Genomic DNA, 144179 nt, shown 5'->3' with positions numbered 1-144179 from the left:
ATGTTAATCGGATGTCTCATTCAAGCTTATCATGATGTTTGCCCTTACTCATAGTTACTTGTCTTAACCCCAAATTGGTTTACTCCAATAGCTGCATTGTTTTTAAAATGGCATGTAGACAAACACATTGACTTAGCTTGAGTTTGTATTTTTATTTTCAAAATCTACAAGTCAAACTTAGAAATGTAAACTTTTTAAATTGGCTGATTTTTGGGGGGCTGATTTTAGACAGAAACTTCAACCCTGTTACTTTATTTGGCACTGTTAGGTTCTACTCAAGGTACAGACCCAGTCGGACAAGCTCAAATGAGATTTATTCACCCAGCTGGATGCTTCAGCTCAATAACATAGTGATACAGACTCACACAGTCTTTTATCTACAGTACATGGGGTAAAAGTCTCAGCAGGATGACCCTGGCTGTGCCAGATGGCTGTCTAGCTCTGATCTCCCTTGTTGAAATACGATTCCGCTATCTGCATCCTGTTATTCTCATTCCACTCCCAAACTCTGACGTTCAAAGCCATCTCCTCGCTTTCCACAGAAACTAGGACAGTAACTCAACCTCAACCTTATCATAACCCAGACAGGTGGTTACTATTCATTTCTGCAAAACACGTTCTAACCCCAGACAGATGGCTCCTACCCAACCCTTATGGAATCATTTTTGAACTCAGAGACAGGGCACTACTATACTTTCCCTATGCCTAAATACAATGCACATAGACACAGCCTAACCCATAACATACACATACTATAGATCTACCTATATACCAGGCGGTGTCAGAGGAAGGCACTAAAAATGCTCAAAGACTCCAGCTATCCAAGTTCTCACTGCTATCGTGTGGCAAGCGGTACCAGAACAGCTGGTGCTCTCGTGAATGCTTCAGTGTTGCTTGCCTCGAAGCGAGCATAAAATGCATTTTGGTCGTCTGGTAGGCTCGCGTCACTGGCAGCTCCCATCTTGGTTTCCCTTTGTAGTCCCTAGTAGTTTTCAAGCCCTGCCACATCCGACGAGTGTCAGAGCCATTGTAGTAGGATTCAATATTAATCCTGTATTGACGCTTTGCTTGTTTGATGGTTCGTCTGAGGGCATAGCGGGATTTCTTATAGGTGTCCGAAATCGTGTCCCGCTCCTTGAAAGCAGCTACTCTAGCCTTTAGCTCGATGCGGATGTTGCCTGTAATCCATGGCTTCTGGTTGGGGTATGTACGTACAGTCACTGTGGGGAAGATGTCGTTGATGTACTTATTGATGAAGCTGATGACTGAGGTGGTATACTCCTCAATGCCATTGGATGAATCCCGGAACATACTCCTGTCTGTGCTAGCAAAACAGTCCTGTAGCGTAGCATCCGAGTCATCTGACCACTTCCGTATTGAGCTTGTCACTGGTACTTCCTGCTTTAGCTTTTGCTTGTAAGCAGGAATCAGGAAGATAGAATTATGGTCAGATTTGTCATATGGAGGGCTGGGGAGAGCTTTGTATGCAGCTTGCGTGTGGAGTAAAGATGGTGTAGGCTCTGGTTGCACATGTGACATACTGGTAAAAATACAGGATAAACTCATCAACCTTACCCCACTCTATACAGGCGAAACTAACCACCTTTAGCCCACTCTATACAGGAGAAACCCACCACCCTTACCCCACTCTATACAGGAGAAACCCACCACCCTTAACCTAATCTTTACAGGAGAAACTAACCACCCTTACCGCACTCTATACAGGGGAAACTCACCACGTTTACCCCACTCTATAATGGGGTAACTCACCACCCTAACCACACTCAACACAGGGGAAACTCACATCCTTTACCCCACTCTATACAGAGGAACTCACTACCCTTACCCCACTCTATACAGGGAAACTCACCACCTTTACCTCACTCTATACAGGGACAACTCACCACCCTACCTCACTCTATGCAGGGACAATTCACCACCTTTACCTCACTCTATACAGGGAAAACTCACCACCTTTACCCCACTCTATACAGGGAAAACTCACCTCCCTACCCCACTCTATACAGGGGAACTCACTACCCTTACCCCACTCTATACAGGGGAAACTCACCACCTTTACCCCACTGTAAACAGGGGAAGCTCCCCACCTTTACCCCACTCTATACAGGGGAAACTCACCACCTTTACCCCACTCTATACAGGGGAAACTCACCACCTTTACCCCACTCTATACAGGGGAGACACACAGGGGAAACTCACATCCTTTACCCCACTCTATACAGGGGAAACTCACCACCTTTACCCCACTCTATACAGGGGAAACTCTCTACCCTAACCCCACTCTATACAGGGGAAACTCACCACCTTTACCCCACTCTATAATGGGGTAACTCACCACCCTACCTCACTCTATACAGGGAAACTCACCACCTTTACCCCACTCTATACAGGGGAAACTCACCACCTTTACCCCACTCTATAATGGGGTAACTCACCACCCTACCTCACTCTATACAGGGGAAACTCACCACCTTTACCCCACTCTATACAGGGGAAACTCACCACCTTTACCCCACTCTATAATGGGGTAACTCACCACCCTACCTCACTCTATACAGGGGAAACTCACCACCTTTACACCACTCTATACAGAGGAACTCACCACCTTTACCCCACTCTATACAGGGGAAACTCACCACCTTTACCCCACTCTATACAGGGGAAACTCACCACCTTTACCCCACTCTATACAGGGGAAACTCACCACCTTTACCCCACTCTATACAGGGGAAACTCACCACCTTTACCCCACTCTATACAGGGGAAACTCACCACCTTTACCCCACTCTATACAGGGGAAACTCACCACCTTTACCCCACTCTATACAGGGGAACTCACCACCTTTACCCCACTCTATACAGGGGAAACTCACCACCTTTACCCCACTCTATACAGGGGGAACTCACCACCTTTACCCCACTTACATACTCTTTATTTGTATTCATTTTATTGGGCATTCAACCCCCTCTTCAGGGACAAAAGTAATTTTCTATTTTTGTTTTTTTACAGATATTTTACTACATATTTATTATTAAACAGTTTACATACACTTAGGCTTAAAACTTTAACTTAATTAATTAAAACTCGTTTTTCAACCACTCCACAGGTCGGTTAGGACATCTACTTTGTGCATGACACAAGTAATATTTCCAACAATTGTTTACAGACAGATTATTTCACTTATCACTTTCACTGTATCACAATTCCAGTGGGTCAGAATTTTACATACACTAAGTTGACTGTGCCTTTAAACAGCTTGGAAAATTCCAGAAAATGATGTCATGGCTTTAGAAGCTTCTGATAGGCCAACTGACATTCTTTGATTCAATTGGAGGTGTACCTGTGGATGTATTTCAAGGCCTACCTTCAAACTCAGTGCCTCTTTGCTTGACATCATGGGAAAATCAAAAGAAATCAACCAAGACCTCAGGGGAAAAAAATTGTAGACCTCCACAAGTCTGGTTCATCCTTGGGAGCAATTTCTAAATGCCTGAAGGTACCACGTTCATCTGTACAAACAATAGTACGTAAGTATAAACGTCATAGGACCACGCAGCCATCATACCGCTCAGGAAGGAGACGCGTTCTGTCTCCTAGAGATTAATGTACTTTGGTGCGAAAAGTGTGAATCAATCCCAGAACAACAGCAAAGGACCTTGTGAAGATGCTGGAGGAAACAGGTACAAAAGTATCTATATCCATAGTAAAACGAGTCTTATATCGACATAACCTGAAAGGCCGCTCAACAAGGAAGAAGCTACTGCTCAAAAACCGCCATTAAAAAAGCCAGACTACGGTTTGTAATTGCACACTGGGACAAAGATTGTACTTTTTGGAGAAATGTCCTCTGGTCTGATGAAACAAAAATAGAACTGTTTGGCCGTAATGACCTTGCAAGCTGAAGAGCATCATCCCAACCGTGAAGAACGGGGATGGCAGCATCGTGTTGTGGGGGTGCTTTGCTGCAGGAGTGACTGGTGCACGTCACAAAATAGATGGCATCATGAGGCAGGAAAATTATGTGGATATATTGAAGCAACATCTCAAGACATTAGTCAGGAAGTGAAAGCTTGTTAACAAATGGGTCTTCCAAATGGACAATGACCCCAAGCATACTTCCAAAGTTGTGGCAAAATGGCTTAAGGACAACCAAGTCAAGGTATTGGAGTGGCCATCACAAAGCCCTGACCTCAATGCTATAAAAAATGTGTGTGCAGAACTGAAAAAGCATGTGTGAGCAAGGAGACCTACAAACCTGACCCAGTTACACCAGCTCTATCAGGAGGAATGGGTCAACATTCACGCAACTTATTGTGGGAAGCTTGTGGAAGGCTACCCAAAACGTTTGACCCAAGTTAAACAATTTAAAGGCAATGCTACCAAATACTAATTGAGTGTATGTCAACTTCTGACCCACTGGGAATTTAATGAAAGAAATAAAAGCTGAACTAAGTAATCCTCTACTATTATTCTGACATTTCACATTCTTAAAATAAAGTGGTGATCCTAGCTGACCTAAGACAGTGAATTTTTACTAGGATTAAATGTTAGGAAAACTGAGTTTACATTTATTTGGTTAAGTTGTATGTAAACGTCCAACTTCAACTGTACATGGTGCTTTTGTAAACAGTATTATTAGCAATACAGTTTGATATACACATGCAGAGAAAACAGGACAAATATAAACACTCCCCACTCATGGGATCTTTGGGATTCCTGTTTAAAGTCCTGTCTTCTTCAATTTTATTAAGGAACATTTTATTGTTAGTACTTCAACCTATAAAAAAGTTGTAAAAGTGTATTTTATAAATTATTGTGATCTGTCTTTGAACTTATTGCCTTCTTGTTCATTTCAGCAGCATATTTCTCTTTGGCTTTTGTTTGTCTGTCATTCCCCTGGTGGACTTCATACATATTTGTGCCCACAACTTGAAACTGAACACCATTGTCTGGGAGCCTTTTACTCTCCCAACTGAGTTGTTTTCCTGCCAAAGGCTGCGCATCTGTTGAAGGTCAACAATATGATATATTACTATTAAAGTGAAAGGCTTGTAGGGAAATGAACAATGTTGCTCTGTCAAATAGAATAACGTCCCTGTGCTTTGGGAATGGAGTACCTTATGCAGACTAGCTAACTCATTTTAGATGAGAGAAGCACAAGTTAGCTACTAGTTATCTAAAAAATAAAAGACAATTTAACCTTTTGCACAACATTTTTGTCCTTTCTCAATGTTAGGAATTTTAGTGACATTACCAATTCTTGTTCCTAAATGTATTTAGTTATTTTGTCCTCAAACTTGAGATATGCCATTTTAAAAATGAGGGGTATCTCACGAACCGGAATAGGCGGGTTGGGCGGGCCTTCCGAGCCGGCGTATGCATCATCACATTCCCTGATCTGATTGGTCGAGTAGGTGGGCCTTCTGATTTTGTGACTGTGGTAATCAGCGATGACCCCTTGATAACCCATATCTCTTGTAGTGGGCAGTGCGGGAGACTTTGGTGTAACCTTACATTTTTTATTAATACATTTGTATAATGTATTTATCACAGGCTAAATGCTGGATAAATAGGCCTAATCTCTGAAAGATAGCCAATTCAACGTTTTACTGTTTCCCTCCAAAATTATATATGTCAGTTTCCCTCCAACATTACTTGTAAATTTTCCTTTTCCCTAAATTATCCCTCCAACGTTATAATGTCACCTGTTTCCCTCCAATATGTTTCCTTCCAAAACATGTCTTATTGTAATCTATTTTGGCTAGATATAATCTTATCCATGACTCTGATCTCTTACATATATCAAATACTATAAACTAGAACAATTTTCACCTAAAATTACATACCCAAATCTAACTGCCTGCAGCTCAGGCCGTGAAGCAAGGATATGCATATTCTTGGTACCTTTTGAAAGGAAACACTTTGAAGTTTGTGGAAATGTGAATTGAATGTAGGAGAATATAATACAATAGATCTGGTAAAAGGTAATACAAAGAAAAAAACAACCGTTCCTTTGTATTCTTTTTGCACCATCATCTTTGAAATGCAAGAGAAAGGCCATAATGTATTATTCCAGCCCAGCTGCAATTTAGAGTTTGGTCACTAGATGGCAGCAGTGTATGTGCAAAGTTTTAGACTGATCCAATGAACCATTGTATTTCTGTTAAAAATGTTGTATCAAGACTGCCCAAATGTGCCTATTTTTTATTTTTTTTAATAACTTTTCATGTTCAAATTGTGCACTCTCCTCAAACAATAGCATGGTATTATTCACTCTAATAGCTATTGTAAATTGGACAGTGCAGTTAGATTAACAAGAATTTAAGCTTTCTGCCAATATCAGATATGTCTATGTCCTGGGAAATGTTATTGTTACTTACAACCTCATGCTAATCGCATTAGCCTACGTTAGCCCAACCGTCCAGTGGAAGGGACACTGATCCCGAAGAGGTTTTAACAATAAGCTACACCATGCAGCATCCACCATACTTACAGTGCATTCAGAAAGTATATAGACACCTTCACTTCCACATTTTGTTACGTTACAGCCTTTTTCTAAAATGGTATTGGCCAGGTGATAATCAATGCCTGGTTTTCTCCAGACGTGACGCTTGTTTTGTGCTGCTACCATGTTGTGTTGCTACCATGATGTTTTTATGTTGTGTTGCTACCATGCTGTGTTGTCACATGTTGCTGCCTTGCTATGTTGTTGTCTTAGGTCTCTCTATGTGTAGTGTTGTGTTGTCTCTCTTGTTGTGATGTGTATTTTGTCCAATATTTATATTGTATTTATTTATTTATTTTAATCCCAGTCCCCTGTCCCCGCAGGATGCCTTTTGCCTTTTGATAGGCCGTCATTGTAAATAAGAATTTGTTCTTAAACTGACTTGCCCAGTTAAATAAAGGTTAAATAAAAAGTAAATCTTGTTTCTCATGGTCTGAGAGCCATTAAGGTACCTTTTGGCAAAATCCAAGTGGGCTGTCATGTGCCTTTTCCTGAGGACTGACTTCCTTCTAGCCACTCTACCATAATGGCCTGATTGGTGGAGTGCTGCAGAGATGGTTGTCTTTCTGGAAGTTTCTCCCATCTCCACAGAGGAACAGTGGCTTGGGGGTAGAAGCTGTTAATCAAATCAAATCAAATCAAATCAAATTTTATTTGTCACATACACATGGTTAGCAGATGTTAATGCGAGTGTAGCGAAATGCTTGTGCTTCTAGTTCCGACAATGCAGTAATAACAAGTAATCTAACTAACAATTCCAAAACTACTGTCTTGTACACAGTGTAAGGGGATAAAGAATATGTACATAAGGATATATGAATGAGTGATGGTACAGAGCAGCATAGGCAAGATACAGTAGATGGTATCGGGTACAGTATGTACAAATGAGATGAGTATGTAAACAAAGTGGCATAGTATAGTATAAAGTGGCTAGTGATACATGTATTACATAAGGATACCGTCGATGATATAGAGTACAGTATATACGTATGCATATGAGATGAATAATGTAGGGTAAGTAACATTTATATAAGGTAGCATTGTTTAAAGTGGCTAGTGATATATTTACATCATTTCCCATCAATTCCCATTATTAAAGTGGCTGGAGTTGAGTCAGTGTCAGTGTGTTGGCAGCAGCCACTCAGTGTTAGTGGTGGCTGTTTAACAGTCTGATGGCCTTGAGATAGAAGCTGTTTTTCAGTCTCTCGGTCCCAGCTTTGATGCACCTGTACTGACCTCGCCTTCTGGATGATAGCGGGGTGAACAGGCAGTGGCTCGGGTGGTTGATGTCCTTGATGATCTTTATGGCCTTCCTGTGACATCGGGTGGTGTAGGTGTCCTGGAGGGCAGGTAGTTTGCCCCCGGTGATGCGTTGTGCAGACCTCACTACCCTCTGGAGAGCCTTACGGTTGAGGGCGGTGCAGTTGCCATACCAGGCGGTGATACAGCCCGCCAGGATGCTCTCGATTGTGCATCTGTAGAAGTTTGTGAGTGCTTTTGGTGACAAGCCGAATTTCTTCAGCCTCCTGAGGTTGAAGAGGCGCTGCTGCGCCTTCTTCACGATGCTGTCTGTGTGAGTGGACCAATTCAGTTTGTCTGTGATGTGTATGCCGAGGAACTTAAAACTTGCTACCCTCTCCACTACTGTTCCATCGATGTGGATAGGGGGGTGTTCCCTCTGCTGTTTCCTGAAGTCCACAATCATCTCCTTAGTTTTGTTGACGTTGAGTGTGAGGTTGTTTTCCTGACACCACACTCCGAGGGCCCTCACCTCCTCCCTGTAGGCCGTCTCATCGTTGTTGGTAATCAAGCCTACCACTGTTGTGTCGTCCGCAAACTTGATGATTGAGTTGGAGGCGTGCGTGGCCACGCAGTCGTGGGTGAACAGGGAGTACAGGAGAGGGCTCAGAACGCAACCTTGTGGGGCCCCAGTGTTGAGGATCAGCGGGGAGGAGATGTTGTTGCCTACCCTCACCACCTGGGGGCGGCCCGTCAGGAAGTCCAGTACCCAGTTGCACAGGGCGGGGTCGAGACCCAGGGTCTCGAGCTTGATGACGAGCTTGGAGGGTACTATGGTGTTGAATGCCGAGCTGTAGTCGATGAACAGCATTCTCACATAGGTATTCCTCTTGTCCAGATGGGTTAGGGCAGTGTGCAGTGTGGTTGAGATTGCATCGTCTGTGGACCTATTTGGGCGGTAAGCAAATTGGAGTGGGTCTAGGGTGTCAGGTAGGGTGGAGGTGATATGGTCCTTGACTAGTCTCTCAAAGCACTTCATGATGACGGATGTGAGTGCTACGGGGCGGTAGTCATTTAGCTCAGTTACCTTAGCTTTCTTGGGAACAGGAACAATGGTGGCCCTCTTGAAGCATGTGGGAACAGCAGACTGGTATAGGGATTGATTGAATATGTCCGTAAACACACCGGCCAGCTGGTCTGCGCATGCTCTGAGGGCGTGGCTGGGGATGCCATCTGGGCCTGCAGCCTTGCGAGGGTTAACACGTTTAAATGTCTTACTCACCTCGGCTGCAGTGAAGGAGAGACCGCATGTTTTCGTTGCAGGCCGTGTCAGTGGCACTGTATTGTCCTCAAAGCGGGCAAAAAAGTTATTTAGTTAAGAAGCCTTATGGACCTAGACTTGGTGCCTCAGTACTGTTTGCCATGCGGTAGCAGAGAGAACAGTCTATGACTAGGGTGGCTGGAGTTTTGGGGAATTTTTTGGGCCTTACCACTGCCTGGTATAGAGGTCCTGGATTGCAGGAAACTTGGCCCAAGTGATGTACTGGGCCGTATGCACTACCCTCTGTAGTGCCTTGCGGTCAGAAGCCGAGCAATTGCCATACCAGGCGGTGATGCAACCAGTCAGGATGCTCTCGATGGTGCAGCTGTAAAACTTTTTGAGGAACTGAGGACCAATGACAAATCTTTTCAGAGGGGGAATATGCATTGTCGTGCCCTCTTCACGACTGTCTTGGTGTTTGGACCATGGAAGTTTATTGGTGATGTGGACACCAAGGAACTTGAAGCTCTCAACCTGCTCCACTACAGCCCCGTCGATAAGAATGAGGGCATGCTCGGTCCTCTTTTTCTGTAGTCCACAATCATCTCCTTTGTCTTGATCACATTGTGGGAGAGGTTGTAATCCTGGCACCACAACGCCAGGTCTCTGACCTCCTCCCTATAGGCTGTCTCATCGTTGTCACTGTTGTGGCAAACTTAATGATGGTGTTGGCGTCGTGCTTGGCCATGCAGTCATGGGTGAACAGGAAGTACAGAAGGGTACTGAGCACGCACCCCTGAGGGGCCCCATTGTTGAGGATCGTGTGGCAGATGTGTTGTGACCTACCCTCACCACCTGGGGGCTGCCTATCAGGAAGTCCAGGATCCAGTTGCAGAGGGAGGTTTGTAGTCCCAGGGTCCTTAGCATAGTGATGAGCTTTGAGGGCACTATGGTGTTGAACAACGAGCTGTAGTCGATGAATAGCATTCTCACATAGGTGTTCCTTTTGTATGCAAATTGGAATTGATCTAGGGTTTCTTGAATAATGGTGTTGATGTGAGCTCTATGGACAATTCCTTCGACCTCAAGGCTTGGTTTTTGCTCTGACATGCACTGTCAACTGTGGGACCTTACATATAGACAGGTGTTTGCCTTTCTAAATCAGGTTCAATCAATTGAATTTACGACAGGTGGACTCCAATCAAGTTGTAGAAACATCTCAAGGATGATCAATGGAAACACGATGCACCTGAGCTCAATTTCGAGTCTGAAAGAAAACGGTTTGAATACTTATGTAAATAAGGTGTTTCTGTTTATATTTTGTATACATTTGCAAACATTTCTAAAAACCTGTTTTCGCTTTGTCATTATGGGGTACTACTGTGTGTAGATTGATGAGGGAAAATAATAATTTAATTAATTTCAGAATGAGGCTGTAACGTAACACAATGTGGATAAATTGAAGGGGTCTGAATACTTTCCGAATGCACTGTATAGCCTAACATTTACACACTATTTCCCTTCCAAATCATACAAATACCACATATATGTCTATCATCATACAGCTAATGGCATTAGCTAGCCCTATAATTCAAAGAGAAAATGCTTTACAATCCGACCTCAATCTGTTATGCAGCAAAACAGATGCGCAAAAATATGATTGTAAAACATTCTCTTTAGTCAGATATTTGGCTAACAGCTAGCTAGCTAGCTAACATTGACAAATAAATGAGTTGACAAATAAATGAGTTAAAGTTAACTACCTAGATCATCTCTACTATTCTATGTTAGCTAGTTGCTTAACGGTTCATGGTGATCCACGCCTGCTGCTGGGTCTGTCAGTGGAACTGCATTGTGCTTCAGTATAAGAAACTTGGCATAGCCCATTTTTTTGTGCAGCAGATTCCCGACACGCTCAAAATGTGCCCTGCAAGTGGCATTCTTGTGATCAACTTTGGGTACCTCCTGAGTTTGGGAACACGAGACTCATGCCACGTGATTGGATTTTCAGATACAGCTCAACAAACAGAGCAATAATATAGATTTTTCAGACTTTGGTGATAGTAATGAGATCTGCTTTAGTTCAAATGTAAATTAAATTCAATATAAATGTAGTTTTCACTGTCCATTCCCTTGAAAGCAGGGCCCAGATTCACCTCTGAAAGGTTAGTGGCTCTGGCAGCCGCTTGGATCTAATGCCTGGAGTTCAGCGATGTTCGTATAAGCCCATCGTCAGCCTCTAGTATCTTGTCTTAGTGGCAGTGTGTTTGTGTGATGTGACCGGGCTCATCTAGGCAGAAGCAGGTCAGAACTAAGATTAGATTAGACGTCAGATTGTTGGTGGAATGGAGAATGAACTATTGTTAATTCATGTTGCTGTTGAATAAGTGATTGGCTGCAGAGTTAGGGGGCCTGGCTCAGAGGCACAGGGCATATGGTGTGGGGGGGGCAGATGCTCCTCAGGGCCAGAGGGATCATGGGTATGGAGATGCTGACAGAGGGTAGGATGAGAGGATGAGAGAGGTAGAGACAGCAGGGGAGAGAGAGGGGTTGAATGACAGAGAAAGAGAGCAAAAGAGAGTTTTAGAAGGAGACAGATGGAGTTAAATGCAGAGGATTTTTATTTTTTTTATTTGAACCTTTATTAAACTAGGATGAGCAGAGAGAGAGAAGCAGGGAACTGTTCAACCTTCCTTCCTAAAACCAGTCTCCCCAACAGAGAAGAGGGTAGCTCCAAGTCCTCCTCTGAAGTGCTGGCACCACAGGCACTTGAGAGCAGCTCTCTCTTAAAGCCAGTCTCCGTGCAGGGCTCCTCCTCTGACCTCCAACACTGGAAACAGCTCTGCCTATCTCACATCGCAAGAGGAAAACTTTAAAATGTGCCCTCAAAGAGTTGAATCGCAAACACACACACAACCACACAGATATGAGTGAGCAAATGCATGAATCCTCACACACAAACACTTTAGAGACAATATATCTGCAGACAGTGGACAGCACCATCTACTGGTGGTTGTGTAACCTGCAGAATTTAAGGCACAGACTAATCAAATCAAAATCTAATCTAATGTTATTTGTCACAAGCGCGGTATACAACTGTAGACCTTACAGTGAAATGCTTACTTACAAGCCCTTAACCAACAATGCAGTTAAGAAAAATATTTGTTAAAGTATTGACTAAAATAAATTGAAGTAAAAAACAAAATGTTTTTAATTATAAAGATGAGTAGGGCTCAGCCTCCTCCTCCTGTCCATCCTTCCTTTAATCCAGTTCTATAATTGTTCCATCTTTTGATTAAACAATCCCAAAATGGTCCGCCAGGTCACCCGTGATACAACTCAGTGTTAGACATCCATGTCTGAGGACGTTGAGAGATGATGTGGAAACGGGCTACTTGGGACAACAGTGAGCGCTGTTACCTTCAAATAAATTTTGGTTTTGCCATGGCATTGTGGACCGGGATGGCGGATGGAGGTAAGCATCTGCCTCTGGTGCCAAAGGTTGCATGTCAGAATCCAGAGATAGAAAGTTGTTTTAAGATTTTTGTTTTAAGCCTCTCCCAAACCTTAACCCTTACCTTAACCACTCAGAGTTAATACCTAACCTTAACCCTTACCTTAACCACTCAGAGTTAATACCTAACCTTAACCCTTACCTTAACCACTCAGAGTTAATACCTAACCTTAACCCTTACCTTAACCACTCAGAGTTAATACCTAACCTTAACCCTTACCTTAACCACTCAGAGTTAATACCTAACCTTAACCCTTACCTTAACCACTCAGAGTTAATACCTAACCTTAACCCTTACCTTAACCACTCAGAGTTAATACCTAACCTTAACCCTTACCTTAACCACTCAGAGTTAATACCTAACCTTAACCCTTACCTTAACCACTCAGAGTTAATACCTAACCTTAACCCTTACCTTAACCACTCAGAGTTAATACCTAACCTTAACCCTTACCTTAACCACTCAGAGTTAATACCTAACCTTAACCCTTACCTTAACCACTCAGAGTTAATACCTAACCTTAACCCTTACCTAACCATTCAGAGTTAATACCTAACCTTAAGATTTCAGAGATCATTCCTGAACTTAACCCTAACCTAAAAAATACAGAGTTAATGCCTAAACCTAAACTTAAAAGCTTCATATTTGATTTTTGGAACAACTTCGAAATTTGACGTTTGCGAAACATGGATGAATTTCTAATTCTGACGTGAGACTGTGAGCTAGTTGAAATAGTACCTAAAATACAACCACCGGACCGCCAATGTTGAGTTTAATCTGAGTGTTCTACTGCAGTGATTCCCAACCGGTGGTACTAGGACCGCTGTTCTACTGTGCAACCATCTGGAAGTATCATATGGTGGGCTATTGTACTGTACCATTTTCCAGAACTTTATGTTTTTGCCAAAGGCTTATCGCTGCTGAAGACATGGGTATTAGATCAAATATTGTGTTGCTAATCTAACTGCACATTCAACCACAGTGTGCTATCTATTGTTCAGTTTGAAACCACACAATACATCAGCTAGAAGGAATACATACAGTATATAGCCCTACATATTTGTCCACACATTCAGGTGGGTGTTTTAGATGACATTGACTGAATGGAGTTCTCACAGCATTATACGGATAAGGGATGGAACCTTCTCTCAGCAGACTGGCATTCAAAGCTCTCTCTCTCTCTGTCTTTATCTCTCTTTGTCTATCTTTCTCTCTCTCTGCCTTTCTCTCTCTCTCTCTGTCTTTCTCTCTCTCTGTCTCTCTGTCTCTCTCTCTCTCTCTCTGTCTTTCTCTCTCTCTCTTTCTCTCTGTGTCTTTCTCTCTCTCACTCTCTTTCTCTCCCTCTCAGGGCTTTATTGGCATGGGAAATATATGTTTACATTGCCAAAGCAAGTGAAGTAGATAATAAACAAAAGTGAAATAAACAAAAATTAACAGTAAACATTACACTCATAAAAGTTCCAAAAGAATAAAGACATTTCAAATGTCACATTATGTGCAAATAGTTAAAGTACAAAAGGGAAAATAAATAAACATAAATATAAGTTGTATTTACAATGGTGTTTGTTCTTCACTGGTTGCACAAATCTTGCTGCTGTGATGGCACACTGGTATTTCACCCAGTAGATATGGGAGTTAATCAACATTTGGTTTGTTTTCAAATTCTTTGTGGATCTGTGTAATCTGAGGGAAATATGTGTCTCTAATATGGTCATACATTTGGCAGGAGGTTAGGAAGTGATGCTCAGTTTCCACCTCATTTTGTGGGCAGTGAGCACATAGCCTGTCTTCTCTTGAGAGCCAGGTCTACCAACGGCAGCCTTTCTCGATAGCAAGGCTATGCTCACGGAGTCTGTACATAGTCAAAGCTTTCTTTAAGTTTGGGTCAGTCACAGTGGTCAGGTATTCTGACACTGTTTTTTTGGTAATTCTTTCCAATGTGTCAAGTAATTATCTTTTTGTTTTCTCATGATTTGGTTGGGTCTAATTGTGCTGCTGTCCTGGGGCTCTGTGGGGTCTGTTTGTGAACAGAGCCCCAGGATCAGCTAGCTTAGGGGACTCTTCTCCAGGTTCATCTCTCTGTAGGTGATGGCTTTGTTATGGAAGGTTTGCGAATCACTTCCTTTTAGGTGGTTGTAGAATTTATCAGCTCTTTTCTGGATTTGAATAATTAGCGGGTATCGGCCTAATTCGGCTCTGCATGCATTATTTGGGGTTTTATTTTGCAGAATTTTGCATGCAGTCTCAATTTGTTGTTTGTTCCATTTTGTGATTTCTTGGTTGGTGAGACGGACCCAAGACCTCTCAACCACAAAGGGCAATGGGTTCTATAACTGATTCAAATATTTTTTGCCAGATACTAATTGGTATGTCAAATGTTATGTTCCTTTGATGGCATAGAAAGCACTTCTTGCCTTGCCTCTCAGCTCGTTCACGGAATTGTGGAATTTACCTGTGGAGCTGATGTTTAGGCCGAGGTATGTATAGTATTTTTGTGCGCTCTAGGGCAACGGTGTCAAGATGGAATTTGTATTTGTGGTCCTGGCAACTGGACCTTTTTTGGAAGACCATTATTTTAGAATCTGTGCAGAAGATCTAGGTGCTGCTGTAGGCCCTCCTTAGTTGGTGACAGAAGCACAAGATCATCAGCAGACAAACATTTGACTTCAGATTCCAGTAGGGCGAGGCCAGGTGCTGCAGACTGTTCTAGTGCCGAGCCAGATTGTTTATATGTTGAAGAGGGTGGGGCTTAAGCTACATCATTGTCTCACCCCACGGCCCTGTGGAAAGAAATGTGTGTGTTTATTGCCAATTTTAACCGCACTCTTGTTGTTTGTGTACAACACCACCTTCTATCAATTTGCATGGCAGACCCTCATGCCAAATTGAGACAAAAGCTTTTTTGAAATCAACAAAGCATGAGGATCAATGAAATGTATTTATATAGCCCTATTTACATCAGCCAATGTCACAAAGTGCTATACAGAAACCCAGCTTAAAACCCCAAACAGCAAGCAATGCAGATGTAGAAGCACAGTGGCTAGGAAAAACTCCCTAGAAACGCAGGAACTTAGGAGGAAACCTATAGAGGAACCGGGCTCTAAGGGGTGGCCAGTCCTCTTCTGGCTGTGCCGGGTGGAGATTATAACAGTACATGAACAAGATGTTCAAACGTTCATAGATGACCAGCAGGGTCAAATAATAATCACAGTGGTTGTAGAGGGTGCAAAAGGTCAGCACCTGGTGATGCTGTGGTCTGGGTGTAGGTCCTCTTGGCATGTGTTCTCTCGGTGCAGGTCCTTCAGGAGGGGGTCTTACAGGTCTGGGAGGGTGTCTCGCTGGTCTGGGCGGGCTGCCCATTGCTCTGTTGCTCCTGTGTGAGGTGCTGGGGCTACGGTTGAGGGTGATGTCCTTCAGGGTCCTGGCAAAAGTTGGGATTGCTGCCGTGTAGAGTTGGACCTGGTCTCTCTCTCAGATTATCTGTAGAGGACATAAAGGCAGCATGATTTGTGTGTTTGCATGTGTCACTGTGTGTGAGGCCTTCTATCTTTAGGCACACAATACCAGAGGGGCATCAGAAAAAGACTTCCCACTGCCACCTATAGGCAGTATTTTTACTGTTCACTATCAATACACACAGCTGTTGGGAAGTGACATTGGTTAGCCTCTTCAAACAATAACAAGCAGTGAAACTGGTGAAGCAGCACAGCAACATGGACTAAAGAGAACCACTAGACTGGCTTGCCTCTCACAGCCTGTTCTTATAATACAGACCAGAATGGGATCCCTTACTTTAACTGAGGATTTGCTTTCCCCACCTCCTCAACTTAAAACTACCCACTGTGCATGGACGTCAGATCAACATCTAGTTTTCCTTTATTTTTGGTTGAGTTGTCAACTAACCTGAATTCATCGTGAAAACGACAAAAAATATCACCATGTCATTGGATTTAGGTAAAAAAAATGTTTTATTTAACTAGGCAAGTCAGTTAAGAACAACCTCTCTGGGATAGGCGGGACACTTGGCCAATAGCCAGGAAAAATGCAAAGCGCCAAATTTTAAAAAAATACTATAAAATCAAACTTTCATTAAATCACACATGTAAGATACCAAATTAAAGCTACACTCGTTGTGAATGCAGATTTCAAAAAGGCTTTTCGGCAAAAGCATAAGATGCTATTATCTGATGATAGCACAACAGTAAACAAAGAGAGTAGCATATTTCAACCCTGCAGGCGCAACACAAAACTCAGAAATAAAATATAAATCATGCCTTACCTTTGACGAGCTTCTTCTTTTGGCACTCCAATATGTCCCATAAACATCACAAATGGTCCTTTTGTTCGATTAATTCCGTTGATATATATCCAAAATGTCAATTTATTTGGCGCGTTTGATCCAGAAAAACACAGCTTCCAATTTGTCACTACAAAATATCTCAAAAGTTACCTGTACACTTTGCCAAAACATTACATTACATTACAAACTACTTTTGTAATACAACGTTAGGTATTTTTAAACGTTAATAATCAATCAAATTGAAGACGGGACTTTCTGTGTTCAATAAAGGAAGACAAACAAGCTGACGCTACTTTTCAAGTCATGCGCCTCTCTCAAAAAGTACACTTCAAATGACACTCATTCAAGATGGCCGTACTTCTTCATTACTCAAAGGAATAACCTCAACCAATTTCTAAAGACTGGTGACATCCAGTGGAAGCGGTAGGAACTGCAAACAAGTCCCTTGGAAATCTAGTTTCCCAATGAAAAGAAATTGAATAGACAATGACCTAAAAAAAAAAAAAGATCTGAATGGTTTGTCCTCGGGGTTTTACCTGCTACATAAGTTCTGTTATACTCAAAGACATGATTCAAACAGTTTTAGAAACTTCAGAGTGTTTTCTATCCAAAACTACCAATACTATGTATATATCTTATATTCTGGGGATGAGTAGCAGGAAGTTGAAATTGGGCATGCTATTTATCCAAAAGTGAAAATGCTGCCCCCTATCCCGAAGTAGATTTATTAAGAACAAATTCTTATTTGCAATGACAGCCTACCGGGGAACAGTGGGTTAACTGCCTTGTTCAGGGGTACACATAATTCAGCTCAGGGATTCGAGCCAGCAACCTTTCGGTTACTGGCCCAATATTCTAAGCCCTAGGCTACCTGTCTCCCGAAAGTTAGGTGAAAAAAATACAAAATTCCCTTTTTTCAAATCCAATCAGTTTTCCATGTTGATCCAACGTCATCATATTGATTTTTTGTTGTTGAAATGACATGGAAACAATAATGACACAGGACGAGACCCAGATGCAGACACAGGAGGCAGATGGTTCAAGTCTCTGATATTTATTAGAATACAAGCGGCAGGCAATAGGCAGGTTGAGGACAGGCAGACGTTAATTAACCAGGACAGAGTCTGAAAGGTACAGGGGGGTAGGTAGGCTCGAAGTCAGGGCAGGCTGAATGGTCAGGCAGGCGGTCTCAGTGTCAGGGCTGGCAGAACAGGTCAGAACCGGGAAGGCTAGAAAAACACGCTGGTTGGCTTGACAAGACAAGACAAACTGGCAACAGACTAACAGAGAACACAGGTATAAATACACTGGGGACAATGGGGAAGATGGGCGACACTTTAGAAGGGGTGGGGACAAGCACAAAGACAGGTTAAACAGATCAGGGTGTGACACCAAACTACTTTGATTCAACCAGTGTTTTCCCAGTGGGTACTGTTCTTACTGTAACTACTAGTTACAGTAATTTACATATGTGAAATAGGTGAAAAATATTTACTTGTGTTCCTAGAATGAGAACATGATATACAGGCATAGAACAAAGTAGACAGATAGAGGAATCTCCTCTCGCTCTCCGTCTCACACAAGCATGTACCCACCCACCCACACACACACACACACACACACACACACACCGGCCCTGTGGTGGGGGTAAGGGGCTTAGAGCTTCTTTAAAGATGAAATCCAACATAATTTACACCGTGCTGCTCCCCCTTGTGCTCCAGCTATAGAGCTGTGAGCCAGCCATGACGAGGAACCCATACTAATGACAGATAAGCTGCGTTTTCCACTGGTTTCTAGAACTCCATCCATTGACAATTGATAAACATTTTCCCCTACTTTTCCCTGACCACAAACATGCCTCTCTGACATGGAAAAGGGGTCCTTGGAACGTCCCAACGTCCTTAAAACGATTAAGGTTAAGGTCAATGTTAGGGTTAGGGAAGGAGTTAAGGTTAGGGTTCATGTTAAGGTTAGGGTTTAGGGTAGGGACATCCCAAGGATCCCAGGTTGCACTAACCTTTCTGACATGTAGGTGTTGGAATCACGTCAGATCTATTCATGACATTTGTTAGGAATGATCAGTCTGATTGACCTGGTGAGCTAAGGGTAAATGAATAAGTGAAGAGAGAGAGAGAGAGAGAGAGAGAGAGAGAGAGAGAGAGAGAGAGAGAGAGAGAGAGAACACAAACTCCTCTCTGTAGTAAAGGAGACAATGTGAGTGTGGTGAGTTGAAATGGCTTTTCTGAAGGAGTCTCGCTCTCTCTGTCTCTCTCTCTCTGTCTTTCTCTCTCTCTCTCTCTCTCTCTCTCTCTCAGAAAAGTACAAACATTTCCTTTTATGAACTCTAACTCAGTAAAATATTTGAAATGTTTGCATGTTGCATTGGTATCTTTGTTCAGTATAATAAAAGGGTGAATGTTTCTGTTATTTTGACAGGTAGCTACTGTAGGTCTTTGGGGATTCATTCATGCTTAGAAATGTTGTCTTTCTCTGGTAGGTGGTGAAAGGTGTGGGGAGTTCTCTTTCTCTGGTAGGTGGTGAAAGGTGTGGGGAGTTGTCTTTCTCTGGTAGGTGGTGAAAGGTGTGGGGAGTTGTCTTTCTCTGGTAGGTGGTGAAAGGTGTGGGGAGTTGTCTTTCTCTGGTAGGTGGTGAAAGGTGTGGGGAGTTGTCTTTCTCTGGTAGGTGGTGAAAGGTGTGGGGAGTTGTCTTTCTCTGGTAGGTGGTGAAAGGTGTGGGGAGTGTGTTTCAGGTTTTACTACTTCTCCTGTATGTACGGGATACACATGGTATACACCGTCCAACGAAAATGCTAACTTCAAGGTTCCTTCTCGAAATGAAATAAGAAATAATAAAATATAAAAATTAAGTAAATGTCTTAGTATAATATAATAAACATTTTAGCATAAATGTAATACACTATTTATAATCCAATATTTACATGTGCTTTGGGGAACGGAGGATTGGGGCCAAGTGTTTGAATTGTGCATTATTTTGCAATCATTATACGAGTATGGTAGCAGCAGGTGGGATGTGTTATGTAGTGTGTGTGTGGTGTGTGTTTGAAGGTGCAGAGAAGAGCAGGTGGTCAGACCAGTTCAAGTGTTCAGTCATCTGATGGCTTGTAGACAGAAATTGTCTCTGACCCTGAGAACAGCTCATGGCTGGGGTGTGTGGTGTTCTTGATGATGCTTTGGGCCTTCCTCAGACAACGTTTCAAGTATATGTTCTGGATGGATGGGAGGTGCAATTCATGTACCAAGCCGTGATGCAACCAGTCAGGACTCTCTCTATGGTGCAGCGGTAGTATTTGCAGAGGACCTGGGGTGGCATGCCACATTTCTTCAGATGCCATAGGAAGTAGAGATGCTGTTGCGCCCTCTTGACAAGAGTGGTGTTGTTGTTGGTCCATGTCAAGTCCTTATGATGTAGATGCCCAGGAACTTAAAACTGCTTTCTCTCCAGTTGATGTGTTTTGGGTCATGTTCCCTCCTTGGCTTCCTGAAGTAAACAATCAACTCTTTTATTTTGCTGACATTGAGGGAGAGGTTGTTGTCCTGGCATCAAAATGTCAGTTCACTTATCTCTTTCCCGATAGGCTGACTCGTTGTTGTTGTTGGTTATCAGGCCTACAACCGCTGTGTCATCAGCAAACTTAATGATGGCGTTGGTGTTGTGCAAAGCCACGCAGTGTGAACAGGGAGTACAGCAGAGGGCGGAGGACACACCCCTGGGGGCCCCTTTGTTAAGAGTCAGTGTGAAGGAGACGTTGTTGCCAATCATCAAAGCCTGTGGTCTGCCGTCAGGAAGTCCAGGATCCAGTTGCAGAGGGTGGTGTCCAGACCCAGGGCTTTGAGCTTGGTGTCGATCTTGGAGGGAACAATAGTGTTGAATGCTGAACTGTAGTCAATGAACAGCATTCTCACATTCAGTTGAAGTCAGAAGTTTACATACACCTTAGCCAAATATATTTAAAAACTCAGTTTTTCACAATCCCTGACATTTAATCCAAGTAAAAATCCCCAGTCTTAGGTCAGTTAGGATCACCACTTTATTTTAAGAATGTGAAATGCCAGAATAATAGTTGAGAGAATTATTCATTTCAGCTTTAATTTCTTTCATCACATCATCACATTTTCAGTTCTGCACACACATTTTCTATAGCATTGAGGTCAGGGCTTTGTGATGGCCTCTCCAATATCTTGACTTTGTTGTCCTGAAGCCATTTTGCCACAACTTTGGAAGTATGCTTGGGGTCATTGTCCATTTGAAAGACCCATTTGCGACCAACTTTTAATTTCCTGACTTATGTCTTTAAAAGTTGCTTCAAAATATCCACATAAATTTCCTCACTCATGATGCCATCTATTTTGTGAAGTGCACCAGTCCGTCCTTCACAGTTGGGATGGTGTTCTTCGGCTTGCAAGCCTCCCCCTTTTTCCTCCAAACATAACGATGGTCATTATGGCCAAACAGTTCTATTTTTGTTTCATCAGACCAGAGGACATTTCTCCAAAAAGTACGATTTTCTCCCTATGTGCAAACTGTAGTCTGGCTTTCTGATGGCGGTTTTTGAGCAGTGGCTTCTTCCTTGTTGAGCGGCCTTTCAGGTTATGTTGAAATAGGACTAATTTTACTGTGGGTATAGATACTTTCGTACCTGTTTCCTCCAGCATCTTCACAAGGTCCTTTGCTGTTGTTCTGGGATTCATTTGCACTTTTCGCACCAAAGTCCATTAATATTTAGGAGACAGAACGCATCTCCTTCCTGAGCGGTATGACGGCTGCGTGGTCCCATGGTGTTTATACTTGCATACTATTGTTTGCACAGATGAACGTGGTACCTTCAGGTGTTTGGAAATTGCTCCCAAGGATGAACCAGACTTGTGGAGGTCTACATTTTTTTTTACTGAGGTCTTGGCTGATTTATTTTGATTTTCCCATGATGTCAAGCAAAGAGGAACTGAGTTTGAAGGAAGGCCTTGAAATACATCCACAGGTACACCACACCTCCAATTGACTCAAAGGATGTCAATTAGCCAATCAGAAGTTTCTGAAGCCATAACATAATTTTCTTGAATTTCCCAAGCTGTTTAAAGGCACAGTGAACTTAGTGTATGTACAATTCTGACACACTGGAATTGTGATACAGTGAATTATAAGTGAAATAATCTGTCTGTAAAATGTTTTGGGAAAAATGACTTGTGTCATGCACAAAGTAGATGTCCTAACCAACATGCCAAACTATAGTTCGTTAACAAGAAATTTGTGGAGTGGTTGAAAAACGAGTTTTACTGACTCCAACCTAGGTGTATGTAAACTTCCGACTTCAACTGTAGGTGTTCCTCTTGTCCAGGTGTTTTGCTGCTCTGTGAATAGCGATGGAAATGGTATCTTCCGTAGTGGTCGGCAAATTGGAGTGGATCCAGTGTGCCTGGCATGCTGGCCTTGATGTGGGCCATGATCAGCCTCTCGAAGCACTTCATGATGACCGGAGTGAGTGAGGCGGGCGATAGTAGGGCCCTATAAAATCTGTTGTATTTTTTTACCTGATTCTGTTTAGTTTTATCCCAAATTCCTATTTCTCCATTTTGTTTTTCCTGCTTTTGGTTTCCCCCTGTTTATTTATGCTTTGGCACAAAAAAATCTGTTTAAAAAAAATAGAAAAGCAACTATAATTGATGTTCAAAGTCCACAACAATGCATAAACAACATCAGGAGGTTTGGGAAAATTTGGAAAAATGTCAATTTTTGGGTTGCCTCTTCAGAAAGTTTTAGGAAATACGAATCACTGATGCATTCTATTCTTGTCTTATGATAAACTTTGGAAAATGAATACATTTTCAAATGCATTTAGTTGATTCCCTACTAAGTTCAATACAGTTTTGAATATTGTTGAATTCTGTTTTAATGTCTGGATTCTGTGATTCCATCCATGTTCTCCGCATTGCGGATATTAAAGGGCCCTTTGTTAGTCATTTGGGCATGTCACCTTGTTTTTCTTGGGCACTGGGACAATGGTGGTCTCCTTGAAGCAGGTGGAGACTACAACTTGGGACAGGTTGAAGGTCCGAGAATACGCCCGCCAGCTGGTCACCACAGATTCTGTGGACACGGCCAGAGTGCCATTTAGGCCTGCAACTTTGTGATGATTCACTCTTTAAATAGTTTCTCACATCAGTCTCGGAGAGCAACAACAGCTGGTTGTCCGGAGCAGTGAGAGTCTTCCAGTATTGTGTGCCTCAAAGTGCTCGTCTGGCAGGGAGGCTTCGGTGGGCACCACACAGCTGGATTTGCCTTTGTAGTCCACAATAGTCTGTCCTTCCCACATGCATCACGAGTCAGAGTTGTCAAACCACAATTCAAGTTTGAGTCTGTAAGGTCTTTTTTCATCCCTAATGAATTTGCAGAGCTCATACTTGCTAGCCTTGTACGCATCACGCATCACGCACCACCAAGCCATCGGGTTTCGTTCTGCTGACATTGAATGCTGCACTACAGGCTCTCAGCAAGGTACGGATATGTCCGTTCATCCAGGGTTTTTGGTTAGGGTATGTCCAGTTTGATATTGTGGGTACAACATCATCAACACATTTCCTAAAAAAACATATGACTGACAATGTTTATTCCTCAATGTTGATGAATGAGTCCTGGGTGGATGAATCTTTGAACATATTCCAATCAGTATTCTCAAAAAAGTCATGCAGCATTGAGTCTGCGTTCTCTGTCCAGCGCCTCACTATTCTCTGTGTTGACGGCTCCCTCTTAAGTTGCTGCTTGTAGGCGGGGAGTAGGAACAGAGAGACATGATCTGATTGGCCGAAGTGGGGGCGGGGGATGTATCATGAATGTTTGTATATACATGGACTAGCACATTGCTTCCTCTTGTAGGGCAGGATACATGTTGGTGAAATTTTGAAAAAAAAAAAGTGTTTTAAATATGATTGGTTGAAATCACCCACGACAATAGAGATTGCTGTTGGGTTCGCGAATTCATGCTGGCTAATGATCTTGAACATTTCGCTCAGTGCCGACCTGGTGTTTGCTTGTGGTGGTATGTACACAGTTGTGATAATAACACATGAATTCCCTCGGCATATAGTGGGGTCGGATTTTAGCATCAGATACTCCAGTTTGGTTTTACAGGAGCTCGAGATGTTTTCAACTTCGGAAACACTGGAATTGTTGATGAGGAAACATGTGCCTCCATCACCAAAAAGTTTGGATGTGAAATATTTGCATGGAAAGAGAAGCCAGCCACACAGCGCGGCTGAAACTTGTAATAATAACACAATTAACTTGAAACTTTATTGACCTCCGTCAAGCAAACACCCACAGTGCCAATACCAATAACCTCCAGTCTGAATAGATGCCAGGGGATTGTTTTCCAAATGATATTTGATGGATTTTGCAGAAATTTAGATTAATAAGGAAGATCATGAAGCTATTCTCTGTCTTTGTGTTGTACTGGGGGCAGGGGGTCCTGTGTTGCCATGGTATTATCATCCTCATTTGCATATGTCACTAAGGATGTTATTGCACGAGCTGTGAGAAGATGAAATGCCAATAGCACGACTATTGTGTGTTCTTTCATATTTGAAGGTTTGGTAAGAAATATAAACACCATGCTTTGAGGATATGGCAATATTGGATATAGAGAGGATGAGGAAAATAATAAATTAAAAGTTGAGAAACCTTTACGGACACTATGGAAAAGTTTTGAAACAGTGGCCAATTGGTACACCAGTCCCATTCATTTCAACACCATCAGCAATTGTTTACTTCCTGTTTATTCCCTGACCTGTGGGTGTTGTGTCATTAAATGCCAGCTGAGATGAAGGCTCTTTGATCTTTAGCGATATCACTTCCTCATTTAATGATGGCCAGCGCTGTATTCTAATCAAGAAAGGGAACAAAATATCACTGGCACTCTGATCAGGTTTTTGAAAGGTCTTTGCTCACCTCTCTAAATTGCATTGTCAACAAGCAACCCTAGATACACCTGAACACTCACACACAAACATACTAGGAGGTCGACCGATTAATCGGAATGGCCGATTAATTAGGGACGATTTCAAGTTTTCATAACAATCGGTAATTGGCAATTTTGGACACCAATTATGGGTGATTACTTGCACTCCACGAAGAGACTGCGTGGCAGGCTGACTACCTGTTACACGAGTGCAGCAAGGAGTCAAGGTAAGTTGCTAGCTAGCATTAAACTTATCTTATAAAAAACAATAAATCTTAACATAATCACTAGTTAACTACACATGGTTGATGATATTACTAGTTTATCTAGCTTGTCCTGTGTTGCATATAATCGATGCGGTGCCTGTTAATTTATCATTGAATCACAGCCTACTTCGCCAAATGGGTAATGATTTTACAAGCGCGTTCGCGAAAAAAGCACTGTCGTTGCACCAATGTGTACCTAACCATAAACATCAATGCCTTTCTTAAAATCAATACACAAGTATATATTTTTAAACCTGCATATTTAGTTAATATTGCCTGCTGACATGAATTTATTTTAACTAGGGAAATTGTGTCACTTCTCTTGCGTTCTGTGCAAGGAGAGTCAGGGTACATGCAGCAGTTTGGGCTGCCTGGCTCATTGCGAACTGTGTGAAGACCATTTCTTCCTAACGAAGACCATAATTAATTTGCCAGAATTGTACATAATTATGACATAACATTGAAGGTTGTGCAATGTAACAGCAATATTTATTCTTAGGGATGCCACCCGTTAGATAAAATATGAAACAGTTCCGTATTTGAAAGAATGAAAGAAAGAATAAACATTTTGTTTTCAAAATGATAGTTTCCGGAGTTGACCATATTAATGACCTAGCTCTTCACTGTGCTTCGAGCACTGCTCTGTTTATGACTTCAAGCCCATCAACTCCCGAGATTAGGCTGGAAATACTATAGTACCTATAAGAACATCCAATAGTCAAAGGTATATGAAATACAAATGGTTTGGAGAGAAATAGTCCTATAATTCCTATAATAACTACAACCTAAAACTTCTTAACTGGGAATATTGAAGACCACCAGCTTTCATGTTCTGAGCAAGGAACTTAAACGTTAGCTTTTTTACATGGCAAATATTGGACTTTTACTTTCTTCTCCAACACTCCAACACTGTTTTTGCATTATTTAAAACAAATTGAACATATTCCATTATTTATTTGAGACTAAATAGATTTTATCGATGTATTATATTAAGTTAAAATAAACGTGTTAATTCAGTATTGTTGTAATTGTCATTATTACAAATATTTATATAAAAATCGGACGATTAATCAGTATCGTCTTTTTTTGGTCCTTTTTCGGTATCGGCGTTGAAAAATCATAATCGGTCGACCTCTAAAACATACACACACGCACACACACTCACGCAAACACACACACACACACACACACACACACACACACACTGTATGATAATGTGAATGGCAGGAATACCCATGGAAGATGGAACCTTTATTATAATACATTTATTCTATATTTATTCTACATTTTCTTTTATAATATCTAATACCTTACCACATAGTGAGTGTAGCCTCAAAGTAAATCATCCCAGTTTGCAGTGAATATATTGCAGTCAAAAGGCTGTAAGACCTGAAGTTTCGACCAATGAGTTCCAGCCCCGATTGCTGCGCTCACCTGAACCATGTGCTTAAACATTTGATGTGGCTGACAGGAACTGCAGACAAATGCATACAGGCAAAACGCACATGCACTCATGTAAGCATGCAAATACACACACACAGGTCAGGTACTGCAATCCTTTGGAAAAGCAGAATGATCGAACAGCAGAGTGCCACCGAGTCCCCCAAGACAAAATAACATAAACTACAACACACAATGAATGAAACAACAATAAAGATCCCTGCCAAGTCTTTAAAACGCAGCTCGGCAACTTGTGGGTTAAGCCCAACCAGATGCTCATGACTACAGCTTGGCTACTTGTGGGTTAGGCCCAACCAGATGCTCATGAATGCAGCTCAGCTACTTGCGGGTTGAGCCCAACCAGATGCTCATGACTACAGCTCGGCTACTTGTGGGTTAAGCACAACCAGATGCTCATTAATGCAGCTCAGCTACTTGCGGGTTAAGCCCAACCAGATGCTCATGACTGCAGCCTGGCTACTTGCGGGTAAAGCCCAACCAGATGCTCATGACTGCAGCCTGGCTACTTGCGGGTTAAGCCCAACTAGATGCTCATGAATGCAGAGGGAATTTGGAGACACAGGAAGTTGTTTGTGGCAAAGTTTAGTGGAGCTCAAGGTCACTTCCAGTTTGTTTGTTCTTCCTCAGACACAGCTGTCCGATCAGAGATGTCACTGCTGACCCCTGACCTCTCCACAGCTAGTAGGTCCGAAATGACCAGGGCATAATGTGGTAAGCTAGAGTAATGGCCTGACCACATAACAGTGAACAGTTTTGAACTGTGGAATTTAAAATTAGCATTCTTATGGGACTATTTCATATGAAATATCAAACGAGAGAGCTAAGAGGTATGTATCAGATGCTCAACATGCTTTGCTCACACCTCCTGTAATGGTCCGGCCCTAAACCACACAGAAACAACACTAGACACTATGAAACACAAAGCTTTTACCATCTCATCCTGGAATATATAAGGTTTGAGATCATCTGCCTTTGGCCTAAAGAGAAGGAACCCAGACTTCAAAGAAATTGAAAATACAGACATTGTCATCCTACAAGAAACATGGTATAAAGGAGACCGACCTTTTTGGGGTCCGTCTAGGTTAGAGAGCTGGTAAGCCCATCCACCAAACTACCAGGTGTGAAACAGGGTAGAGACTCAGGGGGTATGCTAATTTGGTATAGAGCAGACCTAACCCACTCTATTAAATTAGTCAAAACAGGAACATTTTACATCTGGCTAGAAATTAATAAAGAAATGATCTCAACAGAGAAAAATGTCCTCCTGTGTGCTACCTATACACCCCCCACTAGAATCCCCATACTTTAACGATGACAGCTTCTCCATCCTAGAGGGGGAGATCAATCATTTCAAGGCCCAGGGACATGTACTAGTCTGTGGCGACCTAAATGCCAGAACTGGACAAGAACCTGACACCCTCAGCAAACAGGTGGACAAGCACCTACCTGGAAGTGATAGCATTCCCTCCCCCATATGCCCCCCTAGACACAACTACGACAACATAAACAGGACACAACTCCTGCAGTTCTGTCGGACACTGGGTATGTACATAGTCAATGGTAGGCTTTGAGGGGACTCCTACGGTAGGTACACCTATAGCTCATCTCTTGGCAGAAGTACTGTATCACTGACCTCAACCCAGATTATCTTAGAGTGTTCACAGTCAGTCCACCGACACCCCTATCAGATCACAGCAAAATCACACTCAACTTGAACAGAGCTATGCCCAATCATGAGGTATCAAATACAAAGGAGCTGAATAACAAGAAATGCTATAGTGTGAAAATAGTGTGGAAATCAACCAAAAAACAAATACATTTGTATACTTGGCAGTAGAAAACCTAAACAGTATATTGACCTCTCAGCTTCCCTACCAAATCTAAACAATTCAAACAGAAAATTTAGAACAATGACAAATGGTTCGATGAAGAATGCAAAAACCTAAGAAAGAAATTGAGAAACCTGTCCAGCCAAAAACATAGACCCAGAAAACCTGAGCCTGATTCACTATGGTGAATCACTAAAACAATACAGAAATACACTACGGAAAAAGAAGGAACAGCACGCCCGTAATCAGCTAAATGTAATTCAAGAATTTATAGAATCTAACCACTTCTGGGAAAATTGGAACACACTTGTTCGGGCGGCGTTCGGCGGTCGAAGTCACCAACCTTCTAGCCATCGCCGATCCACTTTTCATTTTCCATTGGTTTTGTCTTGTCTTCCATCACACCTGGTTCCAATTCCATCAATTACATGTTGTGTATTTAACCCTCTGTTCCCCCTCATGTACTTGTCTGTAATTGTTTGTTGTAGTGCTTGTATGTGCTGGGTTTTGTTTGACCCGTTTATTGTATTTATTCTGTTTACAGTGGTTTATGGTTATTAAACACAACTGGTGTAAATCAGTTTCCACTCTCCTGCACCTGACTTCTCTGGCGCCAGCAGCATCGCATTTCAACACTAAACCAACAACAACGCGAAAAGATGTTATCTATCCAAAACAGAGATGTATTGGTAAACCACTTCTCCAGTATTTTTTGGTCTATAACAAAGAACAAACAGCAAAAACATATACATGATCAAATTCAAATCTTAGAATCTACTATTAAAGACTACCAGAACCCACTGGATTCTCCAATTACATCAGACCTGGGCCCTGACAAAAATAATGGTGTTCCAAAAAAGGTTCAGTAACCTGGACCACGAATCTAAATTCCAACTAGACACTGTTGCCCTAGAGCACACAAAAAACTATACATACCTCGGCCTAAACATCAGTACCATAGGTAACTTCCGCAAAGCTGTGAGTGATATGAGAGACAAGGCAAGAAGGGCCTTCTATGCCATCAAAAGGAACATAAAATTCGACATAACAATTCTACAGAACAATTAGTGTAACAGTATAACTTTAGACCGTCCCCTCGCCCATACCCAGGCGCGAACCAGGTACCCTCTGCACACATCAACAACTGACACCCACGAAGCATCGTTACCCACAAAAGCCGCGGCCCTTGCAGAGCAAGGGGAACTACTACTTCAAGGTCTCAGAGCAAGTGACGTCACCGATTGAAACGCTATTTAGCGCGCACCACCGCTAACTAAGCTAGCCGTTTCACATCCGTTACATTAGGATCTGGCTAAAAATACTTGAATCAGTTATAGAACCCATTGCCCTTCATGGTTGTGAGTGGGTTGCACATTTTGGGGAATTTTCAGAGGTGGAAACTTTCCATGGGAATTAAAGGAAATATATGCAAATTATTATAAATACCTTTGCATTGGATATATTTACCATATATGGAGACAGAAACATAAACCTTTTACGAAGTCCCTTCCACTAGGTGGCTGAAGAGATATTCCCACCGTGATTATTATTATTTGACCCTGCTGGTCATCTATGAACATTTGAACACCTTGGCCATGTTCTGTTATAATCTCCACCCGGCACAGCCAGAAGAGGACTGGCCACCCCATAGCCTGGTTCCTCTCTAGGTTTCTTCCTAGGTTCGGGCCTTACTAGGGATTTTTTTCCTAGCCACCGTGCTTCTACACCTACATTGCTTGCTGTTTGGGGTTTTAGGTTGGGTTTCTGTACAGCACTTTGAGATATCAGGTGATGTAAGAAGGGCTTTATAAATACATCTCATTTGTAATGTTGGTACGACTGCCATATTGCATCTCCATCCCAAAGCCCTTGCTTGGAAGTGTACTTCGCCAGACTTCGCCCTCATCCAGGCCAAGGTGGTGAGACACAGTCGTGATGACACCATAGGCCTTGTTGATCTCTGCTCTTCCCAGCATGCTTGGGGTCCAACATGTACAATGCTGCATGTATGGGCTTCAGGCAGATGTCTTCATGCTTTTTGATGCATTTCAGATCTGCAGTTTCCTCTGCTTGGAGCAAGCAGAGTCTGAACATTAGACAGGATGGCATTGTCTACCCCAATCTGTGCAATGGCTACTGCTATAGGTTTCAGGAGTTTCAGGCTGCTTACCACTCTCTATCAAAATACATCATCCAGGAGGATCCTCTTGATGGGGCTGTCCATATCAGCAGACTGTGATATGGCCATTTCTTGGAGAGACTCCTTCCCCTCTAGAAGACTGTCAAACATGATTTCACCGCCACACTTCAATGTGGTGCTCGTATTCTTCTCCTTTGCTTGGTGAGGTAGATTGCTGCTATAACTTGATGACCCTTCACATACTTAACCATCTCCTTGGTTTTCTTGTAGTGTATCCATTGTTTTCAGTGCCATGATGTCCTTGAGGAGCAGATTCAATGCATGAGCAGCACAGCCAAAGGGTGTGATGTGAGGGTAGGACTCCTCCACTTTAGACCAAGCAGCCTTCATGTTCACAGCATGATCTGTCACCAGTGCAAATACCTTCTTTAGTCCAAGGTCATTGATGACTGGCGTCAGCTCATCTGCAATGTTGAGACCGGTGTGTCTGTAGTCCCTTGTGCCTGTGCTATTGTAGGATACTGGTAGAGTGGTGGAGATGATGTAGTTAATTATTCCTTGCCCACGAACATTCGACCATCCATCAGAGATTATTGCAATACAGTCTGCTTTCTTTATGATTGGCTTGACCTTCACTTGAACTGGGTTGAACTCTGCTTTCAGCAAATGAGCAGATAAAGCATGTCTGGTTGGAGGGGTGTATGCTGTGTGAAGAACATTCAGAAATCTCTTCCAATACACATTGCCTGTGAGCATCAGAGGTGAACCAGTTGCATACACAGCTCGAGCAAGACATTCATAATCATTTCTTTGACTACGTTCCTCCATTGAGTCAAAAACACTTCTGATTCCAGGAGGACCATGAGCTGTTGCTATCAATAAGGTATCTGATTCATCATTTTCACCTCGAATAAAAGTAGAGGGACTTTTGTCAGAGGTTGCTTGTTGTGAGCGCTGAGGGAACTTTATGCACTTGGCCAGAGGATTCTGCATCTTTGTTGCATTATTCACAGATGATTTGGCACAGTATTTGCAAATGTACACAGCTTTTCCTTCTGCATTGGCTTCAGTAAATTGTAGATAGTGCCTGTGGCATTTACCTGTAAAGATTAGAAAAAATGAATAAAATAGATCAAATACAATTCCATGTATCTTATCTTTAATCGGGGCGGCAGGGTAGCCTAGTGGTTAGAGCTTTGGACTAGTAACCGAAAGGTTTCATGTTCAAATCCCCGAGCTGACAAGGTACAAATGTTCGTTCTGCCCCTGAACAGGCAGTTAACCCACTGTTCCTAGGCCGTTATTGAAAATAAGAATTTGTTCTTAACTGACTTGCCTAGTTAAATAAAGGTTAAAAATAAAATAAAACCAAGCTGATAAACTATTTACCCCACAGAGCCCCAGGACAGCAACACAATTAGACCCAAACAAATCATGAGAAAACAAAAATATAATTACTTGTCACAGAACAAACTAGAATGCCATTTGGCACTAAACATACAGTACACAGTGGCAGAATACGTGACCACTGTGACTGAACTAAAATTAAGTAAATATTTGACTATGTACAGACTCAGTGAGCATAGCCTTGCTATCGAGAAAGGCAGACATGGCTCTCAAGAGAAGACAGGCTGTGCACACTGCCCACAAAATGAGGTGGAAACTGAGCATCACTTCCTAACCTCCTGCCAAATGTATGACCATATTAGACACTTATTTCCCTCAGATTACACAGATCCACAAAGAATTTGAAAACAAATCCAATTTTGATCAACTCCCATATCTATTTGGTGAAATACCAGTGTGCCATCACAGCAGCAAGATTTGTGACCTGTTGCCACAAGAACAGTGAAGAACAAACACCATTGTAAATACAACCTATATGTTTATTTATTTTCACTTTTGTACTTTAACTATTTGCACATCATTACAACACTGTGTATATATATATATATATATATATATATATATATATATATATATATATATATATATACACACACACACACACACATAATATGACATTTGGAACTTTTGTAAGTGTAATGTTTACTGTAAAATTTGTATTGTTTATTTCACAAAGTGTTTATTATCAATTTCCCTTGTTTTGGCAATGTAAACAAATATTTCCCATGCCAATAAAGCCCTTCGAATTAAGTGAGAGAAAGAGTGAGTGTGAACGAGTGTCACTTGACTGAGTACGAGTGTCTCAATGCTACAGTCAGGAGAAACAAACAAACAAATAAACAAGAGACAACAGTAAACACTAATCTACCTCATTAAAAACTTAGTGTGTGGTGCTACATACATGGAAATGAAATTGATTTAGTTGTGATTCTCATTCCATTTGTGAGGAGTGGATTAGAACTGTGTGTAGAGGCTCAGTGAAAGGAAGAACATAGTAAGGGAGGGAGGGGGAGGGACAGAAATGGAGTTGGAAGGTCAGAGAGAAAATCAGAATAGGGAGTGTTATAAGTTCTGGGAGAGGAAAAACAAGAGAGAGAGAGAGAGAGAGAGAGACATTTGTGGGCACACAGTAATTAGCACTGAACGATTTCAGTGCTAATTAGACTTCTCTCTCTCGCTCCTTCTCCTCTGTTGTTCTCTCTTAGTGCTCAGTGAAGAAATGGCCAGCATCAGAGAGGACGGTATTCCAAAAATAACACGTCTCCTTGTGATCATTAAAAAGGGAAAGTGATGAACAGCTGCATCCAACAAAATCAACACATTAACACAGACGCACCGCAGTCTGCAATCACCCACAGGTCCACAGACACAGCTGCTAAAGCACCTAGTCTTGAAGACTTTCATTCTCTATCTCTCCCACACAAAACAAGCTTTCAGGAGAAAGTCTGGTGATCTTTTTGATTCCCACAGTTTCTTATTGATTTTCTCTGTATCAGGAGAGTCATCTGCTCATGTTTTGGTAAGAGTCTGTTTCTCTCTCTTCTCATTTGAGTTAACAGATGTTTTCTTCAAAACTAATCATATTAGCTGTTGTGCCAAACAATAGGAATGGCTGATGAACTTTGAAAGAAAAGTAGATTTCCTTATTGTTCCCAGTGGCAGAGCCGGATTGTTCCTTTTCACACACACACAGTAACGAGAAGCTGTAGATTCATTGTACCTCACTAACTCACAGCCAACACTCCCAGAGAGGAGGAGAGCTGAGGCAGACGTCTGTCTCTTTTTAGGGATGATAGACCAGTTAATTACATGTGGAGCTGCCATTTACGGCCCATTGTCTCATCTGAATGTTGGCTGCACTCAGCGCAATGTGTTCACTTTGTCCTTCCTTTCTTTCCCTTACCTATTTTCTTTATCTCTGCTTTCTGGGTGTACCACAGCACAGCCATCCTGACTCTGTATAATTTCCTCAGTAATCAGCCTGTTCTCTCTACTTGGTGGCGAAGCTTTAATCAAATGTCTCGCAGCCTCTCCCAGCCAGAAAATGTGTTATTCTGACAGAAACACACAATTACTCCCAGAAGACTTGTCCCTCCCTCCACACCTCTCTTCCACAGCTGCAGAAAGGAGGGCACCATTCCAATCACATCCTCCTTTTTATTCTTGTCTTTCCCCCCCTTTCTTTCTTTCTTTCTTTCTTTCTCTCTGTGTGTAAAACTAACGAGAAGGCCCATCTCTGTGATGATGACAGAACAGAGTGTGTAATGTAAACTGCAGAGAAAGACACCCCAGGGAACAGGCCGCTGCAGCCCAACGCCCTGAGGAGGCATTACCTCTGATGATGATGACTAATGCATGTGTAGTGGTATTGTACTCTTCTGTAATTGCCTCTGTCATCTCCCAAAGGTCAGAAAGTGGAGCTGTATTATGCAAAGCCTCCCCTTTGCCTCTTGACGCATAATTAAATTGGAGTTTGAGATATAGTTCCACTGCATGTGAAACAAAAGCCACTATCTCTACTCAGTTTATGAAGTAGGCCTATAGGAGGCCACCCTGGGACAATGTGTTCTGATTAGGAGAACCACCTTTTCAACTGGGCATTTTGCTCAAAACCTCCACTTAGAAAGTAAAAAAATTCAACCAGACATAGATTATACATTGATTGTACAAAACATTCTGGATTAAATACAGAATATAATAGGTTTAGCAATATGGCCTATTTTAGAATCAGAGAGTGAAATAGTTATACACTTGTCTCCAACATGTAGGCTCAGCTTTCCCAAATAGTCCCATTACAAGTCAGAATGATGAACAAACTTAATTTCAATTGACTTTACCTGTTGTCCATCGATTTTGTCCCTGTCAGAGGTAATCTGGTACAGACTATACACAGGGAAGGGTTATCAACCTGACCTTCAGTATGCTGGCCTGTATATCAGTTTGTATTTGTGTTTTGTTGTCAATATTGATACAATTCGCATGTGACAAACACTTGCAAGATATGGCCGAGCCTAACCGAATCACAAACCAAATGACAAACACTTTCAGGTGATTGCAAGGAAATGTGTTACGGTCAACTTAGTTCGGTTTACATTAGGTTATTGTTTACATATTGTGTATCGCATAACAGTGCAGCAAAAAAAATCGAGTAAACAGCACTTTCCTGTCGATACCCCTTCTCCACTTCCTACCGCCAAAAGGACCAATAGCATGTAGCCAACAACCAGTAAAGTACGTGTAAATATCATGTTATTCAAATTCTGGCTTGTAGAGACTATTGCATCTTTTTAGGTCAACTTTGGTTAGACTGAAAAACATAACAGTCTGATGTTTAGGCAAGCCTAGATAGAGTGTGTTTCAAACTCTTAAAAAGACACCCCATCTCCCCAGCCCTCAAATTAAGTGGACACTTCTGATGACGTATCATGACGTCTGATTGAGTATACACTTACAGGGCAAGGGGTGAGGGAGGAAGGAATGATTTTTTATTTTTTTATTAACACTTTCCACAATAGTGTAAAATCTTCATAAATGTGTTCAATTATAAATCTACTGATGTCTTGCCACAGTTTTCTTACACGAATACAATGCCAAAAAAGAGGCTACACTGTTTCTGGGTGGTCATTACAAAAGGAGCAATTTGAGTTGATGTTTTCCCCAAACTTTTTCATATAGTGGTTGACAGGATAATATGTATGAATCATTTTAAAGGAAACTTCCTTAATTTTGTTAACAAGTAGGTATGTGTGTGGCAACATCCAAACTTTTTCCCAACAGATATTATCAATAAATCCATTCCAATAAGGCATGACATAAGGTAGAGAACATCCTGCTTGACACGTTCCTGAATAACAGAGCAACACCTGAGGGAATGGCATCTAAAACAATTGCAAAATCTTTAGGTGTTACAGGAACCTTGTAAAGTGATAAGAATTCGGAAGAAATTATTTTTAAATGGACCGCCCTTGCCAGGAAATTCGTCCCTTGTTCATCCCGCGATGATTGTGTTTTCAGCCACCGGTAGCTTGTGGGTGCTTTATATGAGCTACAGTCAATTGTGTTTGCATGTCTACTTATAGTAACTATATAATTATTAATATACCCCTACTCTATGATAGCTAGCAAATTAATTAGCTAACTAACATTAGCCTGCCTAGCTACTTCTGATGGAGGAATTTTTTTCTTCTAAAATTTCCAAAATCATTACTTTTATGAGAAGTGTTTGTGCATTAGTTGCACAATTTAACTTATTTACATTCGTTTTTACTTACACTTGTATGTTGACTTCCTATTGACAGTTGAGGTTTTAGGTTTTGGAGGACTTTTCTTAGCGGATGTACAATCATTGCGAATTGGGGCGTTTCAGGCCCGAGCGAACAAAATTGTACACTCGCAAACTCCATTAAAAGCGAAGGCTGAGGGGTTTACGTTGTAAACTTCCCTTGCTTGGCTAATCGTTTGGACCGACGACAAATATGGCAACGGGGATTTTCCCAAAGGCATAGGGTTTAGGGCCAAGGGCTGTCTACTTCGAATTTGAAACGCTGCCAATAAAGTCTGAATAGAATAGGACTCAAATTGCAGATTCCCCACAAAAGACATCAATCAGAAATACATTCTCGCTCAATAACATAGCTTACGTTACATTTTAAAACATTTTAATTTATACATAAACTTGTCATGACATATGCCCTGCGTTAATTATGCACATTTATATTGAATCTGAAGATTTTAATGTTAAAATACAAATATTTGAGTTACGTTATATACCGCAATGTCACATACCGTTTCTCAGCGGTTTAGCAATTATTTATTGTAGCCCTTCTTGAAACATTTACAACTTAACAGATGCCACTTTCGTGACTGTTTCTTTGCAGGGGCTTTGTCAGTGTAGACTCAACCTAATGTAGTAAGTGTAGAGTTGATGTCTTGTCCATAATGTCCCGGCAACACTTCCGTTTAAACTGTTCACAAATGTCATGCGATTGTGAACAACCAGAAGCCACAGCGCAGCGGTAGTTTTGGATTTGAAGATGGGGGACGATTTAGGTGATGACTGGTGGGAACAAAAGGGTAATTCTGGTAAGTTATAATATTTCTAACAGCTGGAAGTATGTGTGCCTTTGGCTGAGCAAGATACCGTCTCATATCTATCATTGCCCTGGGTGTTTTTAAACATATCTGTAGGACAGCTAACATAGATAGCTAGTAGCTAGCTAACGAGACTCCCATGCTTGGCTATTTTGTCCATGTTTAGCTGAAGGCCTTCAAAGCAATTGCTCAACTGTCCTCTTCCGAGCACGTTTCGTGTATTTTAATATTATGCCTGCGCTGTGTTCGTCCAGAAAGTTGAGCTAGTTAGCCATAGCAACATGCGTGTATGTTCTGTTTTACACGTGTGTCTAGCTGATGGAGCTCACACGAGGTGTATTGTGGTAGTTGATGTTCGACGCGTTTTTAGACCTGTACCACAGATCTCGATAGTTTAATATTTCCAAAATGTAAATCTGTTACGAACAGAGTGGACTAAGTTTTGTAGACTCTACCCTTTGCAAAAGTAAAAATAAATGCGTTTATGAGTACAAGGGCGAATTGTTATTACAATTCAAAGAAGGCGTTCCCTAACAGAAAAATGCAAATAATGGTAGGACTTGCCAATATCAAAGATCTTTATAACTAAACCAAGGTAGACCACAGCCTGTCGTTTCCAATGGGAACAAATGAGCTATAGTGGGCAGAGCCAAGCACGCAAGGAGGGAAGCAGAGCCAAGAGATCCTATTGGTGCGTTCTAGCATCATCTGCATATTTTCTTTATGGAACAACTACTCTTTGATGTGTGTGTGTGTGTGTAACTCAATTCGCTTTTGCACTCCTTCTAAACAATGCAATAGTGTTTTTTTTTTTTATTGCCAAGGTTAAAGTTTACAAACCTTAGTACACTGTTCAAAACAGATTCTAGTTCTGGAAACTTCAGGCAACTTTTTCGTAGATTTTTTGTTATACAGAAATAACTAAACATCCTGAAAAGCTGCTGTGGTGTTCAATGTACATGTAGCCAGGTCAAATCCCAACCCATGGTTTGCAATAATCCCATGTAGAGAAATAGAGCCTACGATAAGAGCTCTGTGGCTTCAGGCTATTCGGCATGGGAGAGTGTGAAATGTGGGGACACGGTGTCGAAGTAGGCTACACGTAGACACGGGTGTAGAAAATGTTTATTTCCAAGTAATACATTTTAACTTCTTTGGTACAGTCCGTTTGTAACTCCACTCATTAACCTTTCTTGGGTAGGGGGCGGTGTTTTGACGTCCGGATGAAAAGCGTGCCCAAAGTAAACTACCTGTTACTCAGGCCCAGAAGCTAGGATATGCATATAATTGGTAGATTTGGATAGAAAACACTCTAAAGTTTCTAAAACGGTTAAAATGTCTGTGAGTATAACAGAACTGATATGGTAGGCAAAACCCAGAGGAGGACAACACCCCCCCCCCCCCCCCAAAAAAAATCGGCCTACCTCTATTTTCAATGGCTATCACTTATAAGTCCTCCCAGATTGCAGTTCCTAGGGCTTCCACTAGTTGTCAACAGTCTTTAGAAAGAGTGTCAGGCTGGTTTTTGAAAAAATTAGACCGAAATTGTAGGTTTTTCTAGGTGGCTGTAGTGTTTCCAAGCGTGTGGAAGAGAGCACGTTCTTTGGTATTTTTCACCGGTAAAGACAATAACTATTCTGTCTCAAATTGTATAGTTTATTTGCGTATTAGGGTACCTAAGGTTTGATTATAAATGTTGTTTTGAGAAGTTTATTAGTTTTGTATGAATTTTGATGGAGGGAAACTGGGTTACATTGTTGACTGAAGTGCCGCTAAACTGAGTTTTTATGGATATAAAGAAGGACATTATCGGACAAAAGGACCATTTGTGATGTAACTGGGACCTTTTGTAGTGCCAACAGAAGAAGATCATTAAAGGTAAGGCATTTTTTATATCGCTATTTCTGACTTGAAATGTTTTTCATGTGTTTGTATGCGGGGCGCAGTCCTCAGATAATCGCATGGTTTACTTTCGCCGTAAAGCCTTTTTGAAATCTGACACAGCAGCTGGATTAACAAGAAGTTAAGCTTTATTTTGATGTATTACACTTGTGATTTTATGAAAGTTAAATATTTACAATACTCTAGTTTGAATTTCGCGCTCTGCAATTTCACAGGATATTGGCCAGGTGGGACGATACCGTTAAGTTAAACAAGTTAATTGTAGCTCTATAGTCTTTGTTTGTGTTGTTGGTCTTGGCTAGCTTAACCTTTTCACATGTGAGTTCCAAATATCTCTAAAGATCGCCCCAGCGTGAGTTGTTTTATGCGCAGGATGTCAGAATTCACTCACTGTTCCAAAATGTGATTGTTACCCAACAGGACAGTTAACACGCACTGCCTGCTAATTATCTATAGGCTATGTTTAAATTTTTCAATTTCCACTTATTTTCTAACAAGTTTAATTTTTTAACTACAGTTTGAATTGAGGTGTGCTCCGCTTCCTTATTAATTCGCATAGAAGTAGCCTATTTCAGTGTTTCAGACGATTTATGTTTGAAGCTTTACTGAGCCGGACAAACCTCTCTCTTCCACGAGAGCCCAAGCACTTCACCAATGTTTCCCCCGACATTTGCACAGTCTTGCAGGAATTGGCATATTTTCTGGCTGGTGCTCGCATTGCCTTCCTTGTTGTTTTCCTTACAAATAATAACTTTGGACATGTGTGCGTTCCTATTTTTTATTTATTTTATTTAACCTTTTATTTAACTAGGCATGTCAGTTAAGAACAAATTATTATTTACAATGACAGCCTACCAAAAGGCAAAAGGTCTCCTGCGGGGATGGGGGCTGGGATTAAGAATATAGGACAAAACAAACATCATGACGAGACACCACAACACTACATAAAGAGAGACCTAAGACAATAACATAGCAGCAACGCATGTCAACACAGCATGGTAGAAACACAGCATGGTAGAAACACAGCATGGTAGAAACACAACATTGCAGAAGCACAACATGGTAGAAGAACAAAACATGGTATAAACATAATTGAGCACAGACAACAGCAAGAAGGTAGAGACAACAATGCATCACACAAAGCACGCACAACTGCCAGTAAGAGTGTTCATGATTGAGTCTTTGTCCAGTTTGAGTGTTTTTTTTTCATCTTGTTCCAGTTGCTAGCTGCAGCGAACTGAAAGACGAGCGACCCAGGCATGTGTGTGCTTTGGGGACCTTTAGCAGAATGTGACTGGCAGAACGGGTGTTGTATGTGGAGGATGAAGGCTGCAGTAGGTATATCAGATAGAGGGGAGTGAGGCCTAAGAGGGTTTTATAAATAAGCATCAACCAGTGGGTCTTGCAACGGGAGATTACAGAGATTACCAATTTACAGAGGAGAATAGAGTGCAGTGATGTGTCCTATCAAAGTAAGGGCCTTATTTTCTGTATGTCGTGGTGATCCTACTGTAGCATACGTATGTATGTATGTATGTATGGATGGAGCATATTGTATTTACAGTTTTAGCCACATGTTTTCAAGCACTGGTGACAAATGATGCATTCCGAATATTGCATAGATTGTAATGGACACCTATGATGTGTGAAAAAGGTTGTACTGATTTATATTGAGATAATGCTATTTGCCATGTGTGGCTCCATGTTTGTTGACATTATACAATTAATTCTGGGTGTCATTTGAACGTCTGTCAGACCAAAGATGTTATAATGAGGTGAAGGGTAAACCTCCGGAAGGGAAGTGAATGATCATAGACGACACACCCCCCTTCAACATGCATACTGCAAACAGACCAAACTCATCTTGTCTGCTCTTATTATCTTTGGTTGACGGGAGAAAAAAACACAAAAACATGGCGGAGCGCACAAACTACCCATCATCAGATTACTTTCAATTTCTAGAAAGTGTTTTACTAAATAATTTTTTTATCAATTGTGAGCTCACCCATGATTAATTCTAAATAGTAATGGCTATTTGCTAATTCATATTGTGTTTTCTGACAGCCAGTTATCCAAATATGACTGCTTGTGTTACGTCAATCTTTCTTCAGTTAGAGCTAGGACTAATGTAGCCTACATTTTCGGGTTTGGATGATTGTGTATGCTATCTCTACTTCTGTGAATGTCTGAACATCGCATCCCAAAATAAACTGGTCGCATTCAGGACATAACTTCGTAAGGACTGTGTTTGTGCAAAATATTTCTATGAAAAAATAGTGTGGCAAGCTTAAATGATGACTGTTGTGTCAATAAAAACTGGATATTCTAAATAAGCGTTCTAATCACACCGGTTTGAGAGTACACTGCCACGACTAACCGTTCTTTGTGCAGCTTCAATTGTCAAACAAAATTGGAAATTGTTGCTCCTACATTGGTAATTTTCTTCCCGCATGTTTTGCAAGTTGAAATCCATTTTTTGTTGATACATTGTCATCTTTATATACGAAAATAATAATTTGGGGTATCATCTTTCCAAGGGCTCCATCTGAATTCACCTGCCGACGTTCCTCTGCACTGCCACGCACTTTTTCTCAGCTGGCACAATTTGATTGGCTGCTGTCCGATTCAAACTGTAATCCATTAAATGAAGAGTTGATGCACTGCACACTTTTTTTAATAGCATCATTTTTAATATTTGGACTTGCGGAGGGTGTCTGGTCGAGTCATAAGGTCCAAGTCAAGTCATGAGTCATTGGGGTCAAAGTCGAGTTGCAAGTCATCATATTTGTGACTCGAGCCCACACCTCCTAGTTATAAGTGAAATAATCTGTCTGTAAACAATTGTTGGAAAAATTACTTGTGTCATGCACAAAGTAGATGTCCTAACCGACTTGCCAAAACTATAGTTTGTTAACAAGAAATTTGTGGAGTGGTTGAAAAACGAGTTTTAATGACTGCAACCGAAGTGTGCCAACTTCCTACTTCAACCGTACTTGTCGAGTATGAACATGCTCCTACTTAGACAACTTTAAAGGTGCTACATATTTAGGGTTGTGTTGATAGTCAGTATGATTAAATTTAATATAGTGATTTTCTCCCTGTGTCTATATATTGTGATGTGCAAGAATATACCCTATTTGAGCTTTACCAATCAATCTTGCAGTATTATCAGTTGCGCTGTTTCAATATGTTGTACATTAATTAAATAAGCCTTATTTCTCCTTCCATACAAATATTATTTTAATGAGAATGCAACTATAATATTGTAAATAAGCACAAAAATTGCCCAGTCTGGAATGACTGTCATTAACGGCGCAAAACTATTATATCGGATATGGTGGTATTTGGAGTAACATATCATAGAAGAGGTCTCCCCAAATATCTCCCAACCCTACTACACATAGGAGTATTTTTTTTTTAGCATTGTATTTTTTGCATAGTGTAGGGAATCATTGTACCATCAAATCACTGGGACATATCTTTTTACAGATGTTTGAAGCTGGTAGACTAAAACTACTTTTGTTTCAACAACTTGAAACAGCTGTAAAAAATATATTTTTTTGTTATTGAAAATATGTCACAGTGATTTAGATGGTACAATGATTCTGTACACTATTCATGGCTTGTTTTCACATATAAACTGAAATTGAGAAAACAGTGTAGAATTTTATCTACCAGAGCAGTTTCCACTCGATAGTACAGCCACAAAGTTTGACAACAGATGCCGCTCTGGCTGGAGAAATCAATAGGCGAATATCACAGCCAATCACAACACTGGCAGGTAAGTAACAGTGTGAAACACTATTTGCACCAGATATATTATGGACGTTTTCTGAAAATACAAAGTAGCACCTATAAAAGAGATTTTTACATTTTAAATAGACCATCAGGAAATTGATAGATTGTGCCAATGGCATAATACATTCTTTATTGATTTACACAGCACTAGTGCAAGCATTTGGTTTCAAATATTATATCACCTGCAATGTGTTATTTCCCTAGTTAGTAAAATAGGGAATTGTCTCAGATGTAGTTATATCTTTTCCATCTGCAATGTTCTGAACATTTCCCCTGAATTCACCCCAGCCGTGTCTATTGTGGTGCTCAGGATGTGGTGGGTTAGTTTCTCATGTTGAACACAGTCTGACCATTCAGTGTTTTCCCAGATTGCATGGCGGCGGCATGCGGCTGTCCTTTGCTCTGTCCAGTGTTAGTAGTGCTGTTTGTCCCTCTCGGCATACTGTAGCCTTTGGTTTGGGGATCCTGGTGGGGCCGGGCTTCAGAATTGCAGGAACCTGGCGAGTGGAAATAGAAACTTGTCAACAGGAGTCTTTCCTGATCAGTTACTCACACACAACTGGGTTTCTGTTAGGACCGGCAATATTTTTAATTTACTGGACCCATGTGCGTTGGGTGCGTAGCCTGGTTAGGGCGTCCACCCACGGTGCTCAGAGTGACAGAAATCACATTTTAGAATATGGTAATTGATATGAACAGAACATGCAAGTCAAGGATGCAACGATGTGTGGTCCTTCTTGCCGAATTTGGATGTGCTCTTTAAACATATAACTGTCCACATTTACGTTTCCTCAGCGAACAAGAGGAATAACAAACAGCAAGATTACTATGTCAATCTACTGTAGTAGAAAATATTAGGCTACATATTCTATTGGTCAGCTTGTTTGGTGAGTGCGAGCCTTTTCCAAACAGACTCTTTGACAGTTGTGGGATGATAGATACCAAATTCATAGGCTATTTTGAAGCAAGGCAAGACATGCATCATAACATATATTAAAATGTCCAGGCTTCGAACAATAATTATGTTTTCAAAATGCATACTTCCTCCAGCTCATTGCAAAGTGGTGTATGACGCGCTGATGAAGCCTGCCTTCCGTTGGTGTTTGATGCTGCGTTCAAAACAACTCAAATCTGAAATCTCCGACTTCCAACTTCAGTTTTTTCAAGGCAACTGGGACAGAAAAAAATTGCTACTGGGCAGGGAAACTGAGGGAAAAAATAGTTTTGAACGGTCATCCAACTCGGAATTCCCACTCGGGAACTCGGGCCTCTTTCTAGAGCTCTGACTTTCCGACCTGAAGGTCACTGAGGTCCTGATTTGACCTCGTATTTTTCAGAGATCCCAGTTGTCTTGAAAGCACCACAAGATGCTGCAGCATCAGCTCTTGCTCTGATTTTCCACTCAGACACTATGCTGTATGTGTGCGATACATAACGGATATACTGTACAGGTGTCAATTCTATTCCACTAAATTATGCAAATTAACCTGTAGACCGATAAGCATGACCAGTCAAATTTATTTTTAACTGCTATTTCCATCCACGAATAGGCTAAAAAGCATTATTTTGCAATGAGATGTTTTCTTGGCCAGAGTCAATTTTATTTATCTGCTTTATTTGTGCTCCAAACCCTGACACGCATACACACAGTCATGATGGAGTCTCTCATTTTTTCCATTGCTTGACTTTGACAGTCTGTCAGTAGGGGTGCAGCTGAACCATTCTGGCTGCCATAGCTCTGACATCACCCACTAGCGCTGCCATTGTAGGGCTTTGCATCATCACACACTGCCAAAGCAGAGTTCAATCAGTATTTGATCTGATGCTTCAAAGACACCCAATAACTGTCACATCAAAATGACTGAGCACCTGAGGAAGGTGCTCTTAAATTCACTTCTTTGTCTATCTATATCCATCTCCTTTACCCCCCCCCCCCATCTCCCTGTGTCTATATCCATCTCCTTTAAATCAAATCAAATAAAATGTATTTATATAGCCCTTCGTACATCAGCTGATATCTCAAAGTGCTGTACAGAAACCCAGCCTAAAACCCCAAACAGCAAGCAATGCAGGTGTAGAAGCACGGTGGCTGCACGGTGGCTACACAAACTCCCTAGAAAGGCCAAAACCTAGGAAGAAACCTAGAGAGGAACCAGGCTATGTGGGGTGGCCAGTCCTCTTCTGGCTGTGCCGGGTGGAGATTATAACAGAACATGGCCAAGATGTTCAAATGTTCATAAATGACCAGCATGGTCAAATAATAATAAGGCAGAACAGTTGAAACTGGAGCAGCAGCACGGGCAGGTGGACTGGGGACAGCAAGGAGTCATCATGTCAGGTTTACCCCCCTCCATCTCCCTGTGTTTATACTTATCTCTTTTACCCCCCCCCCCCCCCCCCCCCCATCTCCCTGTGTCTATATCCACCTCCTTTACCCCCCCCCCCCCCATCTCCCTGTCTATATCCATCTCCTTTACCCCCCCCATCTCCCTGTGTCTATATCCATCTCCTTTACCCTCCCCATCTCCCTGTGTCTATATCCATCTCCTATACCCTCCCCATCTCCCTGTGTCTATATCCATCTCCTATACCCTCCCCATCCCCCTGTGTCTATATCCATCTCCTATACCCTCCCTGTGTCTATATCCATCTCCTCTACCTCCCCATCTCCCTGTGTCTATATCCATCTCCCTGTGCCTATATTCATCTCATTTACTCCCTCCCCCCCATCTCCCTGTGTCTATATCTGTCTCCTTTACCTCCCTCCATTTCATCATACATGTCAAGCAGTGAAGTTTCAGCTCTGTCTGTCCATGGCCTCGGTGCGCACTGTCACTATGTTCGTTTCCATTTTGTCTGTGTATGTAACATTTCACGTATAACCCTGTTTCTTGTCTGCATCGAAGTAGCGGTCCTTGTACCTAGCATCGAGCATGGTGGCAACACAGTAAAGAGGCTCAGAGAGAATGCCACCAAAAAACTTGTTCACAGCCTCGAGTACTTTTGTAAGTTTTAACCCCACGGTTTGTTGGCAGTTTTGTTGAGCAGGAGTTTCAATGCCATGACAGAGGGTGTCACATCTGCTGCAGACGCAGTTGATGAGCTTATTTCTCCAGTCAGTTGTTCGAATGGCACTAGGAGTGTGTTCATGTTTCAAAGATGTTCTCAAATGCCATTGAAATGGCAGCAGCGGTATGAGATCTAGCACATTCTTGAGCATGCAATACAGCTTTCTTCTGTATGAAATCCTCGTCGACCCACTGTGCTGCCAGACTCCGCATGCTCATGGGGCTGACATCGCTGGTCCAAATATCAGTCCATAGCAAGTAGCATAATGAATTCTATTACTTTGGCGCTAATGGATTTCACCTTTTGAGTTGTCTCGCGGATCATTTCTTACTCTTTCAAATGACTGCTCAACTTGTTTAGTTGTTGGAAGTGTGCGCTTAGTATTTTTCTGCTTCTGTTCTGTGTATCGATGTATTTTCCGTGGTGTCGTTACGTTATATATGCACATCAGCTTTGTCATCGGTTTTGCACATCGGCGTTAAACTAGACATCGGGCCGAGGTTGGCATTTTTTTGCGAATTTATTCCGATTCCGATATGCTCACCGATATATTGTGCATCCCTAGTCAAAGATTTCTTTCTGCCACTGTGTACACTCTGTTTATGGCCAAATAGCATTCTAGTTTCCTATTTATTTATTTTTTTGTTAATTCCTTCCAATGTGTCAAATAATTATCTTTTTCTTTTCTCATGATTTTTGTTGGGTCTAATTGTGTTGCTGTCCTGAGGCTCTGTGGGTTCTGTTTGTGAACAGAGCCCCAGGACCAGCTTGCTTAGGGGACTCTTCTCCAGGTTCATCTCTCTGTAGGTGATGGCTTTGTTATGGAAGGTTTTGGAATCGTTACATTTTAGGTGGTTGTAGAATTTAACGTCTCTTTTCTGAATTTTAATAATTGACGGGCATCGGCCTAATTCTGCACTGCATGCATTATTTAGTGTTTTACGTTAAGCGGAGGATATGTTTGGTGAATGCTTTGTCCCATTTTGTGAATTTTTGGTTGGTGAGCAGACCCCAGACCTCACATCAATAAAGGGAAATGGGTTCTATAACTGATTTGAAGTATTTTTAGCTTGACTTCAGATTCTAGTAGTGTGAGGCTGGGTGCAATGTCATGTTTTTCCCCCAACACCACTTTCCATCAATTTGTATAGCAGACCCTCATTCCAAATTGTTTCAAATGCTTTTTTGAATTCATCAAAGCATGAGAATACTTTGCGTTTGTTTGTCAATTAGGATGTGCACGGTGAATACGTGGTCTGTTTGATAAAAAGCCAATTTGACATTTGCTCAGTACATTGTTTTCGCTGAGGAAATGTACGAGTCTGCTATTAATGATAATGCAGAGGATTTTTCGAAGGTTGCCGTTGATGCATATCCCACTGTTATTGGGGTCAAATTCGTCTCCACTTTTGTGGATTGGGGTGATCAGAGTGTGGTTCCAAATATTGGGGAAGATGCCAGAGCTAAGGATGATGTTAAAGAGTTTAAGTATAGCCAATTGGAATTTGTGGTCTGTATATTTTATCATTTCATTGAGGATACCATCAACATCACAGGCCTTTTTGGGTTGGAGGGTTTGTATTTAGTCCTGTAGTTCATTCAATGTAATTGGAGAATCCAGTGGGTTCTGGTTAGAAGTCGACCGATTATGATTTTCCACCGCCGATACGATTATTGGAAGACCAAAAACAACCGATACCGATTTTAAAATAAATATATATATATATATATTTTTTTTTTACAACAATACTGAATGAACACTTATTTTAACGCAATATAATATACATCAATAAAATATATTTAGCCTCAAATATATATTTTTTAATAATGGATAAAAAATAACAAAAATAACAGATAAAATAACCGATAAATAAAAAATCATGAAACATGTTCAATTTGGTTTAAATAATGCAAAAACACAGTGTTGGAGAAGAAAGTAAAAGTGCAATATGTGCCATGTATAAAAGTTAACGTTCCTTGCTCAGAACATGAGAACATATGAAAGCTGGTGGCTCCTTTTAACATGAGTCTTTAATATTCTGACTGACTGACTGAGTTTGTGGCTGTAAGGCCTCTGATGTATGGCCTGAGTTAAGGCATAATCGTTCCAAAATGTCATCAGGCCTGGTCACGGCCTCGCCAAGTGATATCATCAGCACTGGAAACGCTTCATCTATGTCAGGTTCTGTCTGTCTGCTCCTGATGGCTCCCAGCTAGTCTTCTCTCCTCTGGTGTTTATAATGGTAGGATTCAGCTTGTCACCATAGATACAGGATACTGCATTAGAAGTCTGTTTCTCTGTTCTTCAGCTGAGTCTTTCTTTTCTTTTAGATTTTGTACCTTTATTTAACTAGGCAAGTCAGTTAAGAACAAATTCTTATTTACGATGACGGCCTAGGCCGGCTTAACCCTAACCCGGACCACGCTGGGCCAATTGTGCGCCACCGATTCGAGCCAGGGTCTGTAGTGACGCCTCTAGCACTCAGACAACTGCACAACTCGGGAGCCCTTTTTCTTTGAAGCTTAAGAGTACTATTCCTTACTTCCCTCTGTAGAGTACGTATGCTCTGTGTCTGTCTCCGTCACAACTTTGTGTGTGTGCTTCTTATCCTTGACTATCTCGGCTTAGGCGATATGTTTGTTTGTGGTTGAATTGCTTGCCCAAATAAGGCTACAGACTCCGTTGATTTATTTTCACATTGGAACACTGATCCTCGAAATAGATCACGTTTGGGAAAAAATGTTACCATATAAAGTAGGCCTAACCTCATTGGGTACTCAGTTAAAGTTCCCCAGGTGCGGCCCCCCCTTCCCTTCATCTAGTCTACTACACAGTGCTGCTCCCCTTTGCTCTAGTCTACTACACAGTGCTGCTCCCCTTTGCTCTAGTCTACTACACAGTGCTGCTCTCCTTTTCTCTAGTCTACTACACAGTGCTGCTCCCCTTTGCTCTAGTCTACTACACAGTGCTGCTCCCCTTTGCTCTAGTCTACTACACAGTGCTGTCCCCCTTTGCTCTAGTCTACTACACAGTGCTGCCCCCCTTTGCTCTAGTCGACTTCACAGTGCTGTTCTCCTTTGCTCGTCTACTACACAGTGCTGCCCCCCTTTTGCTCTAGTCTACTACACAGTGCTGCCCCCCTTTTGCTCTAGTCTACTACACAGTGCTGCCCCCCTTTGCTCTAGTCTACTACACAGTGCTGTTCTCCTTTGCTCTAGTCTACTACACAGTGTTGCCCTTTGCTCTAGTCTACTACACAGTGCTTTTTATCTGAGCTGAGATTTCCTGTGTATCATTGGATATGACTGCAGCCGCCACACTTACACACGGGCCTACAGAGAATACACGCATATGCTCATGCTGGGGTTGTGGTGTGGTAGAGATGAATTGGTGATGACATCAGCCTGTGAATCTCACTGATCCAAGCACATATGTTGGAATTTACTGCTGTTTTTTTCTGTCCCATTAATCCCTATTGGTTTGTGAGCCTCTTAACAGAGGATGGTAAAATCCTTTGTGTTAAAAATCAATTCTGACACTTTTCAACCTCATTCATCATCTCTAGCACCAAACCATTGTCTACGTATGTGAAAACAGCACATTTATATGATCTGTGGTTAAAAAGATAAGAAGAAAGTCCTAAAAAAAAATGCTTCTGTGACGTCACAGGGTAGGATTAAAAGTAAAAGACTGTGATTTTCAAAACCTGAAAGTTGTTTCTAGCCCAAGGGAGGGGATTTTCTTGCTCCCTACACCACCTCTAATGTCAGTGTTTGAAAATAACAATATAAAAAATGTCATTGGGTATAACTTTTTAGTGAATTTTTTTCCTACAAAACTTAAATGTACTGTTATCACATTTATTGACACAGGTATTGTGCTGTAGATAATGCAAAATGAGGTTGAAAAGTTGTGGATTTGATCTTTTAGGTCTCAGTGAGTATTAAAATTGAGAGCATTAAAAACGATATCCAACTTCCAACTGCTATTTTCAACCATTTCGGAGTTACAATGACCACGTTTACATGCGCTCAGTATTCTTAATAGTAACTCATATCACTCTTCAGGTCTTATTTGGGGTACGCTGTTTACATGCACCTCTTGATATCCCACCCGCAAGTATCCCTATAGTCATGAATAAACAGAATATTCCTAATTTAAGTTCATATGAGTTAAATGGAATAGTAACTGAAATATGGAGGCCTACAACCTCTCACATGAAGCATAATATAATATTAACTCCTGCAGAATATTGCATTTCTTGCAGTAACATTATAGAATAAAATTTCATTTTGTCTTGGGAACAGAAGTGGAGAAATGATTTATTTCAGCGTCTCTTGAGAAAATGTGAATGTGTCTGTAATGTGTTGTCTTTGACAGTAATGCAAGTAGACAGTATTTCAACAGCACAAACAACCTGGTCTCAGAGCATTTTGTATTATTCTGTAAGTAAATCAGGGACACTCCATTTCGTATGATATGTTACAAATTACAAATCATTATTACATTTTATGAATGTGCTAAATGTACAATATGTTACGAATTCTAGGTAGCTGGCTAATGTTAGCTGGGTTAGGGGTTAGGGTTAAGTTTAGGAGTTGAAGGGTTAGCTAAGAGGGTTAGCTAACATGCAAAGTAGCTATAAAGTAGTTAAAGTTGCTAATTAACTAAAATGCTAAAGTTGTCCGTGATGAGATTCAAAACAGAACTTTACCGGTGTTAACTACATTACTAATGCATTCATTCTATCAATTAAGACGTTCTGGTGAGCACCACTTTATTTAGTCTCAAAGGGCAACCGGTTGTGACAGAAGAGAAGCTGCATGTATCTAACTACAGTTGACAAACAATAGTCTACCAAATGTTGGAAATCATACATTTCCCTACCAAATATCCAAAATTATCAGCAGAAGGTTGTCTAAATTATGGGTGAAAGTAGCCAGTAGTCTATACGGTCCAGTATGGAGGATCAGCAAAATACATGATTATGGAATTATAATGGTGGATGGAACTGTGCAGGTAGCCTAGTTTTGAAGTAATTTGTTTGTCATCCATGATATGCAAAACTGAGCCTGCGTAGACCGCAGTAAATGGGATAAGATGTTTACATGCCACAGTATCCCGTCCAAGATCCGCATATCCCAGGCATCTTATCCGGGTTTAATAACTAATCAAAAGGGAACCATTGTGCTCTCCCAGAAGCTTAGCTGGTGCGTGAAACACGCACATTTATCCCGCAGGTTTTTCATAACCCCTTTTCTCCACAATTTCAATCTTGTCTCATCGTTGCAACTCCCCAAAGGGCTTGGGAGGTGAACCCTACGGGACTCCCGATCACGGCCGGTTGTAATACAGCCCAGGATTGAATCCGGGTCTGTAGTGACGCCTCTAGCACTTCAATGCAGTGCTTTAACCGCTGCGCTACTCGGGATGCCCCAGGATATGATGTTTTTGAGTTGACGCATATAAAAAACGGGATACTTAAGTATCCTGATTAATAGTGGGATATTGGTGCACATGTAAACATTGTCATTGTTTAAGTATTTCACAGTGAATGAGACTCATCAGAAAAATATATAGCCTAATTAACAAACGTGTTTAGCCTAAGTAATATAAATATAAAATACATCCTATTGTAGACTTATAGTCAAATATTAATTAGGAAATGGCCTTTAGTAAATGGACAACAGGGGAAACAACAAAAGAAACCAAACTGTTTTTAATGGTTAAATGTAACAAGGTATAGGGAATTATTAAATGCACATATCAGAAATGTGGGAGGCTATATTTGTAAGTAGTAGTCTTGAATAGATTTAGCTGACCATTTCACATTCAGTGCAGGTGTGAGTCCAGACAGGATTAGATAAGTGCATTCTCATGCACACAGTTATGTAACAATACACTTATTATGATGATGATGTGGCTGTTCAGACAGGCTGGTTAGGGCTGATTCTCTGTTGCTTTTCTGGTGAAAGGGACTCAGGGTTGGGTAAGGGAAGCTAGGTCACTAGAGGCTGGATGGAGGTGGGCGTTTCAATCATAAGGGCAACTTACTGTAATGTATGAGGGTCGTGGGACAGGGGTGTTGGCAGGGGTTATGGTGATGCTACTGGTGATCTTGCTGCCGCCTTTGATGTGGCAGCCATTGGTCAGTACTGGCGTCCTTGGTTCCTGTCCGGGGGTGTGGTACGGTCCCCCAGACTGGCTCTGAGTTATACCGTTAATCGACTGGATATAGGGGCTCCCAAGATGGATGTGGATCTTGTTGTCCTCTGTGGTGATGACGCTGGGACCAGTGCTGTTAGACCTCTGGAGCTGCCAACCGTTCCGCCTCTCCGGGCTCACACGAAACATGGCTTGACCTATGACCTCACTGGATTCAAGTGATCCAGTACTGACTGTTACCATCTGGATGGGAGAGCCGGTGTAGTCAGGTGACGCTGACCTGGAGGAGTCTGGGGAGTTTACAGTGATGGGGGTCATGGTGAGAGGGGAGAGGGCTCTTTCAGGGCTGCCAAATCCCTCTGGGGGCAGGGAGCTCTTTGTTCTGGCCACTGGGGAGATGGCAGTGTTTGGGATGATGGTGAATCTCTGTTTTGGTGGGGCTCCGCTGGTGGGGATAACTGCGGTGCTGGTATAGGATGTGGTATTGTCGGCGGTGGGGCTGCTGATCTCCAGTGTGGCCGTGTTGTGCCCATGGTCCGGCGTTACCTTGATGTGTAAGGACTGCCCCGGGGTGTGTGCAAGCGTCACATCTCCTTTCTGGACAAAGTTACCCTGTAACAATTTGCCGTTAATGGTATGGGGGTTGTCCTTGTCGTTAGGTGAAAGTTTGCTGAATGGCCTCACATTACTGTTTTGGTGGTTCAAGCTTTCAATGCTTGTTAGCGGAGGCGAGTTGCACTTAAGGTCAAGATCCTCGTTTTGATTTGGGTCCTCTCCATCGATCTCCTCATACAGTTTACAGCTGAGCGCCAGTGGAGTCAGGCTCTTGTAGTCAGGTGGCAGGGTGTCTGCGGGCTCCGTCTGCACCTCCTTGGTGGACAGGTGGAGGTCTAAGAAGCGTCGACCAGTCATGCCGGGCCGGAGGCTCTTGCTGACTCGCCGGTACCTGTCCAGCTCATGGGTCAGTCCCTCCATCTCTCTGGCCAGCTCCCTGTTCCTGACCTCCTGCTGGGTCAGCCTCTTCTGCAGGGTAGAGCTGTCCATTTGCACTCGACAGATGGAATCCTCTGTCCCCATCAGCCACTGGACCTTCTCCTTGAGAGCCTCCACCTCCCTTTTGAGGAGGACAGACCTGACCTGCTCCTCCTGAAGTCGACTGAGGAGGAGGTGCTCCTGGTTTTTCTCCTTCTTCTCTGCCAGCTGGTACTTAGAGACCTCCTTCCTGGACTCCTCCAGCTCCACTGCCAGGGCCCTGGCTCTCTCCTGCTCCTTGAACCACCTCATCTCCAGGGAATCAAAGTCCTCCTCGGCCTTCATCAGCTCACCCTCCACCACTCCCTTCTGCATGAGTCTCCTGCTCAGTCTGTCTACCTCCTGGGTGAGTTCTTTGACTTTATTCTCTTCTTGTTGGTAGCAGTGGTTAGTGTTGTCCAGCAGGGGGATCTTGACTTCTCGACAGAACTCCCCCCCTTTGACCTCCAGGACCTGAATTATCTTTTTCATGGTGCTAACTTTGCTCTGCAGACCCCCGCTCCTGTCCTCCTCTGCCCTCAGCCTCAACCGCAGCTCGTCCCGGTCTTTTGCCACTCTTTGAATCCTCTCCTCTAGCTCTGCTTTAGACCTCAGTGCCTTGCGGCTCTCAATGAGTTTCTCTGTGGCTGTCGATACGCTGTCACGCTCAGCCTGCAGTTTCCCATCCTTCTTCTCCTGGAGTTTCTCTTCTGTTTGCTTGACTCTCTCGGCCATGTTCTTCCTCTCTTCAACCAACACCACTGTGAGTGTTCTCAACTTGGCAAAGTCCAGTCTCAACGCCCCCTCTGATCTTTCCAGCTGGCCCTCGATGACTTCCAGTTCCCTCACCCGCACCTTGAGGGTATTCAGCTCTCCAGACAGCTGCTTGGTGCTGGCCCTCTCCTTCTCCAGGCTTCCCTTCAGTGCACTGCACTCCTGCCTGCTTTTTCCCAGAGCCTCCTCCAGTCTGTCCAGGTCACTGATCCGATCATTCAGCTTGTCCACCTCGGCCTTCAGGCTTCGGCTCTGACTGGACTCCCTCCCCAGTTTGCGGTCTAGGTCCCGGCATTGGTCTCCCATGCGGATCAGCTCCTCGTCGTTTCCTTCCATCTCCACCACTCTCCTCCTCAGCTGTTCCACTTCTGAGAGCAAGCCAGAGGTTGTTGTGCACCCTTCTCCCCTATGGCTTAGCCTATCCCTCAGCTCCTGCAGCTCCTCCTCTGCCCTCTTGAGGGCGCTCCTTGTCCCCTCCAGCTCATCCAGCTGTCGGCTGAGGGCGGCCAACCGCTGACGCAGCTGTCGGTTCTGGGCATCCTCATTGGCCAGTTTGGCCATCATGGCTTCCTGGTTGAGGTGGAAGTGGGAAGCTTGTTCGCGTAACTCTGCTTCCAAGCGAATTACTTTAAGCTCCTGCTCCTTTGCCCTGGAATGGATGGAGTTTAGCTCCTGTTGGGCGTGGCCGTCAATGTCCGTCAGTTCCTGGACACGTTTGCTCTGCTGTGAAAGCTGATCTGTAAGGCGTTGCTGCTCGTCAATGACCAACAATGCAAAAGACTTGAGTTTAGTCAGCTCTTCCTTTAAAGCAGAGACCTCTTTCTCGCTCTTTTCCTCCTTTCTTTCCCTATAGGCTTTCTCCTGGATGAGCAGCAGCTTCAGCCTGTAGAAGAGGGAGACAAACAAAATGTAGTTTATATTGAAAGGTGTGGTTTAACTTAGTGATGTAGGCTAACATATTTAAAAGTCTACAACTAGACTTCTGTTCAAGCTTTACGAGCCTTTACATTCAATTAAGACATGCAATGGCTGCCTGCATTTGTCTCCAATGTGGAAGTCCTCCCACACTTTTTTCCCTCTGTCTACTACAGTACACTACTGAGCTGGTGAGCTAACGTTCAGACAGGAAATGTACCATGTCCTTGACGGAGACATAATTTCCTCCCTGTTCCCTGGCCCTCCGTGCTCTCTCTAGGATCAAACTCTGTTCCTAGATGGACAACTGCGTGTTATCCATCTAATTTTCCTCCGGCCTCCACGGGCCTGTCCCGCTGGTGTTTACAAGGATGTTTTGACTGGCATCACAGATGGTGCTTGGTCAGGGAGCAGTTGGTTAATTAAGGGGTTCCTCTACCCCTTAGTACCCTCTCTACTGCATCTTGTCCCGCCCGTGTACCTACTCTGATAGGAATTCTCCCTTGTTCCACAGGCAATTACAGACTGGCTACATTTACAAAGTCCTCCAGGTTTCACCATACACATCGGCATAAACATGTTACACATAAATACACGCACTTTACACATACATGCACAGACACACACACTGACATTAGCATGCACAAAGCTGATGCAAGTTGACATTTTTTAAAACATTAATTTCATATTCATTTTCTGTGTTGTGGTTACGGATGCCTATAGTGTTTCTATAGGGCTAGCGTTGCGGAGTTACATCATTGAGGGGTTCTGTAAGGTCTTGCATTGATGTATTATGTTTGATTAATTTGCAATGCAATTTAGTAGTTTATTTTCTCTAAATATTTAGGGTTGTTTTTATGAGCATTTTCTTGGCATGTCATAAGTTTAACGACAGTACAGAAATGCTAATGAGCTTGATAACTGTCAGTACTCAATGGGGATTTTCTTACACACACACAGGCCCAAAACACAGCCTAATTCTACAGTAGCTAGACAAACTGGTCACACAGTTTACCCTTCATTTTGAACTTTTACAGGATTCCTTCATGGAAAAACTGAATGCTGTTCTCTATTAGTGCTATTTAACTTAATACGTTTTGACTTGGCACATCTTCTCACTGAAAATTCCCAAATGATTTATCACCAACATGGTTGGGAATGCTGTAAAATCCATGCCAGGAGCGCTGTGGGAAATGTGAACTGAGTTTGGGATTAGCTCATCGCTCTACCGGTAAATGTGATCAGTGATAGTAACCATACTCAACATTTTGTGTGTCTGTGTGTGAATATGTAGGCTAATGTAGCCTATCATTTCTAGTAATATCAATGAAGAGGAATATTTGATCATGATTTAGCAGCTGTATTACTGTTATAGGCTACCTTTTCTCTAGACTAGTTGTCTTTTTTCCTAGACTTGTCTGATAAGTCAAATGTATGGGTGCAATTTAATTTGAGTGTTTGACAAATACTTTAAGCCTAATTTAGCATGTTACCATTATTTTGTGTCATAAATCTAGGCTATGTGTAGGCTAATAAGAGCAGAACTAAATCCATCACTGGATAGCTAAATCATTACTTGCAATTTTAGTAAGCTAAACCATTTCACACACTCATACACACTAAAGGGACTATTCTGTAGCATTTTCCTTAGTTCATCTGGGTTTCTTCCTACCTTATCTGTAAAGTCTCTCGGATCAATTCCTATTCCCTCAGCTCACCCACCTCTCCTTCCCGGCGTTCTTCGCAATGTGGGCATTCCAGGCAGAAAACTAACATTATGAGACGTGTTCTCAACACACTCCCAGCCAGACAGCACAGCCCTACAGCACATTACATCATCAACAAGACCTTATAAGGGGCTCTGACTGTGTGTGTGTGTGTGTGTGTGTGCATTTTGAAAGATGTGTGTTTGTCATGTTTGTTACTTTTTTATCTCTGTATTCAAACATATATATTTGTGTGTTGGATATCAGCCCATTCCAGATGAGGTCATGTTGCAGCCATGCCAGAGGCTGAAGGGAAGGACCAAGGAAGAGAGTGTACTCCGAGAGAGAATGAATGATAGAAGAGGGACCTCACACTCCATCTCAGTTCTAACAAGTTACTTGGCAACGGCAACATTTAGTGTAGAGTACAGTAAGGACAGTGCTGTGTGTGTGGAGCTACACGTTTGTGCTAGCCGCCGAGCCTGATAACTTGACTGAGGAATGACATCATCATAGGTCTGCAATCGTGTGTGTGTGTGTGTGTGTGTGGGTATGGTCTCTTTCTCTCCATCACCCTCTCTTTCTAATATATGGGATAGATGCATTGTGAGGCCTATGGCAGCTCTAATCCAAAAAAAGGTGTTCTATAGGTGTACAGAAATGCTTTCTCCTCAGGAACCCTGGCCGAGGAACAACACGCACGTGTACAAAAAAATACACTGTGCACACCACACACAGTACCAGTCAAAAGTTTGGTCAAACCTACTCATTCAAGGGTTTTTCTTTATTTTTTACCATTTTTGACATTGTAGAATAATAGCGAAGACATTAAAACAAAGAAATAACACACATGGATTTATGTAGTTACCAAAGAAGTGTTAACCAAATCAAAATATATTTGAGATTCTTCAAGTAGCCACCCTTTCCCTTGATGACAGCTTTGCACACTCTTGGAATTCTCTCAACCAGCTTCACCTGGAATGCACCTGGAATGCTTTTCCAACAAAGACACAGCAGTTGGAACCAAAAATCTCACATTTGGACTAGCCAGACCAAAGGACAGATTTCCACTGATCTAATGTCCGTTGCTCGTGTTTTTTTGGCCCAAGCAAGTCTCTTCTTCTTATTGGTGTCCTTTAGTAGTGGTTTCTTTGCAGCAATTCAACCATGAATGGTCTGCCTAACCCTGTTAGAGCATTGGACATATAACCGAAAGGTTGCAAGTTCAAATCCCCGAGCTGACAAGGTACAAATCTGTCCTTCTGCCCCTGAACAGGCAGTTACCCCACTGTTCATAGGCCGTCATTGAAAATAAGAATTTGTTCTTAACTGACTTGCCTAGTTAAATAAAGGTAAAATAAAAAAATTCACGCAGTCTCAACAGTTGAGGTTGAGATGTCTGTTACTTGAAGTCTGAAGCATTTATTTGGGCTGCAATTTGTGAGGCTGGTAACTCTAATGAACTTATCCTCTGCAGCAGAGGTAACTTCTTTTTCCTGTGTCGGTCCTCATGAGAGCCAGTTTCATCATGGCACTTGATGGTTTTTGCAACTGCACTTGAAGAAACTTTCAAAGTTCTTGAAATGTTCCTTCGTGTCTTAAAGTAATGATGGACTGTCGTTTCTCTTTGCTTATTTGAGCTGTTCTTGCCATAATACGGACTTGGTCTTTTGTCGAATAGGGCTATCTTCTGTATACCACCCCTACCATGTCACAACACAACTGATTGGCTCAAATGCAAATGAACTTTTAACAAATGCAAATTAACTTTTATGAATGCACACCTGTTAATTGAAATGCATTCCAAATGACTACCTTATGAAGCTGGTTGAGAGAATGCCAAGTTTGCAAAGCTGTCATCAAGGCAAGGGGTGTCTACTTTGAAGAACCTCATAAAATATATTTTGATTTAACTCTTTTTTTGGTTATTACATGATTCCATATGTGTTATTTCATTGTTTTGACGTCTTCACTATTATTCTACAATGTAGGAAGTTGTAAAAAATAAAGAAAACCCTTGAATAAGTGTGTCCAAACTTTTGACTGGTTCTGTACATGTGGTTACATGTACAGGAACACCTTCCTAATATTGAGTTGCACCCCACCCCGCTTTTGCCCTCACACTGCCATCAGACACACATAACTGCACCACATATCACACTTTCACAAAATGCTTGAAGACATGGCTAAAGGTCAATCAGATTTGTGAACATGGTCCCTAGCTGTGTGTTGCCGCTTTCCATGTTGTCTGTTGTCTGTAGCTTGTGAGGTGTGGAAACACTTTGTTGCTTTTATGAATTTTGTCTTGCTGCTTTTTGTTTTATGTTGCTCTGTCTGTATGCTACGTCTTGCTTGTCCTATGTTGCTCTGTCTGTATGCTATGTCTTGCTTGTCCTATGTTGCTATGTCTTGCTTGTTCTATGCTGCTATTGTCTATATTGTAATTGTTTTTAATAACCTGCCCAGGGACTGCGGTTGAAAATTAGCCGGCTGGCTAAAACCGGCACTTTTACTGAAACGTTGATTAATGTGCACTGTCCCTGTAAAAATAAAAATAAACTCAAACAGCCTCTTCGTCAGTGCATGGACTACAAGGTGTCGAAAGCATTCCACAGGGATACTGGCCCATGTTGACTCCAATCCTTTTCACAGTTGTCAAGTTGGCAGGATGTCCTTTGGGTGGTGGACCATTCTTGATACACATGGGAAACTGTTGAGCATGTAATACCCAGCAGCGTTGCAGTTCTTGACACAATCCAACTGGTGCTCCTGGCACCTATTACCATACCCCTTTCAAACACACTTAAGTCTTTTTTTGTCTTGCCCATTCACCCTCTGAATGGCACACACCAACAATCCATTTCTCAAGGCTTAAAAATCATTTTTTAAATGGTCTTCTCCATGTTCACTGATTCGAAGTGGATTTAACAATAAAGGATCATAGCTTTCACCTGGATTCACCTGGTCGACCCTTGTCATGGATAGAGCAGGTATTTTGTACACTCTGTTGTATACTGAGACACGCACTCAAACACACACTTATACTGACACGCACACAATATCTCCCCCTTATTCACTCACAGAAAGATGCATTAGGAGCGCTCTCTGTTCCTCATGGGAACTGTTGCTCTAGAGGAACACAGCTCTGTGGCTAAACACTGCTCAATCTACTCTGAAGAGGAAATGGATGTTTTTCCCTTTTGTTTTTGCGGGGGGGGGGGGGGGGGGTCTCCAGTCCCAATTAAGGGTGAAATATGTCCCCTGTGACATGCCGTCATCACACAAGCATTTCCAAAACCGCCTGAAGGCCCCCAGTTCTCTGGAAATGTCACTATTTATAGAAGGGACTGTTGGTGAGTGTGTATGTTTGCGAATTAGTCAACATAGGACTAAAACTCTGGCCATTGACCCCCCCCCCCCCCACATCCTTTAAACTTGGACCAATCTGATTAGCAGCATGTGGCTCCAATTCCAGTATGCTACAACGCTGTAATAGCCATGATTCTTTCAGGTTGTAGTTTAGTCTGACGGTAGGAACTACTGGATGTTGTGTTACTACTGTTGCTTCCTAAGTGTGTTAGCTAGAGACAGAGCTTTTTACATTTTATTTCTATAACCCGTTGCTGTAAAACTTTGGACCATTAGCCTAGGCGTTTTAACTGTTCAGGCCCCATGGTCAGGGAAACACTCCTGCTCCTACCTAAAGAGTACTGCATAATCAATTATTTGGAAACGGAAGGAATTAGGTGCGGATCATTCAATCCACAGTCCTGTAAATACTTCAGGAAGACGTTGTTCCTTCCTTGAAGTATCCGATAAGTAGCCTATACGCCCTGACATCACTGGATAGGAGAAAGCTATGTAATTGAAGCCTTGCCGATCGAGACACATATAAATCCTAGGAAGGGAGGAAGAGGGAAGGAAGAAGTATTTTTGAAAGTATTCAGAGGACCACTAACTCTAAGCACAGGGTTTAATGGGGTCCTGTTTCCCTTCAAGGAGGGTCTGGCTGCGTCATTGCCTGTCCACAATTACACGGATGATTGGAGCCCTCAAAGGCATTTCCAGGAAAGCCCTCAAACATGGCTTCCTCGTAATAGGCCTGTTATGAGAAGAGCTCTCGCTCTCAATTCAATTTACTTTATTGGCATGACGTAACAATTAACATATTGCCAAAGTTTACTTTGGATATTTACAATATGAAAATAATAAGAATCAAAATTGTCAACGGGACAACAGTAACAATAACCAAGGGTCAAAATAACCACACATTGAACAATAAGCATACAGTAGAGGACATGTGCAGGTTGATTGGTCTGTCGGACACTGTCCCTCAACTTATGGCAGGCAGCAATGTAGTGTGCTGCCAACCCACAGCTCTCTGCGTCCTCCCCCAACAGGACAGGTAGCCTACTCTCATCAGAGAGGTCTTTGAAACCTTGAATAGGGGTTTCAAATTTGGATAAATGACACTCATTGTTTTTATATTTTTGACATTTTGTCATGTTGTTTCTCTCTTTCTGTCTCTCTCTCTCTTCTTTCTCTTGGTCTCTCTTTCTGTCTCTCTCTCTCTTCTTTCTCTTGGTCTCTCTTTCTGTCTCTGTCTCTCTTCTTTCTCTTGGTCTCTCTTTCTGTCCTTCTCTCTCCCTCTTCTTTGTCTCTCTCTTGGTCTCTCTAAATTCAAGGGCTTTATTGGCATGGGAAACATATGTTAACATTGCCAAAGCTAGTGAAGTAAATAATAAACACAAGTGAAATAAACAATACAAATGAACAGTAAACATTACACTCAGAAGTTCCAAAACAATAAAGACATTACAAATGTCATATTATGTATATATACAGTGTTGTAACGATGTGCAAATAGTTAAAGTACAAAATGGAAAATAAGTAAACATATATTTACAATGGTGTTTGTTCTTCACTGGTTGACCTTTTCTTGTGGCAACAGGTCACAAATATTGCTGCTGTGATGGCACACTATGGTATTTCACCCAGTAGATATGGGAGTTTATCAAAATTGGATTTGTTTTCGAATACTTTGTAGATCTCTCGCCTTCTTTCCACTGTTTGAGAGGTATAATTTCTAGACATTTAGAGAATTGTTTTGAACCACGGTTGATGAGTTCACCAGTTGGCCAGCACTTGATCCCTTTCCAGGGTCATTTAGAAGGCTGAACAGATATGCACAGTGAACTGCTGTTCACTAGTTATCGTACACTGCCGTAGCTGCGTGTTTTCCACTCTACTCAACATCATACTAGAACTCAGGCGATTGGACAGAATGGTTTTTAAACAACACTTGTGACTTTTATGAAACCGATAGATGTTTGTACAATGCATTATCTGTTTGTAATTATCTATATGTACGTGTCTTTTGTCCCTGCCAGTGGTAGTAGTCCTTAGTCAGCAGTGGGTGTGTATCTGGGCTTTTACTCCATCAGTGTTGCGCCTGTCAAGGGCTCCCTGTAGTCCTAAATGCCTCTAATCTGCTCTCTTCCTAATTAGATCCAACTCTCCATCGAGTCATTTCATGCCAAACTTCTCCACAGGGTGTTCAGTTGTGATTTAGAACTGCTCTGTTTTTGTGACTAAACTATTGCGTGGTTTGGGACTGTGTATTTTGAGCTTGGTACATTCCAGAGCCTGTCCTCAGAGTCCTCTACGCAAGGCAACTGAATGAGCCCAGCAGTTCAGACTATGGATGCACGTGTTTTTGCCTGTATCAAGTCATTAACCAATATCTTAGACCATACTAGTAGTAATCTGAATGAACCAAGCAGTTTAGACCGACAGAGTGAGTTTGCAGTGAGAGATCCCCACATCCCGTACACATTACTGGCTGGGCTGATGGATATATAAGCATGTTGGACGGACAGAACAGCTGGCTGTTTCCATGACGACTCGGCCAAGTTTACAGTGTCCAGTCTCTCGGGACGAGCAAGCAAAACATTTTGTTTGGTGTCTAACCCAGCACGGATTTAAGAGGGGGAAATCCTTTCTCACTCACTCATCTTTCCCTCTGCCTTGGGGACTTGGAGTGCCCATCGGTTGTTAGGTGATGATGCCATGCTTTGATGAGAAGATCATCTTATCAATAACTATCATCAATTTGGGTACGGGCGTTTGAGATCATGAAAGAGTTGGGGACGTTTGGGGTGTGACTGAGTCCTGTAGAATGCACGTGTGTGTGTGCGCGGAACATCTGTGTGTGACAGACCCTACTGTCTGTAACACAGTCCAGTTCAGAGGGAATGATGACAGACCCTACTGTCTAACACACAATCCAGATCAGAGTGAATGATGGAAGGTCCTACTGTCTGTAAACACACAGTCCAGTTCAGAGTGAATGATGACAGACCCTACTGTGTAAACACACAGTCCAGTTCAGAGTGAATGATGACAGACACTACTGTCTAACACACAGTCCAGTTCAGAGTGAATGATGACAGGTCCTACTGTCTGTAAACACAGTCCAGTTCAGAGTGAATGACGACAGGCCCGTGTGCCAAATGGCTTATTTGCATATAGCCCTACTGTAGCTCTGATTGGCTATGGTGTAACGGTCTGTGTAGAGTCTGGTGCTGGACAAGACTGACACAATTCATTTACTGCAGGGCATATCAATTGTCCAAACCCATGGCCCTTTTCCCACTCTATATTGATATAGAATTTCCACTTGCCTTACTCTACATCATTTCCAAACAGTTCATGAAAGTGTGAAAATGACCATATCTAAGTGCTTGCTTCTCAAATGTAAGAAATTAGTCCTATTCTTTCTGGGGGTGTATATGAACATATTTTGATAAGATTTCATGTCCCTAAAATGCTGTCAATTTTAAGTATAACTATAAGAAATCTAAGATGTGCCAAATATATTCTATCCAGTTTAAAGCTCCAGCATTTGGTTAGCAAATTTTTTAGCTAAGGGGCTAGATGTCAAGGTTAAGATCAAGCTTATTGTTTACAAAAGAGACATTCTAGCCTGAGGACCAGTCTCTTTAACTAACAGATGATCCTGATTCAATGACCCTCACAGCTATCCTCCAATCACAACGATTTTCCAAATATTTGGAACTATATCACTTTTTTTTTTTCTCCACAGAACATGCTGGTATCCGGTTGCTAAGCAATTGTTTTGTTTGTCCAGATGAAACCAGCTAGCTCATGTCTTAATTCTCAAACTAAATACATACTGCAATTTCAACCACAAAACCTCTCTGCTTTGATTTTAAGCATCAAAATACTATCCTAGCTAACAGCTAAAGGTTTATTTTTTACTTTATGTTTATGTTGTACACTTTTCTTATACAAAAAGTCAGTCTGTTTTCTCTTCTCCTCACTCACTCCACGGGTGTCTCGTGCGCCACATTTTTTTTAAAAACTATTCGCGACTGCTCGACTATAGAAGTCTGTCAACCAACAGCCTATTGACCGGTGGGGGGGGGGGTCAGGATACCCCGGTATGGTACAGAAACTACCGGGGGGGGGGTCAGGATACCCCGGTATGGTACAGAAACTACCGGGGGGGGGGGGGGTCAGGATACCCCGGTATGGTACAGAAACTACCGGGGGGGGGTCAGGATACCCCGGTATGGTACAGAAACTACCGGGGGGGGGTCAGGATACCCCGGTATGGTACAGAAACTACCGGGGGGGGGGGTCAGGATACCCCGGTATGGTACAGAAACTACCGGGGGGGGGGGGGGGTCAGGATACCCCGGTATGGTACAGAAACTACCGGGGGGGGGGGGGGGTCAGGATACCCCGGTATGGTACAGAAACTACCGGGGGGGGGGGGGTCAGGATACCCCGGTATGGTACAGAAACTACCGGGGGGGGGGGGGGGGGAGGATACCCCGGTATGGTACAGAAACTACCGGGGGGGGGGGGGGGGGGGGGGGGTCAAGATACCCCGGTATGGTACAGAAACTACCGGGGGGGGGGGGGTCAAGATACCCCGGTATGGTACAGAAACTACCGGGGGGGGGGGGGGGGGGGTCAAGATACCCCGGTATGGTACAGAAACTACCGGGGGGGGGGGGGGGGGGGGGGTCAAGATACCCCGGTATGGTACAGAAACTACCGGGGGGGGGGTCAAGATACCCCGGTATGGTACAGAAACTACCGGGGGGGGGGGGTCAAGATACCCCGGTATGGTACAGAAACTACCGGGGGGGGGGGGGGGGTCAAGATACCCCGGTATGGTACAGAAACTACGGGGGGGGGGGGGTCAGGATACCCCGGTATGGTACAGAAACTACCGGGGGGGGGTCAAGATACCCCGGTATGGTACAGAAACTACCGGGGGGGGGGTCAAGATACCACGGTATGGTACAGAAACTACCGGGGGGGGGGGGGTCAAGATACCCCGGTATGGTACAGAAACTACCCCGGTATGGTACAGAAACTACCGGGGGGGGGGGGGGGGGGGGGTCAAGATACCCCGGTATGGTACAGAAACTACCGGGGGGGGGGGGGGGGGGTCAAGATACCCCGGTATGGTACAGAAACTACAAGATACCCCGGTATGGTACAGAAACTACCGGGGGGGGGGGGGGGGGGGGGGGGTCAAGATACCCCGGTATGGTACAGAAACTACCGGGGGGGGGGGGGGGGGGGGGGGTCAAGATACCCCGGTATGGTACAGAAACTACCGGGGGGGGGGGGGGGGGGGGGGGTCAAGATACCCCGGTATGGTACAGAAACTACCGGGGGGGGGGGGGGGGGGGGTCAAGATACCCCGGTATGGTACAGAAACTACCGGGGGGGGGGGGGGGGGGGGGGTCAAGATACCCCGGTATGGTACAGAAACTACCGGGGGGGGGGGGGGGGGGGGGTCAAGATACCCCGGTATGGTACAGAAACTACCGGGGGGGGGGGGGGGGGGGGTCAAGATACCCCGGTATGGTACAGAAACTACCGGGGGGGGGGGGGGGGGGGTCAAGATACCCCGGTATGGTACAGAAACTACCGGGGGGGGGGGGGGGGGGGGGTCAAGATACCCCGGTATGGTACAGAAACTACCGGGGGGGGGGGGGGGGGGGGTCAAGATACCCCGGTATGGTACAGAAACTACCGGGGGGGGGGGGGGGGGGGGGGGTCAAGATACCCCGGTATGGTACAGAAACTACCGGGGGGGGGGGGGGGGGGTCAAGATACCCCGGTATGGTACAGAAACTACCGGGGGGGGGGGGGGGGGTCAAGATACCCCGGTATGGTACAGAAACTACCGGGGGGGGGGGGGGGGGGTCAAGATACCCCGGTATGGTACAGAAACTACCGGTATGGTACAGAAACTACCGGGGGGGGGGGGGGGGGGGGGTCAAGATACCCCGGTATGGTACAGAAACTACCGGGGGGGGGGGGGGGGGGGGTCAAGATACCCCGGTATGGTACAGAAACTACCGGGGGGGGGGGGGGGGGGGGGGGTCAAGATACCCCGGTATGGTACAGAAACTACCGGGGGGGGGGGGGGGGGTCAAGATACCCCGGTATGGTACAGAAACTACCGGGGGGGGGGGGGGGGGGGGTCAGGATACCCCGGTATGGTACAGAAACTACCGGGGGGGGGGGGGGGGGGGTCAAGATACCCCGGTATGGTACAGAAACTACCGGGGGGGGGGGGGGGGGGGTCAGGATACCCCGGTATGGTACAGAAACTACCGGGGGGGGGTCAGGATACCCCGGTATGGTACAGAAACTACCGGGGGGGGGTCAGGATACCCCGGTATGGTACAGAAACTACCGGGGGGGGGGGGGTATGGGAAATACCCCGGTATGGTACAGAAACTACCGGGGGGGGTCAGGATACCCCGGTATGGTACAGAAACTACCGGGGGGGTCAGGATACCCCGGTATGGTACAGAAACTACCGGGGGGGGGGGGGGGGGGGGGTCAAGATACCCCGGTATGGTACAGAAACTACCGGTATGGTACAGGGGGGGGGGGGTCAGGATACCCCGGTATGGTACAGAAACTACCGGGGGGGGGGGGGGGGTCAAGATACCCCGGTATGGTACAGAAACTACCGGGGGGGGGGGGGGGTCAAGATACCCCGGTATGGTACAGAAACTACCGGGGGGGGGGGGGGGGTCAAGATACCCCGGTATGGTACAGAAACTACCGGGGGGGGGGGGGGGGGGGGGGGTCAAGATACCCCGGTATGGTACAGAAACTACCGGGGGGGGGGGGGGGGTCAAGATACCCCGGTATGGTACAGAAACTACCGGGGGGGGGGGGGGGGGGGTCAAGATACCCCGGTATGGTACAGAAACTACCGGGGGGGGGTCAGGATACCCCGGTATGGTACAGAAACTACCGGGGGGGGGGGGGGGGTCAGGATACCCCGGTATGGTACAGAAACTACCGGGGGGGGGTCAGGATACCCCGGTATGGTACAGAAACTACCGGGGGGGGTCAGGATACCCCGGTATGGTACAGAAACTACCGGGGGGGGGTCAGGATACCCCGGTATGGTACAGAAACTACCGGGGGGGGGGGGGGGTCAGGATACCCCGGTATGGTACAGAAACTACCGGGGGGGGGGGGGGGGTCAGGATACCCCGGTATGGTACAGAAACTACCGGGGGGGGGGTCAGGATACCCCGGTATGGTACAGAAACTACCGGGGGGGGGGGGGGGGTCAGGATACCCCGGTATGGTACAGAAACTACCGGGGGGGGGGTCAGGATACCCCGGTATGGTACAGAAACTACCGGGGGGGGGGGGGGGGGGGGTCAGGATACCCCGGTATGGTACAGAAACTACCGGGGGGGGGGGTCAGGATACCCCGGTATGGTACAGAAACTACCGGGGGGGGGGGGTCAAGATACCCCGGTATGGTACAGAAACTACCGGGGGGGGGGGTCAGGATACCCCGGTATGGTACAGAAACTACCGGGGGGGGGGGTCAGGATACCCCGGTATGGTACAGAAACTACCGGGGGGGGGGGGGGTCAGGATACCCCGGTATGGTACAGAAACTACCGGGGGGGGGGGGGGGGTCAGGATACCCCGGTATGGTACAGAAACTACCGGGGGGGGGGGGTCAGGATACCCCGGTATGGTACAGAAACTACCGGGGGGGGGTCAGGATAGCCCGGTATGGTACAGAAACTACCGGGGGGGGGTCAGGATAGCCCGGTATGGTACAGAAACTACCGGGGGGGTCAGGATAGCCCGGTATGGTACAGAAACGGTATGAACATCTGGATCCCGCCCAACACTAGATCATGCTATAACGCGCTGAGATTACATCATCCTTCATCTCTTTCATTTTCCAGAGGATGGGGAAAGAAGGAGGGAAGGGGGGACCGATATTAAGTGGATGTCTTTGAACCCCCGAGTGGATGAATTGAGAGAATGAGGAAGAGAGATTTAAGAGGAGATGAGTGGGAGACATTCCTCACTGAGGCACTGAATATTATGAGAGGGAGATAGAGACTTAAGATCAGTGTGTTAATTACGCAGAAAATGGGATTGGGTGATGATTAAAGAGAGCAAGAGAGATGAAGGGCAGATTAAATTTGAGATACGTTCCCTGCTCAGTGTCATCTCCTACTTCCAGTATTTACTTTCCCCCTCCAGCACTAACAACCATGTGTAGTCTCTTGTCAAGGTGTAGACATTTGTCTCTTGCTGTAATGTTTGAGAGTGCCACAGACCCAATGTCCAACCTTCTCTCTGTCAAGCTCCAGGGAGTAGCCTGTTTATTTTTAGAAAGGGAGAGAAGCCGAGAGGAAAAGTATTGCAGTAAAGATGGTCTGATTGAAGGAGTGTCTAATATCAAAGATAAACATGACAGATTACATTTAAGCATTGCGAGGCTTAGAAGTGCGTGTGTGGGGCCTCCCGGGTGGCGCAGTGGTCTAGGGCACCGCATCGCAGTGCTAGCTGTGCCACCAGAGACTCTGGGTTCGAACCCAGGCTCTGTCGCAGCCGGGCGCGCCCGGGGGGTCCATTGGCCTAGCGTCGTCCGGGTTAGGGAGGGATATCCTTGTCTCATCGCGCACTAGCGTCTCCTGTGGTGGTCCGGGCGCAGTGCATGCTAACCAGGTTGCCAGTTGCATGGTGTTTCCTCCGACACATTGGTGCGACTGGCTTCCGGGTTGGATGGCGCTGTGTTAAGAAGCAGTGCGGCTTGGTTGGGTTGTGTATCGGAGGATGCATGGCTTTCGACCTTTTTCTCTCCCGAGCCCGTATGGGAGTTGTAGCGATGAGACAAGATACTACTAAATACAATTGGATACCACGCAATTGGGGAGAAAAGGGGGTAAATTTAAAAACTAAATAAAGAAGAGTGTGTGATCTCACTCTTTTAGAATGTTCTTAGTACACCTGTGTATGAGGGAGGGAGAGAGAGATAAGCCCTTTATACCTCAGGGGTCAAGTTATAGTTATCTGCATTTTCAAAGCGCAAATCAGTATTTAGACAGTTTCACCTATATTTATATTGAATGTTTTTTTATTCAATAGAGTGATCATGGGCATGCAACTAGTTTTCATTCACACAAAATACATTCGTGCAACACATCAGGAAGACTAAGCTTAATTTTAATCAGATGATCATAGGAGTGCAACACTATTTGGCTAGCAGCCACAAGTGAACAAGCTGAACGAAACAGCAACTTATTTTTTCTGAAAACTATGCATGGTCATCATATTTACAATGTTTATCATAGGAAATGTAGCAGGTTACATTCTTCCTAATGTTTAGCTTGAAGTTAATCTTGCATTTTACCAGAGAAAAGTGTACAGCTCAGTCAGAGTGCTGTCTGCTGGTAGAATAACCATTCATTAAGTTTTTATGTGAGCAGAGGTGCGACAAGCACAAAATTAGTTAGATGCCGAGCAGAAATTACAGTAAGAAGCATTTTAGAGCTGTGTTTACAAAACGCAGCAAGATATTTTTTTATGTGTGAAAAAGGCATAATTCTGCATTAACACAACCCCTGTCCTCTTGCCTGTCCTATGCCTAGAATGAGCTCTTCGAAGAGGTCAAGTTGAGAAATTATAGACTGGTTAGCTGACGACAACGTCAGGAAAACGATGCGTGCACTTCAAAGGGTCAGAAGGCTGTGTGTAGTGACTCTGGATGGCCAGATAGCTAGCAACAAATGACAAGATGCCATGTGGGGAATCCTAAGTGGCTCGTTTGAACTTGCTCTTGATACCATGTCTTGTTTTGAGGTGTTTTGACTTAATATTGCTAAAATGTGCTAGCTAGTGAGCGGTCGGTCAGTGTCACTGACCTCTCACGGTCCTGCTCCAGTAGGCAGGTGAGGTCGTCGCTGCGCTGCATGAAGGCGCGGTGCTGCTGGTCCTGCTCCTCCAGCCTGCAGAGGGCGCCACTATGGGAACGCTCCACCTGCAGCAGCTTCTCCAGCATCCGCCTGTAGCTCTGGTTCCCCGTCTCCACCAACCGGTCCAGCTAACTCAGAGCGAGAGACAGACATGAAGACTAGGCTAAACTTAAAACACTGTGGTTCTCATTGTGTCGTTTGAAACTGGCAATGGGTTAAATATGTTGGTTGGTTTATCATTCGCTATCTCTACTGCAAACCCATGGCTCAAAGCATACACACTCCTAAGTTTGACTGATGGCTTTAATAGAAATAGAGTTTATAGCCTGTTACCTCAGCCATGGGTTTCTCATAGACATCCTGCTGTTGGGCCTCAGAAGCCTGGTCCTGGAGTGAGTCTCTCTGCAGGGCTCGAAGCACCTCTCCTGTGGTGACAAAGCCATACTGGGCCTCCAGCAGAGCCAGATCCATTTTCTCTGCTTTCAGGACCGTGATCACCTCATCTCTTGCCTGGTGAGATGGATAGATATAATAAAAATGGAGGGATGAAGAATGAAAGAGATTAAGAAATTGGACTCCCAACAGACGGAGAAAATCTGTCCTATACAGCTGTGGTGTAGGCTGTGTTTGTCATGCTCTGTGAGGCATGTCTAGGAGTGTTTTACCCATGGTTTTAGACAGTCACAATAGGCTCCTCTGTTAGTCTGAATCATTCTGTCTCTACAGCTCACGTACAGCTGGGCTCAAAGTTTAGAACAAATGTCCCAGTGATGACTTCAATGCGTGATGTATGACGGTTACCACAGCCACAAAATTTGTGGCTTTGTGGCTGTTGTATCTAGTGGAAACAATGTACGACTCGCATTTTGACCAAATTGTGGTTTTGAACATGGCCAAGTCTGAGCTATAGCCTCGTACGACCATCCTGATCTGGTGAGCTTACAGAGCGCAGCGGTCATGACTGGATCAGGCTAATAGGTTAACTCCACTTCTATAAACCTAGGTCCAGATACACTAGGACTGGTCTGTCCTCACCTGCAGCTCTCCCTCCATTATACTGAGGAGGAACACAAGGTCATCCCTGGACAGGTCTTTCCCCCTCTCTCCTCCCATGCTGTCCCCCAGGACAGTGCCCTTGAGAGGGTCTAGGTGGGCCACGGAGTTCTGTGAACCATAGCCGTTCCGGGCGGCCATGTTAGAGCTGTTGCTATGGGGACGCACCTGGGAGGGAGAGAGGGGTAGTGAGAGATTTAGGGACATGGAGAGGAAGTGTGAGAGGGAGAGAGTAAAGGGAGGTTATTGCAGTGACAGGGACAGAGGTTTCATTTGAAGCTGTGCACTCAAGTAGGCCTTGTTTGAATGAACTAGTGCCTGTGTGTATCAGTTACAGCTTTAATGACTTTTTATTACAGCTGATGTAAACAGTGAGGTACGTAGTCATAACCAGCCGCCCAGGGCTTAAAAGATAGGCAAGCATGCTTGCTTATGTTTCTCAGGCCATCTATAGTTTCTCTGTTAGCACATAATTGACTGGGGGGGCTGGCTGTCTGCTTGACCAAGGGCTTAATTACAGACCATATGAACTGCCGGTCTCTGTGTGTGTGTGTGTGCGTGGATGTGTGTTCTCAACAGGTTACAGCAACGGCAAACAATGCTGGTCCAACCGCAGAATATCCTTTTAATAAAGTAGGCCCAACAGTATGTCTGTACATACTCATTTAGAAGGAGTAACATTAAAGCATCTGAGAGAATCATCCTAATACCCAGCCAAAGCATTCTATGTTTAGAATTTAAGGGTCACACACATCACGAGCCAGTAGGTGAGCTCATACACAGAACACACACGCATGCACACAGTTAGGCCTGGTAACACACGCTAACGCACGTACACAAATACACTATAAACAGGACAAGAGTTTCCAGAGTTACACTGCAGTGAAAGAGTAGTCTGATGTCCTAACAACACAAGAATTGGGGAGTAGGAATGTAGGCTACGGCTGCTATCATCAAAACAGTCCAATAAGGTCGTTTGAAAGAGGAAGCCAAAGTAGACAGATTATTAAAGGGGGTTGTGTGTGTGTGTGTGTGCGCGTCTGTGTGTGATTTGTCAAATCAAAGTTTATTGGTGCATACACAGTTTAGCAGATGTTCTAGCAGGTGCAGCATAATGCCAATGTTACTAGCTCATAACAATGCAGTAAAATGTCAAACAAGTACACAAATAATTACAATGTAAAAAAGTAAAAACAAGTCGTGACAAATCCAATTGTGTGTGTGTCAGAGCTGTCTAAGTTGTTATCCTCTCCTTATCGACTACTAAGACAGATGGAGATATCTGGCCTACATTTCCTCTGGCCTCCCTCGCTCCACTCGTTTACTGGGATGGAAGGAATGATAAAGTAAGCCTTTAATGAGGTCCCATTCTAACAGCAAGTACTTCCAACCTAGGACTCGCAGGCGCAAATGCCAGTACACAGCGCACACACACACACACACACACACACACACACACACACACACACACACACACACACACACAGGGCTGTGACGGTAATTGGAAATCCATGGCGTTGACTGTTTTGGATGGAGACCGGCATGAGAATGGAAAAAAACTGTCAAAACCATTGATTAAAAAAAATGCATGTAATACAACGTTTTATCAATGTTATTTTTTTGTAGGTATACTTTACCCATAGCGGGAGGGTTAACTATTGATTTAAATGGTATTGTTTTTCTAACTTACTCTCTCTATTACACTGTATAGATCTTTTGATCAGCAAATCCGCTGAAAATATAAAAATGTGAAGGTCAATTCAGTTCATTGGAGGGGGTGAAACGTGGGGCCCTGGGGGTAACTATAGCACCTATTAGAGAACTACCGATAGGGATTTTGTTGGGTCCGATGCCAATAATCTTTGGTGGGGGGGGTCAAGGATGCCAATGGCCGATATTCAATGTCATTAAATTAGAAAATGTTGATGACATTTCCCAAGGACAGCCATATATGCATTACTGCATCAAATTTAAAATAATCAAATAATACATTTTACTTTGGTAAAATCAATCTAACAACATAATGGTAATCGTTTTATTTAAATCGGAAATCTCTTGATAAACTGGGTCAATCAAGATGGCATAGGCATACTCACAATACAGGTGAATGCATTTTCAATAGGAGTGTGTGCATGCATGACTTTATTAAGCTTGTTTTAGCTGATCAGTGGAGACTATGGTGCTACAGATGACAGTCTGTTTGCTTTCCATTTGGGACTTACATTAGCCTACTGATAAACAACATTTGAATAGAAGCGTCACTCCAGCATGTCTTGCCTGTATGGAAGGACATTATCTGGTTAGAGCCAGTTTGAAAAAGGGAAAAAAAAGGTATGGGCATAGACCAGTGTCACCACCATTTTCCTAATTGAATGCGACACATCTCCTTCGCATAGGGTTGATCAGGCTGTTGATTGTGGCCTGTGGAATGTTGTCCCACTCTTCAATTGCTGTGTGAAGTCGCTGGATGTTGGTGGGAACTGGAACACTCTGTCGTGCATGTCGATCCAGAGCATCCCAAACATGCTCTTGTGAGTATGCAGGCCATGGAAGAACTGGGACATTTTCAGCTTCCAGGAATTGTGTACAAATCCCTGCGACATGGAGCCGTGCATTATCATGCTAAAACATGAGGTGATGGCACCGGATGAATTGCACGACAATGGGCCTCAGGATCTTGTCACGGTATCTTTGTTCATTCAAATTACGGTTGATAAAATGCAATTGTGTTTGTTGTCCATATCTGTTGACTGCCCATACGATAACCCCACCGCCACCATGGGGCGAGCAAACCTCTCGCCCCTACAACGCCATACACGTGGTCTGTGGTTGTGAGGCCGGTTTGACGTACTGCCAAATTCTCTTAAGCCGCCTCCAATGTCATTTATGGTAGAGAAATTAACATTCAATTATCTGGCAACAGCTCTGGCGGACATTCCTGCACTTAAAACTTGAGACATCTGTGGGATTGTGTTGTGTGATAAAACTGCACATTTTAGAGTGGCCTTTTTTGTTGTCCCGAGGACAGGGTGCACCCCTGTAATGATCATGCTGTTTAATCAGCTTCTTGATATACCACACCTGTCAGTGTGATGGATTATATTGGCAAAGGACAAAGGCACACTAACATGGTTGTTAACAAATGTGTGCACAAAATGTTAGAGAAATAAGCCTTTTGTGTGTGGAACATTTCTGGGATCTTTTATTTCAGCTTATGAAATATGGGACCAACACAGCTTGCGAACCCCACAGATAAAAGGGTTAGTTATCGTCATCTTTGCCAACAGGTCTCATAGCTACCAAATAGATGGTTGTTGAGTTGCGAATGTCATTGAAAGATGAAATAAGAACTGTCTTATAAATTAGGGCTATTTTACACCTAGCTACAGAGGTGTAAAAGTTTACATACACCTTAGCCAAATAAATTTTAACTCCGTTTTTCACAATTCCTAACATTTAATCCTAGTAAAAATTCCCTTTCTTAGGTCAGTTAAGATCACCACTTTATTTTAAGAATATGAAATGTCCGAATAATAGTTGAGTGATTTATTTCAACTTTTATTTCTTTCACCACATTCCCAGTGGGTCAGAAGTTTGCATACACTCAATTAGTATTTGATAGCATTGCCTTTAAATTGTTTAACTTGGGTCAAACGTTTTGGGTAGCCTTCCACAAGCTTCCCACAATAAGTTGGGTGAATTTTGGCCCATTCCTCCAGACAGAGCTGGTGTAACTGTATACTTTGGAAGTATGCTTGGGGTCATTGTCCATTTGGAAGACCCATTTGCGACCAATCTTTAACTTCCTAAGTGATGTTTTGAGCTGTTGCTTCAATATATCCACATAGTTTTCCTTCCTCATGAACCCATATATTTTGTGGAGTGCACCATTCCCTCCTGCAGCAAAGCACCCCCACAACATGATGCTGCCACCCCCGTGCTTCGCGGTTGGGATGGTGTTCTTCGGCTTGCAAGCCTCCCCCTTTTCCTTCAAACATAACGATGGTCATTATGGCCAAACAGTTACATTTTTGTTTTCACCAAAAAGTACGATCCTTGTCACCGTGTGCAGTTGCAAACAGTAGTCTGGCTATTTTATTTCAGTTGTTGAGCAGTGGCTTCTTCCTTGCTGAGCGGCCTTTCAGGTTATGTTGACATAGGACTCGTTTTACTATGGATAGAGATACTTCTGTACCTGTTTCCTCCAGCATCTTCACATGGTCATTTGCTGTTGTTCTGGGATTGATTTGCACTTTTTGCACCAAAGTACGTTCATCTCTAGGAGACAGAACACCTCTCCTTTCTGAGCAGTTTGACGGCTGTCTTGTCCCATGGTGTTAATACTTGCGTACTATTGTTTGTACAGATGAACGTGGTACCTTCATTGCTCCCAAGGATGAACCAGACTTGTGGAGGTCTACCTTTTTTTTTATGTCGTCTTGGCTGATTTCTTTTGATTTTCCTATGATGTCAAGCAAAAAGGAACTGAGTTTGAAGGTAGGCCTTGAAATTCATCCACAGATACACCTCCAATTGAATCAAATTATGTCAATTAGCGCATCAGAAGCTTCTAAAGCCATGACATAATTTTGGGGAATTTTCCAAGCAGTTTAAAGGTACTCAACTTAGTGTATGTAAACTTCTGACCCACTAGAATTGTGATACAGTGAATTATGGGAAATTATGGGAAAAATGACTTGTGTCGTGCTCAAAGTAGATGTCCTACCCGGCTTGCCAAAACTATAGTTTGTTAACAAGAAATTTGTTAAGTGGTTGAAACACTTAGGTTGGAGTCATTAAACCTTGTTTATGTAAACTTCCAACTTCAACTGTATATAGTTAGCTAGATAACTATAGCTACTGAAACAGAGTGTTGTTTTGCTATTTTTTTGCGGCATTGTTTGCCTCCATGAGCAAGTTAGCTTTTTAATGACCAGCACTGTAGGTGCGCGAGACAACTTTACCAGAATCAAGGCATATGTATCGATGAATCGTTGTGACATATGAAATACGAGTGATAGTGTAATCAATGTGTAATAACTACGTAAAACATGTATGAACGCGTTCAATTATTATGTGGCAGTCATATTCAGGCCCCGATTTTTTTTTTCAACCGGCTTATTTGACACATCAAATAGTGTTATATAACGTGTATCTTTTATGACATGCAAAGACCCAAGCGGCGTTCCATCTCAATCCTGGTTGAGAATGAAACGCCTGACCAAATGAACAACAAAACAGCACAGCAATAAAATGAAAGAAATTGATTTTGAGGATGTTTTACTGGTAAAACTTGCCAACAAAAGAACTTTTTGTGTGTGTGTGTAACCTTTTATTTAACTAGGCAAGTCAGTTTTTATTTATTCACAATGACGGCCTACACCGGACAACGCCGGGCCAATTGTGAGCCGCCCTTTGGGACTCCCAAACACTCCATCTCTGTTACCAAGGGAATGGGCTGAGTGAACAGGTACCATCTAGGAGGATACACAAACCAGGCTGAGGCCTGCACAAGCAACCGTCACATACACAGGCCTACATTGTCAGTAGATGTGTGTGGGGTTTTTGAGCTGAATATTTTAACAGGGTATGTTAATAGACATGATGTTCTATCTGCTGGCCTGGTCTGTGTTTCACGTGGTATAGTTCATGTTCTCTTGTCCATCCTGCTTTCTATTACACATGCACTTCTGTGTTCCCTGTGCCTAATGATGAGAGACACAGCTGAGTTCTGCACGCACGCACACACAGGACACACACTCACAGATATGCACTCCGGCTTATAGCCTAGCCTATACGCTTAATCTCTAGACAAATGCAGACTCATTTGCTCATACACAACAAACGCCTAAGTGTAAGTTCAGCCCAATACATGTCCAGTGTCTGTGTTCTTCACGGACCCAGTTGAGGGCTTTCCCCTGGCAGACAGAACGGCAGCGCCACATGCCCATTGGCTCCTTGGTTTATTTTCTTAACCATGGAGAGCTGCCCGCGTCGACCCGGTCTTCCCCTTCTACAGGCTGCCCCGGGATCCAAAATCATTAACACTTCGAAATAAAAACATGGTCACGTGTACACACCCTTACAGCACCCAACCCTTAAATAACTCTAATATTGTACATGGGGAAACACACACACTTTCACCATTCGCCTGCCATCTTACATAACATCTTAAAGCTTGATTAATATAAACATGACTTCAGTCTATGAATGCACATTTATTCACTGACGTTCTGAACCCTGTTATAGGGTCTAGTACATGTTTAATAAACCATTAATAAAAGGCTGAGAGAAGACCTGGCTTGTCCAGCCTGTCACTACCAATTCCCTCCCAATACACCGATGTAATACCACCTGTTATGGGAGGCTTGGGTTCAGGTTCTGTCCCGCTCCTCTCGTGCCAGGGTTAAGATGGCACACATCAACTTTCCTTAAATCAGTGTTTTAGAAAAGCTGACGTGTAGGTGACGGCGTGCCCGGTTGTAAGACTTATTGTGATAAGTTATACCTCTGCTACCTCAGTCCTACCAAGCTGGTGCATGAGTTAAAAAACAAACTGAATGTGCAAACATCCAGACAACCTTAGAGTTAAATGGAAGAGTGTTATCGATCCTCGAGTAGATACTGGTACATGGTCAGGATTATGCCCTACTGTGGTCACTGTCGAGGGAGGATGGACGAGTTGGTTCCCTCTGTCAGTTTTCTGCTCAGCTCCTCTAAAAATGGAACAAGGCTGTCATCACCTTCCCCTAACCTCTCATCTGTTAGAAAATGTCTCAGTTACCTCTTTCTCAGCAGGAGAGTCCTTCACTTCTCTCTTTTTATTTCTCTCTTGGTGTCTCAGTTTTCTGCTTTTATAGAGAGCTAGTAAACGTGTCAGACATATTGGAACAGTAGTGCAGTAGATCACCTGTTTGGAGCAGAAGTTCTGGAACCCAACAACTCCTTTGGTTCCAGGAGCAGGAGTTCTAGAACCCAACAGTCTTGGTTCCAGCTGCAGTTGTAGAACCCAGCAACATTATTGGTTCCAGGAGCAGGAGTTCTAGAACCCAACAGTCTTGGTTCCAGCTGCAGTTGTAGAACCCAGCAACATTATTGGTTCCAGGAGCAGGAGTTCTAAAACCCAACAGTCTTGGTTCCAGCTGCAGTTGTAGAACCCAACAACATTATTGGTTCCAGGAGCAGGATTTCTAGAACCCAACAGTCTTTGTTCCAGGAGCTCACTTACCCACAACCAACACAACAAAGGGAAAATAATGGCTCTCCCAACAATTCCATCATTCTTGCTTGTTTAGTAAACATTTGCTGCAGTCATGCAGATTAGGAAACTTTCATCCTGCATGACTTGTTTACATGACATTGTTTGAATCAACTTCAAGTAAGTTGCTGTACAATTATTTAGGCAACGTTTCTGTGCCATAGACCCTAGCACAATATAGATTACATCACAACTTAAGGTTTTCTACTGATCGTAAAACACTTCTATTAGTGACATGAGTCCGAGTTACGTTTCAGACAGCCAACCATTACCACTGAGATCAAAGCAGTAAAGCTCAGCTCTAATGGAAAAACACAGCACACGAATTAGATGAACCCTATTGACCTTTTATGAAGTCATGTGTTGAAGAGCTGTTAATGCCTATTAATGTGGTTAATCAATAGGATGCAGGGGAGTCTCGGGTTGCGTCTTTGCCTTGACTTCAATGCATGAATTACTGAAGCTATGTTCACTCATGTTAGCTGACAAGTTACTATTCAGTGCCCCCCAGAGAAGTAAGGTTTTATGGAATCTCTGGGGTGAGGCAGTTTTCAAAGATATGAAGTTTTACAATATCCTCTTCATGGAATTGGACCAGAGGAACAAGTCTTGAGCAATACAGTTTTTCCAAATATTTAACATTAAACAGTGGGTTTGCACCGGTGATAGCTGTTTGCATCTAATGACACGCCCACCAGAGAATCCTTTTTTAAACATCCTCTTCCTCTCCGTCTTCTGAGGCGTTTGTTTTTGAACTGCTGTCAGAAAGTTCAATATTTCGCTTGGCCATCCTCGTCCCCCTCCCTTCATGGCCACTGATAGGTCTACTCCACCATATCCCCCGCAGCATTCCAATTCTTTCAGATCAGCGTGCATGAAGGAAAAGTGAGGAGGAAATGGATCTATTGGGTACAGTCCAGGAATTGTCTATGGTGAATGTTGTGAACCACCTTCTACCTTTTTAGAAACAGTATGAGAGAACAATCACAATTCATGGGAATGAACTAAATTGCTGCCATTGCGATGAGTCGCCTTGCACAACAGATTTGCTGTGTAGGTTTTACTAGTCTCATACTGCTAGAAGGGTTAGACGTTCTATAGGCTTTTTACCATTTATGAAACAGTTCTTTCTTTGTGGGGTTTGTCTCCCTGTTTCTTGTCTTGGAGCATTCCAACTACTGGCCTCTGTTTCACACATGCATGGCTAGTGCTACACTCTCACATACTCTCATGACTGATGCATACCAAACTTCCCATCAGCTTAATGTACGTTATTTATTGTTCCTATTTTGGCAGAACTGCCCTCTCAGTGGGTAATATATTTTTACAATTTGAGTGGTTATTTTCTTGGCTGGGTGTAGTCTCTTGGCTTTAAACAGACCTAAAACCACTCTTTCAGACTGTAGAAATACAGAATATAAGCCTGTCAACCATAACACTGTAACATGGAAAAGCAGAGTCCATTTGAAGGTCATTGTGATGTAATGAATGACATGTCGTTTACATTCTGGACTGAGGATATACAATGGGGAGTGTCCTCTGCTGCAAAATAAAGACTGACTTTCTGTCAAGCGAGCTTAGTACAATCTCTGGATAGGGGAACCATGTGAAAGTCAACGTGTGTGTGTGTGTGTGTGTGTGTGTGAGAGATGGATGGATACAGTATGCTTGCAAGGTAGTCAGGTTTGCACATTCACACACACTTGCCGTCCATCCACAGCCATCAGATTGTAGATTCTTCTGGCATTGCATCAGAGTGCTACAGAGATGATTGATAGAGACAGGCTGGAGAGATATTAAACATCACACACTAAGGGGAAAGAGAGAGCTCAGAGATGTGCTTTGGCCCTCATAGACACATGGATATCACATGCAACCGCTCTGACATCACAGGTCAATGATTATATGATTCTGTACCCCTGTGTTGTGAATAACCCCAAGGCTAACTATCCTGGATGTTACATCACGAGAGGGGGCAAGAGAACCAAATGAAGCTACACACACTTTGTGCACTAAAGTATCTGTTGTATAACTGCCTTACTGTCTTACTAAGAAAATAAAAGTAAATCAAATGTGTTTGTCAAATGATTTGTAATCAACAGGTGTAGTAGACGAACAGTGAAATGCTGACTGACGGGCCCTTCCCAACAATGCAGAGAGACAATAATGAGAAACGATGGAAAAATAATAACGTTAGGAATAAATCAAATCACATTTTATTTGTCACATACAGATGGTTAGCAGATGTTAATGCAAGGGTAGCAAAATGCTTGTGATTCTAGTTCCGACAGTGCAGTAAAATCTAGCGAGTAATCTAACAAATTCACAACAACTACCTAATACACACAAATCTAAGTAAAGGAATGGAATAAGAATATATAAATATATTGATGAGCAATGACAGAGCAGCATAGGCAAGATGCAATAGATGGTATAAAATACAGTATATACATATGAGATGAATAATGCAAGATATGTAAACATGATTAAAGTGTCATTATTAAAGCGACTAGGGATCCATTTATTAAAGTGGCAAGTGATTTCAAGCCTGTATATAGGCAGCAGCCTCTGAGTAACAATAACTATATAAGTACCATCACTAAGTACCATCGGTCGATATGCAGTACTGGTACCCCGTGTATATTTCTTATTCAGTATAAATCATTGGGATGTTTTGACACTTGCCTGAATTAAAAGGCTTGCTCCAGTTCATTACCATCTGTCTCGTGTGAGAGCTAATGTGTTGGGCAATCCAATAGGGGGCAGCATTTAGCCTGTTCTGCTGTGATGACACTCGTGATGAGGGAACTCTTATCATCCATTGTACTAAATAGACTGTAGGCTAGTGGTTGATCCATTTCACAGTCTACAACCTGTGCCTATCCCCTTTCCTGAACGTGTCACTTCCTAACATTAGATTTATACCCTTAAACTACATAAAAATAGTCAAATGGTTTACCCTTTTTCAAATGGGGAGGAAAATGTCTCTTGACCTCATGAGCAGAGAATCTCCCCAAACACGTTTCCTCAATCTCGGACATCTTTCACTGACACTTAAAAGGGTTGTTTACATTGCCTGTAGGGCGCTAAATTCACTATTGATTTAACATTAACGGATGTTCAATAGTGTCTAAAGGAGGAAGAAAGAACAGGCCTCAACGTCATCAATATATTCTCTGGACTGCATTTCTACCTGACCTGGGATGAAGTATAGATTTTTAACCACTTCAAATTGATTAAAAAAAGTAATCTAGAATGTCTGAAACACGGAAACGTGATTTTGCTGACCTGAAAGGTCAAAGTGAACATGATGAGAAATGGGCCTGGGATATCATAGTGCTCAGTGGTACTGTTGCATTAGGAAACAAACCCAGTTTACCTGGCAGCTGTGTACTTATAGTCTAGCCAGGAGAGTGGAAGACTGAAAGATGCTTTAAAAGGAATTGTGTTGATGAGTTAGGCTTTATACACCTCTTTTGCAGGTGCTTAGGGTGATTTATATTGTATTAGGAGGTTACTCACCTCGTCCACTACTAATGGATGTTAAAGTTAAGCATATACCATCTCAAGTGAGATTAATCGTGTTGAAATTGCACACGCACAAGCACACAGCGGTTGATATCCTGCAGGCCTGAGTGGTATCTTTAATCAGACTAATAGTTAGCCCTGTTAGGCCTAAGTGCCCTGAGTAAAGCCCTTAATCACTATCTGCCCCGCAGGGATAATCATGCTGAGTGTGTGCACATTTTTTTGGTGTGTGTGCACGTTTTTTTGGTGTGTGTGCACGTTTTTTTGGTGTGTGTGCACGTTTTTTTGGTGTGTGTGCACGTGTTTTTGGTGTGTGTGCACGTGTTTTTGGTGTGTGTGCACATGTTTTTGGTGTGTGTGCACGTGTTTTTGGTGTGTGTGCACGTGTTTTTGATGTGTGTGCACTTGTTTTTGGTGTGTGTGTATTTTCAAGAGCCCATCTGGTTTTTATACAGTACTCAAAACCAGCCCGTGATTTGATCATGACTTTACAACAGTGCCCAGTGAACAACATGGTGCCTGTCTGGTTTCAGCTGATTTCTGCCTCAATCTATTGATCATCTCAAAAACCAATTAACATTATTGATTCCCATTTAAACCAGGCATCTCCATTGATCCCTGCCTCTCCCTCCTGTGAACTCATTCACCTGTTAGCCTTATCTGTGACCAGAACAGCCTATAACCATCTGGTCTGACCAGAGAGGATCAGGGGTTAGGAAATGAGGGCATTAATGTGGTCCCGTGTGGCTGCATGGCTCTTGCAACGCCAGGGCTCCCACTGGGTACCAGTATGAAAACAGTAAGAAAATGGATGCACTCACTACTGTACGTCTCTGGATGAGTCTGTCTGCTACATGACTCGAATGTAAATGCTGTGGGTCATGTTCCCCTCAACTCTGTAGGATATTGTCTGGAAGGAACTTGGGCAGTGTGTCTCCTTTTTCCCCGTCCACCAACTCTCTGCTCTCCATTCTCTTTCTCATACCACCTCCCTCCCCCTCTCTCCTTGATTCACCTCTCTCTGTCTCTGTCGATCTCTCTCTCTCTCTCTCTCTCTCTCTCTCTCTCCTCTATTCACCTCTCTCTGTCTCTGTTGAGCTGTGTCTCTCTCTCCTCTATTCATCTGTCTCTGTCGATCTGTGTCTCTCTCTCGGTCTCTGGTGTTGTTGGGGTCAGAATGTGGTCCTGGGTGTAAAATAGGCTCTCTAACCCTGTGTCTCTAATGAGGGTGTTTAGGGCACTAAGCCCGTGTCATTTTGGGATGTCCCAATAAGCAACATGACATGGTAGAGAAGGATGCCAATTATCACCCCCCTCTGACCTTTCACCTTTCCAGCCTGGACGACCTGTGTGTGTTTGGTAGGACTGGCCTAGAAGTGTGTGTGTGTGTGGCGGGATGGGCCCAGGTTGGGCCCCAAAATGGCAGTGACTTTTAGGAGCGACCTCTGGTGTGATGCATGTATTTTTACTGTTCACACGTCTCTCTGTGTGAATGAGGGATTTAATGTGCCAAGGCATACATACACACAGCCTAGCAGTGTTTCCCCTAGCTTGTTTCTCCCTTGGCGGGGCATAAAAGGCCTCTGAAGCAATCATCTGAAGAAACATGTTTGCTTTTTATGGAAATGTTGGTCTTTCTGTGAGCTGTTATGTATTTTTATTAGTATATTTACATACTAGGCTACAGTAGTTGTGTAGCTATAGTATGTACTGCATGTATTTGATCATTGATAGCATCCTCGCTAGTGGCTTTAAATCAGTCCAGCTGCTCTAAGGGGTTTTTGTGCTAGCATTAGCATAGTGTGCTCTAGCGTTAGAATGTTGTATTAATAGAGCTCTTTTCCTAGAGTCACCTCCAGGTATTCTGTAGGGAAATTTGATCTCTCCGCTGTTCCACGGGGGAGAAATGTATCCCTTGTACCGAGGCCCTCAGTTCCCCTACTGACCATACTACACACACACATTCACACAGGTACACATTTAAAACATGCACACACACCTAGAGATTAGAGGTTGACCAATTAATCGGAATGGCCGATTTAATTAGGGCCAATTTCAAGTTTTCATAACAATCGGAAATTGGTATTTTTGGGCGCCAATATGCCAATTTCTTTATATATTTTTTTATACCTTTTATTTAACTTCTTACCTGGGAATATTGAAGACTCATGTTAAAAGGAACCACCAGCTTTCATATGTTCTCATGTTCTGAGCAAGAAACTGAAAAGTTAGCTTTCTTACATGGCACATATTGCACTTTTACTTTCTTCTCCAACACTTTGTTTTTGCATTATTTAAACCAAATTGAACATGTTTCATTATTTACCTTGAGGCTAAATTGATTTTATTGATGTATTATATTAAGTTAAAATAAGTGTTCATTCAGTATTGTTGGAATTGTCATTTTTACAAATAAATAAATAAAAAATAATCCGATTTGAATCGGTATCGGCTTTTTTGGTCCTCCAATAATCGGTATCAGCTTTTTTGGTCCTCCAATAATCGGTATCAGCTTTTTTGGTCCTCCAAAAATCGGTATCAGCTTTTTTGGTCCTCCAATAATCGGTATCGGCTTTTTTGGTCCTCGAATAATTGGTATCGGCGTTGAAAAATCATACTCGGTCGAGTGGTCACAGTTATTCAAAGTCGAAATATTAGAACAGACATTAGTATTCGAATACTTGCAAGAGTATTCATTAAAAAAATCTAAAAATTCATAGGCCTATTTTAACAATGAAAAAGCATTGTCTAAATAAATGAAATCTATGCGACATTGGTACACACATGACATTCAATAAAACATTCAATAAAACAACATTTTTGAATGTAGTTTTGACATGCGCTGTCTACAGTCAGTGGCCCCATGTGTAGCCAGCAACACGGGAGATCTTTAATCAATGCAAGATGGAATTGAAATGACAGAATGAAGTTACATGAGGAGCTACAATGAGAAACCATCAGGTAGGCTGTCGTTTCATCTAAATGGACTTGTTGTAGACTAGGATGGGAAGTGCATTGAACAATCAGTAACCATTTTTGCCTAGATGGCAAACTAGCTAGCTGGCTAGCTTAACTAGCTTTTTTAACATTGATTTGACGCTGTCAAGACAGGGCACTACCAGCTGGAATGATGGATAACTTATGGCATCTACAGGTTTGTCTAACTAACGTGAGTCTGTATGGCTACTCTCTCCCTCCCGTGTCAAACTCGACTATCCATATATCTAAAAAATTGACATGTTATTTGAATAGTGAAATTATTTCAAATGCCCATCCCTCACACACACACACACACACACACACACACACACACACACACACACACACACACACACACACAGACATTCTCACATACATACATACACACACACACACACACACACACATATGCCTTTCCTGTTTTTAGACCCCGCCGTTAGTGTTTGGTTTGTCAAGGTAAACCTGACCCCCAGCATAATCCTAAAATCAGTCAGACACTCGCTGAATTGGCTCAGCACACACACACACACACACACACACACACATGCACTGATACTGCTTGACCGGTTGTCAGGGGGGTCTTTGTGGCTTAGAGTTTGGGTTTGTCTCTCTGCACTCATTAGACATACAGTTCTTGGTTCATTGTTTATTCTATATTCACTTGGCACACAAATAGTCTGGGTTATTCAAAGTCAACCAGGGACTGGTGTTTGGTGAGTGTGTCCCAGCACCAGACTGTTTCCCAGCACCAGACAGAAGAAAGGGCATAACTTCAGTTTCACACACTCAGTCACACACTCGGATCCTCACACATCGACTGTGTAAAGAGTATGAAGGCAGTCAAACTTAAGAAGCAGACAATCACAATTTTTAGAACTGAGAATAAAACAGCAGCTAAAATGAGCTCTATCCAAACCGGCCCAGGGCAACCGCAGACCGGCCCTACCCAACCGCAGACCGGCCCAGGGCAACCGCAGACCGGCCCTACCCAACCGCAGACCGCCCCTACCCAACCGCAGACCGGCCCAGGGCAACCGCAGACCGGCCCAGGGCAACCGCAGACCGGCCCTGGGCAACCGCAGACCAGCCGAGAGGAGGTTCTATTTCTATGAGAGAATCAGACCTTCATGGTCGCCATTTAACTGGTCTGACTTTGTCTGTTATTCTGGGTTAACACCAGACCAGTTAATAGACAGGCCGACGTACCTGCAGGACTGATGGACCAGACAGGTGAGGCCTTGGCTGTGCTACTCCGTCTGGTCCTCCTTCTCCTTCACTGTCATCCAATAAAGTGATCCCCCTCCTTTCCCCCCTTCTGTGCTCTTCTGGTCCGCGTTTTGTCTTCTCCTTTATTCTCTTTTCTCTCTCTTTTGTGTCCTCACATTTCCTCAAAGATGTCCAGATAGAAGGAAAGGGAGGGGGATGTGTGTGTCTGTGTGAGACGGAGAGTGTGTAGTTTGGTCCTTAAAGACGGGATGGGGAGGGTGGACGGATGGAGAGAGGGAGCGATTGCCCTGACAGATGACTGTAAAGAAGGATAGAGTGAAGGGGTGGGGCCAGGGAGGAGTGGATAGGATCAGACCTAACATGCGGAAATGAGTTGTCCCCGCACGCGCGCGCACACACACCCAGACCCTCTTTCCTGCTATGACTAGGGCTGTGGCAGTCATGAAATTTAGTCAGCCGGTGATTGTCAAGCAAATAACTGTCGGTCTCACGGTAATTGGTCGTTAATTAACATAAACACGTTTAGCATCTCCTGGCTTCCACACACTGATGCAGACTGTTGAAACATCTACATTTTAAAAAGTCTAATAAATCCATGTAATATAGCCTACACCTCCACAATAAGTCCATTATTTATTTTAGACCGGTCTAAAGAAGCATACTATGAAGAAAATGTAGTCTATTTCAGAAGAACAGAACAGAATACTCTAAGTTGTCCTTATGTTAGGTCCTGATCTGGCTTTGCCAAATGGCTGTGGGCTACACTAGTTCATTTAGCAGACAAGATTTGCTTAGAATTCTGTGGCATTATTTTATGGTAAGAAGAATACAACAAAGCTGAATAAAATATAAAGGATATTTTCTCCACAAACGATTTGAGGGAGTGCGCACGTGGCTATTCTTTGTTGAGCAGTTAACAAAGATAGCTTTTCCTATATGCTTAATTTAGAGTTATTAATGTAACTTCTGTTGTTCTACAAACGTTGGGCTATATGTTTTGATATTTAGTACATTGTAAGGCTGCGTGATGCGACTGATTTGAATAAAGTTGCTTGAAAGGCATGATCTCTGCTTTGTTTGTTTTTTAGCAGGCTGTACACACTCCAATAGTCTCTCATTCACAATTTGACACGCACTTGATAATGTCTAGAGTTTCACAGAGTGTGGCCGTAATGCACCCTAAAAATCAATGCCTTTTGCGGCCAGTGGGCGTTGTCTTTCTCCCTGAGTGCTCTGTGCTCCATCACGTGATCGGGTCTTTCTCACAGGCTACAAGTGAAGACCGACACATTGGGGATGCAACTGTGCGCGTCCTTATCCAATTCCGAGGTGCATATTGAAGGTATTGGAAGAACTCTCCACATTTACCCTTCGTCAGCCAACAAGATGAGTAGGCCTAACGAACAGCAAAAGCACTAGCCTATGTCAATCTACTATCCCCATAGTACAAAGGTCGACCTATTCTGTGCGAGAAATAAATATTCCAAACATAGTCTGGGACAGTTGTGAAATGCAATAGATCCCAAATTAATACAACCACTAGCATAAAAAAACTGACAGATTTAGCTAAAAGTGTCTATTTCTGCACATTATAAGCACAGTGATCATTACTTTTAGACATGAAGGTCGGTTAATCCGGAAAATTTCAAGTACTTTGAAAGTTTCTTCAAGTGCAGTCGCAAAAACCATCAAGCGCTATGATGAAACTGGCTCTCATGAAGACCCAGAGTTACCTCTGCTGCAGAAGATTAGTTCATTCGAGTTAACTGCACCTTAGATTGCAGCCCAAATAAATGCTTCACAGACTTCAAGTAACATACACATCTCAACATCAACTGTTCAGAGGCGACTACGTGAATCAGACCTTCATGGTCGCAAAGAAACCACTACTAAAGGACACCAATAAGAAGAAGACTTGCTTGGGCCAAGAAACACAAGCAATGGACATTAGACTGGTGGAAATCTGTCTTTTGGTCTGACGAGTCCAAATGTGAGATTTTTGGTTCCAAACACTGTGTCTTTGTGAGGCTCAGAGTAGGTGAACGGATCACTTCCGCATGTGTGGTTCCCACCGTGAAGCATGGAGGAGGAGGTGTGATGGTGTGGGGATGCTTTGCTGGTGACACTGTCTGTAATTTATTTAGAATTCAAGGCACACTTAACCAACATGGCTACCACAGCATTCTGCAGCGATACGCCATCCCATCTGGTTTGCGCTTAGTCCCGCCATCATTTGTTTTTCAACAGGATAATGACCCAACCCACCTCCAGGCTGTGTAAGGGCTATTTGACCAAGAAGGAGAGTGATGGAGTGCTGCATCAGATGACCAGGCCTCCACAATCACCTGACCTCAACCCAATTGAGATGGTATGGGATGAGCTGGACTGCAGAATGAAGGAAAAGCAGCCAACAAGTGCTCAGCATATGTGTAACTCCTTCAAGACTGTTGGTAAAACATTCCTCGTGAAGCTGGTTGAGAGAATGCCAAGAATGTGCAAAGCTGTCATCAAGGCAAAGGGTGGCTACTTTGAAGAATCTCAAATATATGAAATATTTTGATTTATTTAACACTCTTTTGGTTACTACGTGATTCCATATGTGTTATTTCATAGTTTTGATGTCTTCTCTATTATTCTACAATGTAGAAAATAGTTGTAAAAAATTAAGAAAAACCCTTGAATGAGTAGGTTTGACCAAACTTTTGACTGGTACTGTATACTAAATAATATATGTGTGAAATTTGTTTTGATTTAGAATGGACCGTTATCATGCACCTGTATCAAAACCGGGGCAGCTGGAAAAAATGTAATCTATGAATTTAAATAGTAAATGGAGGACGCTTTTCCTCGTGATTTATTTTCATGCCAGCCAGGTAGACTCTCTTCCTGTTGTACATATAATTAATGTGCTTAGTATTAGGAAAGTTGAGAAATAAATATAGTAGGCCTAACCTATAGAAAGCTGATCTTCTTTTTAGTGGAGGTCATGACTCTTCTCGCGCAATTGCATAGCCTATAGAAATATTGCGCAACATGAGCTCATGGGCTCTCATGAAGTGTTTGATTAGATTTTTGATTACATTTGCATTAATGTCAGAGTGATTTAGAGGGACAATAGAGTGCTGAGAACAAGCAGTTAACAAGTTTGGTGGACTACTAATGACTATCAGCAGCATCAGAGTTTACTGTGACTAAACGGTCATGTGGAATTTGACTACTTTCGTGACTCTTGACCGATGTGGCGGTAATACGGTCTCCGCAACAGCCCTAACTACGACCCCCCCCAGTGCCTTAAATAAAATAAAAACTACCCTCTCTCCCCTGGACAGATGGACTGACTGAAAAGTGATGGATGGAGAAAGAGGGACCGAGCGAGATGGGGGCAGAGAGGAAAAAACAGGGTGACCAATATGGAGAAAGTGGTTAACCTTCACTCACACTCTCTCCAGTCGGTCCGCAGTTGGTTGGTCGACGGTGTGTTGAGTGCAGTTTGTCATTGTAGTATTTTGAGCTGCGTGTCTGACTAATGCACGTCACTGTCAGCTATGCTGGACACTCAGAGCATGAACCAACCATCCTGCAAAGTGTCCTGTGAGTGTACTAAAAAGATCAGTGGACACCCATGTGTTACTCCAAATATATACTACTGCATTACTCTAAATCAGAGGTCTTCAACAGGTCGCTGGTGAGCTACCATAGTTCACCAATGAGGAGCTCACCAAATAATTCTGAAAACACATGCAATTTTGCAGGATGGTTGGTTCATGCTCTTGAGTGTTCCATCACACAGTGTCACAGTGTCAACAAATCTCACAAGTATCAGACACCGCAAGCTCCCAGCTACTATGTAATCAATGCAACGTTTACATTAACCTACCCCTGGTTGACCACTATTGGCTTTAAAAGCCAATCCTAACACAATGTCTGCTAATACGTTTCCAGCAATATTAAACCTGTCTGTCACTACGTGTGTAGCCAGTTGATGTGATAACTGTCTTGTGGGTTGAAATATTTTTTCTCAATTAAATGTTAACTGCAAAGTAGGCTTACCTGGCAGAAGTATATAATTCGTAACTATTATTTGCCATGAGCAGCAGCAGTACAGAACCATCACTAGATGCACCATTAAAGGACCAGATATGCAGTTAAATGTGAATTACACAAAAAAAAAAGGGAACCGTTTTTGTCATGGTGCTCTTGTACTGCCCGTGTCTTAGTGATGGAAGCGGGGGGAACAGGCCGTGGCTCGGGTTGCTGAGGTCTCTGATGATCTTGGCCTTCCTGCGACACCTGGTGTTCTGGAGGGCAGGCAGTCTGCACCCAATGATTGGTTCGGCTAAGCATACCACTCTCTGTAGTGCCTTGCGGTCCACGGTGGAGTACGTGTACCAGGCTGTGATGCAGCCAGACAATATGTTCTCAATGGGGCTCCTGTAGAACACTGTGAGGGACCTTTGGGACAGGCCACATCCTGAGGTTGAAGGGTTCGCCACGGGTGGACGAAAATAGAATGTTTAATATTAATAGTATGCGACATTTTGAGAATCGATTATGGTTTAAAAGCCAGGATGTTGTTTCAGCTCTTCATTTGGTAGATTTCGATGCACACTTTTCCACAATCCATTCAAGCCACCAAACAAAACAATCTGTCTTCTTAATTGGGAAGGTACCCAAAGCTTCTGCAGTGCTGTTCAAATGTAGGCAAAGTAGATTGTGTTCTCCTTAAAATGATAACGAGTATTGCATCGTCTTTCAACAAAATGTTTACCCAAAGCGTGTGTCTGTTTTCTCACTGGAAAGTGTTTATTGTTCTCTTGGACTTCGTCAGAGCTTTTAAACTAAATACTAAACCATCTTTTGATTTCAGAATGTGTGGGCACCGGGGACTCAGGATGTGGCTGTGTTGTTGATGTCATGTTAATCAGGCCGTTTGATTGGCACATATGGATTGTTTTAGTTTTGTAGGCGTGGCTACCTATTTAATGAATGGATCAAGCCTTAGCAGTCATTCTGATCTCGTTCCCAATGATCAGTGCTTTGGTTTACTATGTTGCTGTCCAGCAGTTCTGAATGTGTGACGCACCCGGCTGTCCACGTTCTTCTGTACAATAGTGTTTTGATTTGAACATCTGAAGTTACAGCACTTTGGTTTCACTAATAAATATGTTGAAATGGAACCAAATTCTGTTTCTGTCTTCAGTCCTTTTTAAATAGGATTGAGGGGCGATATGGGCTACTAAGGTATATGTCTAATGTGATAGTCTGCCTATAACCAGCCTGAGTAGGCCTATAACTCCATTAGGTTGAATGTGATAGCCTGTCTATAACCAGCCTGAGTAGGCCTATAACTCCATTCCTATTCTATTCAGGGTTTAGTAAAATAAATTTAATGGGAAATGAGCTATTATCAGGTTGATTAATGCCATGCATGTCTGTTGAATTTGGAAAAATCCACCCTCACTCGGCCCCACCCCACCTACTGAGCCGATCAGGAGCCCCTATTGTGTTGCTGCCGTGGCGTACTGCATGCTTTTTACTAAACGCTAAATGGTATGCGACAATGAGTAAATAGTATGCATTTTAAGTATGTATAGTATGGATATTCGGACATGGCCTCTGTCTATAAGGGCCCAGATACAGACACACAATCACCTGTATTGTAGAGGGCCCAGATGCAGACACAGGGGGAATCAGGTGTTGGAGTCTTATAAACATATCAACTGATAAACTATTCAGCCTACACATTCAGTCTAGAAAACACCTCTACTTGTGTTGACCAATACCTTATAATGACAAAGCAAAAACAGGTTTTTAAAATGTTTACAAATTTATAAAAACTGATATCACATTTACATAAGTATTCAGATTCTTTACTCAGTACTTTGTTGAAGCACCTTTGGCAGCGATTACAGCCTTGAGTCTTCTTGGGTATGAAGCTACAAGCTTGGCACACCTATATTTGAGGAGTTTCTCCCATTACTCTCCTCAGATCCTCTCAATCACTGTCAGGTTGGATGGGGAGCGTTGCTGCACAGCTATTTTCAGGTCTCCCCAGAGAGGTTAGATCGGGTTCAAGTCCGGGCTCTGGCTGGGCCACTAAAGGACATTCAGAGACTTGTCCCGAAGCCACTCCTGTTGTCTTGGCTGTGCGCTTAGGGTCGTTGTCCTGTTGGAAGGTGAACCTTCACCCCAGTCTCGGTTCCTGAGCGCTCTGGAGAAGGTTTTCACTAAGAATCTCTCTGTACTTTGCTCCGTTCATCTTTCCCTCGATCCTGACTAGTCTCCCAGTCCCTGCTGCTGAAAAACATCCCCACAGCATGATGCTGCCACCACCATGCTTCACCGTAGGGATGGTGCCAGGTTTCCTCCACACATGACGCTTGGCATTCAGGCCAAAGAGTTTCATCTTGGTTTCATCAGACCAGAGCATCTTGTTTCTCATAGTCCATTAGGTGCTTTTTGGCAAATTCCAAGTCGACTGTCATGTGCCTTTTACTGAGGAAAGTCTTCCGTCTGGCCACTCTACCATAAAGGCCTGATTGGTTGTCCTTCTGGAAGGTTCTCTACAGAGTAACTCTGGAGCTCTGTCAGAGTGAACATCGGGTTCTTGGTCACCTCCCTGACCAAGGCCCTTTGCAAAAATTTCAACAACAAAAAAACTCTTCGCTTTGTCATTGTGTGTGTGTGTGTGGGGGGGTCTGAATACTGAATATGGTGGGGCCAGTCAGTGTTGTGAAATGTCCAGATTTAGAGAGAGGATCGTGGTGTTTGCCTGTTTAAATTTAACCAGAGGTATTTACGAGCAGGCATTTTATTCTGTCCTCCTTTCCCATGGGGCCTAGGCATGACTTCACAGCATTGGGGTAAGAGGCGAGGATGAGAGCTAGCCAGGCATTTGGTGTGGCTGTATGTTACAACATTGTTTTCCAAGGTGACAAAGTATACTCCTCTTGGTGACAATGCTCCTTGTAACTATGCCTGTCCAGTGAGGTTGATTAAAGTCACACTAGAAGTTGCACTTTGTGCTCTTTCAGATTCCCCAGTGGGAGAGGAGAGTGAAGAACCGGAGAAACAGCCCACAGAGCAAGCATCCCCACGGGAGAAGAAAGGAAAGAAGAGGAAGAGTGTAATAGAGACCCCAGTCCCGGTCAAGAAGAAGACTGCACTGGTATGTAATAGTTTGTTGTAAACTTCACCCTTCTGACTTCAATGTGTTTTGTTTGGATTATGTACTGCTTCTCTCAATTCTATTTGTCTACACAGAAATCGCAGACTGAGTGTTTTATGGCTCAGGAGAAGAAAGAGGATGAAGGAGAAAAAAAGCCCAAGAAAAAGAGAAAGGTAAGATTGAGGGCATTGAAGAGACACCTGCTGTACCAAAGTGGAACTGCAGTTAAAATGTGCCTACATTCAATTGCATTGGAGTTAGAAGTGGGAATTTTGGCTTTGTGTGTATTCAGAAGAAGAAGAAGACGATCACAGACGTCCTCGCCACCTCGGACCCCAAACCGGGCTCTCCAGTTGACCTGCAGAGCCTGGTTCTAGAACACTTCAAAGACAAACGCTCTGTCATCGAGCTGGAGGAGCTCAAACTACAGGGTGAGTCACCTTTGACCTTCCAACTGTCACACCCGACCTCTGTCTGCTGTTAGGTCTAAAGCATGAAACACACTGGTACTCACTGCCGATAGGTACTTATCACAGTGGGAGGCCATTCCTTCTCTTGCTAGAACAAAAGTGGTACCTGCTCTGTCCTGACCCGGTAGTGACGGACCTGTCAATTCTACTTGTAGAAATGTTCGCCAGTGGCCAACAACTTTACTTTGAGCCAATCAGAGAGCACAAACTCTCACGGGGGGGAGCCAACAACATCCACGGATGAGCCAGTCACACTTCATATGCAATGTACCGTAGGCTAGACGCAATGCACACAACACTAAATACTTCCTCCAAGCTAGCTAACCACTGTAGCAAGCAAATATTGACATAATTAAATCACAATAGTTTCCATGAAACAGCTGCCTGTGTTAGCTGCCGAGTTTGTGCAGTGTTCTTAGCTAACATTAGCTAGCTAGCTAAACATTTGGCTATGAGCTGGCACTGGCAGTATGGGATTATGGAGAGTGAATTCAATTGTTTCTTTGTCATCTTGCTAGGTAGTTATCAAGCTGTGGTCATCTGGCTAGTATCAACAATGGCTTTCTACAAAATGGAAACATTAGCACAGATAGCTTGGAATCTAGACCATAAGCAATGCACATGGATATGCATTGTCAAACTAGTGGTTAAGATCGTTGGGCCAGTAACCGAAAGGTCGTTGGTTCAAATCCCTGAGCCGAAAAATCTGTCTGTGCACTTGAACGGGACACACAACCATAATTTCTCCTGTTAGTCGCTCTGGAAAAGAGAATCTGCTAAATGACTAAAATGTTTTTAAAAAACAGTACTGCCACCTTCTGGTTTGGAGTATTTGAATAAGACTGAGTGGCTGACAAATTCAAAGTACTTTGCTGTGTGAACACAAAAGAGATTGACTGCCGACACCTGAGGTGCTAAGTACGATAGGCAGCAAACATTGGACAATCCTACTGGCGTGTCTGAGCTTTAAGGACCATCAGTATGTCTGTCTAAAGGCGTCCGCATGCTTCCCAGCTGAAACATTTCAGAAGAGGTCTTTCATACAGTATATTATAATGACATTTTGTGATGTTTCGGACTTATTGTTTTTTTTTCGTCTGTTCGGTCACAAAAAATGTTTTCTCAGGCAATCCGAAGTCGGTAGCCAAAGTCTACGCCCTTTCATCGGTGATTGGTCAACAGTAGAGATTTGTTGTCATTCACTGAGAGACGACTCATTTTCATGCACATTTTTTCCTTAACCTGGATCGGACCCTTTTCTTTTCAATTTTCACCTAAAATGACACCCAAATCTAACTGCTTGAAGGTCAGGACCTGAAGCAAGGATATGTGTATTATTGATACCATTTGAAAGGAAACACTTTGAAGTTTGTGGAAATGTGAAATTAATGTAGGACAATATAACACATTAGATCTGGTAAAAGATAATACAAAGAAAAACACTTTTTTTTCATCTTTGAAATGTAAGAGAAAGGCCGTTATGTAATCTTAGGGGTCTAGGCACAATTGAGATTTTGGCCACTAGATGGCAGTAGTGTATGTACAAAGTTTTAGACTGATCCAATGAACCATTGCTCTACTGTTCAAAATGTTGTATCAAGTCTGCCCAAATGTGCCGAATTGGTCAATTGATTATTTTTCAAGTACATAACTATAGAGAACATATAACAATAATATGGTAATAAAAATGGAAGTTTACATACTCCCAGGAATGTCAGAGACAATAGATAATTAGCTTCCCTGTAGAAAAGACACTAACCTTCACACATCTAGATGGGGAGTGGCACAGCAGGGGTTCAAACTGTAGAACCCAGTAAAATGGATTTTATAATTTAAAAAACTAGCTACATTTTATCTCGTACACCTGTGATGACAAATCAGAGCAAGATTACTGAATGTAAGTACATTATTTACCTTCAGAGGTGAATGTATCAAACCAGTTGCCGTGCACTCTCCTCAAACAATAGCATGGTCTTTTTCCACTGTAAAAGCTACTGTAAATTGGACAGTGCAGTTAGATTAACAAGAATTTAAGCCCATATAAGACATCTCTATGTCCTGGGAAATGCTCTTGTTACTTACAACGTCATGCTAATCACATTAGCCTACGTTAGCTCAACCGTCCTGCGGGGGGGTGGCGATCTTGTAGAGGTTATAAGAAATACTGCACTTAACAGCTTAGTTCGATGTAAAATTGTGTGATTTAAGATATCCTCGGCAAAACATCAAAATGAGTGACAGATTTCTTGAGTTATCGTAGATTCATTCTGACTATTGAGGAAGTGTATACTGGCTACGATGTCTCGAAATGGACAAACAGTACTCTTGCTGTTTTTTTTCTTGTTTTTGAAGCTGTCCTTTTATGGGAGTATGCGAGCACACTCGTTCGGATAGGTGCCAGCCGAACTGAAGCATGCTGACGCCTTTATTCTCTCTCTCTTGCATTCTTACTCTCTCACTCTTACTCACTTTCTCTGAATTTCCTAATGTGACATTCTTCTCTGATTGGTTACTCCCAGAGTCCTGCTTCGTGAGGAGTAATGACCTCACACACAGCCTCTCCTCCTACCTGAAAGAAAGTGAGTTCAAATCAAACCATCACACCGTACATACCTAAATACATAACATTTTACATGTACATTACATACCTCTCACCAATACATGACTCCTTTTTAAACTCCATGTTACACTAATAGGACTGCTGACCCATATGTGCTCTACGTCTTCTGTCATGTTCCTAGATGTGTCCTTGGGTATTAACTCAGTAGTCTGACGTTGGCTTCCCCTCCTAATCGTCTCTCCTTCATCTGCACTGCTGTAGTAGAGAAAATGAGGAGAGGAAGCCACTTTAGACTATTGACATCCGTCCCTTGTACCACAATATGTTTTTCCCTTTCTCTTTTCGCTCAGTTTGTCCCAAATGGGCTAAGGTCCAGAAGCAGCACACAGAGAAGAGTTCTGTGGTTCTGCTCATTGTCTGTAGCGCCGCGCTAAGAGTCATCGAGCTCATCAAGTGAGTGACAACGCACATCTCCCTCTTACCATTTATCATTTTTTATTGTATATTCTTTATGGCACTTCTCAGCTTAATATAATGCTTCCTTGTTTTTACATCTTCACCAGACAGTTAACCACCTTCAAGGGAGAGGCCAAAGTGCTGAAGCTGTTTGCAAAGCATATCAAGGTAACAGACCTTACTGTACAATAGTTTCCTATGAATATTAATGTGTACAGATGAGCCATTCTGTGAGTGAGTAAAGCCGAGCGTGACCGTACTCTGTCTTTCTGTCCCCAGGTAGAGGAGCAGGTGAAGCTCCTACAGACAGGGGTGACACACATTGGGGTGGGGACGCCAGGGAGACTGAGCGCCCTCATTGAGAAAGGTACAGCTTGTACTTAGTGTGGCTTAATTTACAGTGACTTTATTCTGATCTTCTAACCTTCAATCGGAGGTGTGCACTAATTTCACTCCTCTTCAGGGATTAAACCCCTATTTGACCCCTATCTGACCTCTGACCTTTTCCAGAGGGTCTGACCCTGCCTCCCCTGCGTTTCCTGGTTCTGGACTGGAACTGGAGAGACCAGAAGCTTCGCAGGATGGTGGATGTTCCTGAGGTGAGACTACAACGCCCCCTGCTGGACCAGTAACACTTTACACAGCATTGAAAATATACTCTAGTAGTACATGGAGTTTCTTAATAACACAGCCCTCTTTTTCACTTCCAGGTCAAAGGTGACTTGTTGAAGCTGCTGGATATGGGAATCTTGAAAGGATGTAGGGAAGGAAAAGTGAAAGTGGGACTGTTCTGATACAACCACACACCTAGTGCCATAATCTGCCATTTTATTTGATTTGTTTCACCTTTATTTAACCAGGTAGGCCAGTTGAGAACACCTTTATTTAACCAGGTAGGCCAGTTGAGAACACCTTTATTTAACCAGGTAGGCCAGTTGAGAACACCTTTATTTAACCAGGTAGGCCAGTTGAGAACACCTTTATTTAACCAGATAGGCCAGTTGAGAACACCTTTATTTAACCAGGTAGGCCAGTTGAGAACAAGATCTCATTTACAACTGCGACCTGGACAAGATAAAGCAAAGCAGTGCGACAAAAAACAACACATGGACACAAGTTACACATGGAATAAAATAAAGTATAGTCAATAACAATAGAAAAATCTATATACAGTGTGTGCAAATGGAGTAAGGAGGTAAGGCAATAAATAGGCCGTAGTAGCAACGTAATTCAAATTTAGCAAATTAACACTGGAGTGATGATGTGCAAATAGTAATACTGGTGTGCAAAAGAGCAAATAAAAACAATATGGGGATGAAGTAGGTAGATTGGATGGGCTATTTACAGATGGGCTGTGTACAGCTGCAGCAATCGGTGAGCTGCTCAGATTGCTGATGCCATAAACTGAGATACAAACACACACCTAGTGCCATACCCTGCTATATACTGACATACAAACACACACCCAACCAAGTCAGACTGGACCTCTTCTCATCATGCTATTGTTCACACGCGTGCACAAACATTCACACGCAACAAAGTTTATTAGGGCCCCTCAAACCAATCCTGTCTCCATAACAGACCGACTGCTGGACATTTCAACCATCTACCCTATCCTGTTTTTGTCCTCTCCCTCTGTGACACTGTGTTCTTGTTCTATTTTAAGTGACATGTAAAATATCTGAAATGGTTTATACAGTGTTGTAGTTCAACAATAACACAGCCCTCTGTGTGACACAGCCCAACTGTGTGACGGTTTGAATAAAGACATTTGAATGGAACCAGACTCTCTTGTTTGTTCACACCAGCGGGAAGCCCCTCCCACTGAGTCTGTGATGTAATGAGTTGTTTCACCCAGTAGGTAGTCTGGTTTGTCATAACATCCTGTGTGTAAGTGTGTTCTGGAACAGACAAAGGCAACTAGTTCAGTGGGGAAGAAATAACGGATCGTAAGGTACTGTCGGAAAATAAATCTGAGATATTTTAGTACTTGGATGATAGGCTGTAATACATCCAGTGTGTATGTATGTATGTATGACTGAATCGCTCGGGAAGGAGTGAGCGAAGAACAGTAGAAAAATAACAAAAGAGGAAGTAGAGCAGAGGATTCTGGTTAATGATTAACTGCCAGCAGCCTGTCTCAAAGGTCTTCCCCACCCTAGCCCTAAGCCTGCTGGGAAAAGGCTCTTGGCAGGCAGGGGAGCGAGGTAGAGAAATGCTGATAAGACTGTGTTAAAGAAGACCGGAAGAGAAGAGAGGGAAGACTCCTGTTCCTTGCTTGTTTTCTTGTCTGACGTTCCTGGTCTCATCACCCTTCCCCAGCCAGAGCTCTCTGTCATGGGCAAGGCGAAGGCCAACGCTGGGCCCCTGGCCCGGAGGCCTGATAACTCTGCTTTCAAACAGCAGAGACTGCCTGCCTGGTCCCCCATGCTCACAGCTCAAACCGTCCTGCCTTTCTTCTACGGTATGGCCATTGTGTGTGTGCTGCTGGGAGTGTGGCTACTTGTCACCGTGCAGAATACACATGAACTGAAGGTGAGTAAGCGATCCTTTCAGATAAAATATATTTTTATTCTACCGATACACACAATCACTTGAAATGGAGTAGGTAACACCCTCCAGAGCACATAGCTTATCTAACCATTAACGCAAGATAAGAGGTAGAAAGTTTCAGGGTATTCTGATGGTAGGAGAGGTAGAAAGAGACGATAAGAGAGAGGACTTCCAGGGTATTCTGATGGTAGGAGAGGTAGAAAGAGACGATAAGAGAGAGGACTTCCAGGGTATTCTGTGAAGAAGTGAAGCTACAGTATAATAAATGGCTGTGGGAAACAAACATTCTAAGATTCATATAGATTTTAATGTGTTGGCTATACAGTGCATTCAGAAAGTATTCAGACCCCTTGACTGTTTACACATTTTGTTATGTTACAGCCTTATTTGAAAATAGGATTAAATAGTTTTTTCTCTCTAAATCTACAATCTACATACTACCCCATTTAAAAAAAAAAAAAAACGAAAATATCACATTTACATAACTATTCAGACCCTTTGTTGAAGCACCTTTGGCGGCGATTACAGCCTAGTCTTTTTGGTATGACGCTTGGCACACCTGTATTTGCACAGTTTCTTCCATTCTTCTCTGCAGATCCTCTCAAAATCTGTCAGGTGGGATGGGGAGCATCGCTGCACAGCTATTTTCAGGTCTCTTCAGGGATGTTAGATCGTGTTCAAGCCATGTCTCTGGCTAGACCATTCAAGGACATTCAGAGACTTGTCCCGAAGCCACTCCTGCGTTGTCTTGGCTGTATGCTTAGGGTCGTTGTCCTGTTGGAAGGTGAACCTTCGCCCCAGTCTGAGAACCTGCTCCAGAGCGCTTAGGACTTCATCAGGATCTCTCTGTGCTCTGCTCCGTTAAACTTTCCCCCGACCCCAACTACTTTTCCTGTCCCTGCCGCTGAATAAAATCCCCACAGCATGATGATGCCTTCACCGTAGGAATGGTGTCTTGTTTCTTCCCGGTGTGACACTTTAAGTTCAATTTTGGTTTCATCAGACCAGAGAATATTGTTTCTCATGGTCTTAGAGTCCTTTATGTGCCATTTGGCAAACCTTTACTGAGGAGTGGCCACCCTACCATAAAGGCCTGATTGGTAGAGTGCTGCAGAGATGGTTGTCCTTCTGGAAGGTTCTCCCATCTCCACAGAGGAACTCTGGAGCTCGGTCAGAGTGACAATCAGGTTCTTGGTCACCTTCCTGACCAAGGCCCTTCTGCCCCAATTGCTCAGTTTAGTTGGGCGAACAGCTCTAGGAAGAGTTGGTGGTTCCAAACTTCTTCCATTTAAGAATGATGGAGGCCACTGTGTTCTTGGGGACCTTCAATACTGCAGACATTTTTTGGTACCCCCTCCCTTGATCTTTGCCTCGACACAATCCTGTCTCAGAGCTCTGCGAACAATTCCTTCGACCTCATGGCTTGGTTTTTGCTCTAACATGTGCTGTCAACTGTGGGACCTTTATATAGACAGGTGTGTGCCTTTCCAAGTCATGTCCAATCAATTGAATTGAACACAGGTGAACTCCAATCAAGTTGTAGAAACATCTCAAGGATGATAAATGGAAATAGGATGCACCTGAGCTCAATTTTGAGTCTCATAGCAAAAGGTCTGAATACTTATGTAAAAAAAAGTATTTCTGTTTTTTATTTTTGAATAAATTTGCAAAATAATTGCTTTGTCATTATGGGGTGTTGTGTGTTGATTTGAGGAAAATATTTTATTTAATCCATTTTAGGATAAGGCCGTAACGTAAAAAAATGTGGAAAAAGTGAAGGGGTCTGAATACTTTCCAAATGCACTGAATATATTTCTCTCCCTCCTGCTATATCTCCTTCCCTCCCTCTCTCTACAGGTAGACTACACACACACAGGGTCATGTGATAAGTGTTTTGAGAAGCGTAAAGACCGTGCCAATGCGAACCAGAGCTGCAACTGCACTGTGGTGTTTAACATTGAGAACACGTTCAAGGTGTGTGAGTATGTGTGTTTGTCTTGGTCTGTACACTTCGACAAGACCACAAGCTAATGTACTGTATGTATCGGTGTTAAAAATGTTGGAAACCAAATCCAACTAAGACTGACAGTGATGTGTTTCCTGTCCCAGGGAGATGTGTTCTTCTATTACGGCCTGATCAACTTCCACCAGAACCTCCGGCAATACATGGACTCCAGGGATGATGGACAGATGATTGGGAGAAATAAAAACCTCAAGGTAGCTACTGTTAATCTATCAATCTATTCTTCTCTGTCTTCATCCTCTTAATTTCCTGGTTCATTCTGAGCTTTTACAACATCAAATCCTTCCTGTCTGTCTCTACAGAACCCGAGCTCCTATTGCGAGCCCTTCATAAAGGATAAAAACGGACTCCCTATTGCCCCTTGTGGGGCTGTGGCCAACAGCATGTTCAACGGTATTACACCATTACTCAGCAATATCAGTTTATGTCATCAGTCTCTGCTAATAATGTCACTGCATTAATATCCAGTGATATGATCAAATCTCTCCCTGACATGAAACACCTGGTTTTGATTAATTGACTGATTTGATTTCTTGATGAGTTTTGTTTGTGTTTTTCCCAGACTCCTTCACTCTGATGTACCACTCAGCAGCGGGCAGTCGGATGGTTCCTCTATTCAGGAAGGGCATCACCTGGTACACCGACAAGAACGTCAAGTTCCGCAACCCACAGGTGGAGAACAAAACCCTAACGTTAGCACAAGTGTTTGAAGGTGTGTCTCACAACACACCCACACAGTGTGTTCACAGCATGTTCAGCGTCTCAACACACCCACACAGTGTGTTCACAACATGTTCAGCGTCTCAACACACCCACACAGTGTGTTCACAACGTGTTCAGCGTCACAACACACCCACACAGTGTGTTCACAGCATGTTCAGCGACTCAACACACCCACACAGTGTGTTCACAACATGTTCAGCGTCACAACACACCCACACAGTGTGTTCACAACGTGTTCAGCGTCACAACACACCCACACAGTGTGTTCACAGCATGTTCAGCGTCTCAACACACCCACACAGTGTGTTCACAACATGTTCAGCGTCACAACACACCCACACAGTGTGTTCACAGCATGTTCAGCGTCACAACACACCCACACAGTGTGTTCACAACGTGTTCAGCGTCACAACACACCCACAGTGTGTTCACAACATGTTCAGCGTCACAACACACCCACACAGTGTGTTCACAGCATGTTCAGCGTCACAACACACCCACAGTGTGTTCACAACGTGTTCAGCGTCACAACACACCCACAGTGTGTTCACAACATGTTCAGCGTCACAACACACCCACAGTGTGTTCACAACATGTTCAGCGTCACAACACACCCACACAGTGTGTTCACAGCATGTTCAGCGTCACAACACACCCACACAGTGTGTTCACAACGTGTTCAGCGTCACAACACACCCACAGTGTGTTCACAACATGTTCAGCGTCTCAACACACCCACACAGTGTGTCACAACGTGTTCACAACACACACACAACAACGTGTTCAGCGTCACAACACACCCACACAGTGTGTTCACAACGTGTTCAGCGTCACAACACACCCACAGTGTGTTCACAACGTGTTCAGCGTCACAACACACCCACAGTGTGTTCACAACGTGTTCAGCGTCACAACACACCCACAGTGTGTTCACAACATGTTCAGCGTCACAACACACCCACGTCACAACACACCCACAGTGTGTTCACAACATGTTCAGCGTCACAACACACCCACACAGTGTGTTCACAACATGTTCAGCGTCACAACACACCCACAGTGTGTTCACAACATGTTCAGCGTCACAACACACCCACACAGTGTGTTCACAACATGTTCAGCGTCACAACACACCCACAGTGTGTTCACAACATGTTTCACAGTGTGTTCACAATGTTCAGCGTCACAACACACCCACAGTGTGTTCACAACGTGTTCAGCGTCACAACACACCCACAGTGTGTTCACAACGTGTTCAGCGTCACAACACACCCACACAGTGTGTTCACAACATGTTCAGCGTCACAACACACCCACAGTGTGTTCACAACATGTTCAGCGTCACAACACACCCACAGTGTGTTCACAACATGTTCAGCGTCACAACACACCCACAGTGTGTTCACAACATGTTCAGCGTCACAACACACCCACAGTGTGTTCACAACATGTTCAGCGTCACAACACACCCACAGTGTGTTCACAACATGTTCAGCGTCACAACACACCCACAGTGTGTTCTTGGTCATTATTATTAATACCACATTTTAATTTAATAGACATATCGCTGCTCTCTTGCCTTTCCAAATGTTGTATGACTGTTGTCAAAACCTTTTCCAAATCATGTCTCAATGTCATATAACTGTTGTATTGCTGTTGTTAAAACATTGTCTGGACTCTAGATGTAACCGTTGTCTGTGTGTTGTCAGGCACGGGCCAGCCTCTGTACTGGCAGAAGCCCGTGTATGACCTGGACCCCTGGGACCGCAACAACAATGGCTTCATCAACGAGGACCTCATCGTGTGGATGAGGGAGGCTGCCTTCCCCAACTTCAAGAAGCTCTACGGGGTCCTGAACCGAGCCATAGAACCCTTCACCGATGGGCTGCCGGCTGGAAACTACAGTGTCCTTATCTCCTACAGTATCCTTTGTTATGCATATTACTGTTACCAGGGAGACATTGAGATTTGAGTCAATTTTTTTTTTTTTTTTTTTTTAAAGCATGTTCCTATTTCCAACCCTTAGGTAGCTGGGGTTAATGTAGCTAGTTTCTCTTTGGATGGTAGTGAAACCATAGGTTGTGGCTTGGAATATTGGATGTTTATTTGCTCAGTTACAAGAACAATGGAAAGTCACAGCACATTAAGCACAAAAACAACAGCTATTTCCTTTACCTGTGTGGAAAACATTATGGTAGCACATTAATAGTACGTCTACTATTTAAATCCTCTGTTTAGATGAAAGGTTTGTGTTCACCTTATGTGGCTGTGTTTATCCTTGACCTCTGCCCCCTCTCCAGACTTCCCAGTGGAGTACTTCCAGGGCAGAAAGGAAGTGGTCCTGTCCACAGTCAGCTGGTTTGGGGGTCAGAACAACTTCCTGCCCATAGCCTACCTGGTCACAGGCTGTCTCATCCTGCTCCTCGCTGTCATCCTCACCGCCATCTGGTGGAAGTTTGGTAAGAACGGACGGAATATGGAGGAGTGATGGAAAGGTGAAGAAGAAGAGGAGACATATGGAATTAATAATACTGTAGATACAGTGAATGTGATTATTAAAATGGTCAATGGTCTAAATTTATGTAGTTCTGGAATAGAGATGGGGTTTGTGTTTTCAGCATCATGAATGCTTGTACTTGGTTTAATTTCCCTACATGACCATGTGGTGGCAGTAGTGCGGTTAGAATGAAACGAGGTGGGAAATTGTTTTCAGTGACAATTTATGTCAGTGCTTGAATATGCATTAAAGACATGCTCTGGAACTTTGGTGACTAGTAAGTCTTTTTTAAGCCTCCCACTGGGTAGTTCATAAATTGATAATCTATGAGCAGAATTACTGTTTTACCTCAATTAGCCACTGTTTTTCTAGAAACGGTGCTGTGCCATTTCCCCTACGTGTTCCAGCCCTCTAGCAATTTGAGTTCAACCAATGAGCTTTAGTCTCGCGCTCGATGTGTGACAGCAGATATCTGCACGTGACGTAGTATGCAATTTTTCGGGACCACCTTTGGCTTGTAAGTACTATCAGAACTACTGGCTAAAAAGTACCAGAGAATCTCTTTAAGATGTGAAATATGAAGAATTCATTCACTGTAGAAATGTGTAAAAGTTTTTTAAAAGCTTTAAAAAAAGTTCATTTTTAAAAAGGCTTTATTTCTCCTTGTACAATCTGTGAAGACAGAAACACACAGTGACCAGGGAACACACTGACCTACGGCCAGCCTTACCTTTAACCTAAAGTTCAACTGGTCCAGGTTCAGATTTGGTGTTCAGGACAGGGATTGACCGGACTAAATGTGCTCCACTGACTACAAACATGACTAATCAAACATAGATGCAGTACACTCGTACAGACATAGCTAGCCACACACAGATACTCTCTTTAGGACAGCCATACAAAGACACTCATGAAAGCCATTACATACATTGATGAGACAGTCATACAGTAGAGACAGTCAATCTCTAAGAAATAGAGACAGCAATTCAGACACATACTAGAATGAGGCGTTTCTGTAAATATTAACTTCTGCATGCTGATTGGTCACTAGTGACCATTGGTCGCCGTACCGTCTTTGTCAGGATCCGTACCATACACACACCTGATGCGGTAACCTAGACTACTCCAGTGTGAGTTTGGCTGGAGTGGATCATCTTCCTCTAGCACACAGAAGTCCTACAACCTCTGGATTCTCTGGGAATTTACAGATGGTGGCCATGATAAATGATGCATCATAACAAAACATAAGGCAATGTTTAGTCTCACTGACATATTTTAGAGACAGCCCTTCTGTTGGACAGCTCCTCTCTAGGATCACCATGAGGGCAGATTCTTTCTCTTCAAGTAACTGGTCCTAGTGAGGCAGTGTGTGAACCCAATGGCACCTAAACGTTATGCAGAGGTCCTTTTTGACTGTCACGTGAGGCAAGGTGTCCAGGACAACAGTGTAACTATAATTATTTGAAGCTGATTCGTCACCGCTTTCCATAGTGTTTTTTTAGAGTCATTTTCAGTAGGAATTATAAAAGAAAAATAAATAATTTTTCAGAAACTTCAACAGGTTTTTGGTGTGGGTTTCACTCTAGCTTTTTGTATAAGGTGATTGGTTAAACTCAAACATTTTGACAGGTCTGATTTTGTGAACTGAAAGCTGAAATAGTACAAGCCTCCAATCAAAGCGTACCGTAGTAAACTGAGGAAGCTCCTCTTTAGACAGGTGACCTTTGGCCTTTATGCAGAGAACACTTCAGTGGTAGAAACATTGACTTTCTATAGAAGGCAACGACTTCAGAGAACCTATTGTTTCACTTTTAGATTGACACGAAAGGAACTAATATATACTCAGTTTGACAAAACATCAAATTAAGAGACACAGAGGGGACTTAGCCTGGCTGAAACAGTAGTGAGCTCTCCACCTCTCCTTGTTTCTTCTCTCTTTCCGTTCTCTCGCTCTCATGTAGACATTCATCTTTGTGGTTTCAGTGATAGGACTGGTATGGTACTATGCTAGCACTCTCCGGCCATGCACGTACAGGTAGACACACATATAGACTCCTCTGCAGACACACACATACAGACATCTAACTTGAAGGTAATGTTCTTTACAGTTTAATTCACCCTCCCTCTCTCCATCATCCCCCTCTGTCAATGGGGGGGGGTGTGGTTTATGGTTATGGCCTTGTCAATCAAAGTACTCACTCCACCTCTTCAGCTCTACTCCACTGGCTTCTGAGAGCTGCTCTGAGGCACCTGATAGGCTAAATCCTTAGTGGGTGTGGCCTGTCCTGTACTCTTGGGCGTGTCATACATTGACCTTCCCGATTGCCCGCTGTCTGTTCTCGTGAGAAGGGAGGCGGGGCCACGGCCCATGAAGCTGGAGACTGTGGTTGGCTGGTTCAGTGTGGAGCTCCCTGATAGGTGGCTTGCAATGTCAATCATAATGGGCGTGGCATACTCTGCACCGGAGGCAGGTAGGGGTTGAGCGTAGGCATGGTAGATGTCTGTTGCCATGGGAGCGTCGTAGAGGTTAGGGTCCGTGTAGCCGGGGTCAGAACCTTCCTCTGGCTTGAAAGTTGACCTCTGACCTAGTGATGTCATGACACCGCTGACCAGGGGCTGCGCATACTCTAATGGAAGAGAGGATGTGTTCAACATACAAAAATGTCCGAATAACCATACCTGCGAACTAAATAGTATGCATTTTAAATATTCAAAAATAGAAAGGTTTATAGTATGTGAAATGTCAAGGATGCTTTAAATGCCAGGATGTTATACTAATTTTCTTCTAGGAGAAGTCAGTGTGGACTTTGAGGAAGAGAAGAGTCTTTCCAGACTCGTGTGTCTGACAACAGCTGATGAGAAGATAAGGGGACGTTCTGTACCCAAATCAACACAATTATGCATTAGATTACACATTTTCAGGAGCCTAGTATGTTGTTTACTGCGTTTGTTTTTAATAAGTAGTATATAGTACAATTATTACACAGTATAGCAGTGTTTCGATACCCATACTAACATACTGTCTACAACATATTTAATGAGTACATACTACATACCATTAGTTCATTTTAGTATACTGTAAACGAACGGTATCATTTCAGTTGAGCATACTAGAGGTACGCTAGTTAGCATAACAAATTACTATCTCGACATTTTACGACTTCGGGTGTGTTCGTAAATTCAATCTGGAGTCCCAGAGTGCGCTCTGAGCTTTTGTAAATTCACAACGTTGTCAGTTCGTAAATTCAAAGTTTCTCTCTTGGAGTGTTCAGAGAGTACAGTGGACGCTCTGGCCGAGGAGCAGGGTTGATCCGAGCGTTCTGACCATCACAATGGCAGTCAAGCTAACTGGTTAGCTACTTCCAGACACAAATGAGAGAACACCTCACTCTAACCATTTTATCTGCCCTGGCAGAGCTGGTTAGGCTGTTTTCATGTTATTCAGTGCGTTGGTGACTGTAACTGTGCTGCTGGCAACAATTTAAATTATGTGTTTTTACCGACACCGGTCATATTCAACTGGTGTTGATCGTTTGTAAATTCATCAGTTATTCTGTGCTCAGACGAGTCTGAAATCGGAGTAGATAGCCAGAGCGTATTTATGTCCATTGAGAACGCACAATGACTACACCAATTTGCTAAGAATGACGTGAATAATAAAGTCAATAAACAGTAGTTAGTTGGATAGCATATAGTTAATATACTGGCAAGTTTGATGTATTAGTACCCAACTAACATTAGGTACCTAGCTAACATGGGTATCTACTACTGTCGTGATATGCGGTTCAGAAGGATAGCATAGCCAACATAACGTGTAGCGTAACTTATTTGAAAAGTCCATTTTATTACATTGCTCAACATTGTCATAATTAGTTAAAGCAATGAATTTGTATCCACTCTTGTCGGACTTCGGCTAAATATTTTCTTAAAATCTGAAAACGTTGTGAAGCCAGGGCCATTTTCTGAAGAATTGCATTATGGGCCCTAAAAGCATGGCAATAGTGTCCACTGCTTGTATACCTTGTAGGTAGTATGGCATACTAACTATATCCATACTATGACTAATAAGCATAATATATACTCGATTTACATCACAAATAGTATGGTTAGTGCGGTTACTATGAGTATTCCAACACAGCTTAAGTCTTTTTAGTAAGTAGTAGGCAAGACAGATTTGGGACACGGCCTGTGTGTGTACCTGCGGGTTCGGCCCGTAGTCTGGGGGTGTTCCCTCTCACTCTGAGCCGGCCCACCTCACTGCTGCTGTAGCGGACTGACTCCTCCCCCTCCGCCATCTTGGATGGCAGGAACTGCTTCATACTCTTCCACCAGTCTGGACAGAGACACACGCAATAAACATCTAAACACACACACACATTCTGAGAGTGTTGTGTTTACCTGTACGGTCCCAGTGAGACAGGTCATAAGCTCCCTCTAGACTATTCTTCCTGAGGAGAAAGACGAAACAGAAAGAAATGTAACATGCTGACCACACCGCAAGCATTGCAAAATAAATGTACACTGTTAATGCGCTGCAAGTCTCGCCTCTCCCATCTCATTGGTTTTTAGGAGCATATACCCACGTGGGTGATTGAAAGAAACTGAGGTCCACACTCCAGGGCAGTTGGTGGTGGTAAAGCACCTTAAAGTTGGTTGCCAACAACCATATAAAGTCCACAGAAGAAGAAGACTGAAGGAGGGATTACTAGAAACGAACTAGGCTTCCCCTTTTATCTGTGGATTCATTGTTGGAGTAGAGAACACACAATTGTGTGAATCAAAATGGGTCAAAATTCTACAAAGATCCAGAAAAAAAAGACTGTGCATTTCAGGAAAAATAACAACCCAAATGTTTATATCACAGGACAAATTAGCTAGCAACAGCATGTGTTTTGGCCTGACCTCAAATTAATATAGTTGGTTCAAAGTGTGTTTTCACACATCAACCTGCGTGTCCTGATCGTGTCTAGTGAGGATGGACAAAATCAACCTGCGTGTCCTGATCGTGTCTAGTGAGGATGGACAAAATCAACCTGCGTGTCCTGATCGTGTCTAGTGTGGATGGACAAAATCAACCTGCGTGTCCTGATCGTGTCTAGTGTGGATGGACAAAATCAACCTGCGTGTCCTGATCGTTTCTAGTGTGGATGGACAAAATCAACATGCGGGCAATGGCGCGTGCCCGGCCTAGTCAGCATGTAAGTGTGGTAGTTTGTTGGGAGTTACTGAGTGGATATCTGTTTAGTTGTTACTAGTTATAGTTCATCCTCACCTGTTCTTCCAGTGCCAGGCACAGACCGTGGTCAAGATGAGGGTGGTCAGAATCATGACCAACACCGGCACCAACACCGTTGCAAACGCCACGTCTACGACCACAACACAACCAGTGTGAACCAACCACAATCAACAACACAACTAGACATGGACTCTTTTCCCTTTCTCCTCTCGCTCACCGTTGATGGTGCATGGAGGCATGGTGGTGTTTCTGATGTCAGGGGTGTGGGTGGTCTGGCCGTACATTGGGGGGGTGTCTGTGGCCACTGAGGGAGGGGGAGGCCGAGCGGGGTGGTATATCCGGGGCCTCGCTGTCCAATGGAAGAAGAGAGAACGGTTAGGATCACATGACTCCAATAGAGTAGACTAATCTTTGTTATTCATTTTGCAGCACTTATAAAACACAATGAACACATGACAATTATAAGTTCCTACCAATGATCCTGCTACTTAGTTTAACAATGTTACCCAGCCTGTGCTTACACTTTAAGTTTATAACAGCAGATCATATTGAATGTTCAAATGGATTATATATATTATCTGTAAAAGATGGTCATCAGCGTCCTATCCACCCTGAAACAGTTTCCTCAGGAAGAACAGGCTCTTATTTCCCTTTGTTCAGATAGCATCCACATTGGCCTCCATAGGATCCCTCAACTCCAATAGCTAGGTTGCCATCCAATAAACACCGTGCATAAAGATGTCGTCATATGACGTCATTGTTTTAGCACTATCCACAGAGTTATTAAACTACAGTGCGCGACATGGTTTAATGCACTGTTAATCAGCACAATCAAATGTTGGGTTTCTTCAAATTGCTGGCTTCTTAGAGCTAAAATTGAGATCATGTATACTGTGCTAACGAAGAGCAATGTACAATACGGCGAACTTAGCAAACAAGGTATTTGTGCTATGTACAATGGTATTTGTGGTAAGTACATGGTATTTGTGCTATGTACAATGGTATTTGTGGTAAGTACATGGTATTTGTGCTATGTACAATGGTATTTGTGGTACGTACATGGTATTTGTGGTACGTACATGGTATTTGTGGTAAGTACAGTGGGGCAAAAAAGTATACGTTTGGAGTGTGACTGTTTACGGTTGTGGACAGGTGTACTGATAACAAGTTCAAACAGGTGGCATTAATACAGGTAACGAGTGGAGGACAGAGGAGCCTCTTAAAGAAGAAGTTACAGGTCTGTGTGAGCCAGAAATCTTGCTTGTTTGTAGGTGACCAAATACTTATTTTCCACCATAATTTGCTAATAAATTCATTAAAAATCTTACAATGTGATTTTCTCATTTTGTCTGTCATAGTTGAAGTGTACCTATGATGAAAATTACAGGCCTCTCATCTTTTTAAGTGGGAGAACTTGCACAATTGGTGACTGACTAAATACTTTTTTGCCCCACTGTACATGGTATTTGTGGCCCGTACATGGTATTTGTGGTACGTACATGGTATTTGTGGTCCGTACATGGTATTTGTGGTACGTACATGGTATTTGTGGTCCGTACATGGTACATTGGGCTGCCATCTTTATGCACCTCCACTATTGGCAACAGATTTATATGCGAATATTCTAAAATAAAATCTGCTCATTTTCCCACCAAACTGTCTTGTTGCAGATAAAAATCAGTGAGTGATGATGTAGTGCACACACTTCAGTTTACATGTACTGATTAAACATGTAAAGTTCAATGTGTTTCCATCACATTGTCAACTCTACCGAGAGTTAGACTGTTGTGTTAAATAACCAAATGTACCTACTCTGGTCAAGGCACATGTGCTCTAGCCAACAGCTGGCAGATGAGGGTAGTCTGTGAGGGTAGGCTAGTCTACATGATGACATTATGGATAAGAGCCAGAATATTCTTATTTGTCAAATGACAGTCGAGCGTCGATCATCATGTCACCAGAATCAGACCCTCAATATTTATTGGAAAGGAGCATCAAGATCACCACCCTGTGAAGTTCATCATGAGTTATATCATCTGTAGCCTAATAACCTGCATGGTTTCCCGAGTCATAGTGGGAGGACCACACACACCGTGTCATCGCGTGACTTCAAGTTTACTTCAATATGATTATTATGGTTATTATATCAATATTTGCGCATAAAGACATTTCTGTAATGAATACTCAGGGAGAAAAAGGTGTAGATTCACACGCAGAGTGCGGCAGGTGTTTATTGCACCTTCACAGAAGGTCATAAACAGGTAGGCAAACAGGCAGGTGAATCAACTAGGACTGAAGGCTATAACTGGTTCTCACAAACGGGCTAGGGAAAGGCTGAGTAGAGTCAAAACTAACAATACCTCACAAAGGCACAAACAGAATGAACTGAACTAAATAAGGAGCTGATGAGATCAGGTGAGTAACTAACACAGGTAAAATCAATGAACAAGAATTAGACAGGGCTACGTTCAAGAACACAAGGTTGACTAAGAAAATAAATACAGAACCTTACAATTTCTCACATAATTAATTTTACCGACACAAAAAGATCCCAACAGGTCGAATGAACAAATTAACTGTTGACATTTAGAAAATTGTACCGAAACGTCCTGCTCCTATCACAGCTCCCATGAATGTTTTCATAAGGTATGACCTTACCCGCATAAAAACTGGATGGAAACGTGGTTAGTGACACACAATGGTAAAATAATTTAAATTCACTGATTGGCTACAAAGTCAAAACATCTGCATGTGATTGGCTGGTTTGGTTACCTTGATGGAACTGGCATCCGAGCAGCTCAAACTTGAGGGCAATTCGCTGGTGCCACTGGGTGGGGCTTATCCTCACATACCGTGCCTCGATTGGTGGGATGAAGTTATTGCGCACCTCCTGGAGGTAATTGGTGTTCCCTTTAAAAATCTATCAGGAAACAGAAACAGACTTCTGTAGCAATAGCTAATGGGGTTCCTAATAATATACTACACGGAAGCTATGTTTCCAAATTATATATCTCATGTTATCTTGCCTGTGCCTACTGCCAACAGGTCTACTGTATTGTACATTTTATGTATGGTGTATAACAAATGTTTGATTGCTGCCTTCTTGGGACAAGTCTATTGTAAAATAGATTTTCACTAGTATAAGTAAGGATAAAAAAACCTGATTACAGAGCCTGACCAGCACAAGCACTCAATCAATCTCCATCCATCTTTAATGAGCTGCTGTCCTGACTGACCACAGCACTTAACAACCACAGTCAGCTATCATGTTTCCTGCCATAAACAACCACAATCAATTACTGATGCCATAGAAACAAATGACTCCATCTTGCACTCCCGTATTTTGTCTAAAGAGGCTTTCTCTCTCCTTAAAGGTCATGAACAGTCAAAATCATGTTTTCCATGAAATTTGATATTTGAAGGAAACGGGATCAAAGTATGACGACCAAAGTATGAAAAATTACTTGCTTCTACAATGATAAAGTTTATCACAACGTTACTGGTCCTCTCCTCCATGTCAAATACTTGGATTAATGATTAAGGGGACACCTTAAACTCTCATTTTAATACACCAAAGGTAACATGATATTCTCTAACCTCTAACCTTAAATAAGTACTGCCTTGTAACCAACATTGGAGAAGGCGTTTCCAGACGGGCGTGGTTTATATAGCTAGATAGCTACTCTACTGGTGCTAAAATACTTAAATGTTTCCCCTTTAATCTGTGCCTGGTGCTAGCTAGTTACTGGCTAGCTAGGTCTTAATCTGTGCCTGGTGCTAGCTAGTTACTGGCTAGCTAGGTCTTAATCTGTGCCTGGTGCTAGCTAGTTACTGGCTAGCAAGGTCTTAATCTGTGCCTGGTCCTAGCTAGTTACTGGCTAGCTAGGCCTTAATCTGTGTCTGGTGTTAGCTAGTTATTGGCTAGCTAGGTCTTAATCTGTGCCTGGTGCTAGCTAGTTATTGGCTAGCTAGGTCTTAATCTGTGCCTGGTGCTAGCTAGTTATTGGCTAGCTAGGTCTTCATCTGTGTCTGGTGTTAGCTAGTTACTGGCTAGCTAGGTCTTAATCTGTGTTTGGTGCTAGCTAGTTACTGGCTAGCTAGGTCTTAATCTGTGCCTGGTGCTAGCTAGTTATTGGCTAGCTAGGTCTTCATCTGTGTCTGGTGTTAGCTAGTTACTGGCTAGCTAGGTCTCAATCTGTGTCTGGTGCTAGCTAGTTACTGGCTAGCTAGGTTTTCAGTCAGCATGGAACAAAAGGGGGGGAAGGGTCCTTCAATACTCCCACCCAGTTGTCAACACATCCGTCAGTGCTGAACCGCATCACAAGAGAATAAAAACTACATCATTGATGCAATTTCAATGTTGTTTGAGTTGCTTTGTGTATCACTAAACTAGCTTGAGATGATTTTTCTGCAACACTGCTCACTGCATCCAAGTTGCTTGACATAGGCGTTGCAAAGAGCTGTCAGTCAAGGCCAGCTCATGAATATAAACTCCCCGCCCACTTAGCCTGTCTTTTCAAACATCCTGGTAGTTAGCCATGGGGGAAAAAGTACTTTTCAAAATTACTATTCAGGACCTTTAAGGTTATTGATGAGAGGGATATTTTCATCACCTTGTCCTGGGTAGCATCTGCCTCCCGATAGATGTTCCAGTGCTGTCCGTCATTGCTGTAGAGGACCCGATAGGCTGACACGTAGAACTGGTACTCCAGGAGGGAGGAGCCTGTAGTGGTGATGCCTGTGATCCTCTTCTCCTTCTTCAGATCCACCTGTAGCCACTGCTGCTGGTTGCTGTGAGCCGACGCCCAGGGAAGCCCCGCCCCATTAAGGCGGGCCCCGGTTGGGCCCCACTCACTGGGTTTGCCAATCACGTCACTCCATTCCCACACCGAGGAAGCAAAGAGCTGGGAGTCCCTAACAACACCCGATTCTAGACCTAGTGTCCCATAGCAACCTGAGAGAGAGAGAAACTGTGAGTCTGTATTAAAGTGGGAGGACACATGGCTGTTTTGGATATTGTAGAAGTGATTGTGGTGGCAGGTGTAGTTGAAAAGGATACAGAAGCATGTGTGGCTATGGTGGTTGTGGTATTATGGTCTGTTTTTGTATATTGTAGCTGATTGAACTCACCACTGGTCTTGAAAGTGAAGAGGCTGTTGGACAAGGGACCACTGGAGAGAGATCGACATAATGATGGAGAGAGATGGAAAGGGAAGAGAATGCAGATGTATTCTCCCAGACAGACAGGAGTACTTACACAGTGGAGGAGACATTGTTAGCCAGCGAGCCATCGTAGTGAGGGATGCCCTTACTGTTGACCACACTGATCTGACCGCCCACAGAGTTAGACACCACACCTGCATGGATGGCTGCTAGACACACTGGAGACGACTGAGGGAGGGGAAGGAGATATTGATTATGATCCATTCATGACTGTTTGGTACATTTAGATGTATGACCATCTTCATAAAATGACTGCTATGTCAATTGAATCCCTGCTGTTGCAGAGAAGGGGTTAGAACAGGAAGAGAGAGAGATCGTGAGAGAGGTAGATACGAGAGTGAAAGAGGTAGAGAGAAAGGAGAGAGAAGGGTGGACAGAGAGGAAGGGAGCAGTGTGTCGGTGGTTGTGATTATTCCACTGTCAGCTGAGAGGCCATATATCCCAGTGAGGGACAGCAATGGGTTGGATAAAGTTTCAGTGAGATAGATCACAGAGGACAGCTCTCAGCCCACAGATAACAGGAGATAAGTCAGCATGATGACATCACTTCCTGGCAGGGGGAACACTGAGTGGCATGAAGAAAATAACGCTGATCCAAGGTCTGTTTCAACTCTTTAGAAATGCTTCCTTCCCTCCTTCCGTCAATTCATCTTATATTAAAATCACTGAAAAAAGTGGGATTGTTGAAACTCTTTCCTTATTTCTCTTTAGTAAACCCTTAGCATTCCAGTAACTGACTCAGTAATTTACTGACATCATAAAATGGATCCATTCATGCATATATTAGCAAAACACACACACATGCACGCACACACACTAGTGAACACACACTTAGTGAGACCAGTTCCCAGCAGTGGGCAGCTAGCTGGGTGAGTGAAGTGGGAAGTGGGATGGTTTTATACACACACTGTCAGATGATAAAGACACACACATACAAACTGACTTTAACCACATAGTTGAGGCACCCACAACACTTGCCCTCTCAGCTCTAAAACATCCCAGGAACATACACCACATCCGAAGCAGCACCCCACCAAACCACTAACACAAACACACTGCACTAAACCACCCCACACAGCCACTCGGAGCACAGACCACTTACACACACACACAATGCATACACACGCACATAAAGACACACACACACACACACACACACAAACACTCCCTCATTACAACACATCATAAACCAACCCAAAGGGGTAGAACTAGAGAGGGACAAATTCCGACTGAGAAAGTTGACAGAGTGTGACCAAGTAAAGGAGAGGTGCAAAGATAGAGGGACTGGGTGAGGTGCACTGACCCCCCCCCCCCCTGTGACTTGAGGTGTGATCTAGAGGTCTCCATGGATCCAAAAAGTTGGACTCGTTCTAAAATGAATCCGTGGCTTTCCCACCCGGCCCGATATTACAGACTACAAAGGGAAGCACAGCCGAGAGCTGCCCAGTGACACAAGCCTACCAGACTAGCTAAATAACTTCTATGCTCGCTTCGAGGCAAGTAACACTGAAACATGCACAAGAGCATCAGCTGTTCCGGACGACTGTGTGATTACTCTCTCCGCAGCCGATGTGAGTAAGACCTTTAAACAGGTCAACATTCTGACGGATTGGCAAGTGCGCTGACAAACTGGCAAGTGTCTTCAATGACATTTTCAACCTCTCCCTGACTGAGTCTGTAAAATCAACATGTTTCAAGAAGACCACCATAGTCCCTGTGCCCAAGAATGCCAAAGTAACCTGCCTAAATGACTACAGACTGTAGCAATCACGTCTGTAGCCATGAAGCGCTTTGAAAGGCTGGTCATGGCTCATATCAACATCATTATCCCAGAAACCCTAGACCTACTCCGATTTGCATACCGCACTCCACACTGCCCTTTCACACCTGGACAAAAGGAACACCTATGTGAGAATACTATTCATTGACTACAGCTCAGCATTCAACACCATAGTGCCCTCAAAGCTCATCACTAAGCTAAGGACCCTGGGACTAAACACCTCCCTCTGCAACTGGATCCTGGACTTCCTGACGGGTTACCCCCAGGTGGTGAGGGTAGGTAACAACACATCTGCCACGCTGATCCTCAACACGGGGGCCCCCTCAGGTGTGTGTGCTCAGTCCCCTCCTGTACTCCCTGTTCACTCATGACTGCACGGCCAGGCACGAATCCAACACCATCATTAAGTTTGCCGATGACACAACAGTTGCCCGATCACCAACAACGACGAGACAGCCTATAGGGAGGAGGTCAGAGACCTGACCGTGTGGCGCAAGGACAACAACCTCTCCCTCAACGTGACCAAGACAAAGGAGATGATTGCGGATTAAAGGAAAAGGAGGACCGAGCACGCCCCCATTCCCCCATTGACGGGGCTGTAGTGGAGCAGGTTGAGAGCTTCAAGTTCCTTGGCGTCCAAGCACACCAAGACTGTCGTGAAGAGGGCACGACAAAGCCTATTCCCCCTCAGGAGACTGAGAAGATTTGGTATGGGTCCTCAGATCCTCAAAAGGTTCTACAGCTGCACCATCGAGAGCATCCTGACGGGTTGCATCACTGCCTGGAATGGCAACTGCTCAGCCTCTGACCGCAAGGCACTACAGAGGGTAGTGTGTATGGCCCAGTACATCACCGGGCCAAGCTTCCTGCCATCCAGGACCTCTATACCAGGCGGTGTCAGAGGAAGGCCCTAAAAATTGTCAAAGGCTCCAGCCACCCAGGTCTTTGTTCCCAACAGGCTTCTAAACAGCTTCTACCCCCAAGCCATAAGACTCCTGAACATTTAATAAAATGGCTACCCGGACTATTTGCATTGCATCACCTCCCCCTTCTATGCTGCTGCTACTGCTCTCTGTTATTATCTATGCATATTCACTGTAAAAACTCTACCTACATGTACATATAACCTCAATGTCCCCGCACATTGACTCTGTACCGGTACCCCCTGTATATAGCCTCGCTATTGTTATTTTACTGCTGCTCTTTAATTATTTTTTTACTTTTATTTCTTACATTTTTTTAGGCATTTTCTTAAAACTGCATTGTTGGATAAGGGCTTGTAAATAAGCATTTCACTGTAAGGTCTACACACCTGTTGTAATAGGCGCATGTGACATACAATTTGGTTTGATATGGATTAGAGGTCAACCGATTAATCGGAATGGCCGATTTCAAGTTTTCATAACAATCGGAAATCTGTATATTTGGACACCGTTTTGGCCCATTTTTTTTTTTACACCTTTATTTAACTAGGCAAGTCATTTAAGAACACATTCTTATTTTCAATTATATCCTAGGGATGGTGGGTTAACTGCCTTGTTCAGGGGCAGAACGACAGATTTTTACCTTGTCAGCTCAGGGGATTCAATCTTGCAACCTTACAGTTAACTAGTCCAACGCTCTAACCACCTGCCTCTCATTGCACTCCACGAGGAGCCTGCCTGTTACGCGAGTGCAGTAAGAAGCCAAGGTAAGTTGCTAGCTAGCATTAAACTTATCTTATAAAAAACAATCAACCAATCAATCATAACCACTAGTTAACTACACATGGTTGATGATATTACTAGTTTATCTAGCGTGTCCTGCGTTGCACATAATCGATGCGGTGCGCATTCACGAAAAAGGACTTTCGTTGCTCCAACGTGTACCTAACCATAAACATCAATGTCTTTCTTAAAATCAATACACAAGTATATATTTGTAAACCTGATATTTAGTTAATATTGCCTGCAAACATGAATTTATTTTAACTAGGTAAATTGTGTCACTTCTCTTGCGTTATGTGCAACAGAGTCAGGGTATATGCAGCAGTTTGGGCCGCCTGCCTCGTTGCGAACTGTGTGAAGACTATTTCTACCTAACAAAGATAGCCAACATCGCCAAACGGGGGATGATTTAACAAAAGCGCATTTGCAAAAAAAGCACAATCGTTGCACGACTGTAACTAACCATAAACACCAATGCCTTTCTTAAAATCAATACACAGAAGTATATATTTTTAAACCTGCATATTTAGCTAAAAGAAATCCAGGTTAGCAGGCAATATTAAAACCAGGTGAAATTGTGTCACTTCTCTTGCGTTCGTTGCACGCAGAGTCAGGCTATATGCAACAGTTTGGGCCGCCTGGCTCGTTGCAAACTAATTTGCCAGAATTTTACGTAATGACATAACATTGAAGGTTGTACAATGTAACAGCAATATTTAGACTTAGGGATGCCACCCGTTAGATAAAATAAGGAACGGTTCCGTATTTCACTGAAATAATACAAGTTTTGTTTTCGAAATGATACTTTCCGGATTCGACCATATTAATGACCAAAGGCTCGTATTTCTGTGTGTTATTATGTTATAATTAAGTCTATGATTTGATACTTGATAGAGCAGTCTGACTGAGCAGTGGTAGGCAGCAGCAGGCTCGTAAGTATTCATTCAAACAGCACTTTCGTGCGTTTTGCCAGCAGCTCTTCGCTGTGCTTCAAGCATTGAGCTGTTTATGACTCCAAGCCTATCAACTCCCAAGATTAGGCTGGTGTAACCGATGTGAAATGGCTAGGTAGTTAGCAGGGGGCGCGCTAATAGCGTTTCAAATGTCACTCACTCTGAGACTTGGAGTAGTTGTTCCCCTTGCAAGGGCCGTGGATTTTGTGGAGCGATGGGTAACGATGCTTCGAGGGTGGCTGTTGTCGTAGTGTTCCTGGTTCGAGCCCAGGTAGGGGCGAGGAGAGGGACTTCGAGCCCAAGTAGGGGCGCGGAGAGGGACGGAAGCTATACTGTTACACTGGTAATACTAAAGTGCCTATAAGAACATCCAATAGTCAAAGGTATATGAAATACAAATGGTATAGAGAGATAGTCCGATAAATACTATATTAACTACAACCTAAAACCTTGGAATATTGAAGTCTCATGTTAAAAGGAACTACCTGCTTTCATATGTTCTCATGTTCTGAGCAAGGAACCTTGAAATATTGAAGTCTCATGTTAAAAGGAACCACCAGCTTTCATATGTTCTCATGTTCTGAGCAAGGAACTTAAACATGAGCTTTTTTACATGGCACATATTGCACTTTTACTTTCTTCTCCAACACTTTGTTTTTGCATTATTTAAACCAAATTGATCATGTTTCATTATTTATTGGAGGCTAAATTGATGTTTATTGATGTAAGTTAAAATAAGTGTTCATTCAGTATTGTTGTAATTGTCATTATTACAAATAAATAAATACAAATTAAAAGAAATCGACCGATTAATCGGTATCAGCTTTTTTTTAGGTCCTCCAATAATTGGTATCGGCGTTGAAAAATCATAATCGGTTGACCTCTAATATGGATAAATACATATTCTAAAAAAACAGAGAACCGTTCCGAATGGACCCGAGGACAGTCAGACCCGTTCCGAAAAAGACTGTGGAAAAGAGACCCAAACAGTCTGTTTATAGTCAGTCTGTCTATTGTTTAATTTGTTTTTTTTACTTTCCTAAAACAGTAATTGTCTACCTCACGGTTCAGCTGTCAGAGATTTGAGGGCTAAATGCACACATATAGGCACAGGCCTAGGTGTCCACTGTATAATATTCATATAAAAATATATATATTAAAGGAGACAAGCTTAGGCCTAGTCCTAGAGAGGCCGAGAAAAAGACAGAGATATGCCTGCGCCAGGTTCCCGACATCGACATGGATTTCTGTCATCTCTGCCAAAGGTGCTTCAACAAAGTACTGAGTAAAGGGTCTGAATACTTATGTAAATGTGATATTTACGTTATTTTTTTTTTTTAGACATTTGCTAAAATTTCTAAATAACTGTTTTTGCTTTGTCATTATGGGGTATTGTGTGTAGATTGATGAGGAATAAAACAACATTTTAGAATAAGGCTGTAACATAACAAAAAGTCAAGAGGTCTGAATACTTTCCAAATGCACTGTATATCAGACCTGACTAAGACCCGGAGAAAAGTCTGAATTTAGGACCCGGACCCGCTCTGGTCCCAGGTCGGATCTCATGGTTTTGTGCCGGTTGGACCTGTAAAGAGCTCTAGTCTGGTCCAATGAGCAACACTCCATGGCAACTAATGTCAGACTGACTCTAGGTGTAATGGTTGTAACCCCTTCCATCTCTGTTTTGCTGAACATGGAAAACCAGGGATCCTTTTCTGCCATGTAATCTACAACACCGCCTACACAAGCTCACAAACACCACCAGTCAAAACAGACACACACACATACACACACCACAAGCTCACAAACACCACCAGTCACAACACACACACCACCATTCACAAACAAACACACACCAGTCCGCTCAGCACCCTTCTCCAGCTGGGCTGAATTAGCCGTGAATTGACCGTTCCTTCGGCCAAACAATTAGCTCACCTCCCTACAACCCCTTTCCCTCCCCTGTGCTTTGGAGACACACACACACACACCCTTCCGCTCTACCGTGCCTCTGAGCCACCCCTGGGCCTCCCCTCATCAATAACACCCTCAATCTAGCCCTCCCTCCCTTCCTTCCCAACCCCATGGGCCCTCTGACCCACCCAGGTATGAGGTCATCAGCCAGAGACTACCTCAGCCCCAATGACCTCAGAAACAGTCGGGGCATTGTGAGGTCATCAGCCTGGGACGTGCCTACATACCGCTGAGAGAGAGGCCCTGTTTACATAGTCCTTAGAGAGAGAGAGAGAGAGAGAGAGAAAAGAGACAGGATGAAAGTTGGGAAGAGAGAGAGTAAACCGATAGAAAGAGAGAGTAAAAGAGATATAGGACAAGAAAGAGAAGGGAACATGACCATGAAGTGAGTCATGGCTCTGTGGCCAGTTAGTTCCTGTGGGGTAGAGGTGCTGGTGGGTACAGAGGGATCAGCAGGATAGACAGACTTGGTGTGTGTGTGGGGGGTGGAAGGGTGTGCACACCACAATGACTGGGACACGCAGACTGCCACACACACACAGACATACACTGGCGCCTGTACACACATGCAGGCCCACAGACACACACTCACACAGGCACCTAGATGTACGCATGCAAACACACACACACACACCCACCCTTATCTGTGTAATGTGCATATACTCACATCTCTGTAGCCGTGGGGTATGGTCCCAGAGATCTCCCCAACAGACGTCAGGCATCCTGCTGGACAGTATCTAGTGAACTCTGCCTCAGTGAAGTGGATTCCTTTGTCTAGACAGGTGATCAGATCTACAAAGACATACACACAGATCACATTAACTCAGCTCTCGCTCTGTACTACTGTCTAGGTACACACACACACAAGTGCAACAGATACACACGGACAGACACATATGGACACACAAGTACGCACGGACACACACACACTAAGGGGATAACATTCTAGACAAACACTGAGGGGATGACCACAAGGTTAGAAAACCCATCCATTCACTGAGGGTGACAAATGGAAAACTCCCCCGCCTGACCATGCTACGGTATGGTTTGACCACACTGGACTGTGGGGGATATTGGTCATGTCTGGTAAGGTCATGACCACATGATCAAGTAGTGATTCAACCTGATGTGTAACCAAAGCAACAACCAGTCACCAAAGACAGCATTGGTTCTGACGATCGTCGGATGTGGCAGGGATTGCAAACTATCACGGATTCAAAGGGAAACCCAGCCGCGAGTTGCCCAGTGATGTGAGCCTACCAGACAAGCTAAATGCCTTCTATGCCCAATGCCTTCTACGCTCGCTTCGAGGCAAGCAACACTGAACCATGCATGAGAGCACCAGCTGTTCTGGACGACTGTGTGAACTTGCTCTCCGTAGCCAATGTGTGTAGGACCTTTAAACAGGTTAACATTCACAAGGCCAGGGGGCCAGACGGATTACGAGGACAGGTACTCCGAGCATACGCTGACCAGGTGGAAATTGTTTTCAATTACATTTTCAACCTCTCCCTGACCCAGTCTGTAATATCTACATGTTTCAAGCAGTGCACGAGAACACCAAGGCAACCTGTCTAAATGACTATTGCCTCGTAGAACTCACATCTGCAGCTATGAAATGATTTTAAAAGGCTGGTCATGGCACACATTACCACCATCATCCCAGACACACTGGAAACACTCCAATTCGTTTACCGCCCCAACAGATCCACAGATGACGCAATCTCTATTACACTCCACACTGCCCTATCCCACCTGGACAAGAGGAACACCTATGTGACAATGCTGTTAATTGACTACAGTTCAGTGTTCAACACCATAATGCCCTCAAATGTCATGACTAAGCTCAGGACCCTGGGACTGAACACATCCCTTTGCAACTGGATCCTGGACTTCCTGACGGTCCATCCCCAGAGGGTGAGGGTAGGCAACAGCACATTCACCAGGCTGACCCTCAACACGGGGTCCCTTCCTGTACTCCCTTCTCACCCACGACTGCGTGGCCATGCACTCCTCCAACACCATCGTAAGTTTGCTGACGACACAAAAGTGGTAGGCCTGGTCACCAACCACAATGAGACAGCCTATAAGGAGGAGGTCAGTGACCTGGCAGTGTGGTTCCAGGACCCAACCTCTCCCTCAACGTCAGCAAGACAAAGGAGCTGATCGTGGATTACAGGAAACGGCGGGCCGAGCACGCCCTCATCCACATCGGCGGGGCTGTAGTGGAGCGGGTCATGAGGTTCAAGTGTCCACATCACTAAGGAACTAACATAGAAGAAGGCACGACAATGCCTGTTCCGCCTCAGTTGGCTGAAAATTATTTTTAATCCTGAAAAAGCTATACAGCTGCACCATTGAGAGCATCTTGACTGGCTGCATCACCGCTTGGTATGGAAACTGCTTGGCATCCGACTGCAAGTTGCTACAGAGGGTATTGCATACGGCCCAGTAGATCACTGGGGCCGAGCTCCCTGTCATTCAGGACCTTTATAGATGTTCTCTCTGCTGCTGCACTGCAAGCTGTACCGATGCTCTAAGTCTGGAACCAATAGGACCCTGAACAGCTGCTACCTCCAAGCCATAAGACTGCTAAATAGTTAGTCTGGGTATCTATTTAGTTAACTATTTAACTATCTGCAATGACCCCCCCTTTTGCACTAACTCTTTTAGCTCATCACATACACTGCTGCTACTGCTTATTATCTATCCTGTTGCCTAGTCACTTTACCCCTACCTATATGTAATTATCTACAGTGCCTTGCAAAATTATTCATCCCCCTTGGCGTTTTTCCTATTTTGTTGCAATACAACCTGTAATTTAAAATAATTTTATTTGGATTTCATGTAATGGACATACACAAAATAGTCCAAATTGGTGAAGTGAAAAAAAATAACTTGTTTAAAATTAAAACAGAAGTGGTGCATGCATATGTATTCACCCCCTTTGCTATGAAGCCCCTAAAAAAGACCTGGTGCAACCAATTACCTTCAGAAGTAACATATTTAGTTTAAAAAAAGTCCACCTGTGTGCAATCTAAGTGTCACATGATCTCAGTATATATACACCTGTTCTGAAAAAAATAAGCAAACATCTTTGGTGTTCGCCAAAAAGAATGTGGAAGACTCCCCAAACATATGGAAGAAGGTACTCTGGTCAGATGAGACTAAAATTGAGCATTTTGGCCATCAAGGAAAACGCTATGTCCAGCGCAAACCCAACATCTCCCATCACCACGAGAATACCATCCCCACAGTGAAGCACGGTGGTGGCAACATCATGCTTTGGGGATGTTTTTCCATCGGCAGGGACTGAGAAACTGAGAACTGGGACAGAGGTTCACCTTCCATCAGGACAATGCATACTGCCTACTGCTAAAGCAACACTTGAGAGGTTTAAGGGGAAACATTTAAATGTCTTGGAATGGCCTAGTCAAAGCCCAGACCTCAATCCAATTGAGAATCTGTGGTATGAATTAAAGATTGCTGTACACCAGCGGAACCCCTCCAACTAAACGATATCATAACCGCCATCGATAAAAGACAGTACTGTGCAGCCGTCTTCATCGACCTGGCCAAGGCTTTCGACTCTGTCAATCACCATATTCTAATCGGCAGACTCAGTAGCCTCAGTTTTTCTAATGACTGCCTTGCCTGGTTCACCAACTACTTTGCAGACAGAGTTCAGTGTGTCAAATCGGAGGGCATGTTGTCTGGTCCTCTGGCAGTCTCTATGGGGGTGCCACAGGGTTCAATTCTCGGGCCGACTCTTTTCTCTGTATATATCAATGATGTTGCTCTTGCTGCGGGCGATTCCCTGATCCACCTCTACGCAGACGACACCATTCTGTATACTTCTGGCCCTTCCTTGGACACTGTTCTATCTAACCTCCAAACGAGCTTCAATGCCATACAACACTCCTTTCGTGGCCTCCAACTGCTAGTAAAACCAAATGCATGCTTTTCAACCGTTCGCTGCCTGGACCCGCACGCCCGACTAGCATCACTACCCTGGATGGTTCCGACCTAGAATATGTGGACTGTAGCCAACCCCCAATAAGTACCTAGGTGTCTGGCTAGACTGTAAACTCTCCTTCCAGACTCATATCAAACATCTCCAATCTAAAATCAAATCTAGAGTCGGCTTTCTATTCCGCAACAAAGCCTCCTTCACTCACGCCGCCAAACTTACCCTAGTAAAACTGACTATCCTACCGATCCTCAACTTCGGCGATGTCATCTACAAAATAGCTTCCAAAACTCTACTCAGCAAACTGGATACAGTTTATCACAGTGCCATCCGTTTTGTTACTAAAGCACCTTATACCGCCCACCACTGTGACCAGTATGCTCTAGTCGGCTGGCCCTCGCTACATATTCGTCGCCAGACCCACTGGCTCCAGGTCATCTACAAGTCCATGCTAGGTAAAGCTCCGCCTTATCTCAGTTCACTGGTCACGATGGCAACACCCACCCGTAGCACGCGCTCCAGCAGGTGTATCTCACTGATCATCCCTAAAGCCAACACCTCATTTGGCCGCCTTTACTTCCAGTTCTCTGCTGCCTGTGACTGGAACGAATTGCAAAAATCGCTGAAGTTGGAGACTTTTATCTCCCTCACCAACTTCAAACATCTGCTATCTGAGCAGCTAACCGATCGCTGCAGCTGTACATAGTCCATCGGTAAATAGCCCGCCCAATTTACCTACCTCATCCCCATACTGTTTATATTTATTTACTTTTCTGCTCTTTTGCACACCAGTATCTCTACCTGCACATGACCATTTGATCATTTATCATTCCAGTGTTAATCTGCTAAATTGTAATTATCCGCCTACCTCCTCATGCCTTTTGCACACAATGTATATAGACTATTTTTTTCTACTGTGTTATTGACTTGTTTATTGTTTACTCCATGTGTAACTCTGTGTTGTCTGTTTACACTGCTATGCTTTATCCTGGCCAGGTCGCAGTTGTAAACGAGAACTTGTTCTCAACTAGCCTACCTGGTTAAATAAAGGTGTTCTCAACTAGCCTACCTGGTTAAATAAAGGTGTTCTCAACTAGCCTACATGGTTAAATAAAGGTGTTCTCAACTAGCCTACATGGTTAAATAAAGGTGAAATATTTTTTTTTTTTTTTTAAACTTCAAGGAGCTGGAGCAGTTTTGCCTTGAAGAATGGGCTGTGCCAAGCTTATAGAGACATACTCCAAGAGACTCGCAGCTGTAATTGCTGCAAAAGGTGTCTCTACAAAGTATTGACTTTGGGGGGGTGAATAGTTATGCACGCTCAAGTTCTGTTTTTTTGTCTTATTTCGTGTTTGTTTCACACGAACAAATACTTAGCATCTTCAAAGTGGTAGGCATGTTGTATAAATCGAATGATCCACAACCCCCCAAAAACTATTTTAATTCTAGGTTGTAAGGCAACCAAATAGGAACAATTCCAGGGGGGGTGAATATTTTGGCAAGCCACTGTATCTCCATTGCCTCGTACCCCTGCACATCAACTCAGTACTGCTACCCCGTGTATATACTGTAGCCATGTTATCATTACTCTTTGTGTATTTATTCCTTGTGTTGTTCTTTTTCTATTATTTTTCACATTTTCTCTCTGCATTGTTGGGAAGGGCCCTTCAGTAAGCATTTCACTGTTACAAGGCATTTGACAAATACAATTTGATTTAGATCAGAGTGGCTGTTCAAACTGCTAACCACCATCCCATCACACACACACACCCCTCCCCCTCTAAAAACAGATGAGTCCCTTTCTTGATTCAAATCAAATCAAATGTTATTTGTCACATGTGTCGAATACAACACTTACAGTGAAATGCTTATTTACAAGCCCTTAACCAACAATGTAGTTTTAAGAAAATACATAAAAAAGCAAGAGATAAACATAACAAATAATTAAAGAGCAGCAGTAAAATATCAATAGCGGGTCTATATACAGGGGGTACCGGTATAGAGGGGGCTATATACAGGGGGTACCGGTATAGAGGGGGCTATATACAGGGGGTACCGGTATAGAGGGGGCTATATACAGGGGGTACCGGTATAGAGGGGGCTATATACAGGGGGTACCGGTATAGAGGGGGCTATATACAGGGGGTACCGGTATAGAGGGGGCTATATACAGGGGGTACCGGTATAGAGGGGGCTATATACAGGGGGTACCGGTATAGAGGGGGCTATATACAGGGGGTACCGGTATAGAGGGGGCTATATACAGGGGGTACTGGTACAGAGGGGGCTATATACAGGGGGTACCGGTATAGAGGGGGCTATATACAGGGGGTACCGGTATAGAGGGGGCTATATACAGGGGGTACCGGTATAGAGGGGGCTATATACAGGGGGTACCGGTATAGAGGGGGCTATATACAGGGGGTACCGGTATAGAGGGGGCTATATACAGGGGGTACCGGTATAGAGGGGGCTATATACAGGGGGTACCGGTACAGAGGGGGCTATATACAGGGGGTACCGGTATAGAGGGGGCTATATACAGGGGGTACCGGTATAGAGGGGGCTATATACAGGGGGTACCGGTACAGAGGGGGCTATATACAGGGGGTACCGGTACAGAGGGGGCTATATACAGGGGGTACCGGTATAGAGGGGGCTATATACAGGGGGTACCGGTACAGAGGGGGCTATATACAGGGGGTACCGGTACAGAGGGGGCTATATACAGGGGGTACCGGTACAGAGGGGGCTATATACAGGGGGTACCGGTACAGAGTCAAATGATATATATATTTTTTGCTTTGCTTGCCTTTCCTATACTGGTGATCCAGCATGCAGGCCCAGGAATTGTGAAGGCAGGGACAGACCGGTAGGTTTGTCAAGCATCTGCCGGACTTAAATGTAGATGGATAGGTGTTACACCGGAACTAGTACACTACTACTGGGGAGTATGGGGACATCATTAAGTGTGACACAAGATGTACCATGTATGAAATGATAATGGCGAAATAAACATTGGACATTTACACCGACAGTAACGTTGTCAGACTCCCTTATTTCGCCCAGGCACCTCTGATCAAAGTGCCACTCGTAATTTGCAAACCGAGTGAAACTGCAAACCGATTCAACATGTAAAAGCGGTCGGTTGGTCGCTTAGATGGCTATTCTAGGTAGATAGGCTTGGCCTGCCCTGCTAGGTGGCTCTGCTAAACCAAGAGGATGATGAGTAGGCCAGGTCTACATTAGCTCAGTACTGCCTGTATACTGGAGCTCACAGTGATGTTGTCTCAATATAACACTCTCTGATGTGCGAATGAGCAATAACAAATGAATCTGTCTTTCACCCCATGTCTTTCTGTCTCTTCAGTAATTTGATATCCTTCTTTCAGAGTATAGGAATAAAAACTTGGGCAGGATCAATCTCCAACCCCCCTCCCCCTCTCTCTCTTTCTCCCTCTCTTCTTTGTCTCTTCAATTCAAATGGACTCCTCCCTTCTCCCACCTTTCTCTCTGTCTCCATCACCCTTCCCCCTTTAGTCTCCTCCATCTTCCTTTCCTGTCAATCCCCTCTATCTCTCCTTCTCATCTGTCTCTTCCCTCCCCACAGTACTCCAGGGAGACTGGTGATGTAGACAGACTCCTGACGCAACAGAAGTGTGATCACACACGCTGGATCTGCACTGCCCTAATGGCTCTCAGTACACACACACACACGCACACACACGCACACGCACACACACACACACACACACCAGCTCTTCTAGTCTGCAGAGATGGACAGCTCTTTGGAGTGATGTGTGACAAAGCCCAGACACAAAGAGATAAGGTAGGATTAATCTAAGGGTTCTGGATCAAATCAAAATCAAATGTTTGTCACATGCGCTGAATACAACAGGTGAAATGCTTACTAAAAATCCCCTTTAACTCTATTATCCTTCAACTGCATTGTTGGTTAAGAAAATATTTACTAAATAAACTAAAGTAAAAAAATTAAAAATAAAGTAACAAAATAAAATAACAATAATGAGCCTATACACAGGGGATACCGGTAACGAGTCAATATGCTGGGATCCAGGTTAGTTGAGGGGGGTCAATGCAAATAGTCCATGTGATTAATTGTTCAGCAGTCTTATGGCTTGGCGGTATAAGCTGTTAAGGAGCCTTTTGGACATAGACTTGGTGCTTCGGTACCACTTGCTGTGCGGTAGCAGAGAAAACAGGAGTCTATGCCAATTTTGTGGGCCTTCCTCTGACACCGCCTAGTATATAGGTCCCAGTATGTAGGTCTAGCGCACTACCCTCTGTAGCACCTTACGGTCCGATGCCGAGCAGTTGCCATACCAGGCGGTGATGCAACCGGTCAGGACGCTCTCGATGGTGCTGCTGTATAACCTTTTGAGGATCTGGGGACCAATGAAAAATCTTTCCAGTCTCCTAAAGGGGAAAAGGTGTTGTCGTGCCCTCTTCATGACTTTGTTGGTGTGTTTGGACCATGATCGTTTGTTGGTGATGTGGACACACACACTGTTCCTGGCACTCTCACTGTAATGCACACACACTGTTGGAACTGTGCAACACAAACAGAGAGATAAGAAAGTGCTCTGCACAAAATGGTACAAAGCGCTAGAACTACAAAAGCAGTGCACAAGTTATGTCTAGTGTTTATATGTGCATGTGTGCGTGTCTGTTCAGAGGTGAGTTAACAGCACAACCCATCATTAAGTTTGTGATACCATCCGATTGAGCTTGTAAATAAGGCGACTTTTAAAGGCAATGTTACCGCGTTCGCAGGAGATTGCATTCAAGGTAACAATGCCAATGTCGGCTCAATTGGAAATTCCCTTTAAATGTCAAGCGTACAGTGCATTCGGAAAGTATTCAGACCACTTGACCTTTTCCACAGTTTGTTACATTACAGCCTTATTCTAAAACTGATTAAATCGTTTTTTTTCTTCTCATCAATCTACACACAATACACCATAAGGACAAAGCAGATTAATAATAAAAAGTAAAATAAAAACACATTTACAGAATTCAGACCCTTTACTCAGTACTTTGTTGAAGCACCTTTGACAGCAATTACAGTCTTGAGTCTTTTTGGGTATGATGCTACAAGATTGGTACACCTGTATTTGGGGAGATTTTCCCATTCTTCTCTGCAGATCCTCTCAAACTCTATCAGGTTGCTGCACAGCTATTTTCAGGTCTCTCCAGAGATGTTCAATCAAGGACATTCAGAGACTTGTCCCGAAGCCACTCCTGCATTGTCTTGGCTGTGTGCTTAGCGTTGTTGTCCTGTTGGGACGGTAACCCTTCGCCCCCAGTCTGAGGTCCTGGGTGCTCTGGAGCAGGTTTTCATCAACGATTTCTCTCTGTACTTTCCTCCATTCATCTTTGCCTCAATCCTGACTAGTCTCCCAGTCCCTAACACTGAAAAACATCCCCATGATGCTGCATTCTTCACCGTAGGGATGGTGCCAGGTTTCCTCCAAACGTGACGCTTGGCATTCAACCAAAGAGTTCCATATTGGTTTCATCAGACCAGAGAATCTTGTTTCTCATGGTCTGAGAGTCTTTAGGGGCCTTTTGGCAAACTCCAAGCGGGCTGTCATGTGCCTTTTACTGAGGAGTGGCTTCCGTTTGGCCACTCCACCATAAAGGCCCAATTTGTGGAGTTCTGCAGAGATGGTTGTCCTTCTGGAAGGTTATCCAATCTCCACAGAGAAACTCTAGAGCTCTGTCAGAGTGACAATCAGGTTCTTGGTCATCTCCCTGACCAAGGCCCTTCTGCCCTGATTGCTCAGTTTGGCCGGGCGGCCAGCTCTAGGAAGAGTCTTGGGGGTTCCAAACTTCTTCCATTCAAGAATGATAGAGGCCACTGGTACCCTTCCCCAGATCTGTGCCTCAACACATTCCTGTCTGAGCTCTACAGACAATTCCTTCGACCTCACGGCTTGGTTTTTGCTCTGACATGCACTGTCAACAGTGGGACCTTATGTAGACAGGTGTGTGCCTTTCCAAATGATGTCCAATCAATTAAATTGACCACAGGTGGACTCCAATCAAGTTGTAGAATCATCTCAAGGATAACCAATGGAAACAGGATGCATCTGAGCTCAATTTTGAGTCTCATAGCAAAGGGGCTGAATACTTATGTAAATAAGGTATGTGATGGAAAATGTTGGTGCTTTTTCATTCATACATTTCTGTGTTCTCGGTTTGTGCTTTTCTATAAACCAATGTGTGTTCATGCAAATTACTGATTGAACGAATCCTCACTATCAGTGTCTACAATTTGGCAGTACACCCAGAACCTTGTTTAGGGGAAGGGATATCTCAGTTTCAAGGTCTCAGCTTAGAGAGAAGCCCTGTGAGGTATTGGTCTGTCACATGCATGACCCAGTATTGGTCGGTCACTTGAATGAAGCAAACGTTAATGATTAATTAATTATGAACAAGCTAAATCATGGAAATATGACTTGTCTGCAGTATATAGAAGAACTAAACAGGACTGTCTCGTTAGAGCTCCTGACAGACAGACATTCACTAAGTTTGTTGGAACCTCTCCAGTACGCTGACAATAAACAATGATTAATTTAAGATTGACTTTGAATGTCATGCTGTAAGAATTTCCACAACAGGTATTTCTGTTTTTGATTTTGTATAAATTTGCCAACATTTCTAACGTCCTATTTTCACTTTGTGATTATGGGGTAGTGTGTGTAGATTGTTGAGGGCATTTTTTGATTTAATCCATTTTAGAGCGAGGCTGTAATGTAACAAAATGTGGAAAAGGTCAAGGGCTCTGAATACTGTAGCTGGGTTTTATTGAATCTAAGCCTCCCTGTCCTTCCATCTGCCCTCTACCGAAACTATCCAGTAACTTCCTTCTCTATTCACCTCCTCATCTCTCACTATGCCACATCTTTACCTTCTCTCTGTTAGTCACACACTCACATAAAGACACACACACACACACACGATGCTCACACAGAGCTGAACTTCAGAATTAAAAACACACACATGTTGATTTATTATCCTTGTGCGGACCAAACAATTGATTCCCATTCAAAATCCTATTTTCCCTAAACCTAACCCTTAACCTAAGCTTAACTCCTAACCCTAACTCCTATGCATAAAATAGCCCTGTACCTTGTGGCGAAATGTCACCACGTGTCTGAATGTTCCTTATTTTACTATCCTTATAAGGACTTCTGGTCCTCACAAGGATAGTAAAACCAAAAATGCAGTAACACACGCACAGCTATATGTAGAGGTAAATGCCAGCCAGCTGTGTAACACTCCATGTTACAGCAGATCACTTTCCTCACGTTTCCCTGCAACTGAATTCACTCCATATATCTCCCACTCACTGACAGAAGGAGAGCAGCAGGAGACACCACTTACAGATGCCAGTCACTGTAATAGATGTAAAATAGTTATTTCTCCATTAAGGAAGAGGTGGAGGATGAAAAGGAAGACAGAGTAGAGGAGTAAAGGGAAAAGAGACGGAGAAGAGAAGCATCTTTAATATGACTCAAAAGAGACCCCTAATCATGCAAACACATACACACACACTGTTACCTAGGCAACTCTCTTAGTCATGGGGGCACAACGTTACTGTAAAACAATATTTTGTGATCTCAACTAAGAGTCAACACAGCCTATGATTGGGCCCTTAGTGACATTGTTATATCTGAAAGTTTAGGCACCAGCAGCAGCTCAGACCCTGCCCCCTAACTTGTAACCCCTGGTACCTGCGTGTTCTGTGGTGGAGTAGGCCAGGGAGAAGCCCCTCCCACTTTGGTGGGTCCCACTCATGAACTGGACGGTGACCTGGTTCCCACTGGACAGGATGAGATCAGGAACATTCAGGCCCAGACCACAGAACTTCACTAGAGGAGGAGAGGGTCAGTTCAATAGCATAGAACTCACTAGTTCCATTATCCTACCTCGGCAGTACAACTTCATCTTGTACTCTGAACTAGAGGTTATTATCTACATTCATACAGTGGTACAGACAGTGTTATTGTATTGATATTTCTGTCATATACTGTGCATAATCAATGGCAATCACTATATGACAGTGTCAGTATATTTCATACCCCTCCCTCTTCCTGATGATCTCCCTCCCTCCCTCCTTCCCCATTTCCCTCTCTCACCTATCTGGGTCCTATGAGGTCCTATACCATCGTAGATCCTGAGGTAGTTGACCTGACAGTTGTTTTCCTCTATGTCCAAGTCAGCGAAGCGGAAGTGGAGCCTCCGGCCCTGTGGCACGCTGATCTCCCACTCACACACCGTGTGGTTAGGGTACGTACCAGGGTAACCCAGAGACGACAGGCTCCCACTGCAAGGGCCCAAAACACTCAGGCCACAGCCATCGCCTGCAGGGACATACATACACACAGTGAGTGATGGCTGGACACATATACATATATCACAGGAGGCTGGTGAGGGGGAAGAGAGCTCATAACAATGGCTAAAATGGAATGAATGGAACAGTATCAAGCAACTAAGTGTTGTATGTGTTTGATACCATTCCATTAACTCTGTTCCAGGCATTAGTATGAGCCATCCTCCCAAATTACAGTTCTACCAGCCAGCCGCCTGTGACATATAATTGAAGTCAGACGTTTACATACACTTAGGTTGGAGTCATTAAAACTTGTTTTTCAACCAATCCACACATTTCTTGTTAACTAACTATAGTTTTGGCAAGTCGGTTAGGAAATCTACTTTGTGCATGACACAAGTAATTTTTCGAACAATTGTTTACAGACAGATTACTTCACTTATAATTCACTGTATCACAATTCCAGTGGGTCAGAAGTTTACATACACTAAGTTGACTGTGCCTTTAAACAGCTTGGAAAATTCCAGAAAATGATGTCATGGCTTTAGAAGCTTCTGATAGGCTAATTGACATCATTTGTGTCAATTGGAGTGGTACCTGTGGATGTATTTTAAGGCCTACCTTCAAACTCAGAGCCTCTTTGCTTGACATCATGTGAAAATCTAAAGAAATCAACCAAGACCTCAGAAATGTTTTTTTAGACCTCCACAAGTCTGGTTCATCCTTGGTAGCAATTTCCAAATGCCCGAAGGTACCACGTTCATCTGTAGTACGCAAGTATAAACACCATGGGACCACGCAGCCGTAATACCACTCAGGAAGGAGACGCGTTCTGTCTCCTAGAGACTAGAGGTCGAACAATTATGATTTTCAACGTCGATACCGATACCGATTATTGGAGGACCAAAAAAATATGTTGGGAGCTATAGGGGAACAGGCTAGGGGTTAGGAGCTATAGGGGAACAGGCTAGGGGTTAGGAGCTATAGGGGAACAGGCTAGGGGTTAGGAGCTATAGGGGAACAGGCTAGGGGTTAGGAGCTATAGGGGAACAGGCAAGGGGTTAGGAGCTATAGGGGAACAGGCTAGGGGTTAGGAGCTATAGGGGAACAGGCTAGGGGTTAGGAGCTATAGGGGAACAGGCTAGGTGTTAGGAGCTATAGGGGAACAGGCTAGGGGTTAGGAGCTATAGGGGAACAGGCTAGGTGTTAGGAGCTATAGGGGAACAGGCTAGGGGTTAGGAGCTATAGGGGAACAGGCTAGGGGTTAGGAGCTATAGGGGAACAGGCTAGGGGTTAATGAGCTATAGGGGAACAGGCTAGGGGTTAATGAGCTATAGGGGAACAGGCTAGGGGTTAATGAGCTATAGGGGAACAGGCTAGGGGTTAGGAGCTATAGGGGAACAGGCTAGGGGTTAGGAGCTATAGGGGAACAGGCTAGGGGATAGGCTATAGGGGAACAGGCTAGGGGTTAGGAGCTATAGGGGAACAGGCTAGGGGTTAGGAGCTATAGGGGAACAGGCTAGGGGTTAGGAGCTATAGGGGAACAGGCTAGGGGTTAGGAGCTATAGGGGAACAGGCTAGGGGTTAGGAGCTATAAGGGAACAGGCTAGGGGTTAGGAGCTATAGGGGAACAGGCTAGGGGTTAGGAGCTATAGGGGAACAGGCTAGGGGTTAGGAGCTATAGGGGAACAGGCTAGGGGTTAGGAGCTATAGGGGAACAGGCTAGGGGTTAGGAGCTATAGGGGAACAGGCTAGGGGTTAATGAGCTATAGGGGAACAGGCTAGGGGTTAATGAGCTATAGGGGAACAGGCTAGGGGTTAATGAGCTATAGGGGAACAGGCTAGGGGTTAATGAGCTATAGGGGAACAGGCTAGGAGTTAATGAGCTATAGGGGAACAGGCTAGGGGTTAATGAGCTATAGGGGAACAGGCTAGGGGTTAGGAGCTATAGGGGAACAGGCTAGGGGTTAGGAGCTATAGGGGAACAGGCTAGGTGTTAGGAGCTATAGGGGAACAGGCTAGGGTTAATGAGCTATAGGGGAACAGGCTAGGGGTTAATGAGCTATAGGGGAACAGGCTAGGGGTTAATGAGCTATAGGGGAACAGGCTAGGGGTTAATGAGCTATAGGGGAACAGGCTAGGGGTTAATGAGCTATAGGCGAACAGGCTAGGTGTTAGGAGCTATAGGGGAACAGGCTAGGGGTTAGGAGCTATAGGGGAACAGGCTAGGGGTTAGGAGCTATAGGGGAACAGGCTAGGGGTTAGGAGCTATAGGGGAACAGGCTAGGGGTTAGGAGCTATAGGGGAACAGGCTAGGGGTTAGGAGCTATAGGGGAACAGGCTAGGGGTTAGGAGCTATAGGGGAACAGGCTAGGGGTTAGGAGCTATAGGGGAACAGTCTAGGTGTTAGGAGCTATAGGGGAACAGGCTAGGGGTTAGGAGCTATAGGGAAACAGGCTATGGTTAATGAGCTCTAGGGGAACAGGCTAGGGGTTAATGAGCTATAGCGGAACAGGCTAGGGGTTAGGAGCTATAGGGGAACAGGCTAGGGGTTAAGAGAGCTATAGGGGAACAGGCTAGGGGTTAGGAGCTATAGGGGAACAGGCTAGGGGTTAGGAGCTATAGGGGAACAGGTTATGGTTAATGAGCTATAGAGGAACAGGTTAGGGGTTAGGAGCTATAGAGGAACAGGTTAGGGGTTAGGAGCTATAGGGGAACAGGTTATGGTTAATGAGCTATAGAGGAACAGGCTGGGGTTAATGAGCTATAGAGGAACAGGCTAGGGGTTAGGAGCTATAGGGGAACAGGCTAGGGGTTAGGAGCTATAGGGGAACATGCTAGGGGTTAATGAGCTATAGCGGAACAGGTTATGGTTAATGAGCTATAGGGGAACAGGTTATGGTTAATGAGCTCTAGGGGAACAGGCTGGGGTTAATGAGCTATAGGGGAACAGGCTAGGGTTAATGAGCTATAGGGGAACAGGCTATGGTTAATGAGCTATAGAGGAACAGGCTGGGGTTAATGAGCTATAGGGGAACAGGCTAGGGTTAATGAGCTATAGAGGAACAGGCTAGGGTTAATGAGCTATAGAGGAACAGGCTAGGGTTAATGAGCTATAGAGGAACAGGCTGGTGGTTGGGAGCTATAGGGGAACAGGCTGGTGGTTGGGAGCTATAGGGGAACAGGCTAGGGTTAATGAGCTATAGAGGAACAGGCTAGGGTTAATGAGCTATAGAGGAACAGGCTGGGGTTAATGAGCTATAGGGGAACAGGCTAGGGTTAATGAGCTATAGAGGAACAGGCTAGGGTCAATGAGCTATAGAGGAACAGGCTGGGGTTAATGAGCTATAGAGGAACAGGTTGGGGTTAATGAGCTATAGGGGAACAGAATAGGTATTAGGAGCTATAGGGGAACAGGTTAGGGTTAATGAGCTATAGTGGAACAGGCTAGGGGTTAATGAGCTATAGGGGAACAGGCTAGGTGTTAGGGGCTATAGGGGAACAGGCTAGGGTTAATGAGCTATAGAGGAACAGGCTGGTAGTTGGGAGCTATAGGGGAACAGGCTAGGGTTAATGAGCTATAGAGGAACAGGCTGGTGGTTGGGAGCTATAGGGGAACAGGTTAGGGTTAATGAGCTATAGGGGAATAGGCTAGGGGTTAATGAGCTATAGGGGAATAGGCTAGGTGTTAGGAGCTATAGGGGAACAGGCTAGGGGTTAGGAGCTATAGGGGAACAGGCTAGGGGTTAGGAGCTATAGGGGAACAGGCTAGGGGTTATGAGCTATAGGGGAAGAGGCTAGGGGTTAGGAGATGTATGGGAACAGGTTAGGGGTTAGGAGCTATTGGGGAACAGGCTAGGGGTTAGGAGCTACTGGGGAACAGGCTAGGGGTTAGGAGCTATAGGGGAACATGCTAGGGGTTATGAGCTATAGGGGAACATGCTAGGGGTTATGAGCTATAGGGGAAGAGGCTAGGGGTTATGAGCTATAGGGGAAGAGGCTAGGGGTTAGGAGATGTATGGGAACAGGTTAGGGGTTAGGAGCTATTGGGGAACAGGCTAGGGGTTAGGAGCTACTGGGGAACAGGCTAGGGGTTATGAGCTATTGGGGAACAGGCTATGGGCTAGGAGCTATATGGGAACAGGCTAGGAGCTATAGGGGAATGGGCTATGGCTTTTTTTTGGACCAGCGATAACAGTGGACAGTCATACATTATGGCGGCCTGGCTGGTGTTATGTAATATCACTGACACTGGCTGGACATTAGCCAGATGAACTGGACAAAAACACAGTGGCCTCCCCATCCCGCTGGACTTCGAGAGAAGCAGCTTTCGGGTCAGTTTACACAATCACTAACCAAACACTGTACTCAACCACCAACGTTTCCAACCGTGCAAGTGTCAGTTGGAGAAGTGTAATACATTTCTAAACCACGTGAACATTAACCTAGTTCGCGGGATTAAGAAGAGTTAACTAGTTACTACCTGTAATGCCACGAAAAATTGATATGAGGTTGTTTACCCCTCTCTACCACTTCAACCCCTTGGCAAAATTCTACCAAATTGTGATATCGCTGTCTCTTTCATTACCTGAAATCCTGCCCACAAATGACTAGTGTTATTTTGCACTGTCTACCCCTTATATATAGGCTGTGGGCTACACTTCAATAACCCATTTCAATGACTAACAAACTACTTGGAGAAAAGAGGAACTTTTCCAGTCTGATTCTGGCTACATATTTGGGATAGGGGAGAGAACGAGCCATGTAAGGTAGGCCATCTGGCGATATAGTCTCTGTTTGCTCCCTTGCTGAGGACAACAAAATCATCTCTGCCGCTTGACTATCGAGTGCAACCGAGTAGCCAAACGTCATTTGACCACTGCGTCATAACGACGTATAGCTAGTAACAGACTATATGTATCGAGTTTGTAACACTTTTATTACACTTGGTTACATTGAGTGGCACCGACAGACACCAACCTTGCTGCGCTCGACTGCTTCTGGCGGTGAGGATGATGACAGTCGACAAGAAGAAAAGCCTGGTCCCTGTCGGTCCCCTGCCCACCATTACCGCTCTGCCCATAGCAGCCTGCAGTCTGAATGCATAATGCAGGCTTTCACACCGGTGAACTCAAAGTTTAGTCCATACAAGCAGTTTAAAACGCCGCTTCCCAAAACCTCACTCTTCCGTCAAATTAACCCTTGCTTCCTTCCGCGCTCTGAAACCTCAGACACTCTCCACTCTCTCTGAAATCACTGCGCGGTCGCGTTCAGCTTCGTTTCCACAACTGAATCTGAAGAAACATTATCCAATCGGCTGTGGAACCACTTCCTCCACTTCCGCCCCTCCTCCCACATTGCAATAGGATTCAGTAGGAATCCCCTGGTCCACCAAGTGGTGTGATGGAATAAAAAATATTAAACCGTGACTTTCCCCTGCGCTCCTACGTGAGCAGCCTGTAACGAGTTTTCCCCGTTGGACATGATAGGCAGGGCCGGGTCTAGCATTTTGGGGGCCCTAAGCAAGATTTGTTTTCCCTTCACCTCGAGGAAAATAACATTTTGTGGCCCCCCTCTTGAGAGCTGAGAACATTTTAAGTTAATTTCCTGTAATTCTACACATTTGTTCATGTATGTACACAGCAAAATGGCCAGTGTTAATAAAAACATGTAAGGAAGAGTCCATGCACAATAGAATACCCATTTTCCAAAAGCTTTATTTCCAAATACAGAAAATGTACAGGTTACACAGCATCAGCATCAGTGTTCTCGTCTCAGGTCTGGGTCAGACCATAATATCTCATCACAGTCACACATTACGTTTGCTCTTGCCAGACAGCGTGGGCAAATGCCTTAGAAAACCCTGGATAGACTCCACAGACACATCACTACAGGTGTCCACCATTGCCTCCAGGAGGTTTTGCTGTGTGTAAGGGTTGCTGTCATATACTCTCCACCGCCATGCTGAGAAAAATTAAGCAATCGGATTGGGGAATATGCTGGCAAAAAAATAGTGAACCTGGGGTGGTCATTGAACCAGGTGCGAACCAGAGGAGACGATGGGAACTCACGTTATCCTAAATGACAACATATTAGGCTTGCTCTGGTTGCCCTGGCTCCCCGTCCTGTTGAAGAATGTTATTGTGTAATGAAAGATTGTGTACTGCAGTTACTGTAACACATTACTATAAAGTACTGTATTGAAATGCTGGAGAGATGGGTCATACTCTACATATTGTAAAAATTCTGTACCATATAGCAATTACCTGCACATACTGGAATCGTTGCTCCTTAACTCTGTTTGAATTCCTTTCAAAAGGCACACAGTACAGCTGCTTTGTCCTTATTTGGTTTTTCTGAACGATCTGGTCAATGGTGGAAATGTTGACACTGTCAATTCCTTGGAAGACTACCAGGTCTTCAACTATTTGGGTTTGAATTTCCCTCAAACAGATGGCATTATTGGCAATCACCATATTCTCCAGGGCAGTCTCCTGCTCAGCTGTGAGAAGTCTCCGCCTACCTCCAATACCTCTCAGTCCTGTAAAAATGTAATCTGACCATTACTGACCTATGGTCATCCATTACTGTGGTTAAAACTACACTGAGAACAAAGTGGAGATTCAGTCTATATGAACAACGACATTACATGTATCACAGTAGCAAAAAGTCAAATGACCCGTTTTCCCTTCTGAAAGTCCGGACAATGGATGCAACCGTGTAACGGCTTAGGTTGGGTTGCACTAGCTGTCCAGGTTCTCTCATAGTCCTCACATGTATGAGCACATGATAAACTAGGGTGGCACGGGTTTCATCTGAGATTACTTGTTGTTGTTGTTGTTGTTGCCCTCTTCCTCTCTGTTGTCTTGCAATTTCGGCATTGTTAGGGTCCATTGTTCCAAAGCACATGGAGATGCCTCTAGGTCCCATTTATTAATCCTGCAATTCTGATTGGTGTGTTAACAATTTTGAGGCTTAGTGTTTGCACCTGGAGAAAGGTGTGCTCTTTGATTTTAGATTGTAATGACTTGAGGTAATTGTACTGAGAGCATGTGTTTGATGAATGAATGCAATTAATGATTTATTTGGCCACTTTTGTGTAAGGATTTGCAGAAAGAGTTTTGAATGAAATTGAATAGTGTTTACGGTGAAAGGGAAACGTGTGGAAACAGGTGAATAGTGTTTTGAAAGGGAAACGTGTGGAAACAGGTGAATAGTGTTTACGGTGAAAGGGAAACGTGTGGACAGTTATGGGAAATGTGTTTGTGTTCTTGGTAATGACGTAAGGGTATGGGTTTTTGTGCTAAAGGAACCAGTTTTCGTGTTTAAGCAATCAAGAAAAACTGTTGGGACAAATTCTTATTTACAATGACTGCCTACCCCGGCCAAACCCTAACACAGGCGACGCTGGGCCAATTGTGCGCTGACCTATGGGATTCCCAATCACGGCCGGTTGTGATACAGCCTGGAATCAAACCAGGATCTGTAGTGATGCCTCTATCACTGCGATGCAGACCGCTGTGACACTATAGAGCCCATGCTATGCAGGTCGTTTTTTAGTATTGTTTTTCATACAGTTGAAGTCGGAAGTTTACATACACTTAGGTTGGAGTCATTAAAACTAATTTTTCAACCACTCTACAAATTTATTGTTAACTAACTATAGTTTTGGCAAAAGCCTGAAGGTACCACGTTCATCTGTACGCAACTATAAACACCATGGGACCACGCAGCCGTCATTACCACTCAGGAAGGAGACGCCTTCTGTCTCCTAGAGATGAATGTATTTTGGTGCGAAAAGTGAAAATCAATCCCAGAACAGCAGCAAAAGACCTTGTGAAGATGCTGGAGGAAACAGGTACAAAAGTATTTATATCCACAGTAAAACGGGTCCTATATCGACATAACCTGAAATGCCGCTCAGCAAGGAAAAATCCACTGCTCCAAAACCGTCATAAAAAAACCCAGACTACCGTTTGCAACTCCACATGGGGACAAAGATCGTACTTTTTGGAGAAAAGTCCTCTGGTCTGATGAAACAAAAGTAGAACTGTTTGGGCATAATGACCATCGTTGTGTTTGGAGGAAAAAGGGGGAGGCTTACAAGCTGAATAACCCTATCCCAACCATGAAGAACGGGGGTGGCAGCATCATGTTGTGGAGGTGCTTTGATGCAGGAGGGACTGGTGCACTTCACAAAATAGATGGCATCATGAGGCAGGAAAATTATGTGGATATATTGAAGCAACATCTCTGCAAATGGGTCTTCCAAATGGACAATGACCCCAAGCATACTTCCAAAGTTGTGGTAAAATGGCTTAAGGACAACAGTCAAGGTATTGGAGTGGCCATCACAAAGCCCTGACCTCAATCCCATAGAAAATGTGTGGGCTGAACTGAAAAAGCATTTGCAAGCAAGGCCTAGAAACCTGACACCAGCTCTGTCAGGAGGAAAGGGCCAAAATTCACCCAACTTATTGTGGGAAGCTTGTGGAAGGCTACCCGATACTTTTGACCCAAGTTAAACAATTTAAAGGCAATGCTACCAAATACTAATTGAGTGTATGTAAACTTCTGATCCACTGGGAATGTGATGAAATAAATCATTATCTCTACTAATATTCTGACATTTCACATTCTTAAAATAAAGTGGTGATCCTAACTGACCTAAAACAGGGATTTTTTACTTGGTTTGAATGTCAGAAATTGTGAAAATCATAGTTTAAATGTATTTGGATAAGGTGTATGTAAACTTCTGACTTCAACTGTATCTGTTTTTGCATATGAATTGATTGATTAATATTAAGCTACACATAGATAAATATCATAAACGTCTCTAAACTTATCCAATCAGCTAGTTAGATTTATTGCACCCATCGCAGAAATGGTTGTTCCGGTTTAAATTGGTTTAGGTAGTCTCCTTTTCCAGATTTCATTCCAAATGCAGGTTGCAGATGATTACAACTCTGGCTGAAAAGGAATTACACATCAACTTTGCCAGCTAGCATAATGTGACTTGCAGGCCTGATCTGGCCTGTCATTTGTAAACCAGGATTTTCCCAACACCACTCTGGTAGGGTAAAAACTAGGCCATGAAAGTAAGGTCTTATGATATATGTAATGTAGTGTCATAAAGTAACATTTTTAATGATAACATTCACCTAGGTACTCATTTTGTGAAAGCCACAGGTCTTTAAAAGGAAAGCATTCAACAACCATGTCTGTCATTAACAAATACAGTCATGGGTGGTAACTCTACAATTCACTCGAAAAGAAAAGGTACCATGTGAAATAAGGAAATGAGGCTTTACACCATATAATGTTAAAACGACACCCAAAATCACTTACTGTAACCGGTTTGCATAACATTAATAGGAGTTAACTCTAGATTAACACTAGTTTTGAATTTAAATAATGCTGTGAGTTTAAATAACGCCACAGTTTTAAATTTGATGTCTAATGCAGCTTTTTACACTGTGAAGTGTTACATTAACACTAAATGTATAACACTACAATCAGAGTGCTTTATACACTGTAGAGTGGGACCATATGTTATCTAAGGTAGTGGTGAAACACTGACAAATTTACTGTGCAGAGAAAATGTTGCAGTTTTAAAGCATGTTTTCTGCAGTTCTACACATTTTGCCATGGGGCGGAAAGAAAATGTTGCTGTTTTAAAGCATGTTTTCTGCAGTTCTACACATTTTGCCATGGGGCGGAGAGAAAATGTTGCAATTTTAAAGCATGTTTTCTGCAGTTCTACACATTTTGCCATGGGGCGGAGAGAAAATGTTGCAGTTTTAAAGCATGTTTTCTGCTGTTCTACACATTTTGCCATGGGGCGGAGAGAAAATGTTGCTGTTTTAAAGCATGTTTTCTGCTGTTCTACACATTTTGCCATGGGGCGGAGAGAAAATGTTGCAATTTTAAAGCATGTTTTCTGCTGTTCTACACATTTTGCCATGGGGCGGAGAGAAAATGTTGCAATTTTAAAGCATGTTTTCTGCAGTTCTACACATTTTGCCATGGGGCGGAGAGAAAATGTTGCAGTTTTAAAGCATGTTTTCTGCTGTTCTACACATTTTGCCATGGGGCGGAGAGAAAATGTTGCAATTTTAAAGCATGTTTTCTGCAGTTCTACACATTTTGCCATGGGGCGGAGAGAAAATGTTGCAGTTTTAAAGCATGTTTTCTGCAGTTCTACACATTTTGCCATGGGGCGGAAAGAAAATGTTGCAATTTTAAAGCATGTTTTCTGCTGTTCTACACATTTTGCCATGGGGCGGAGAGAAAAATGTTGCAGTTTTAAAGCATGTTTTCTGCTGTTCTACACATTTTGCCATGGGGCGGAGAGAAAAATGTATCCAGTTTTACAGCACATTTTGTTCAACTCTACCCCTTTTGCCATGTGGTGGAGATAATTGTTTTCAGTTTTAAAGTACATTTCCTGCAATTCTATACATTTTGCCATTACTTATGCAATGTTAATGATATCTGAGTGAGAGTGACTAACACAATCAATGGGGACTCCATGGAGGTCAGGGCCCCTGGGCACATGCCCTGCGTACCCTGTCGGTAGTATGCCTAGATTACTACTAAGTTTAGATAGATTGGTAAATTAGTCTAGCAAGCTTAAAATTGTTAGCTGACATGGCTAATTGAGTGACTGCCAGTGATGACATAAGAGAAACATTTCTGATAAAGAACCAAAAATCGAACTTGCACCTTCAGTATTCTACTATTCTAACTCTCAATAGTAAGTTGAGACCCCAACTTATGTTGCTTATGCCTGGAGCTGGCCCTGGTGATAGGTATGAACCAGGTAATCAACATTTA

General features: G+C 43.5%; 5 protein-coding genes across 8 annotated transcripts; 2 read left to right on the top strand and 3 right to left on the bottom strand.

Moving 5' to 3' along the window:
- Positions 1–36871: 36871 nt before the first annotated feature.
- Positions 36872–98130, top strand: LOC139406145 (protein CMSS1-like). 3 transcript variants are annotated; one of them, XR_011633938.1, is made up of 12 exons: positions 36872–36996; positions 92730–92863; positions 92959–93036; positions 93156–93294; positions 95853–95912; positions 96244–96346; positions 96457–96517; positions 96629–96716; positions 96860–96948; positions 97060–97209; positions 97375–97775; positions 97828–98130. XR_011633938.1 is itself a non-coding variant. In XM_071148629.1 (10 exons), exons 1-10 carry the CDS (start codon positions 36948–36950, stop codon positions 97141–97143), a joined length of 885 nt encoding a protein of 294 aa, XP_071004730.1. In that variant the 5' UTR covers positions 36872–36947; the 3' UTR covers positions 97144–98130. The 3 variants fall into 3 exon arrangements, 1 of the variants encoding a protein (XP_071004730.1); XR_011633937.1 differs by having other exon boundaries at positions 97375–98127; XM_071148629.1 differs by having other exon boundaries at positions 97060–98130.
- Positions 51477–56417, bottom strand: LOC139404668 (filamin A-interacting protein 1-like). The gene is made up of 2 exons (XM_071147276.1): positions 56313–56417; positions 51477–54608 (listed from the first exon to the last, which is right to left on the bottom strand). Exon 2 carries the CDS (start codon positions 54287–54289, stop codon positions 51809–51811), a length of 2481 nt encoding a protein of 826 aa, XP_071003377.1. The 5' UTR covers positions 54290–54608; positions 56313–56417; the 3' UTR covers positions 51477–51808.
- On the bottom strand, positions 68658–75036 carry LOC139405562 (filamin A-interacting protein 1-like). Its single transcript, XM_071147977.1, has 5 exons — positions 74974–75036; positions 70686–70871; positions 69984–70160; positions 69600–69778; positions 68658–68685 (listed from the first exon to the last, which is right to left on the bottom strand). Exons 1-5 carry the CDS (start codon positions 75034–75036, stop codon positions 68658–68660), a joined length of 633 nt encoding a protein of 210 aa, XP_071004078.1.
- An 80-nt stretch (positions 98131–98210) lies between the features above and the next one.
- LOC139404653 (cell cycle control protein 50C-like) lies at positions 98211–105703 on the top strand. Its single transcript, XM_071147269.1, has 7 exons — positions 98211–98884; positions 100760–100876; positions 101012–101119; positions 101228–101318; positions 101488–101637; positions 103358–103570; positions 103949–105703. The coding sequence occupies exons 1-7, from the start codon at positions 98687–98689 to the stop codon at positions 104134–104136; spliced, it is 1065 nt and encodes a 354-aa protein (XP_071003370.1). The 5' UTR covers positions 98211–98686; the 3' UTR covers positions 104137–105703.
- LOC139404627 (discoidin, CUB and LCCL domain-containing protein 2-like) lies at positions 104781–138830 on the bottom strand. 2 transcript variants are annotated; one of them, XM_071147268.1, is made up of 13 exons: positions 138324–138830; positions 133150–133374; positions 132745–132833; positions 121682–121806; positions 114639–114772; positions 114512–114552; positions 113995–114335; positions 112154–112301; positions 109599–109730; positions 109418–109511; positions 108544–108593; positions 108344–108478; positions 104781–106772 (listed from the first exon to the last, which is right to left on the bottom strand). In XM_071147268.1, the coding sequence occupies exons 3-13, from the start codon at positions 132806–132808 to the stop codon at positions 106360–106362; spliced, it is 1677 nt and encodes a 558-aa protein (XP_071003369.1). In that variant the 5' UTR covers positions 132809–132833; positions 133150–133374; positions 138324–138830; the 3' UTR covers positions 104781–106359. The 2 variants fall into 2 exon arrangements, with proteins under 2 accessions (XP_071003369.1, XP_071003368.1); XM_071147267.1 differs by having other exon boundaries at positions 132745–132882; positions 138324–138776.
- Between the last annotated feature and the right edge of the window lie 5349 nt (positions 138831–144179).

This window comes from Oncorhynchus clarkii, chromosome 3 (genome assembly GCF_045791955.1).
Source record: "Oncorhynchus clarkii lewisi isolate Uvic-CL-2024 chromosome 3, UVic_Ocla_1.0, whole genome shotgun sequence".
Taxonomy (NCBI): Eukaryota; Metazoa; Chordata; class Actinopteri; order Salmoniformes; family Salmonidae; genus Oncorhynchus; species Oncorhynchus clarkii.
The sequence above is the reverse complement of the archived record's forward strand: the minus strand, read 5'-3'. Positions and strand labels throughout refer to the sequence as shown.

Bases quoted from the DNA above. Each gene is read 5' to 3' on its own strand.
- LOC139406145 (XM_071148629.1), top strand. From the start codon at position 36,948: ATGGGGGACGATTTAGGTGATGACTGGTGGGAACAAAAGGGTAATTCT. The intron at 36,997-92,729 runs GTAAGTTATAAT...GTGCTCTTTCAG, and splicing joins GGAACAAAAGGGTAATTCTG to ATTCCCCAGTGGGAGAGGAG. The intron at 96,347-96,456 runs GTGAGTGACAAC...CATCTTCACCAG, and splicing joins AGAGTCATCGAGCTCATCAA to ACAGTTAACCACCTTCAAGG.
- LOC139404668 (XM_071147276.1), bottom strand. From the start codon at position 54,289: ATGATGGCCAAACTGGCCAATGAGGATGCCCAGAACCGACAGCTGCGT.
- LOC139405562 (XM_071147977.1), bottom strand. From the start codon at position 75,036: ATGGGACAAGACAGCCGTCAAACTGCTCAGAAAGGAGAGGTGTTCTGT. The intron at 70,872-74,973 runs GTACTTTGGTGC...TCTCCCTCCCAG, and splicing joins TCTGTCTCCTAGAGATGAAC to GTGCGTCCCCATAGCAACAG. The intron at 68,686-69,599 runs GTCAGTGACACT...CCTCATACACAG, and splicing joins CTGGAGCAGGACCGTGAGAG to GTGTACTAAGAACATTCTAA.
- LOC139404653 (XM_071147269.1), top strand. From the start codon at position 98,687: ATGGGCAAGGCGAAGGCCAACGCTGGGCCCCTGGCCCGGAGGCCTGAT. The intron at 98,885-100,759 runs GTGAGTAAGCGA...CTCTCTCTACAG, and splicing joins AGAATACACATGAACTGAAG to GTAGACTACACACACACAGG. The intron at 101,120-101,227 runs GTAGCTACTGTT...CTGTCTCTACAG, and splicing joins GGAGAAATAAAAACCTCAAG to AACCCGAGCTCCTATTGCGA.
- LOC139404627 (XM_071147267.1), bottom strand. From the start codon at position 138,426: ATGGGCAGAGCGGTAATGGTGGGCAGGGGACCGACAGGGACCAGGCTT. The intron at 133,375-138,323 runs GTTGGTGTCTGT...ATGTCCCTGCAG, and splicing joins AAGCAGTCGAGCGCAGCAAG to GCGATGGCTGTGGCCTGAGT. The intron at 112,302-113,994 runs GTGATGAAAATA...GTTTCCTGATAG, and splicing joins CAGATGCTACCCAGGACAAG to ATTTTTAAAGGGAACACCAA.